At 41.0% G+C, this 144179-nt stretch overlaps 3 protein-coding genes across 3 annotated transcripts; all 3 read left to right on the top strand.

Annotated features, from left to right (window-relative positions):
• The first annotated feature begins 1629 nt into the window (after positions 1–1629).
• LOC119735908 (phospholipase A and acyltransferase 2-like) lies at positions 1630–2151 on the top strand. Its single transcript, XM_038209856.1, has one exon. It carries the CDS (start codon positions 1630–1632, stop codon positions 2149–2151), a length of 522 nt encoding a protein of 173 aa, XP_038065784.1.
• Positions 2152–25870: 23719 nt separating this feature from the next.
• On the top strand, positions 25871–100789 carry LOC119735384 (DNA polymerase epsilon catalytic subunit A-like). The gene is made up of 49 exons (XM_038209080.1): positions 25871–25926; positions 26754–26880; positions 28129–28209; positions 31911–32048; positions 33770–33924; positions 35503–35638; positions 36548–36625; positions 37555–37662; positions 38907–39103; positions 40117–40236; positions 41254–41500; positions 42205–42417; positions 43561–43668; positions 44330–44458; positions 45910–46012; positions 46453–46599; positions 47923–48068; positions 48426–48574; positions 49929–50021; positions 51331–51475; positions 52682–52839; positions 54938–55133; positions 55457–55582; positions 57686–57877; positions 58994–59074; positions 59407–59529; positions 60367–60630; positions 61686–61892; positions 64409–64544; positions 66610–66706; positions 67893–68031; positions 69538–69644; positions 70839–70967; positions 71791–71872; positions 72859–72943; positions 73930–74090; positions 75081–75256; positions 75908–76022; positions 77394–77548; positions 78916–79005; positions 80288–80576; positions 81273–81401; positions 83220–83291; positions 85305–85504; positions 86147–86285; positions 88157–88371; positions 97729–97861; positions 98619–98728; positions 99747–100789. The coding sequence occupies exons 1-49, from the start codon at positions 25871–25873 to the stop codon at positions 99817–99819; spliced, it is 6855 nt and encodes a 2284-aa protein (XP_038065008.1). The 3' UTR covers positions 99820–100789.
• Positions 100790–104472: 3683 nt separating this feature from the next.
• On the top strand, positions 104473–109731 carry LOC119735894. Its single transcript, XM_038209839.1, has 2 exons — positions 104473–105031; positions 107013–109731. Exon 2 carries the CDS (start codon positions 107091–107093, stop codon positions 108576–108578), a length of 1488 nt encoding a protein of 495 aa, XP_038065767.1. The 5' UTR covers positions 104473–105031; positions 107013–107090; the 3' UTR covers positions 108579–109731.
• Positions 109732–144179: the final 34448 nt, after the last annotated feature.

Genomic DNA, 144179 nt, shown 5'->3' with positions numbered 1-144179 from the left:
GTTAAACTCATTTTGCCAAAAGAAATATCGAAATGAAAGGGCTACTCAACGTACAAACGCAGAGGCCTGTATTAAGCCCGCCGAGCCAGGTTTTCAAAGGCTTGTTGCGCATGACCTACTACTTTCTGGCTCTTTTGTTATGGTTGGTTGTTATGTTAATGACGCAGGTGTTTTTCCCATTATGTAGTGGTTTTGACAAAAATTATACTGCGCATGTGCAGCAGGGATCCAGTGCATGGCCATAGATGTGACTAAGCTTCCAGGCCTGCACTGTTAAAAATTATGTTGGTTTACAAAGGCTTACTAGCACAAATCTCTGTAAAAATCACCGAAAAGGACATGATAATTTGTTGTTATTGCTGAAATACAGTAAAAAATGTTGGCGAACAAGTATTCTCAAAACTTTTTCTTCAGCATCCGTGTTAAGCACGTTGAAAACTGGCTCGTGCTGGATTTTGTTTTAATCGATGCTCAATATTGTTTGAAAACCCGAACATATAAACGAGTAATTAAATAAACAGATCTTGTCTTGAATTTGATTTGATCAATAAAAGAGGGCAATTATCAGACCTGACCTGCTTTGATCGGTGTGCGAAATATACAAATATTTGGGATGTGCTTGCGCGCGTTCTGGAGATAAAGAACGTACACATTCCAGTGCACACGGCTTCACGTTCATTCACACACACATATTATTGTCCAGCATTTTTTGCCCACTTTACGTCAAGGCTGCATGGTTCATTGTTTTGTCTAGATTAAAATGCTGCATGACCGTCACTTGGTTTGATACAGGCATTGAATTTTCCTTTTTTTCTGTTTTTATACAGCAATCTTATTCCACCATCATGGTTGAAAGTTACAAATAAATTATGCACTGGTACACTGCATGTCATGTTCTCCAACACAATCATAAACATAGAAGCAACTGTTCACCAACAGAGCTCATACTGTGCATTTTACAACAGTTCACATAAATTCACATAAACGGTTTTGTTGCGCCCTCTTCTGGCAACAAAGAAGCCATTGTACAATAACTTGGCCTTTGTAATAACAACTGACATAAGAATCTCTGTTAAATAAAATGATTTTTTTAACAGTGTGTATTTATGGGGCGGGGACCAGTCTAGCGAATTTAGATTGCCTTGTCGACCCAACTAAGCGTTTTGTAAAACGCTGATATATTGAACTCAGCCGTTGAAGCAGATCAGTAAAATGCGTCATATGCGCTGTTAACTGTTTGAATGAGTTGATCCAAAACATGCATTGCAAGTGGTTCCAATTGCGACTTCGACTATAAATGAAGCTTAAAAAAAACCGTAACCGTTTATAGCAATAAGTCTGAATTACAATGGGGTGATAAAAGGCATCTATTAATAGTCCCCCTTGCTGTGTAATCCTTTTGTATTGACAGCCGTACCGATTGAATCCTGATTGCAATTTCAACGAACAGTTTTATAATCTCCACACATTACGCTTATGTTTACATGTCTCCATCTTATTATTCTCTGCCCATCCCTCCTCTTTCCCTGTGCAAACTCCACACAGGAAAACCACCAAACAACGATAACACTGACCCGATGCACTACTGTCGTCAGTTTTACTTCATCTGAAGTTCGACAGGCAGGAGACATGGCAAGCTACAACAATTACGAGATTGTGAGTGACTGGTTTACCTCAGAGAATATTAACGACTTGGAATGCAAACTGTGCGTCGGTGATAGGCTGGAGTTCACCAGCCACCACACAGATGCACACTGGGGTATATACGTCGGTCAATACCAAGGTATAAGACACACTGTCATCCATTGTGGTTTATTAGAGAGAGAGGTAGTCTTGGCCAATCAAAAGCCCGAGATACGAGCTGACACAATTGGAAGGATTCTTGTCAGCTCTGGCAAGGTGAGGATCAACAACTCCAGTGACACTGACCAAACAGCTAACGATTCCCAACTCATCATGGAAATAGCCAAGAAAATGCACCTAGACAAAACGCCGAGTGATTACAACCTTCTCAGTGAGAACTGCGAGCACTTCGCAAATTATTGTAGATACGGTGCTCCCAGCATCGAGCAGGCTGCTTCAGCGGTGGGGACGTTTTGGAGTTTCCTCCGGTCAGTAATAGGTAAGTTAGACTTGAAAATGAGTCACTAGACAATACGTTTGTATATTCTTTGTCTGTACCCTACATCTACAAGGGTGTCTTTTATTGTGTTTATCATCATATGCTGGACTTTACATGTCTAACGCGACATGACTCAACCTCGTTCCCATGGTGTCGAGCAGGATACGCTCCAAACCACCACCTACTCTCACTTTTAGATCACTTACATGTTCACAGATGTAGGGCAAATATGCAAATTAGGAAAAGGCTAGGGTCTGACTATGAGTGATTGGTTTTGTATGCGTTGTCTTAACTGAAGATTTTGAAGATTTTGAAGAAAAACCGTTTTCGAGATAATCGCAAGAGAAGATTCTCCGTTTTTGAAAACTGCAAAAACTACTACATGTACTTTGCAACAACTTTATGCGATAAGGAAACATTGGCATAATTCTTTCAGTGGCGTATCCAGGGGGGGGGGGGGGGGGGGGGTGGCAGGAGGTACTTTGCGCCCCCCCCCCCCGACGGATTATTTTGACAATGATTTTTGGGCAGCACTGATTGAAATAAATTTTTCTAGAGTTTTCCTGACATTAATCCCACCAAAGAAAACCCGTTCAAAAACCATTACAATGAAAAGCATGCGTAATAATGGTCAGTTTCGAAGAGCACCCCCATTTGGAAGATGGATTCCAGCCCCCCCCCCCCCCCCCCCTGCTTTTGAAGTTTACGGAGGCCAAGTGTCCCCCCCCCCCCCCGGGCCCCAACAACAAAAGCTGTATACGCTGCTGATTTCTTTGATAGGTAAAATTAAATTCAGCCCAGTGGTTATAAATAACACAGCGGTTAAATAGCCAAAATAAACGGTAAAGACGCCCGTCCGTTTATGAAAACGAAAATCCCAGTTGACGCTGTTCACCAACCAGACATTCAGGGCAGAACCCCATAATCCCCCGGGATTGACGGATGCCTACTGGATACTTGGTTTTAAAACAAATTGGCAATTTTGACATGCCCGTCGTGAAAACGGTAAAGGTATGTGACATATTAAAAATTGCTCTACTGTGACGTGACATCAGATACATTTTTCACAATTTTCAAACATCTACAGGGTGAGTAAAAAAAAGCAGAAGCCAAACTCCATAAAAAAATATATTTCATATTTAAAAAAAATATGTATAAAGACCAAACGTCATAATGACTGGAAAGCCAATTTCATAAGCTACTTTTTGATGGACAAATTACTGAAATTGCTCAATCCGTTCAAAGAGTATTACCTTGTAAATGAAATACCCCTAAAACCTCTTTCGTCCAAAAATGCTATTTCAAGAATTGTCTTCAAACATCAGAATACTTTTTTTGTTAGTTAAGATGTGATTAGGGTTACGTACGAACAGGGACAGACATTTTGTAACAAAAAATATCCAGTCTTGTTGTATGTATACTTTCTGATTGAAACATATCAAATTAATCTTAACATCGACGTCGAGTTTTCTAGGTTTCGACTGATGGCACTCCTCTAGGGTACATCTTCTTAAATCAGACAAGATTAGGGGATCATTAAATGTTATGCTTATGTAGTAGTATGGTCGACCCTGGGACAATCCAAGGCTGGTGGTCCATCTACGATGAGGTGGATAGGGAGCCCGAAGAAACTTGGACGCAGCACTCTTATATACAATGCTTGATTAAATTTTATTCCATCGGATGTACGTCAATGATATACAATCCCAATAAAAAAAACCCTGTTAATAAAAGATAGAATAAACAATAAGCGTCAGTTGTTTGTCAAAAGTATACACTCAGTCTCACCAGTTTGTCGATTATACATTTTCCAAAAAAATAAACAATGTACAATACACTTTCAAATGGATGTGTGTATAACAGAGCTGTATAAATCCACCGCGCAATTTAGCTTGTTGGCTACTAAACGCGATGACATTGCCAAGTAAAACAGTGATAATACATGCAATACATGTACTCATGAATAATATAATTCCTATTTCCTCCTCAAAAAGGCTGGAAATTATGCAATATAAATCGACACCTAGAATTCACAAGCTTACCCTGATATAAGATGGGGTGGTGAATAATGGTGAATAATGTGACGAGTAGTGCTCAAGGTAGTATAGCTACAGTGTCCAATGAGGTTTAGACGGAGCCCATGACATAATATTATGAAGACACTGCTCGAAATCTATGAGTAGTCGGCAAGGTCTATAAAATGCAAGGTACATGTCAAATTCAACATGAGTGTATTTAAAAAATGACACTAATAACAATGCTCTATACACAAGTTTACAGTGGAGTGTGTAAAGCCCAATACAATAAAAGGGAAAAAGAGATTCACCCAATCTGTGTAATTAAGCGCCTAAAATAGTTAGTGAGCCTTGCCACACGCAGCGCAGTGCCCCAATAATACAGCGCCACCGCGCTGAAGCTAGCACGCGTTCAGTAACACACAGCGCAGTGCCCCAACAACACACGTACGTTGTACACACAACAGCAAGAAGCGACATTGTACATGTACAGTAACGACACATGGGCGCCATTGCGCAATACACTACATGCATATTATTATGACCCGCTGCGCGCCCACTGGCCAAAAGTTATAAACTTTGTTGCGAGTACAGCATCCCTAAAATCACACATATTCATGTCTATTGCCCCTATGAAAGTTATCTGCACATAATAATGCACCAGTTTAACATATTGAGACAATGAAACAATATCGAGAAGCAGTTGTAAAATGGACACATTTGAGGAGAGAAAGTCTCACCTGCGACAGCAAGAAGCACGCACGGCAAGAGGCCGCAACGACGTGCCTGGGTGAATCGGCCCGAAACGTAATTATTCCGCCATTCACAAAATATCCGTCGCCTATCGACTTTATCTCTCAGGTACTACCAATAAACACAAGTGTGTCTTTTGAATGATATAAACAAGCTTCTCGACAAAGTTTGTCCCTGGGAAGAATCCAATAATGCATTCTTAACCAATAACTTGGAACTAACTAGTGAGGCGTAGATATACGACCCCAGATAGGTGTCACAAATAACCTTGCCAGTCCCACTAATTAACCGGCTGACCTTGGGTGTGCTATTATAAAATGTCGTGCCCCTACACTTACTTTGTGAATTTATCTAAATTGTCTGTTCTTCGTTTCACACTTTTAGAAACGATATCCATCGTATTTTCTAAAACACAGATCCAGTTATATCCTTTGCAGGTGAGGATATTTGTCCAAAGCTTTGCAATGTTTACAGCAAAACTTGAAAGACCAAGATCCTAATTTTATTATCCAACATCAAAACGGTCTGCATACATATCACACATTTGGGCACATTAGTGTGGAATTGCCCATACATATATTGTTTAAAATTGTATTCGCAGTACTTCATATTTAGTCATTAAAAGTCTCCCTTTTCCTATATCTTCATTCTGCAGAAGAACATGAAAACAATACTCCCAATGAAGATAGTTCTGTGACAACTGGAAGTACTTCTTCTATAATGGAGTTACAAACTACACCAGAGGCAACTGGAAGTACTTCTTCTATAATGGAGTTACAAACTACACCAGAGGCAACTGGAAGTACTTCTTCTATAATGGAGTTACAAACTACACCAGAGGTATTCTCAGTTTTATCTTTACGACCAGTGCAATGTTCGACAAGGGTGGATCCAGACCAAATTTTCGGGGGGGGGGGGGGGGGGGGGCAAGAGAGCTACAGTATTAAGTACTATGTGTTATTTCAGCAAAACGTGAACAGTTCTCATAGGAATGTATGTGAATTGGTTTCGTTTTGCTGAAAGAACACTTCCCTTTTTCGTTATCCGTGGACAGAACTTTAAAAAGGTGGTTGTGTTTCAAACTCCACAACTTAAAAAGTACATGAGTAGATTGAATAATTATTGTACAAGAAGAATGCTAATTAATTGGATCTTTCATATACAAGATATTGAAAGTGCAACATGCAGAACATCATTACAAATTGGGCCTGCCATTTGGGTGTCCTCTTTATAACTCACCCTGCAAAGTATCATGCGTTATTGCTAAATTTCAATATTAAATGTATTATGTGTAGTTGATGGCTTGCGAGGGAGATCCAAGATGTTTCTATTTCTATCCTGAAAATGTCAGACAAAAAAGTGATAATAGGTACAAAATAGGGTGGTTTTTTGGTGTGTTTTTTTTTTTGGGGGGGGGGACATTTCGTCACCGACACTACGAACTGACACCCTCTGCATCACATGTGTAAAAAAAAAATTAAAAATGTAAAAATTCCTTCTTTTTTTGCCGATATTAGCAGTTTGTATCATGAAGTTTAACATGACGAAGTTAAAATTACTGAAATCATCTAAAACAAGCAAATTTTACTAATGAATTTTCGAGAAATTGGTAAATTCTGGTGTTTTTTGTTACCACGAAGTGACACTGCACAGGGTGTCAGTTCGTGAAAACAATAATTTACGTGTTTTCGGAGAGTGCGCGCACGCATGCGCAGTGGGTGCGCGCACTTTCCCAAAACACGTCAATTTATGTTTTCACGAACTGACACTCACTAACGCTATTGCATGCGCGCACTCTCCAAAAACACATACATTGTCGTTTTCACGAACTGACACCCGTCTAATTAATTAAATTGCTAATTAACTAAGCATATTTTCACAATAACGTATATAATTGAGTAGTTAAAGCATTTTCACGTTAAGTGATACTAAAACCTCTCAGATAGATGGATTATTTTACTGAGTAAATTGGTGTCAAACCTTTTAAAGCGTTTTTCTCCGATTTATATTTCTGCAACGCTGACCACCGGGTGTCAGTTCGTGGTGTCGGTGACGATTTGTCATTATGGCCCCCTGGATCCGCCAATGTGGTACGACCAAGTAAATTGATGTGGGTTTCTTTATAACAACGGAGTATTAATGTTTTGAGAAGAGACCATGCTCGTTGGCATTTAAGCCGCGGTGTGTATGACGTTTTGTTTATGAGACTGGCAACTTCATCTTCGGTCTGCCGAGCACTTTACTTGTGAGCAAAAGAATCCTTACTGTTGACAAAATAAGGTAACTAATTTTGGTGCATGTGAAATCATGTTAAAGCATCTCAGATAGTGATTTATTGATGATGTTTTTGATAACATCATGAATTTTTTTTCAGTTCCGCCGGGACACAAAGATACAGAGGCCACACGAAACGCGCCATCTCCAACTGGTGTTAGATGAAGTCCAGAAGCTAACAAAGGATTTATCTGCAATCGAGCGGTTGGATAGCAGACTCCAGTTACCCTACATCGCCATGGGTTACTTCAACGAGAAGGGTGGAAGCTTGTCCCTGGATGAGTATGGCGTGCACCTGACCATCCCGCGGGGTGCAATAGCTCCAGGCTCTCCTGATCCTCAACAAGTTTACATCTATGTAAACCCCAATGCACCACCGAATGAAGCGGTTGATCCTACAGAGGTCGCGCTTTCACCAAGTGTCAAGTGTGGTCCTGAAGGGTTGAGATTTGAGGAGAGCGTTGTGCTGTCCTTCCCTCACCACGCTGTTTTGAAAGGTCAAACATTTGACAAGTTAGTAGTCAGGATGCGCCATGATGACTCGCAAGAGCGGCAATGGGAAGATGGCAACCCTGCATTAGTCAAAGAAAAAGAGGTTTTCGTCCTGGTCGATCATTTCACCAACTTTTCTTTAGTTGGCACACCTAATCCCGGTAGCAGTAAGCGGCTTAAGGTTGGTGCCTTTGGAGGCGTCCTTGGCACGCAACAGCGTCAGTATGCATTTCGGGTCCATGTTTGGAACGACGAAAACAACGTTGAACAGGTATGTAAATATTTGAAAAGTTATGAAACATATTGTATTTGTGCTTACATCGGCATCGATGCTTTGTTCGACGTTGCATCACAATTGTAATATCACACAACTTTGTTCACTGAAAATTCCGAGACAAACCTTTCATCTGTGGACATTGTATGCACAAAGAACACACAAGGTGAAAAGTCAATTTGAATTTTGATCAATAATCACTGGATATGAAAGTACAAAGTTGCGACATAGAATCATGGACCATTCCTTGACCATCTATGCTGATAAACTGCAGCTACTGGCTCCCTGCTATGAACTGCCATACGCGCGGCCTATTGTAACCAGCTGGTCCCTTGACTAGTTATTCTTCATCTGACACATAGGGAGGTTTATCTTCTATTGTTCCCCAAAGTCTTTCGATCAAATCTGTAACTCAGCATTTTTATAACTGTATTCTTTATAAAGTATGTCATCAGACAGGAAGAGCGCATGAAGTCAGAGGTGTTCGACGCCTTCAGGAGTTTGCAGTTTTTCTTGGAAAGTGGGAACTTGGCTGTCAGAGTATCGGATCTTGACGCTGGTTGGAAAATCCGAGGACCCAGTGAACAGGTTGGTCGGAATACTCTGTTTCAATGCCTAAGATTCAACTTACATCGGTGATTGACAAATCCCGTCATAGAGTGTAGTATCAAAACACACACATTTTATGTATAATAACTGTGATGCCAAATGGCGCTTACAGGCCTTCATACATGTGTTACCATCATACCCCGTGTATATAAATATACAAAGCAAACAGAATACCTACAATTTGGCACACCTCCGATTTTTTTATGGGGGTCGATTTGCGTTTTCCGTTTTTTATTATCATGGTGGTAATTCATTCAATTCAATTCAACTTATTCTCATGTGAAACACGAAACTTGTCTCCTCGTTCTGCACATCCACCATAAAAACATATAAGTACATTTGTGAAAATAGACATAACAATATGAAAAACCTGACAAGAGTTCACGTAACCACAAATTAAACAAACAAATTTGGCCTTATTAAATAAATAAATGAATAAATTAAATAGCTGGATGGGTGGGGCTATATCGTCGCTGAGCCCATTTTTCGCTAAATTTAGTAGTTGATGGAATTATGTTCTTTGTGCTACTGTCTTTCTTAATATTAACAAAAAAAAATATCTGGTTTTTGCTAGACTTTGGAAATTAAAAAAAGTGACAGATCACAGAAAGTGGAAATTTGTTTTTCACGAAGCGGCACATTTGGATAAGTCACTTTGTTAAACCCCGTTGCCGCTTCATCCTGATCCCAAGAAGAGGCTCATATGGTTGTTTCAATAAACTGCATTTAGAGGTTTTTTCAGCGGTTTTTCAATATGGTCATGATTACCACATTTATATTGATTAAAATATTATCAATTTTTTTGTATTTTTTTTTCGAATAAAATTGTTCATTGAATTTCACACTTTGGAATAATTTTGTTCAAACTGAACTAATATACTTTGGCGAGGACGTCGTCACGATCCTCGACGCGCATGCATATACGAGATATGTCGCTATCAGCCACGAAGAAATCACTATTTTTTGGTCCCACGAAGTGACCTGTCGGAAAACGTCGCTGTGTGCGTGCATAAAAAAAGTAAAGTTAAACTTTCACGAAGTGACGTTTGATGCTGGGGATATTTTTAACCTAAATCTGCCGAGTTGTTTGCCTTGGGAACAAATTCATTTTATAATTCAACTATCAAGCTATTATATGTATAAATCCTCGGTCAATCAAAAACATTGATACATATGTGGAGGAAATAACTGATCCAAAATAGGCCCAACTTTAAACGCGTTTTTCTCGAAATGTGGCACATGAATTGCAAGGGAACAATGGCAAGCCGGGGGATATACGTGGGGATAACTAATCGTGGTTCGAGTTAAAATGCATTTTTATTTAAAAGGGCAACTCAGGACAGTTGAGGAATATTGTTATTGTCACATTGGTGTTCAGCATTGCTTTCGTCATATCCACGTATGTATTTTTAAGCAACGTCATCTGAAACGGAATTCTATGCCTGGTTTCCTAGATATGCCAATAATGTATTTTTCAATAGGCCATCGATAAGGAAAACATACGAGGCTTCACTGAGAACTCTGTAACGTTCAACCTGAAACGGAAGCCAAAAGGGGATTCAGAAGATGACGGGTTTTATTGCGTTGCTAACACTTACCAAACCGAAGTTGGGAATCCAAACGAAGTTCGTCTTCATATCTCTCCGAATTCAGTAAGTTATTGTTTAATTTCAGTTCCCAAAATGTTAACACCTGATGAAGGGCGAAATCGATTCAGAAATGGGACGATTCACAATACCGCTAATCATTCCCTAGAAGGCTCAAATCAAGAGAAACTCGAGCTGTAATTTGGGAAAAAGTCAAGTCGAGAAGAAAAACATTGCGTCGCCGCCATAGACTCCGCTACATATCGATCAAATGTGAGACTGCGAAATGTGAGCGTTGGTTTACATTTAGTTTTGGCGATGATTTGTACATGTGAAGCTCTGGTCCTCTTGGACTTACTGACTGACTGAATGAATTAGGCTGGTAAATGTTTCTCGCCTTCTATCACTTTTGAAATAGACTGGTTATCTATCGCAATGGCTTCTTTTCCTTCTGGGATTTAATTTGTTCAAGTCTCTCATTGACATGGCATGTTAATGCAAAAGTCATAAGACAAGTCTCCATCCAAAGGGCGAAAGTGATTTTTTTTTTCATAGCCATCATGTTGCAACCAAAGCTTAATTCTCAACCTTTTAAGCTTTTTGGTTTTCAAATACAAACTTTAGAGCGAAAACACAAAACCAACTTTTTTATATAGTTATGTTAATTATGTTTATATTAACTGCAGGAAAACTCTGCCAGTGGTCGTCAAGAACCGGTGAGTTCCCTCACTTTTACCAAGGCTAGTTTTTACCGGCATTTTTCGTGAGTTTGCTTTACTAATTGATTTTTTTGACGTGAAAACTAAACCACTCGGCATGTGATTACTTTAATGAGTTATTGTTTTATTTTCAGCCTGGTGTCCCGTCTACTGAAAAAAGAGGTCGCTGTACATGTACCCGAGTAAGTTTTCTGGCGATGTACACTTGTCATTTTAGCTAACCTTCTATCCAAGGAAAAGAAAAGACGTTTTTAAATGTTACCAGCTGAGGCATCATAGGAACACAACAATGCGAATTTAATTTGATCACATTATAATTATAAATTGAGTCTTAGTTAGACTGGTTTTCGATATATGCCAAATATTTTGTCAAGTAAAGAAATAAGAATGTAAGCCGATGAGTGTAATTTAATCACCCATGCTTTTGTTTCTTCAATGAGTTGCAGTACGTCATGCTCGAAGTTCATTGCCCACCCGTAAGATAAATTCAGTTGTCATAAAAGCCTTGCATTTCCGAAGATTATGTACACAAATTATGTGTCTTAGCAGTCTAAACAATTCAATTCAAAGCTCGGTCATCAGTAAAGCAGGACTCAATTTACAATTGAAAGTATATAGTGACAAGGAACAGGGAATGAACAATAACGAAAGATAACAAATAACAAATGTCTTTCTCACTTGGTTTGGGATTTTGATGGAGGACATGTATGTCGCAAAATATTACCTGCTTGGCAGAATGAACTGCCGTGATGTATTTAACATTCGCAAGGAGCCAAGATGCATTTAGGAAGCCCATTTTGTTTTATGTTTCTTTTTCTAAGGGAAAAGAGGCAGCTGCTCTTTGTGCCTACTGCAAGGTAAGATGATACACTGCAGAAAGTGCAGTGTTAAATTTACACTGTTGGTATCTATATAGGACCATTTGGTGTTAAATTTTACTGGAGTTGTCCTATATAGATACCGAATGGTGTTAAATTAACACTACAGTTTTTGCAGTGTACGACCAATGCTTGCATGAAATATGTTTCATTGGAAAGTTGGCACTTCTTAGAAACGAGACTCCTCATTGTATTTTAATCTCTCAGCCTTTTGCTACGTAACATGCAAAAAGTAGAATCACAGAAAAACATATCCTGTTAAAAAAAAATCCCAGTGAGAATTTAGACCTCACTTTTAGCTGCTATCTTAGAGTGAAATGCCCCTTGTTTTGCTGGGATATACATGAGCGATCATTTTGTGCATTCACTGTTACTTTATAACCTCTAAGAGGGCCGCTACATATTATTTTGTTCAACTATCTGCGACCCCGCCACTTACTGTGCATTAATTTGCCTTGGAAACTGCTCAAAATGTATGTGAAAAAAAAATCCTCGACATTGTAGCCTTTCTACAATTGTTTCAGATGTTAAATAGCAAGGGTCCACACTTTTCTGTTCAAAACAAATCACAGGTTCTTTCATTTTAGATTAATATGTTTTCTCCACTTATTTCATTCGAACAATATTTACCATAAGAGAGTCATGCAAACTTTATCATTTTTTTTTCTGTCAAAGCAAACGGGAATTGTTGCGCAGTTTATTTAGTTGTTTCTGTGACCCAGTAGAACAAAACGAGACTGTTCATGCTGCAAAAGTCACAGATATCACAAATCAAAATGCAACCTATAGAAAATTCCTCCTACTGTCGTTCTCATTTGGATTATCGTTTAAGTGATTGTAAAGACTGGGTATCATTTTAACTACTTCTTTTAACTAGTTGGTTAACTTATTTTTATACGGTTTTGGTATTTAGTAAAGCGCTTTGAGATCTTAATGTAAAACGCTATATTCAATTAATATTATTATATATCTATTATTAGAAAAATCCCTTTGAGCTGTTTCAGCCAACAAATCTTGATATTTAGACAAAAATTAACACTTCTATCACTTGTAAAATAGACTGGTTATCTATCGCAATGGCTTCTTTTCCTCCTGGGATTTAATTTGTTCAAGTCTTTCATTGATATGGCATGTTAATGCAAAAGTCATAAGACAAGTCTCCATCCAAAGGGCAAAAGTGAATTTTTTTTCATAGCTATCACGTTGCAACCAAAGCTTAATTTCAACCTCTTAAGCTTTTTGGTTTTCAAATACAAAGTTTCGAGCGAAAACACAAAACCAACTTTTTTATAGTTATGTTAATTATGTTTATATTAACTGCAGGAAAACTCTACCAGTGGTCGTCAAGAACCGGTGAGTTTCCTTACTTTTACCAAGGCTAGTTTTTACCGGCATTTTTTTTCGTGAGTTTGCTTTACTCTTTGATTTTTTTGACGTGAAAACTAAACCACTCGGCATGTGATTACTTTAATGAGTTATTGTTTTATTTTCAGCCTGGTGTCCCGTCTACTGAAGTTAGAGGGCGCTGTACATGTACCCGAGTAAGTTTTCTGGCGATGTACACTTGTCATTTTAGCTAACCTTCTATCCAAGGAAAAGAAGAGACGTTTTTAAATGTTACCAGCTGAGGCATCATAGGAACACAACAATGCGAATTTAATCTGATCACATTATAATTATAAATTGAGTCTTAGTTAGACTGGTTTTCGATATATGCCAAATATTTTGTCAAGTAAAGAAATAAGAATGTAAGCCGAAGAGTGTAATTTAATCACCCATGCTTTTGTTTCTTCAATGAGTTGCAGTACGTCATGCTCGAAGTTCATTGCCCACCCGTCAGATAAATTCAGTTGTCATAAAAGCCTTGCATTTCCGAAGATTATGTACACAAATTATGTGTCTTAGCAGTCTAAACAATTCAATTCAAAGTTCGGTCATCAGTAAAGCAGGACTCAATTTACAATTGAAAGTATATAGTGACAAGGAACAGGGAATGAACAATAACGAAAGATAACAAATAACAAATGTCTTTCTCACTTGGTTTGGGATTTTGATGGAGGACATGTATGTCGCAAAATATTACCTGCTTGGCAGAATGAACTGCCGTGATGTATTTAACATTCGCAAGGAGCCAAGACTTATTTATGAAGCCCATTTTGTTTTATGTTTCTTTTTCTCAGGGAGAAGGGGCAGCTGCTCTTTGTGCCCACTGCAAGGTAAGATGATACACTGCAGAATCTGCAGTGTTAAATTTACACCGTTGGTATCTATATAGGACCATCTGGTGTTAAATTTTACTGGTGTTGTCCTATATAGATACCGAATGGTGTTAAATTAACACTACAGATTTTGCAGTGTACGACCGATGCTTGCATAAAAATATGTTTCATTGGAAAGTTGGCACTTCTTAGAAACGAGACTCCTCATTGTATTTTAATCTCTCAGCCTTCTGCTACGTAAAATGCAAGAAGTAGAATCACAGAAAAACATCCTGTTAAAGAAAATCCCAGTGAGAATTTAGACCTCACTTTTAGCTGCTATCTTAGAGTGAAATGCCCCTTGTTTTGCTGGGATATACATGAGCGATCATTTTGTGCATTCACTGTTACTTTATAACCTCTAAGAGGGCCGCTACACATTATTTTGTTCAACTATCTGCGACCCCGCCACTTACTGTGCATTAATTTGCCTTGGAAACTGCTCAAAATGTATGTGGAAAAAAAATTCAGAGATTGTAGCCTTTCTCCAATTGTTTCAGATGTTAAATAGCAAGGGTCCACACTTTTCTATTCAAAACAAATCACAGGTTCTTTCATTTTAGATTAATATGTTTTCTCCACTTATTTCATTCGAACAATATTTACCATAAGAGAGTCATGCAAACTTTATCATTTTTTGTTCTGTTAAAGCAAACAGGAATTGTTGCGCAGTTTATTTAGTTATTTCTGTGACCCAGTAGAACAAAACGAGACTGTTCATGCTACAAAAGGCACAGATATCACAAATCAAAATGCAACCTATAGAAAATTCCTCCTACTGTTGTTCTCATTTGGATTATCGTTTAAGTGATTGTAAAGACTGGGTATCATTTTAACTACTTCTTTTAACTAGCTGGTTTACCTATTTTTTTACGGTTTTGGTATTTAGTAAAGCGTTTTGAGATCTTAATGTAAAACGCTATATTCAATTAATATTATTATATATCTATTATTAAAAAAATCCCTTTGAGCTGTTTCAGCCAACAAATCTTGATATTTAGACAAAAAATTACAAATCGTAGCAAATATGATTGAGCAAGACATCAAACCAACCTTTGAATAAGTAACCAAAATGAAAATTGATTTTTAAATTCCCTAGGCAGAGATTGGCAAAGAATGTTCAAAATTAGTTCACGGAGCCATAAAAGCACACGATTACGGTGGTTTGTCAACGACAGTGGTGTTGTCCTTATGTGTTTATCTGGACATCGATAACAGATGGTCTCGACTCCTCGAAAAGATGACCGATTTGGATGGCAGATATATCCAGGTTACCATCGAATCAGGAAGCATTCGCGCAAAAGACGTACTGAAACTCCATTTCAACAATTGCAGACGTAGTAACAAAACAGACGAGGAACCAATGGAGTTATTGGTACAGTTGCTGAATACGTCAGGCTTTGAAAGCGCTGTAGAGATCATAAGAAATAATCCCGGAAACGGAGATGGTGATGAATAAGTAGGTTACTGACAGAGGTGGCAGCAAGTCATTGTTTGCAAGTCCAAGTCAAGTCACAAGTCATTAGGTCCAGTCACAAGTCAAGTCACAAGTCAGTTGGTCTAAAAACAAGTCAAGTCACAAATAGCTTTGTCCAAGAACACGTCAAGTTGCACATTATTTTGTCCAGCTGTAATAAGCTAAAAGAACTTGGCGTCAACTTACGAGTTATTTTGAACATGCCTCCTTAATTCCCCTTTTTCAATGTGTTGCAATTACTATTCTTGTAGTTTATCACATATCTGTCGGGTATTAGCCCTTTGTATACTTTAATAAATTTACTTTACATTGTAGAAATAAATGTTGAGATGACATGAAAAAAAAGACTTTGTATTGTTATCATGGAGCTTTACATGCAGACATGCCCGATCTAGAATTAGGGGAAATATACATTCTGTCTAGGGCAGATTTTCAAGTACTAGAGGCTAGAAGTTATTTAGATAGCGTCTAGCGTCTGACTTGGGTTGGTAACAAGTCATCCCAATTTTGCAATCCCAAGTCAAGTCACAAGTCATTGTTTGCAAGTCCAAGTCAAGTCACAAGTCAGAGCTGGTATTTACAAGTCAAGTCACAAGTCACAAAAAAAAGCGACTCGAGTCCGACTGGAGTCCAAGTCACATGACTCGAGTCAGCAACTCTGGTTACTGAACGACTCAGTCCAACCAGCAGCACATTTCAGTATGAAAATGTTCGGCATTATTGCTAATTCTACTGTCTATTTTGCCAAATGTTACATATTAGTCAATTCTCTAAATCATTACCAGTAGAACGTAGTTATAAAAATCGAGTGATTTAAGTATTTCCTTTTTGTAAATGTTCAGCTTAAGTTGCGTATGATTTGATGTATGATATTAGGCGTACATTAATTTGTAAATATTGTCAGGTTGACATTATGCATAATAGGATATCATCAATTAAATGGTCATTTGATAGGATAAAGTTATGACGGATAAACTCAAGTTGCTGAACATGGAGGTGATTTAAAATTGTTCAAACAGAATTCAGGGTATTTTGTCAAATAAGACGTGGGTTCACACGCTTGTTATCAGTGGATTAGCATGTAGTCAAGTTACTCCAAAAAAGTGAGACCCTTGTGTCTTAAAATGAATATGAGCAATATTTTGAAAGATTAGCTAAAGCCGTCAGATAAATTTTGTATGAAAGATAATGATCGACTTAACCTTACAAGACATAATAGAGGTTTGCTATATTTGTTGTATAAATGTATTAATGGAATGAATAGTGCCTTAATCACTTAGTCTTAGAAATGACCTATCGACGTGGCTTTCTTGTATTTTTCCAATGTAAAAATCCAAGGTGGTGAGAAATATTGTCAAAATCCTGAGAAATGTTCGTGTTTATACTGAATAGCCAATTGATTATGTGGGTCCGAGCTATTACTACATTATTCGATTACCGGTAACTATTTTACTAACAGTACTATTGAGATGTTGTAGGCGTTTACTACGATTAAGAAACTGTATTAGGTTGTCGTGAACTGAAAAAGGTAATTATTATTTTATAAATCATCAATGCATGGTAGAAAGTTTTGTACTCGGCAACATTCGTGCACCGTTTTCATGCAGCTGCCAGATTTGATTGAACAGATTGATTGATGCATTTGATGTTTTTCCAGACACGTTTACATTGTAGAGTAAACCAACTATTTACACAATTGCGCAGTCGTATTTAAGTTGAATATTTAAATGTCAAATGTTGATTATTTGTTAGGACGACGTTTTAATTTGAATAGCTTTAAGAGTGTGTCTTAGAAAATTAAAATTCGATCTGAACTTATTCAGGGTGGCCCATAAAAGAACCGGAACGGCATACTTCCACTACTTTGAGACTCAAACCACTTGAAGAAATATGATACCAAAATCTCCCGATTTTGTCCAGTAGTTTTTGCTGCAGAACCTATTGGTTGAAGCATACAACTGATTATGTGGGTATTACTACATAACAATACCTCTATCCAATGATTCAGTAATTCATCGGGACAAAATGGCTTCCAACTTTGATCCAGAATAGGCTACAGAACAAAACCTACTGGACAGAATTGGGCGATCTTGGTATCATTTTTCTTGTACTAGAGTTCCCTATGCATTGGTATATAGATTGTTTGAGTCTCAGGGTAGCGTAAGCACGCCGTTCTGTTGTTTGGGTTTTTTTTCCCCACACTGTATAGTTAATTTGGTGAAAGGGTAATATATATAGTCGCTGTAATTAGCTGATACATAATGTATATGTTGCAACGTACGTGAAATAAATGTAAAGGTTCACTCGAGTTTTTCTCAGAAAGTATAAAGTATCTCTTTCATCATAAAATCACAGCGTAAGGTGAAATTCAGTTTGTTTTAAAATTGAATTCTAAGATGCATATCGATTAGAAATACGGAGAGCCTGTTAATATGTTGCGCATTTCAATATTGGGTAAAAAAAGTGTTCTTAATAGCTAACATTTCTAACAAGATCGCTGCGTTTAAATTTGAAACTGAACTACAAGAGAAATATGTTGTATATTATTCTAAGTACATGTGCCATATGTTTTGAAATGACATGCGAAGGAATATGGTTTCTTTGATTTTTCTTAAGTGATTGATGGTGAATTATTTTATTTCTCTAACTCCCTCGTTTAATTGATCTATTGCTTCTTATCAATATATAAAGACTGGATTTAAGTTTTGAGTAGTAGTGAGTGTATTGCAAATTTATTAACAAAAATACTTGTACGCTTCAAGACATGTCTTTTGAATCTTTAACGAGATCATTGATTGTGTATATACAAATAGTCAAGTTGAACAGAAATCAACCCATCAAACCTGAACACCATGTTTTGTTGGAATTTGTCAGTTTGGGTACAGTTCCCCCGAAACTTACAGTCTATTACATTGGGTTGGCACACCTCCAGAAAGAAAGTCAGAAATATGTGTGTGCATTTTCCCATTATGGTGTTGGAATTCGCCAGGATAGGTGTAGTTTCTAGTGATCATGCTTACCTAGGGAGTTAGGGTAAAAGGGCAACTTAAAAAGACTAAAGCTCGTCAAATTGTTCTCATTGTTGGAACGAGATAAAATGTAGTTAGGCTTTAACCAATTTTTTATTCAGGTTTGAGTTATCTACATATCGTTTACGTGAATTAACTGTTTTAGGTACGGAATGAAAATGTGTTTTTTCAAGATTGTTTTAAACATGAATATTTGGCTGAAATGAGTAATTATTTTGTAATATATTTTACGTCTTGTTCAATCAATTGACTGATCCTTCGTTATAGAAAAAGCTTGCATTCAGTTTTTACTTATCGATTTTAATAATGCCAAAAATGGTACTGCCAAAAATGGTTAACAGTTTTGCCAATTTGCAACGTTATTATACAAGTAGTTTTCATTTTTTTTATTGTGTTTATGAATCTGCTGCGTTTTACAATGTTTGAACCTCATATACAAATTGATGCCTTAATAATGATGCTATGTAAATTTTGAGTCTGTTTTAGAAAACATAATACATTATTATAACTATAATTATAAATGTAATTTTTTTTAAAGCAGTCCATAATGAAACTGCACTTGAAATTGGAAGAATGTATTGCAATCTCACACTGTTATAGACTGCTAATTTAAAGGCATTCCTATTAAAATACAATGCTATAGAATTATCACAGCTGAATGTTCACATTGCATACATTCGTGCTTAATTAGTAGGTGTTTGCAAAGACAAAAGTCTAAAAAAAAAATTCGAATAGAATTTCACTTTCCTAAAACCATTCAGTACTTTGATTTAATCCAATGTGTGTTTTTTTTGTTATTGGCTTAGATTCTAAGGTCACATGAAAAATATTTCAAGAAGTATTAAATACATCAACAATTTTACAAAATTGTACCTCAAATCGCTACTTGTCCGGAGTAATGATCTCTTTATATTTACTATTCTTTATATTTACTATTTACTATTTGTCAAATTAAAATTGTCATTGATTTTGAGATCAGACTAAATCTGCTTGTCTGTTATGATCATTTTATTCGTTCGATGTGTCCAGTTGTTTTTATTGGCAAATTGTATATACAATATATCAATTTTATGTGTGTTTGTATAATGCTTATAATTTTGTGTATGTATTTTTTAGATGCTTTAGATGTATATGACTTGTCTCTTCCCATATGATTCCTTACTGTACAAATTTCAGTTTTTCTTTTTTTTTAAAGGGGGTGCATATATATTTTTTCCTAAGTGATATCTGTCATATGTAGTTGGTTTCATCACTAGCATTTTGCTTGTCCTGATATATTTTCAATTCTTTCGGTCAATGTCTCTATGGGTTGGTAATTTGTATGTGTATAATATTTGTATGTGTATATAATGTGTGTATTTGTTGGATACTTTTATATTTTTTGGATTGTGCGTTTATTAAGTTTTTCTATTTACTATTTTCATCTTTGACATTTTCATTCCTTGTATCGACTTTTCCGCACATTTTAACGTTACAGTTACTTCTTTTATATATATAATGCTATAGTATTTGTTATTTTTTAAACTTGTGAAACGCCTTGAGCGTCTTTTTTAGACGGATTTTGGCGCTGTATAAATGTTCTCTATTATATTATTATTATTATACTATTCTACATGTAGAAAGAGCATGAAACTGATGTTCATTTGGATTTACTTTTATTTGTGTTCTCATTTTGAAGAAGCTACTTTAATATTAATGATTGGTTTGGTTTATTTGGTGACAGCAGAACCGTTTGATTACTGGCATAAGAAAAATGTCTGGAACATGATAGAGCATATCAAATACTCAGGCTTGTCAATCGCATTGTGAAATGGTATTTACTCAGATTTCAATAATGTTGCTTTCTGTATCGAAAATTAAAAAAACAACGCTTTTCTCTCACATTTGTTTTGAACTGCATTTTCATTTTATTCGATTCTCAATTTTTGCCTATCGTTAATTGCAAGCTATGGAATGACACGGTGACTGTCACGTCACAGCAAAGTCATTCACATTAAGAACGACAGACAAAGATCAGCTTATAGTGCAACAAAGAAGACATAGGCCTAATTCATGTTCCATGTCACAGATGGACTGTGGTATGTTTCAAGGAATTAAGCCTTGCTTGTGGAGATAGTATTATTTACGTTATCTGACCTACAAAATAGATACCGTTAATTTGATTTTCAGCCAATATTTTACTCAATTTCAGCCAATATTACAGTTCATTTTGAATAATTATGATGGCTTGAAAATCAACTGCGATCATTACTGCTTATCAAAAACCCATCGGTCAACATAAGCTGCAATATTTGCTGAGATATTTTCTAAAAATCAAATTTCTGATAAATCGGCACTTTAAAATTTACATATTTACCTGCCAAGGACACAAATGTTATAAAAAGTTACTTCGTGAATGGTCTGCTGCTGATCCCTGACCCTCAAAACATGGGTTTAGACACCATACTTGTGAAGTTATGTGCTATATTATCGGAGATATGCCAAAAACATGATTTTCCGGTATTGAGCGGCACTAATTTGCATATTCCTATGTCACAGACACGTGTGGTCACTTCTAAAATTGTTTTATTGTTATCTCTGACCTTGAAAACATGGGTTTAGACACCTAATTCGTTCAGTTGTCTGCAATATTGGCCAAGATATAGTGAGAAATAGATTTTTCGGCAATGGCGGCACTAATTTGCATAAAAACAATACTTTTTTAAGTTAATTTTTTTAACACAGCAAATCGTTTTCTCCGTATTTTTTTTCTGATGAGATGTTGATTAGAAGTTGATTTCCAAGGATGCACAGTACCCCCTTTTTCCCAACTAACTAATAAGACTGGAACAAAATTACACCCGCCTTATTTCACAAGTAGTAATTATAAAACCAGGTGTGTTTTTTTTAAATTGCCGCAAAGATGCACGACAATAACTATAGTTGTGACATTCTGACAGTACAATATACTCTGCAAAGACTAGCAATTCTAGTAAAGCTAGTACAGACTAAATGAATCTTAGGGTGTCTCGGTAGTCGACTGCTGCATTTTTGGGGCCAAGGGAAGGCTTAATTAAGCAAGTCTGGTTTACAGTTGACAGTGAGCCAGTCAGACAGATAGGGGACTGAAGCCAAGGCCAAGTTCGGGCAAGGACCATTAGTCGACTAGTGGTTGATTTGTGACGTACCTTACGCCTGCGCACTGATATCAACGTGCGAACGTCTCTAGTCAAACGCTGGTCAAAATGTCATCGCAAAACTAATGGATCCTGGCTCTCTGCTAGCGTTATGAATGCGCGCGGCTATTGGTTACCAGCGAAGCAACCAACCCCGGTAGGCTGGTTCCAAATAGTCGACTAGCGTAGTCAACCATCGTCGACTAGACAGAGTTCGGGCAAACGTTAGTTAACCATTGGTCAACTATAGTCCTTGCGCGAACTAATTGGCCCTAGCTGTCTGGGACCAGCAAAAAGTACAGAAATTCACCGTTTACTATATAACATGAGTATAAGTCTACTTTATGACTCCTCCGCATAGCCCATGAGGTGTGGTACAAATACTGGACTTTCTTCGCATTGGGAGCCACACAGCGGTCCAATGCTAAATGTGGGGAAAAGCTGATTCGGAGGAAACGAGATCGGGACTGGGTTTTTTTCCAGTTGATATTCACTGTGGATGAGTTTTTTTCCCAGATGTAATAATAGCCATGATAAATTGAATTCTGTTTCTGTGGGTATTTAGTTAGCCAGTAATTTCCAGACACAATTTGCAGCAAGTTTGTCGAAACAGATATTTCTCTGGCTCCAAGGTCGTGTGCATACGACATTTTTATATTTCCTGGTAAGTAACCTGGTAAAAATGTCGAGTGAAAAAGCATTGCAAATATTGGTTTCCTCCTAATCAAATTTCCCCCACATTTAGCATAGGACCGCTGTGTGGCTCACAACACAGAGGAAGTCCAGTATTTGGGCAACATGCAAGGGGTTTTACTCTTCCCTATGCGATATTGAATTATTTGACTCACTGGCGATGTCAAAAACTATATAATAGTAATGTCTCAGGAAGTTGAAGGTTTGTTTGTTATTAATACCTGGTAATTATTGAACAGAAAGACAATGAACCCCCCTCCAAAAAAATGATGTCTAATTCAATCGTGGGATGCAAAATAAATGGATGCACAACGAGGTATTATTTCGCAGGGCGCAAACAGAAAAAAAAACAAGTACGAAAACCTTTATTTTCTACCCAAAATGCTGTCAAATATAACAAAACTTTTGGTATTGGAATTGACAGATGTTTACTGTAGTTAAAGAATACTGTAACAATATAAATAGAGGGATGCAACTCACCATTGAGTAGCTGCAGTCCAGCAGATATCACTGCGGTAGTGCCGTCGAACAACCACCCGCGTATTCACATAGCAAAATACGGATACTCTCCAAAATAACGTTCGTTAAAATCCTTGATTCCTAGGATGTCCTTTGATATGCAGAACCCAAGCTTTCACAAGTCACTTCAAGGTTCGAATCATATTAACAATTCAAACTCCAATCTTGTGCTTACACGTGTGTGTGTGACTCTGTATCCTACACAACCAGACAACGGCAGAAGTTGTGCGAACTTTTGACAGCTGGCGCGCGCGCGCTGAATTAGCATAACAATAAAGGGTTCGTATGGCGGGCGAAAGAGACAAAAATGCCCCCATATTGTGTGGACAATCAGTTGAATGGAGCTTTAATATTCGTGACTCTCACGCCAAGTAAGGGTTTTCAGCTTTCATTATTCACGTGCACACTTTGAGTTTGGGTCCGAGCTTCAGAATTGTTGATATATCCTATCAAATATAATGATACATTATCGGTCCCAAAACAAAACAATTTTCAACTGTGTTCAGGCAATATTTAAAGCGGTTTTGGTGTGCCCACTTGTTTAATTAGTGAGTTAAAATCATATTGTTCCAAAAAAACTGGCCGATCACTACCATAGAACATTAGTATTACTGTGGTGGTCTACCCTACTATAATTCTAGGGCTTATGGAACGCCAAAGAGGCATTTAATGGGATCATCGAATCGGTGATGCATATTCACGATCGGTGATGGACTTCTGCGACCGGTGATCAACTTTTACTGGTGATGCATATTCACGAGCACAATAGTGTGACGTCATAGGAATGGTTTAAGAGCAGGAGAGAGGTTCGACCCCCCCCCAGCCCCCCCCCCCCCCCTGGATCCGTGACCGCATGTCACTGACAGTAAAAGGCAAGTCTGTAAGAGCCCCATGTTATGGAATTTTTAAATTCAATCGTTATTAAAGGTACATTCGGGTGTTCCACTTGACTTTGTTTTTCTATTTCGTGTTTCTAGTTTTAAGGGTGAGGGGCTTTGTTTTCTTGCGTTTTCCTATTTTGCGAAACATTTGGGGAATGTTCACAATAAGAAACGATATTATTTTTAAACATGTAATAAACATATTACATTGTACACTTTAATTTTTGCCCGGTACAATATTGCATACTGTGTTTATTATTTCAATTGGAAATTGCGACATTAAAAATGGCATTGTCATATTGATCGAACAAAACTTCGTTTTGATTGTAGTCAATTATTAAAAATTCATTGATTTATTACAAGACCTTTGCTTTGTTTTTAATACTAGAGAAGGCCTGCCGAGCAGATGTAAATATCAAACTAATTAATCCAAAGTGTTAACAAATAAAGGCTTTTAAAAAAAAAATCAAAAAGTTATGTGCTAGCCAGGCATTCAGGGATTGGATGGGCCATAACGATGCCCCATCACAATCCCTTATAGGGCCCTTCTGGGATCTCGGGGGTCCCGGCCAATACACACTTCCTTCCCTGTCCATCCATGTAACCCCGGAGGGCCAGTCACCATGTAAAAGCAAAGAGCTAAGGGAGGAACAGGGCGGCACCCTAAGCCCTGATCCTCCGAGTGGACCACATGCCCTGAACCTGTACGAAGGTGCCAACCTGGAACTCGCGGACAGTACCAGCCGCAGTGCTTACCGATTAAGCTAAGGTACAGTTGGTATTTTACGACGGGAAATTAAACATCTTATAATGACTGAATAGAACGCGAGCGGTGAAAAGCAAAAAAGACACAGACGGGATTCGACCCCGGAGTCCGCGATTCGTGGACGACGAATCTAACCACTAGGCCATCAGGCCTCCTTAGAATTCTCCTCAAAAACAATTTGTCTTAATAAAAGGCGGAGAAACCTGGAACATTGCTGTGTGCATCTGTTTTGGCTCCATGGACGAACAGAATTGAAGTCTATTATTTCGGGCAATAACGAGTCAACTGTTTTCATTTGTTTGGAAACTAATGTATACGGCAGCTTCGTTAGTCGTAGACCATACGTGTGCTAAATATACTTATCGTTACGCAACAATGAACGCTATTGTCATGTGGGCTTTTTGAAACAGGCATCGGGTGCGTTCAGGGGCCCGGATCCAGGAATATTGGTGCGGGTGGGGGATCAGGCCCGGTAGATTTTATATCCGATCTTATCATTATTATAATTTTTAGCCAATTCATAGTCAGGGGAGGGGGTTCCGACCCCCTTCTGGATCCGCGCCTGACTTCTACTCTTTGTATTTGGACAGATACAGATTCTAAAATCCGTCACTGACCCGATTGGATTGTCCTTTGGACTTCAAAATATCTTTAGGGTTGCAGACCAGTAAATGAATTGCCATAGACCCCAATGATAAATGCCCCCACTTCAAAAATTCTGGAAAAATACTTACAACTCTCCAAGGTATTCCAGGCACACATCAAATTAAAGCTATTTTCATCATCTTTCATTTTTTTTTCAATTTTCTTTTTTTTAGGGGGGTAACTAATTACTTTTAGGAGAAATTGCCATCCATCACCCCTTAAAATGGTCCTGAAGCCCATCGCCATTTTGAAAAAACGACGCCAACACTCCATTGCAGAATAGCGGAGCGCTTTTATGGCTCCAATTTCATCCAAATTGCACGTGCCTACAACTACAAGCTCACAGTCCTGTACACGGCTACCACCCATATTTCTTTGTAAGAGAGGCTTAAAATATGTCATTTGTCTGTTTCGCGAACATATTGTTTTATAATACCACGCAAAAACTTGGATTAATATTCTAATTTTGTTTGGACAATGAAACTTCGAAAATGATTTGCGGGCGCGGCCAAATAAGTGAAACCACATGGATAATGAAGCCGTGATTTGAGAAACGGTAACCTTCAATCAGCACTGCGCAGACGCAGTGGCCCGCTCAAGGCGCGCCAAAAATGAAGAACTGCCGCGAAATGATTCATGACATTTAATACCGGAGTTTAGACGACGACAAATGCTTGATTTTTGTACATTTTTACAAGTATTTTTGAGTTGAAGGAAGCCACATTATGGTACTGCAGAACAGCGGGAAGTACAGAGCGGACAAGGAATCCTCAGGTGCAAGGTAAATGATTGAAAACTGTCGAGGAAATCAACATGGCTGCGCGCTGGCACACATGACACAATGTTTAAAGTTAAACACAATGACAGTCACGGGTGCTCTGCGCTATGCAGACGGGATGGCGATCGCGTAAGGGCCCGGCATGTCCGGTTCCTTGTACATGATACATCATACATGTGTAGAGAACAAAATCCATGTTTAAGTTTTAGACTTACAAACTAGTTGGCGAGATTAAGAACATGCAGGTATAACAGAGGGCAGGGTTTTGAAATTAAGCAAAATTCAGAAATATGAGGGTAGGCCTAAAAAATAACGATACGATCATGATGATCATGATGATCATGATGACATTGATTGAGAATGATTGACTACGGCAACACGCAACATGAAAATAAAGACAAGAAAGAAGGTGATTACCCCGATATACCCGGAATGCACAAGACGCGTCAAATTGCATGACACTCACTAATCGTAAACATTGGTAAACGGCGTAGGCCCTACACAAATCTGACTTTCTACACCAACCTGCCCAAGAAACTGTTCAAAATTACAAAAAAATGTGTCATTTAACCTGTAATGTTTTACAAGTTCCGTTCATAAATCAAAACCGTGACCTCTTTCTACAAAATTAAGCTAGCTTATTCTAGTGGTAGGCTATTCATCAATTTAGAAGAAAATCCTAGCCCCATAAATGTGGCCAATCTACTGAACTACCTCCGTAAATATCGGACGTAATATAAAAAATATTTTTAGTAGTGTTTCAGGCTTTTGATATATTGGTGGCCTCTCTGTATCAGTGAAACCATCTTGTGTTTGTTTTGTTTACCCAGATCCGATGACTCATCAGAAGCTCGCCTCCAGAGGGCGATCATCAACGATGAACTGGACGCACGGTTTGGGTTTGATCGGTACAAGGACCCAGCCGAGAGAGTGGGATGGCTCATCAACATGCACCCTGTGAGTAACTTGCACAACTGCCCATCCCATATAGACAGCCATAATGGTTGCGATGTTCACAAGTATAAATTACACCCCCAAAAAACGGTAAAATTAGTTTAGGCCAAAAAAAAAGTCTCCGGTTTCTGGTATGCGCGCGTCGCCGTAGCCAAGCGCGTCGGCAAAATGAAAAAGTTTTTTTTTCAATAAAAGATGATATCTCAAAACCGCCAAACTCACTGGTTTGACTGGAATTCTGCTGCTGCACAATTTTAACGTGTTTTTAGATGGGGTTATGATCGAGAATAAGCTTTATGTGGCCTCTCTGAACTCCCATATATTTGCACTAAGTTTAGTCGGGCACCATTTGCTGTCATCAGCCGACATTCGAAGCCAAAAAAACAAAAAAAAACAGGTAAAAAAAAAAAAAAACGCGTCGCCGCACCACTTTTGGGGCAAGCTCCATACCAGAAACCGGAGACTTTTTTTTTTGGCCTTACAAACTTTTCAAAATGAGGCTTTGCCTCTTCCGTTTTGCTGGGGAAGGCGTATTTTGTCAGATTCTAACTGGCACACTGGCCCATCGGCATACAGACACCAATTACGGTTGCGACGTTCACACGTATACATACAAACAACAAGAAAATGTTAAAATTAGTTTACAAACTTTCCAAAATGAGGCTTCGTCTCATCCGCTTTGTAGGGGAAGGCAGATTTTGTCGGATTCTATTTTGTCGGATTCTATTGCAGTTTTCTCATTTCTGAGGGATAAAACACCACTTTTGATGTTAAGATCTCATGCTCATTCATTCTAACTGAAGTCTTTGGCCTTTCAGAAGTAGATTCTTTTTGTTCTTTCTACGTTTTGTTGATTAGCAAAAGCAACATTAGAAAACAGAAATAGAAATCATGAAAAATTAAGATAATTGAAGAACAGTAGTTACAGTACACCATTATTAGGAGGAATACTTATTAAAAACCACACTAATTTAAAGAGGATGTCATGGAGAAGAGTTAAGAAAATAAATAAGTGGCCAGGGAAATCAGAAATTTAGAAAGCTTGTATTGCTAGATTGAGGAATGTTTGAAGCTTCTAAACCAATATACATTTGCCACAAATGTTTCCCCTAACATTCCTGAATCCTCCAATTGTAATATGATTTTGCACACCCTAGGGAGGTAGGGTTGCAATCCAAGTGTGGGTCTCTTGATTATTTTTTTCCCTGGGCATTCAGTTGAACATACCCTTGTCTTTGTTTCATTTTGCAGGCAGACATCTTGGACGAGAATAAGAAACTGATCAGTGCTGTGGATTACTACTTTATTCAAGACGATGGGAGCAAATTCAAGGTTTGTTGTCAGGGATTTACTCTGCACAATCAAAAATCAGAACAAGAAATTTAATGAAAATACCTCCCTATAAAGTATGGAAATGTGTACAAGCAAGAATTTGTGTTGTATTTGATGGCTGCCCGTCTAGAAATGTCCCCCAGTATTTATAAACAAAGGTCTGTTGTCCACTGTTCAGCCCCTTTAGAACTGCCAAGTCAGTGGCTTAAAATTATGAGGAGAGATCAGGTTTACACCATGTTCCTTGCTCATGTAACAGGTAACGTGGTGCTTGTGTTCTTGGGCAAGACACTTTACTACAACTGCCACTCTCCGCCATGGAGTATTAAGGGTACCTGTGGTGGTAGTATCCTGGGCCCAATTTCATGTCTGCTTACCGATAGCGACAAATCCGTGCTTACTGTAGCAGAAAATTCCTGCTTAATATAGTGCTTACGGTGAGCGGATCATTTTGGCTTTGGCGCATACGTACATCCTGTAACTAAGGATTCTGTGCTTGCAGGGTTAGCACAGAACTTTTCTGCTAGCGCGGTTAGCACAAAATGGTGATCTTAAGTGCGGAATTCTGAGGTAAGCAGAGCCATTAAAGGGAATGTACATCATTGGCTTTTGCTGTAATTTCCAGAAATGAACTATTTAAGGGGTTAGTATAATAGATCAAATATTGTTACACTGACATGTTTGAAGTTTTTGTGTTAAAAAATGCTGGAAAAACCAAGAAAAACAAAAATGTTCAAGTCGTCTGGTTCCTTGACTCCACTAAAGATAAAATTGATCAATTCATAGATGCCGGAAAATTGTAAGGTAAGGGAACCAGTCTAGCTGGCCTGCACCCGTTCATGAACAATAGCAAATAAAATTTGGACTGAAAAAAGTGTAAAGTTGGAGCAGTAGATGAGAAATAGTTAGGTTTTTCCAATGGTGCTCGGCCGACCACCGTTGGAAATGTATACAAAAATACCATTTTCTTGAAAATGACTTCACACCAGGTGCCATAATTTTACAGGATGCTTTAGACTGTCATTTACCAACATCCTAGTAAGGTATTTCGTAAAAACTTGGTAGTTTTATTTTTCGATGTTTGCAAATGTTGTATATTCCCTTTAAATTGGGCCCAGATTGCGCTGATCTTCAGCAGAAAACTGGTCAAGATTGTGGCCTGGTGAACAGGGGTAATAATTGTGAAGTGCTTTGTGACTTTTGGTATAAAGGGCTATATATAGGCCCAAATGACCTCAATAAACAATTTGCAAGTTAAATTTGAATAAAATCTGGAACGCTTAATCCAATGCTTTGCACTTTTAACTTTGCATTCTCCTGACCAAGGAGACTGTTACTATATCACTAGGGCTCGCGCACTCGCTGTTTGCTGCCGGTGATCACTTGTGTACAAAACGAATGCGCGCAACATACACACGCCCGGTGATTTTGTTTCAAAAAGCCGGATGTTTTCATTCCCCATTTATAAGTTAAAATTTTGAAATATTCCTCGTAATTTATGATGATAGTTCAATGATGTAATAAACTTACATATTTTCCCATTGTGATTGTGATTTGAGTCGAAATTACACTTGTTTTTGCTGTTTGAAAAGTCTCATTTTAACTCCGAGTACGAAAAATGCTGCGCGCATGACATGTTACGTTCACGGGCCATGCGGCGCGCACAGACCGGTCCATGCGTTCAAGATCCACGGCAAGAATTGTCTGCCCTGGTGACTGTGTTTAACTCGGTCTTGACAGTAGTGTAGCATAGCAGACGTCAAGAAACCATACGTCAGTCGAAAGCTTATTGAAAATGCCATTCAACCATCCACGTTCCATGATAATCGGCCTACGCGTTGCAAAGTTACGATTCTTTTTGTTTTTCCCAAAACTTTTTCATCACGAAATACATTGAAAATAATAATGGAACCTTGAAAATTGTAATTAGTGATATCGAAGCTTGAAATGCTTTTTTTAAAACCTTCAAAATATTATTGTATTTTAGAGTTATAGACACATTTGTGTCGCGATGTATTTTCATCATGGCGCCTTCTGTTTGACAGCGCGCGTCGTGTGAGCATCACTGTTTCGTTCCCGGCACGCGATAATGTAAACGCAACAGAAAATTATCACCTTTGAGATCGAGTGCAGCCAAAACATTGTCACGTGATGCGTCGCGTAATGCATATTCTACACTGGTTCCCTTCATGGCCCGTACAGTCAGAATATGTCAGTGGATACCAGTGTAAGTTCTTCGTTTTCGGAAACCGTCCAGACTCCATCGCACGTGGTGTAAACGAAATGGAACTCGGAGTGTTTTTGCTACCGCAGTACCGGCGATCATTTCACTTTTTGCCCACATCGTAGTTCCTCGATCTTAATAATCGATCTCTCCTTGTATCTCAGGTAGCATATCTAATAACTTTGTGGCCGTTTTTGAGAGTGAAATCTGATGTTTTTACAGTTTGTTGGGTGGCTATAGCATGTACGATTTTTGTGTACAAATGTGATGGGCACTGATGTAACGTTAGGCCATTGGAATTACGCAGGAAAATCATTACGCACAGCGCATACTTTTTTACTAAATTACTAGGCTTATGAGATTTGCACCAAAATGGGATAAAATAACCCAAATATGAGAGAAACTTCGTTTTATAACCTAAATGGGATACCCAAGTTTTATATCTTTGTTTAAATTTTTGTCAAATTTGGGGATTTTGGGCATTGAGAATTGGACTTCGGCTTGGGCCAGTTTAGGCTACACGTTTACGCATGCCAGACTGAAATTTCTCCATTTTGGCCAAAAATTAGCAAAAAAAGTAGGTTTTTTTTTTTTGATTTTAGATTTTTTTGTAGTCTATTTTGGGTCCACATGCTGTATCTACACACAATCCTTGTGTCATCCAAATTTGGTGAAAATATGTTCTAGTGAATGGAAGTTTTGTTACTTTTAGTGCCTTTTGGGTAGGACTTAGTCATTTTTCAACCTTGCCGTTCATGATTTTTAGTGTAAAAGTACATTTTTAACATTCATTTTATTGCATATCAAGTTTTTTATCAACTCAAAACCAACTGAAACCAATAGTATTTGTGATAAACAATGGACAAAAACAAGTTAAAGTTTACCAAAGTGTTTATTTACACCACAACAGATGTTCAAATATGCCTTTTTATTCAATTTCACAAAAATACACCATTTTCGTACACATTTCCTATACAAAATAACGTCATTTGATCGACACATATTTGGCCATAACTTTGGATTGCATGGGTCAATTTTTGCAATTTTACCATCATTTGTTTTCTTTTTGGGTGGGCTTTACAATGAAAGCAATCTCTTAAACAAATACAACCATTTAAAAAAAAGTTCACTAGCCCTAATATCACGTGATTTGGGGCAAGCCTTTGTAAATGCAAGCAACCCCAACTCCGGTGTGGTCTGGTGTCTTTGTGCCATTCTCAGCCATTGTGAACAATGTATTGGTGCTGAGCGTCTCTTACGTAACTATGCAAGAGCTTGCCCCAAGTCAAGTGATTAGCAACAGTGTCTTTGGTCTGGAGAATTCAAAGTTAAAATGTGCCAAGCATTCTAGGCAAGTCAGTGTACCAGATGTTTTTCAAATTTACATCCCAAAGGGTATAGGTCACTTGCAAATGGCTTATTCTTGTTATCGAAAATATATTTTTAATCACTTTTATTGTACCCTATGTTGTTGCAGGTTTCCCTGCCGTTCAAGCCTTACTTCTACGTGGCCAGCAAGAAGGACACAGAGAGGGAGGTCTCCTCGTTCCTGTCCCGGAGATTCACCGGGACCCTGGCCTCCATAGAAACCGTCGCTAAGGAAGACCTGGACCTGGTGAGTATGTTCACGGATCTTACACCCCCTGGAACGATTGGAGGAAATTGAACTTCAAACCTTTTGAAGCCAATAAACTGCTTTGGTCACAAAAGTTTGGATTGGGGGGGGGGGGGACTCCGCCCCCCCTAAGATATCGGCCATCGAGTGACGAAACATTTTGAAACTCAGTACATGCATAGAAAAACTCATCATGAACATACCCAAGAAATTTCATGACTATAGGTCAAATGGTTTTGGAATTATGGCTAATTAATTATTCATATAGTATGAATGGTAATTCTGGTCTGTGTACTCGACGTATATGGGAAAATTCAGGTTTCCTGGCGCGTAGCGCCGGAAAATATTTTGCTACGCGGCAACCCCTGGTCCGATTTTTATGTTTTTGGTTTCAAAATATGAGCAAGGCTTGAGGCTATAAAGTCATAACAGCTCGGGTCGCGGGAAAATTGTTTTTAAGGCTATCGTGGAAAAAGTCCGCCCCCCCCCTCCCCCCGGCCCTTTTAGGGTTAGTATACCTTGGGAAAACACCGGACATTAAGAAGACATTTCAGTGGCTCCCTTATGTCACAACTCCTATTGGAGGCAAAATGTTACTGTGGCAAAAAAGGCTAGATCGATTGCTCTTGGTCCAAAGCGTAAATTTACCAGAATTTGTGGGGGTAGGATAAGGGGAATTGGGGTTAGGGGTCATTAAAGTTTGACAGATTTTGTGCACAACACTATGGGAATGTCCCCCCCCCCCCAAGGTTCCATTCAATTATTATTATGATTATTTCTTTCTGGTAATGAAACCAAGGATTCCTCAAAAGTGCCCTAGGCACTGTAGCTCGCAAGCCTGAAGAAACATGTAAAGAGGAGACAATGCAAAGAAATTACAGGGTTTTTTTAGGTGGGAAGAAAACCCCAGAAGAATATTCTGGGGGAAACCCACAAATCAGGCTTCGATTGAAAACCCAATCCACGTGTTGGCCCAGGTGGGATTCGAACCCAGGTCACAGCGGTGGAAATCAAGGAAAGTACGCTACGCCAACTTAACCACGTAGTAAAAGTAGAGTCTGTCCCGAGCCAATATGGCCCATCAGGCTGCCGTTTATTTTTGGTTTCAGTTCAGTGGCATGAATTGACTGAGAATAGTTCTATTGCCCCTGAATGAGATGCCAGTCCATCGCAGGTTACTCCCCAGCTAATGCCGGTACCCATTTATACTCCTGGCTGGAGAGAGGCAAGTGGGGATGAAGTGGCTTGCTGCGGCTGGATTCGAACCCCTGTCCCTCTGATCATGAGTCAAGAACCCTAACCACTAGGCCACACTTCCAACACCACTACATGCAGTAGCCAATTTTATTTCCCCTGAGAAAAAAAATCTTAACTTAACCCTTTCCTTTAGGAGAATTTTATGGACGAAAAACACATAGAAAAAGTAAAAAGGGCAACTTTAGTCGACTATGAACAAAACACAGACATCCTCAACACAGATACCAGTCACTGCTTTTTAGCAAGCTGGCATGTTAGTATGCTTTGCCACCAGTACATCAACTGTGTACCAGCTTAAAGAATATGCGTAAGATCGTTCTAATGGTGTAGTTTAGGGTTACCATTACAAAAATCTGAGAAAACTGCTCCAGAAGTATCCATGACTCAAACGAAACAGGGAAAGGCATTTGTCATCTTTCGTTGTAGTGTTTTCTCTAACATAACCCCTTCTCGTCAATTCACAGCCTAATCACTTGGTGGGTCTGAAACGCAAGTACCTGAAGTTGTCCTTTGACAGCACTCAGGAGCTGATGAAAGTACGGCGGAGCTTGATGCCCGCAATCAAGAAGAACCAGGAGCGAGAAAAGTCCAGCGACTCCTACGCTTCCATGCTGTCAAGGTATCCACCCTCCTGTGCAAACATACATTCTGTGCCGAGTTGTCCTTTCAGTCAAAATCAATTAAAAACCCTAACTCCCTAGGCCTTTTTGCTAGGATGTAGCCTCAATCCTGCAAAATCCTCCAATTGGCCTCAATGAAAAATAGCATGTAGCCTCAATCCTGCCAATTCCGAATATGGTCCATGGAGGGATGGCCACTGCCTGAATCCTGCAAAATCCTGTGGCAGTGACTGTCAATATGTTGAGGCTTGGCCAGTGTCATCCTGGAGCAGTTTCAAGCAGATATAATCCCGGCCCATATTTATTCATGGCTGAGCAAAAATAACACAAGGTCCGGCCCAAGACCTTGACAAAGTGCATCCTACGAAAGCACTTTTGCCATGTAACCTCAATCCTCCAAATTCCCCCACTTTGGCAAAAAGGATTTTGAAGGATTCAGGGCGGTTAGGGTAATTAAGTGACTGTTTTCAACAGTTAAGAACTCCCAGCGTACATAAAGCAGGGTTGACTTGCTGTGACTGTTTACGTAACTTGACACAGCTATGCTTTGACTGAAGCTGATTGATAAGCCAGCTGTGCCGACTTCCTGCCTGATTTTGTCTTTTGACTGAATTTGACTAGTCAGAGTGCTTGCTGGAAATGTGATCTGACTGTTGGTGACTTTGCCTGTGTTAAAAGCATGGCAGGGGAAGAAGATTGATTTTTTGACTGTGTGTGACAGATCAAACAGCAGGAGGGTTAACCCAGACTTAGACCTTGAGTGCAGACAAAAGTGCAAAACAAGAGAGGTCAACGTTTCTCTCCAAATCCTTCAAAATTTCCATTAGGTGAAGATAAAGTTCTCAGTGTTTCGCCAGCCAAGTTTGAGATCTCTATTCAATTTTTAAAGGAGACCTTTCTTCAACATTCTGCACTAGGAGTGAAGCCAAGTGGTTTTAATATGAAGCCCAAGACTAGACTGGTACATGCCCAAACTTTTATGAAAAAGATTGACTACAGTCTGTTGGCGTGGGTACCAGATGTTTCTTTTGACTTCCTTTACTGAGACTGAGACAGGGTGTGGACTGGTTGTTTCATGTGCCAGTCTATTTTCTTGTGTTGCATGTTTTCAATATCTGAAGGTTTGGTACTTGCATACACAGTAGAAAGGACAGTCTAGTGTGAACGATCTCTGTTTTAGAATGGGGTCATATCACTTCGTTAAATGCACGTACGTGTATAGACATTTCTCTTGTTTAACTATACTCCCGAGGAGTATAGTTTCCTTTGTCCCTGTAATATAACACTCTCCCATAGACTAAGCACACAAACTTACTACAGAGGACCGTTTCCAACAAAAGACCCAACTCCCGAGGACTGAAAGGATCTGTTGTTCCCTCTTTGTGTGTCTGTCCTCGGGGGGGTTATGTAGAACACGTACACGCATACAAACACGCCCAAGTACAAACGTACTGGGGCAGCCATCAGTCTTTGTGACATGGCTCAATGTTTAAACATTCAAACAGTGATTAATAGTTTAGCAAAATGATTGCAAAATGAAACGCAAAGTCCCATCCTTATTCTCATTTTTTTCACAGTCACCTGATGGGGGACGAAGAGGTCTCGGCAGGCCATCAGAAGAAACTGTCCGATCAGATGGACAACCTGATTGACATCCGAGAATACGACGTCCCCTACCACGTCCGAGTTGCCATCGATAAAAAGATCCACGTGGTATGCATGATATGTGAAAGTCTTTTATCCAGAACTACTGCATTGGTATTCACTACGTTCTTCATTTTAAGTCCTCAGAACTGTTTTCATGTGCAAATCTGATGGGACATGTCTAAGGCTGTCCATTTTTTAATAACATAGTATTCGATTACTCGAAATCGCATTTGACTGAATATTTGTATATTTGAAACTGCCGCGCACCATTTAAAACTTGCATGCGGCAATTGGTATGGGGCGCTGGAGTGCTTTGCAGTATTTTATAAAGGGCTTCAACCTGCGAAAAGAATGTAAACGATCAACTGCTGCTATGTACATTAGATTCAAACCAGCCCACCGATCCCGTTAACTCGGTGGTCGAGTGGTAAGACATCTGCACTAGAAAGCAGGAGGTCGTGGGTTCGAGTCCCACCCGAGTGATTGTTCCCAACTTTCACTCGGGAGGTAACACACTGAGTATACAGTGTTTGTACGTTGGTGAAGGGCAAAACCTAGTTTGATTTACATCACCCCGACGCAATAATCCCATCTTATGAATAGTCAGAGAGTTGTTGTCCAAAAAAAAGGGGCACCTGACAATAAAGCACTGCAACTATGTGATGGACTACACTCCAGTATTTGGTTGTGCATATTCTTTGCCACTTTCAGTCACAGGCATTAAACCGGTGCACACATATCCTGTTTTTCCATTTTTTAATTTAATTCTAAGGACCGTTCTTATTCCCGACTATTTTTCTGACTAAACGTTTTCTCGAAATGTCTAAGGATGTTCCGAATATACCTAATTCTTGAATATTTCGATCAACTGAATATTCAAATAGCTTTTTGCTGGTTTGAATATTTGAAAACAAAAAGCTACGCACTTACGCACATGACTGTGATGTTATTCAAAAAGTTTTCTTTTATTTGCAGGGTCACTGGTACTCGGTTCAGGGGCGGGGATCAATGGCTCCCATCATCACACAGAGAGATGATCTTCTTGACAGACCTGTAAGTGATGAAGTAATGAGTACGAGTACTTTGTCATGAGAACGAGTACAATTAACATTTCGCGGTAGAATTGCGTCAACGCATTTTGCGAAATATTGTCCAAATGACATATTATACAGATGGACGCGGAAACACGCAAAATCTGAGACAAACAAAACTTAACGCACAAAATTCCATAGGGTTCTCTAAGGGGCGTGGCCAACTCGCAAACGGCGATGAGTCAATTGGGAATAACTATAACTACAAATACAGACAGTGGTGTGAAATCTCAGCTTTAAAGCTGATTTCAGCTTTTTTTTTGTTTTTGAATTTCAGCTTTTTTCCCTCACTTGCTGTGTACAAAAGTATAGGAGATTTCCAAAGTTCGGTTTTTTTACGCCTTTTTCAAGTGTTTTCAGCTTGTTTTATCAGTGGTCACTCACACCCCTTTACAGGGCAATTTTGTTTTCTCTAAGTACAAGTATATGTACATTTCCACAATGGTATTGGGCAACTCAACTCGGGTTGGGTCGGGTCGGGCCTGGTCGGTTTGTCCATCTTATCAGTTGGGTCGGGTCGGTTTCGGTTTTGCGTTTGGGGTTTTCGGATGGGGTAGGGTCGGGTCAGTCAATTCATTTTGGAAAAAACAAAAATAAATGGTTTAAGCCGGGAAAAAGTTGAGTGATTCAGGCATGAGGTCTTCCTGTTTAAACAGGAATTCCTATTTTTGGTTTTTTTGTTGCCCAGATTTCCGCATTTTTATTTGTTGAGCCTGTTCTTGTGCTTTTTGCCTGATTTTACATCTATTTTTCCTGTTTTTTTGGCACAATTTTCCTGTTTTTTTTTCATTGAAAATCATTCTCATGCCTGTCTGAATTTTGTCGGGCAATTCTATAAACTTGATGAAACCCTGATGCTAACCTCTATTTGCTGTTTTGGTTTGTATTCAGGACCCAGTGGTGTTGGCCTATGACATCGAGACCACCAAGCTTCCTCTGAAGTTTCCCGACTCGGAGATTGACTCCATCATGATGATCTCATACATGATTGACGGCCAGGTAAGAAAATATGAGATCAGAATACCATCAATGTGACTGTCAACCACTAACTGGCTTTTAAGTTGGAAATTTCCCTTTGAAATGATGCTACTTCCAAAACTTTGAATTAAGTTTCGTGCAGAATTCTGAGCTTATTGTCCCCCCCCCCAAAAAAAAAAAAACCTGTGAAATTTACCTGAACTAGACCACTTTTGCATTCACTGTTGCTGAATTGAAATAACAAAAAGAATCTGCAAGGTGGCAGGTGTAGTGCAAAGAGTCTATAATGACCAACATTGTAAAACTGGAGCAATTATGATGTCATATGCTCATCAGTGATGGTTGGCCTTGTTAAGTTTTCAAGCTTGATTACCAAAGAAGCCCTTGTTTTTTTATGAGTTCTTAATTAAAATGGCGCCTACTTAGCTAATAAGACAGTGAGCAAAACTATTGGATTGATGTGAATGGTATCTATCTGATCAAAACCCTCCTGCTGTCTGAACAGTCACAGACAGTCAAAAAAACAATCCTCTTCCCCTGACATGCCTTTATACACTGGCTAGTCACCAACAGTCAGATCATATTTAAAGCAAGCACTATGACTATTCAAATTCCATCAACAGGCAAAAGCAAGTAATTGATAGGCACAGCTGGCTTATCAATCACCTACTGTAAAGGCAAAGCTGTATCAAGTTACATAAACAGTCACAGCCAGTCAATCCTGCTTTAGATAGGCTGGGAGCTCTTAGCTGTTGAAAACAGTCACTTGATTGATTTTGACTGAAAAAAACAACTTGGCACAGACTGTATGTAACCACCCCGAATCCTTCAAAATCCTCTTTGCCAAAGTGGAGGAATTTGGAGGACTGAGGCAAAAGTGCATTACTGATTTCGTAGGATGCACTTTGCCAAGGTCTTGGGCCGAACCTTGTGTTGTTTTTGCTCAACCATGCATAAATATAGGCCTGGATTATGCTTGAAATCCTCCGTTCTGCTTCAGGATGTCACTGGCCAAGCCTCAACATATTGATGGTTACTGCCACAGGATTTTGCAGGATTCAGGCTGTGGTCACCCCTCCACGGACCATATTTGGAATTGGCAGGATTGAGGCTATATGCTATTTTTCCATGAGGCCAATTGGAGGATTTTGCAGGATTGAGGCTACATCCTCGCAAAAAGGCCTAGGGAGTTAGGGTTAAAGCACTTAATTCTTTATATATATATTTGTTTACCAGGACTTTTGTGTTTTTCACTTTGCCTCCAGGGCTACCTCATCACAAACCGCGAAATCGTCTCGGAGGACGTGGAGGATTTTGAGTACACTCCCAAGCCGGAGTACGAGGGTCCCTTCACAATCTTCAACGAGCCCGACGAGCCCTGTCTCTTGCAACGCTTCATGGATCACATACTGGAGGTCAAGCCTAACATTATGGTCACCTACAACGGAGACAACTTTGATTGGTCAGTTTTGCATTTCTCCTTTGGATTTGTCATTGCTGATTGGCCCATATTGTACCATGTGACCTGTACGTGGACTGGATAAATGCTGGTTATTTTCAGTTAACTGGAAACCCTGTTTCCCTTTTTAAACATGCGTTCTCCTAGCTATTCTGGAGTTTCGCCTCGAAAAATGTATCTGTTTCTTTCGATTGCTATTTTGCTAGAAAGCATGAAAGTCACTTTTAAATGAGACATTGACATAATTATTGAATTACTTTTCACAAATTTGGATTAGTGGCCGCCAGAAAATAAAACGGGTTTCCATTTTTTTCAGTCAGGGAAAGCTCAGGGAATTTTAGAAAAAGCAGGAAAAATTTTCATAAAGTGCTTGGAACTCTGATAAATGCGAGATTTTCATTTTGTTGCAGTTGTAGCTCTAGATACAAGTTCAGACAGTGCTTTAAAATAACCATTGATGTAATTTGTTAAAAAAAAAACACCCCTCAACAGCCTCACTGTGGGAACATGGTGCTTGTGCTCTTGAGCAAGGCACTTTACCATTATTGCTTCGTCCTTCGGATGGGACGTGAAGCCGTAGGTCCCGTGTGTTTGTGAAATGCACGTTAAAGAACCCAGTAACACTTATCGCTAAGAGAAGGGGTTTGCCCCGGTGTTTCTGGCAGTGGCTGCAATATGCGCCGCAGCACCTTGTAAACCGTTATAAGGTGCTACACAACAGGTATCATATTTCTCATAAACTTTATTTACCTTTCTTTAATAATAGACATAATTTCCAGTGCCTTGAGTACCTAATTGTTGGTAGATACGTGCGCTATATAAGACTCCGATATTATTATTATTCAGACTTTTTTGTAATAAAAGTCAGTATCACAAGGCCCAAGAAACAGTAACATGAGAGGAAGGCCACAACACAAAGAGTGGAAGACAGAAAAAGAAAGTAATCTACAGAGTCGGGGAAAAAAACTGTGTTAGTGTTCCAACTCTCAGTTGAGAACTTGTCCTCTTTATCTCAGGCCTTTTGTGGAAGCTCGATGTAAGGCGCACAACATTGACATGTTCCGAGAGATCGGCTTCCAGAAGGACGCCCAGGGGGAGTACAAGTCCAGACACTGCATTCACATGGACGCCTACAGGTATGGATATCTTTGTGAAGACTTCTGGCCCTGGTCCAAATGTCATAGCTCTAGTTAAGTCAGTCACGAGCCAATGTGGCCCATCAGGCCGGCATTTGTCTCCAGTTTTAGAAATATGAAACGTCTGAGAATATTTCTATTCCCCCTGGATTGGATGCCAGTCCATAGTAGCTTACTCCCCAGCTAATGCCGGTACCCATCTGTATACCCCTGGGTGGAGAAAGGCAAGTGGGGGTGAAGTGGCTTGCCCAAGGACACAACATATGGCCAGCAGCTGGATTCGAGCCCCTGACCCTCTGATCACGAGTCACGAACCCCATCCACTAGGCACACTCTGCTAGGCACATTTTCCAAGAGCTTTTGCCAATTTCACAGGAACCATGTACCATGGGCTGTGTGCACATGTAACCCCACAATGGTAAGAAAGACAGAGGTGGGGGAGACCACTGTAAGTGACAATCGTCGTTGGTGACATGAGCATTGTTGTGATTATTCTGATCCCAGATGCCACTTGTTCAACGATAATCACACATGTTTTCCCAGTTTTGTGACCTGAGCATGATTTTGGTGCTTGATGCCGACGTTCTGTCACGGTGCAAGTAAATCGCTGCCCCACCCGAGGCTGATTTTTTAGATGCTGTAAACTAAGATATGAAGGTTTGCAATTTGTTCTAAAATCAGTACACATTTACTTTTACCGTTATTCAAACAAGATGGGTGAAGCGTGACGGCTACCTACCGGTCAGCAGCCAGAAACTAAAGGCTGCCACCAATTACATGTCTGGCTTTTAGATGCTTTAAACTAAGATTTGACGGATTGCATTGTTCTTAAATCAGTACACCATATTTTACCCTTACTCAAACAAGATGGGTAAAGCGTGACAGCTATCTACCCAACGGCAGCCAGAAACGGAAGGCGGCCACCAATCACACGTCTGGCTTTTAGATGCTATAAAACTAAGAATTAACGGTTTGCATTGTTCTAAAATCAGTACACCTTACCCTTACTCAAACAAGATGGGTGAAGCGTGACAGCTACCTACCGGTCGGCAGCCAGAACCTGAAGGCGGCCACCAAGGCCAAGCTACGCTATGATCCGGTCGAAATGGATCCAGAGGAGATGTGTCGCATGGCGTCGGAGCAGCCGGGGGTCCTGGCCAACTATTCGGTCTCTGACGCCGTCTCCACGTACTACTTGTACATGAAGTACGTCCATCCGTTCATCTTTGCGCTGTGCACCATCATCCCGATGGAACCGGATGAGGTAAGCGTAGCTGTCCTGTATGATCAAATCTGGCAAGTTATTACTGTAGTTGTCATTAAAGGTGTGTGGATTTTGCACTTCGTTACTTCCAAAGTTTGATGGTAGATCTTTTTTACTGCTATCTAAGCATTTGTTGGTGGCACAGCTTCTTCCTGAGTGTCCCTTCTTAGTAGTCGGAGTATCACCCGTTATCCTTGGAGCCTAGTCTCCTGTATAACGTCTGATATGCCAAAGCATACAGATTTATGCGATCTCGCGCCTCAGCCAATGGGAGTCGACTTTACTAAATTGTGACGTCATTTCATTCCCAAATCAGGACTAATGGTTTGATTGGTCAATTCCAATGCAGTGTTTTGTAGTGCAACAACAGCCGCGCGCGTACGTGTCGCGTAACATGATAGCACATGACCAAAGCTTTTGTTGCTGTGTCTAGCGGTGGGGTTATTTTTATCCATGTCTAGACGCAACAATGGTGAATGACCGAAGACCCGACATAGAAAGCGCCTGCTGATTGGTCAAACTCTAGAGGTTAAGATGCAATTGTCTACCTAAATAATCAGCGAATCTGTTCATATGTATAGACTACCTTCTTAGTGGCTGTAGTAATTTTTGTTGGCAAAATAAACCAGAATAATCAAAGAAATTGGGATGAAAATATCGTAGTTTCATTAATGTGTAGATTTTGCCTCCTGAACATTCTCTAGGTCCTGAGGAAAGGTTCAGGCACCCTGTGTGAGGCCCTGCTGATGGTCCAAGCATTCCACGCCAACATCATCTTCCCCAACAAGCAGGAGGCTGTCTACAACAAACTGACCAGCGACGGTCACGTCTTGGACATGGAGACCTACGTGGGCGGGCACGTCGAGGCCTTGGAATCGGGGGTTTTCAGGAGTGATCTGCCCTGCCGATTCCGAATGGTAGGTCGTTGCTGTGGTGCAATTTTATTTCAAGAAGATGAAAAGAAATATATATTTTAGGACGATTCTGCATATTGTTAGTCGAAGTCGAAAGTTAGCACTGCAAATGGGAATGGGAATTTTTGTGAAAAGCATTAGCATTCGCATTCGCAGTTCTCATTTCGTGAAAATGTTTTCCCACTTGCGTCAAAAGGGTGAAAATGTTTTCCCAAATATGGGAAATTCTTTTCACATTTTGAGAAATGGAAATGTAGTCCCTGGGAAGAAAAGAAGTGTGAAGAGAATTTCCTGTTCCCAGGTTATCCTAACTTTCGATTGCAATGTACTGAATTTGAATCGAATCCAGTCTTGGGAACTTGGGCACTGCGACCCGACAAATTCCAAGCTTTGCGTGCATGACATTTTTACGTTCCTGTGAAGTATGAACTGTTCTTAACCCTAACCCTCCTCAATCCTCCAAAATCCTCCTGCCGGTTTTGGATGATTTTAGAGGATTGAGGATGAATGGCAAAGATGTATCGCTTTTTTGTGGAGGATGCATTACGTCAAGCCAGTAGGCCATATCCTGCATTGGTTATGTTCAGCCTGCATAAATTAGCCCTGTGCTTTTCTCGTATTTCATCCGCACTGCCTCAAACCATAACAGTAATTGGCAGAGGATTTTGGAGGATTGAGGCAGTGGTCACCCTCCACATACTAAATTCAAGAAATAACGGATGATTTTGGAGGATTGAGGCTGAATCCAATTTTTTTCTAGGTGGCAATGGGAGGATTTTGCAGGATTGAGGTTGCATCCTAGCCAGAGGGCCTAGGGGGTTTAAATGTTTAAGGAGCACCGTGGTCCAGTGGTTGCAGTGTTCGACTCACGTGCCGTGGCACGTGGGTTCGAATCCTCACGGGGAACATGGTGCTTGTGTTCTTGGGCAAGACACTTTCCTGCAATCGCCTGTCTCCACCCAGGAGTATAAATGAGTACCTGAAACCAGAATGCGCTGATCTCGAGCTGCTGCAAAAACTGGTCTCATGGCCTGATCAACAGGGGTAATAATTGTAAAGCGCTTTGAGACCTTTGATATAAAATGCTATATAAGTACCACATTATTATTATTATTATTAAATGATGATGACATTTTGAATTTGCAGGTGCCTGAGGCATTTCAGACGTTGATGGAAAATGTTGAGCGGACCATGCGTCACGCCATCGAAGAAGAGGAGAAAGTCCCTCTGGAAACTGTCACCAACTTTGATGAGGTACAAAAGAAAAAGAATCCTTCTGTAAAGTCATCAAAAAGAGGGCCAAATTTCTTCTTTGGCAATAAAAAGTTCACATCAATTACAAGGTCCTAGTCACACAAGACAATATTAAGGGAATAAATGTGTGCTTGAGAGGTGTTAAACATCCAGACTCCAACCAGTCTTAAATATGGTGTTTAATACCGACCAAGCACATATTTATTCCAATTCAAAAATACCTTTTTGGTGAAAAAAACAAAAATTCGTTCCAGCATAGCGTATGTCTACGTGAGGATTGTGAACGTTCAACCAATAAAACGGTAAAAGGCACCGGATTTCATAGGAGTTCAAATTTCAGGTGACACTGAAAAAGTGTTTAAGACATGGCCACGTCTTTATCATCCGTTTAAGACCGGCCACGTGACAGGCCTTTGACCAATGGGTATGGGTAAACTGTCTAAGGTATTAATGAATAAGAGGTATAACTTTAGGAATAACCAAATTTACTGCAGGCTAGATCAACTTTTACTGTGAAGTTTTCAATGATTTGTTCATTCTTTTAGCCCCAAGAATGTGCCAAATATTGATACATTTTGGAGGCTATTTAAAAAAGGAAGGTCTCCAGCAACAAAACCCAGGGTTTATTGAATTAATTGATTGGGTCTGGTTTGGGTTCTAGGTATGCACTGATATCAAGGAGAAGTTAGCAGCCCTACGAGACACCCCGGCCAGACTTGAGAACCCTATCATCTATCACTTGGACGTCGGCGCTATGTATCCAAATATCATTCTCACTAACAGACTGCAGGTAAGCTTCTCAACCAATCAGCACCTGTACTACATTGTGTTACATTGTATTACATTGTATTACATTGTATTACATTGTATTTATTGCCTGATGAATCCATAAAACCATAGAGAGCTCGGGCAGTTGAGGGGGGTACAGGGAATAACAGGCAGGGCGATAACAATACCTTTAAACTGCCTATACTTCAAGAGATACACATAAGAATATAACAGTTTGCAGAAGTAGATTTTTTTAATTTACCAAGAGGACTCTAGTCTAATATGTCCACAGAGCTATATTAAAGGGAATATACAACATTTGCAAACATTGAAAAATAAAACTACCAAGTTTTTACGAAATACCTTACTAGGATGTTGGTAAATGACAGTCTCAAGCATCTTGTAAAATTGTGGCACCTGGTGTGAAGTCATTTTCAAGAAAATTGTATTTTTGTATACATTTCCAATGGTGGTCCGCCGACCAGCGTTGGAAAAACCTAACTATATTTCACCTACTGCTCCAAATTTACCATGTTTTCAGTCCAAATTTTGTTTGCTATTGGTTACATGTTCATGAACGGGTGCAGGCCAGCTAGATTGGTTCCCTTGCCTTACAATTTTCCATCATCTATAAATTGATGAGTCAGGGAACCAGACTACTTGAACATTTTTGTTTTTCATGGTTTTTCCAGCATTTTCGAACACAAAACTTCAAACATGTCAGTGTAACAATATTTGATCTATTATACTAACCCCTCAAATAGTTCATTTCTGAAAATTACAGCAAAAGCCAATGATGTACATTCCCTTTAAATTACTAGAGCGCTAATTCCTCATTCTTGCGCGCGGAGACGCTTTGAAGCCGCTCTGGGCGCAGACATGTTGAATTTATGTGCGTGTTTGTAGAACAAAATCAAAATAGACGGATTGAATTTTAAAGAGTACTCTAAATGCAACGCACAAGTAGAAGATATGCAAACAACTTAAACGCATCATGACGGTTAAAAAACGTCACGGGCGACAAGCATCTGCAGCAGAGGGACGCACCCACGTTGCGCTGTTTGCGTAGAGCAAAATGAAACGCTCATTTGCTGATCGTGCGTTTTGGTTTTGGGTGTATCAGCTTTGATGACGCACCAGTATAGAATACAAACGCAGATATGCAAATAGCTGTACAAAAGCCACACAAAATTTCGAGTTTTCCATAGGTTTGTGCACAAACATGGATGCGCCCATCAGGCATCTCTTTGTGCATCGAGTTAGCGCTCTAGTAATTTAATATAGCTCTATGAATATGACACAGTTTTAAGTATGCATAGGTGCATAATTCAACATCTGAATGTGTATTTTTCCACTTTTTTGTACATTTTACAAATAAATTTTGTTATATTTATTTGTGCTTAAGACATGATCATATATTCCCCGTTCTTTGAAGACTGATTGTTGGAATCTTTTTCTTGATTTTTTCCTCAGCCTTCAGCCATGGTGGATGAAGTGACATGTGCAGCCTGCGATTTCAACAAGCCCGGCGCGCGCTGCCAACGCAAAATGCCTTGGATGTGGAGAGGAGATTTCCGTAAGAGTTTTGTCATCAAAGTTTTACAGCGTGTTTAGTAGAGTCCGTTGCAAGTCCACACAAGTCTATGACTAATCATCCAGCCCTCAGTCAAGTCACATCTATTCAAATGATCTAAAATTTGGGGGAAAAAATTCGGGCCACTTGATGAGGTTAAGATGGTTGTAAGGGAAAAGGGAGGCCATCACTTGTTTACAAGTTGTCTGTGAATTAACAGTATCTTCAATAGTTGATGATGCAACCACCTCTCGACTTCACAGCAACCTCATTTTTAAGTCAAAATATTTCTCATGGAATTTTGGAAATTTCTTAGGGAAATATCAGGGAAACATCCTTTTTCATCATAAAGTGCCAGGAACCCTACCTCTGGCAAAAACCTTGCTATATCAAGACATAAAAAAAGATTTTTGGATTCTTCTTTTTTGGGGTTGGTTTTACAGTGCCAGCATCCCGGGGGGAGTACCACCGCATCAAGCAACAGCTGGAGATGGAGAAGATTCCGCCGGTCAACCCCGGGGAACCGACAAGGGTGTTCCATGAAATACCCCGCGAGGAACAGGCTGCCATGGAGAAGAAACGTTTGTCAGGTTCGTCAACAAGGGAAAGGGGGGCGGGGGATTGGGTAGGAGCATTGGAATGAGGTTAATTTTTTTTTCAATCCTATTAGGCCCCCCCAAAAAAAGTCTCCGGTTTCTGGTATGGAGCTTGCCCAAAAAGTGGTGCAGCGACACGGGTTTTTTTTTTTTTTTTACCTGATTTTTTTGCTTTAAATGTCGGCTGATGACTGCAAATGGTGCCCGACTAAACTTAGTGCAAATATATGGGAGTCCAGAGAGTCCACATAAAGCTTATTCTCGACCATAACCCAATCTAAAAACACGTTAAAATTGTGCAGCAGCAGGATTCCAGTCAAACCAGTGAGTTTGGTGGTTTTGAGACATCATCTTTCATTGAAAAAAAAAAAACTTTTTCATTTTGCCGACGCGCATGGCTACGGTGACGCGCGCGCATACCAGAAACTGGAGACTTTTTTTTTTTGGCCTTATATACAGAGCATCTAAAAAGGCGGAGAGTTCCCGTTCCGTTTGAAACGTTCCTGCTAGGAACACTGTATTCCCTGTGTCCATAGGCTGGGGAACAAAAGCTGATGCTTCACCCTGGACCTAGATGTTGCCATTTAGTTAATGTTCACTATTGTAAATATATCTAGTATGTATTGTCAATTTGAATATATAACATTATGTATTATGTATCATCCTTATGCAGCATCGAAATAAATGTATCGAATTGTGTTCCCAACTGGAACAGGCCATTCCCGAGTAAGCTTGCACGTGCGTAGACCAACGTTCCCACGGGCCCAGTGGGAACAACGCATGTTCCCTATTGAAACAGGCAGTGTTCCCTGGTGGAACGTTCCAAGCGTTGCGACTTTTCGAGACGTTCCCTTACCAAGAGAATACTCTGCCGAATCGCGATGCCACCTCTTCCCCTGGGCCCAATTTCATAGCACTGCTTAACAGTAAGCAGAAAAGTTGTGCTTACTATAGCAGAAAATCATGCTGCTGCTTAAGCACTATTTCATGCTAACGGTTGCGCGCGCATGGAGATTTCTATTGTTACGTCACTGATTTAAGCAAAGGTTTCTTTTGGGGTTAAGCGTGCTTTTGCTGCGCTTACTGCTTAACAGTCACTATGAAATAGATGGAGGCACGGTAAGCACAAAGTCGGCTGTTAAGCAGCGCTATGAAATTGGGCCCAGGTCAGTGTCACATCCTCGACAACGGTTCACGCGCATCTCTTAACGATGCATTCCACGTACATTTACCTTCCTCGACGACGGTTCATGCGCATTCCTTAACCACGCATTTCACGTACGTTTAACAAACACCATCAATGATTTTTTGTTAAAGATTACTGCCGGAAGGCTTACAAGAAAACCAAAGTGACGCGGCAAGAGGAACGCACCACGACAATTTGCCAGCGGGAGAATTCCTTTTACGTGGATACGGTCCGAGCCTTTCGCGACCGACGCTACGAGTTCAAGGGATTACTCAAGGTAAAGGAATACGCACAGATGTTATTCAAGCTACATCAAGCAGGATTGACTGGCTGTGACGGTTTATGTAACTTGATACAGCTTTGCTTTGACTGGGGGTGATTGATAAGCCAGCTGTGCGCACAACTTGCCTGTTTTGTCTGTTCATGGTCTGTTGACTGAATTTGACTAGTCACAGTGCTTGCTCGACATATAATCTGACTGTTGGTGACTAGCCTGTGTTAAAAGATTAGCAGGGGAAGTGGATGGACATTTTGACTGTCTGTGACTGTTTAAATAGTAGGAGGGTTAATGTAAAAAAAAAAATCACAGATTTTGAGGAATGAATTGATAACTAAATTTCTAATCTTTTTCAAGGTGTGGAAGAGAAAAGTTGCATCGGCCACAGAGAAGGGTGACGCCAGCGAGATCAAGAGCGCCAAGAACAAGGAGATCTTGTACGACTCACTGCAACTGGCTCACAAATGCATCCTGAATTCATTCTACGGATACGTCATGAGAAAGGGGTGAGTGCACAGCGATAATAACATCCATTAGAAATGGTGCGTATGAGCTCCTTGCAAAGGTCCCCCATTCTTCTTTTCTTCATTCATTCATTTTCATGATGACTTGATGAGTTGGGCCCAACTGTCCCTGTCGAGCATAGTGTTGGAAAGAGATGGACCACTCAGACCAGTTTATAGCTCGATGGATGTTTTCAGGGTCATGTTTGGACGACCTTTTTGTCGAGAGGCTTCAGGATTCTAGAGGAGAACTTGACTAGCTGGCTCATTATGTCGATAAACGTGACCGGCTAGCCGAAGGCGACGATGTCTGATGGTGGTGGAGATAGGGGGAAGGGCGCCATACAGAACAGAGTTAGGGAGATGTTGTTGCAAAGAAACGTTCTGAACAGCCCGCAACATCCGTGTATAGGTGCCATCAATGGACGCAGAGATCTGTTTGGTCAGGGTCCAGGACTCGCAACTGTAGAGGAGGATGGATTCTACTGAGGTCTTGAAGATCTTAAGTTTGGTGGTCTTGGAGATCGAGGATCTCCATACTTTGGTCAGTGAGAACAGAGCAGACCAAGCTTGAGCTTTTCTACACTCGATGTCATGAGCTGTGTTGGTGTAGGAGCCCAGATACTTGAAGTCATCATTAACGGCCAGAAAAGGAGAGTTGGGGGTGCCCTGGACTGGTCTCCGATCCATCCACTGCATATTTCGAATGTATCCAAAGTTATCGGAGGCAGGGATTAGTCTCGGAGACCAACGCAAGTTAACTGCGAACGTATTTGCGCGCTGACGACGCCTGACTCTCACGCAAAGATGCGATGGCCATAGCTTTTCGACATTCAGGAAGTCATGCATACTTCGTGCGTGAAACAGTACAGTACGCGTACGCTGTGTGTCCCGTCCACGGAGTTCTCAAAAGATGTAAAAACACGCCCTCTTTTGTTGGCACACTGAGCCCATATGGGATTTAAGCGCAGCTCGGAAAAACTAGAATGATTGTAATTACACCACATAATAAACTTTTTATGAACTGGTACCCAGTTTACTCCTCGATGGAGAGACGTAGTAAGTACCTAGAGTTTCTTGCTCGACGTGACATGTGCCCCGGTCCCAAAGGCTAGATTCGAACCCCAAATTCTGCACAATTACCCACATGAACTCTTGTTCTGAAGCACCAGATCACAAAAACCTGGCATTCATAGATGTGTCATGTTGCCAAATATAAATAAAAACTTTTGATTTGACACTGTTAGTCTTCACTATTTTGTTAGAAAACGCCCTTGCTTTAGAAAAAGCCCTTACTTTGTAATATTTCTAAATGTTCTTTGTTGATAGTGACTTAATTTTGTTTCTTTGTGTTCAGTGCTCGTTGGTACTCTATGGAGATGGCTGGTATCGTGTGCTACACCGGTGCCAGCATAATTACAAGAGCCAGGGAAATAGTGGAGCAGATTGGGTAAGCCATCTTTGAAAAAATGGGGTGCATTTTTTGCGCAAGTGGAATGCACCCTTAGCTTGTCTTTAATCAGGCATACAACTTTTCCTCGGATCAGCTGATTTCCTCTTTTTTCACTTCCCATGTGTGCCATTGAAAATAGAAAAACACTGTACAAAGTCTTGGAAAGATTTGAATTTCCTCTTTTTTTGTGACTTCCCAGTTGCATGCCTGTTTAAAGGTAGGGTAGATCATTTGTCATTTGTGCATTTTTTTGTTTGAAGCAACAAAAGTGCTCAAAATCTAAAGACGGGTGCTGAACAACTAACCTGATGAAGTTCTAGCTCAGTGAAAGCTTTATATTCTGAGAAAACAATATTCTAGGATCTCGATTTCAACTCAAAAGTTGCCGAGTCATATTTTGAATTGTGCCCGAAATCAGCATCTGGAACATGTTCTTTTTCAGTCGATTGCAACTACGTGATGTCATGCACTGAACTGCTGAACAGGCGAATAATAGCAACCGCGAGCGCGTTGTGTTAATGCTTGCAGTGCACCCATTCACGGATTCGCTCAATTACAAACCAACTACTGACAGAAATTTCCAAAAATGCATCACTGACTCATCTTCGGATATGACCTTTTTGTGTTTTCTTCAAAATACAGCATGCCAGAAGGAATAATTTCACAGGGTGTTTAGTGCCATTACTATATTTAAACCAATGTCTTTTAACAATACTTTGGTCAGTTACTTTTTGGATAGATGCAAATGATCTACTCTACCTTTAAAAGCCCTAACTCCCTAGGCCTTTTTGCTAGGATGTAGCCTCAATCTTGCCAAATCCTCCAATTGGCCTCATGGAAAAATAGCATATAGCCTCAATCCTGCAAATTCCTCCATTATTTCTTGAATATGGTCCGTGGAGGGGTGACCACTGCCTGAATCCTGCAAACTCCTGCGGCAGTGACTGTCAATATGTTGAGGCTTTTGGCCAGTGACATCCTGGAGCAGTACGGAGGATTTCAAGCATAATCCAGGCCTATATTTATTCATGGCTGAGCAATAACAACACTTTAAAGAAGAAATCTTTGCATCGGATGGTATAAATTTTAATGACTTTGTTGTAACCTTCACCAACAAGATATTTAGTGCTCTGCCACAATACGACCCCAGACGACAGAAACTACATGGTAATGTGGTCGGGGACCCAATTCAAACATGTACTGCACACTGCAGTGCAACCACCAACCATGTAGATGTGCATTGTGCAGCGCAGGGCCAATTTTAATCAGAATTCCACTAAAAGTTGGGCTGTTGCATATTCATTAGGCGGCCGTTGGAGTTGGACACGGACGGAATCTGGTGCGTTTTGCCTGCTAGCTTCCCAGAGAACTACACCGTCAAAACGACCAATCCCAAGAAACCTAAAGTGACAATCTCGTACCCGGGGGCAATGCTGAACATCATGGTTAAGGTATGTAACAAATGAACTGCATACAGTTAAGTTCTGCTGTAACAAAGTACTTCTGTTCCAATGTAATTGAACTTTCCCGAGTCTGCACTTATCTTACCAGAATGGAACAGGCAATATGTGTTTTTTACATAACTGACATTTATCCTCGTCATTTGATTGGTGGAACTCACATCACGTGACATTCATTATTGCTCCCATTCACGCCGGGGCTCAAAAAGTCCCATTCGCCCATGGTGAATGGGATTTACCCTTCCATGGTAAAGATCATCCTTGTTCCATGGCGCGGTATTTGTGTGCAAATGACTGCATGCTGGTGTGCGCGTTGAGCATTGCGCGTAGCACGTATTGTTCCCAAGAGCCAGTAGCTACAGAGTTGGGTTCAAGCAGTTCGTGAAGGGGTGGTTTGGAAGTGAGAAATACATTTCCCACCAATTGTGTAGTGAAATAGAAGTTCATTTTAACTGTAATTCAAATGACAAGGATCTATATGTCAGTTATATAAAACAAATATTGAGTGGCTGTAAATTGTGAAATGGGAGGAATATTATCGCAAGGTAAAATCTGGACTTTTCTTTGCTGAGTGAAAATGGAAAAGTCCAGATTTTACCGAACAACAATATTCCTCCCATTCCACTCTGAGCAACTCAATATTTGTATATTGGTTTGTAAAGGTCTTCGATTAAGGTCTTTTATTTTTAAATGAATGCAAGAAAAACAAAATTGTCGATTGACTTTTTTTCCATTTTTGAATGTGTTTAATGATGATGATATGAAGTGAAATAGTAAAGGCTCCCTTTGGGAGAAACATGATGAAGACACCACAAACCTGCGAACCAAGGAAGAGCCTAACAATGAAATGCCTTAAATACCCTTGAGACAGTTTCTATATAACTGTAAGCCAAGCTACTTCAAAGAGCGTTTTGTGACAGATACACAAACAGTGGTAAAAAAAACTATGATCGCTCTCGTCCAAGACGTTTGAAATATTTAAAATGTTATTGAGGTATGCAAAATTCCGTTAAAAAAATCAGATATAAGAATGTCACTCAGCTGCACAACTTTTTTGGTGCATAAATCCTACATACAGCGTAATTTACGAAACTATTTTGTGAAATTGGCCACTGGAACCCAAACAATACGTAACTGAAAGGGTTCAGTTCTTTAAAATCCCAATTTCATTCTTTTATTCTTGTTTTTAATGGACAGGATTTCTACACTAATGACCAGTATCAGGAGCTGGTAGACCCGAGCAACTTGACGTATGCCGAACGCAACGAGAACTCCATCTTCTTTGAGGTCGATGGTCCATACCTGGCCATGATCCTACCAGCATCCAAGGAGGAAGGCAAGAAACTGAAGAAGAGGTGAGACTATAGCAGAGGGTGGTATAATTGTTTGTTGGTCCGATTGCTTGTGTGTCTATCTCTTAGAATGGTAGCCTTGGTCAAGGCGCTAGTTGTTATTCATCCGGCCGTAGAGCTGTAAACGATATCTTCGCTAGCGCTATGCATGCAGTCATAATGTCTTCACATAGTGCATTAAAAATACAGCGCGAACTATTTTTATGCAAATTAGTTGGACCCAATATAGCGCCTTGGTTCAATCGTCGGCAAAAGCTTATGTTTTTCTTTATTTTGCACTGGATTTCTAGCGCACGACCTCGTATGCGAGAACAGATAAGTGTAGGCGAGGCTAATATGTGGAGTGTCCAATCACTCCTTGGTAAATCTACGCGTCATCAAATTATTGGCAGCTATTCCCCTTTTGCCGACGTGACAGGAACCACAGTTTTTGTGCATTGGTGCCGTGTGCAGAGACACACAACGTGTATGTGTATGGATTATGTACGGTGCCATGTTTCACTATGCAAATTTTCACGCAACGACTGACCAATAAGAAAACGACATTTAAGGTCAGCTAAGGCTATTAACATAATGAGCACCACCCCCAAAATCTCACATGGACGATTGAGCCAAGCCGCTAGATTGGGTCCAACTGATTTGCATAGAAATGGTGGCCACGTGAGGTCGCTGTTCGCGCTGTATTTTTAATGCACCGCATGCATAGTGCTAGCGAGGATATCGTTTACCGCGCTACGGCCGCGGGATGAATAACAACTAGCGCTTTGACCGAGGCTATTAGAACGGTAACTTTTTGGGGGTTGACTTCACATACCTGGCCATAATTCAACCAACATGCAAGGAGGAAGGCAAGAAATTGCAGAAGGGGTGAGCCTGTAGCATAGGGTGGTATAATTGTTTCTCAGTCTGATTGTTGGTCTGTCTACCTTCTTGAACTCTAACTTTTTGGGGTTGACTCCACATACCTACAGCCGATTTTACAAAACAGTGCGTAACTTACACCATGCGTAGGACTTGGGCAACAAATGAATTGCGCAGCTGCGCAGTAAACTTACGATTGATTTCACGAAACTTGGCATAGCTGCACAACGTTTTAATTAATCTTCTGGAACTCTAACTTTTTGGGGTTGACTCCACATACCTGCAGCCGATTTCACAAAATAGTGCGTAACTTACGCCATGCATAGGACTTGGGCAACAAATGAATTGCGCAGCTGCGCAATACACTTACGATTGATTTCACGAAACTTGGCGTAGCTGCACAACGTTTTAATTAATGATCTTGAACTCTAACTTTTTGGGGTTGACTCCACATACCTGCAGCCGATTTTACAAAACAGTGCGTAACTTACGCCATGCGTAGGACTTGGGCAACAAATGAATTGCGCAGCTGCGCAATACACTTACGATTGATTTCACGAAACTTGGCATAGCCGCACAACGTTTTAATTAATCTTCTTGAACTCTAACTTTTTGGGGTTGACTCCACATACCTGCAGCCGATTTTACAAAACAGTGCGTAACTTATGCCATGCGTAGGACTTGGGCAACAAATGTATTGCGCAGCTGCGCAATAAACTTACAATTGATTTCACGAAACTTGGCATAGCTGGACAACGTTTTAATTAATCTTCTTGAACTCTAACTTTTTGGGGTTGACTCCACATACCTGCAGCCGATTTCGCAAAACAGTGCGTAACTTACGCAAGACTTAGGCAACATTAGCCGATTTTACAAAACAGTGCGTAACTTATGCCATGCGTAGGACTTGGGCAACAAATGTATTGCGCAGCTGCGCAAATAAACTTACGATTGATTTCACGAAACTTGGCGTAGCCGCACAACGTTTTAATTAATCCTCTTGAACTCTAACTTTTTGGGGTTGACTCCACATACCTGCAGCCGATTTCACAAAACAGTGCGTAATTTACGCCATGTGTAGGACTTGGGCAACAAATTTATTGCGCAGCTGCGCAATAAACTTATGCTCACGAAACTTGGCATGGCTGCGCAACGTTTTAATTAATCTAAATATCTGGACGAGGATAATAATGTCAGCATTTACGACGACTGTTTGTGTATGATTCTGTTCTGTTGACAGATACGCCGTGTTCAACTTTGACGGCTCCCTGGCTGAGCTGAAGGGTTTTGAGGTGAAGCGTAACGGGGAGCTGCAGCTGATAAAGATCTTCCAGGCGTCGGTCTTTGAGGCCTTCCTGAAGGGGACCACGCTGGAGGAGTGCTACGCGGCGGTGGCCAAGATTGCCGATTACTGGCTGGATGTGCTGTACAGTAAGGTAGGTTGCTCAGCAAAACTATGCCAAAAAAAACCACCGAAACACCAAAACCACAATGACAGCAATAATTATATAATATTGGATGCCTTTGAGGGGGAAACAAGAATATATCGCATGAGCTATAACAATGTTGCACAAATCGAAGATGACTGCAATATTGTTTTAGCAAGTGCATGTATTCTTGTATCCCCCGAAAAAAAAAAAACGCCCAATATTATTACTTTTACTTATATTAGGCTGAAATGTATATGATTATTTTCCAGAAACTATGCATTCTCTGCTATACATATTTCTTAGAATGTTTGGTTTCTTTTTTTTCCCAGGCTGCCAACTTGCCGGACTCGGAGCTGTTCTTCCTGATCTCGGAGAATCGTAGCATGTCCAGGAAACTTGAGGAGTACGGCACGCAGAAATCTACATCCATCCGCACAGCCAAGAGACTGGCTGAGGTGAATTATACCCACCATTTTTCTTACAATGTGGTGTAACTGTTGATACCAGGAATCTGTTCAACTCATACAGCTATATTAAATTACTAGAGCGCTAACTCATGTACAAAATGATACCTGCTGGGTGCATCCATGTTTGTACACAAACCTATGGAGAACTAGACATTTTGTACGTATTTTGTACGGCTATTTGCATATCTGTGTTTGTATTCCATACAGGTGCGTAATAGAAGCTGATATGCCAAAAACCGAAACGCACGATCAGCAAATGAGCGTGTCATTTTGCTTTACGCAAACAGCGCAATGCATTTGCGTATCCGCTGCAGCCTTGATTAACCAGGTTTTTTTTTAACCGTAACATGCGTAAGACGTTTGCGTACGTTCTACTTGTGTGTTACATTTAGGGTACACTTTCAAAATACAATCCATCTAATTTCATTATGTTCTACAAACACGCACATGAAATGTCTGCGCCAAGGACGGCTTCAAAGCGTCTCCGCGCGCAAGAATGAGGAATTAGCGCTCTAGTAATATAATATACCTCTATGGTTTGACTACACACAGTTTTGCGTAAGTGTTTGCTAAGCCCCTGATAACGTGAAACGAAAATGCCATCTGCAACCATTGTGGAAATGGTGGTGCCCAGTGTCACTGTGTGGATAAAAGCTTTCATATCTCTGAAAAATTGATTGCGATTTGAATCGATATTTCGCTTTATGATATATGAAATTAATGGAGATTTTTAGAGTAGAAAACAGGGACTTTCAGCTCCGACGGCTCGCTTTGTGTGAGTCGGCCATCTTGGAAAACATAGTGAATGACACTGGAAGACTGGTCACCTTTGTTGCTTAAAGGGAATATACAATGTACATCATTTGCTTTTGCTGTCATTTTCAGAAATGGATGGAATTGGGGGGTTGGTAATACAAAGCAAATATTGTTACACTGACTTTCTTGAAGTTTTGCGTTCGAGGATGCTATAAAAACCAAGAAAAACAATACTTTTCCTGTAGTCTGGTTCCCTGACTCCATTTAAGAAGAAACAGAGCAGTTTATGTACATTGGGAAATTGTAAGGTCAGGGAACCGGTCTAGCTGGCTTGTACCCGTTTCTAGGTGTATAATCGATTGCAAACAAATGCGATGGTCAATTGGGGCCAGTATTTGAAAAAAGGCCAACGCTGGTCGGCCGACCAGCATTGGAAATTGATACAAAAATACCACTTTTCTTGAAAATGACAGTATACCAGGTGCCATGATTTTACAGGAAGCTTTACACTGTCATTCACTAACAGTCCAGCAAGGTATTTCAAAATGATTTGGTAGTTTTATTTTTTGATGTTTGCAAATGTTGTATTTTCCCTTTAACGTTCGTCAATTGTTGATGACACACGGTTGGTTCTGCTCCTGTGAAAGTTGCCAGCATTTGTGCATGTTTTCATTTTTTTTCGCAAGTGGAATGCACTTCTGAGCTCAATTTTCATATATCTGTCCCCGGATCCAGTTAAAAGCCCCCAAAATTGTTTATACATTTTCTCTGTTATCTCTAAATGTGTACTGACACTACAACTGGTTAGTTGTTATTCACCCTAGGGCTGTGCATCGGAGCCGGGTACCCGAGAACCCGACCGTTAATGTCAGGAACCGGTTCCAGATTATGGGATCGGGTACCCGTAACCTACTTCACAAATTACTTAGGTACTTCTCAGACAACGAAATAGAAAGGTTTTGAAGTCATTTGTGGGGAATTTTCAAAATGAAAACCAGGCCACATGGGAAACAAAACATATTGCACATTTTTATGACGCTCGCGAAAGCTGCAGTTTACACTGTAAAACCATAAAGCTTACTGTACTTGCATCTTACAGCAACTTCTGAGATTTGAATTTTGGCATGTTTGACGTACCCAGTACCCAGGTACTCGTGTTTTTTTTTCAATCGGGTACCCGGTTCCTATACTTCCCGTAAATGCGCACCCCTGTAATTCACCCTTAAAGTTTTTGAGTAATTTTGTTGCTCTAAAAAGTAAAATGCACAAAAATGGAATGTGTAGGGTTTGCAAAACGTTTACCAAATCGAAATTGAATTCCCATCCGTACTGCAGTTCCTTGGGGACCAGATGGTCAAGGACAAAGGCCTGGCGTGCAAGTTCATCATCTCCAAGAAGCCGGAGGGCGCCCCCGTGACGGAACGCGCCATCCCGCTGGCCATCTTCCAATCAGAGCCCAGCGTTCTCAGACACTACCTGAAGAAGTGGCTGAAGGATCCCGGCAGGACAAACTACGACATCAGAGACGTACGTCTGTTTATGTAACCTTGGGGACTTTTAATAAGCAGTTCGCGCCGGATGACGTGTATGCACGCAAAGGTTTTGCGGTATTCAGAACGAATGATGGATAAACACGCTGGGAGCGAGGCCGGAAATATCTGTCAGGGACCCGCTCGCAGCGAGCAAGCCGGAAATATGAGTGTGCTGCCCGAGGGTGATGGTTTCAACCCGCCTGGCATTGCGGTCGAGTGAAAAGTAATCCTGCGCCTCGTTCCGATCTTATTAAAATGTTCTCGGCGTGAACTGGTTAACATAGAAGTGTGGTGATGGAAAGTGGTTTCTGAAAGTGCCATATTGTATGGTAGTGGCCATTTTCCCAGTTCCATGTGGAATAATGTATCTTGGCATTGTGATTGTGCCATATCATGTGCGGGAAGTACATGGGCGTCAATCGGTGGTGGGGGGGGGGGGGACATGTCCCCCTCAATTTTTGAAGTAGGAGGGATATATCGTTTGTCCCCCCACTTTTAGGCCTTTAGGCATTTGATTCTATAGCTCAGAATACCTGACGCAATGACTCAAAACTCGAAAATAATGTTTAAATGATGATTTTTTGCTAAACAAAATTGGGTAAAGTGGTCAGAAATTGCCTCAGATTGCACCACAGAGTATCTAGAATTGAAAAAATTTCGGGGGCCCTTTAGTGGGCCCCCTTTAGTGTGCCCCCTTTAGTGTGCCCCGAAACCCCACGCCGTTATGGCTTTGCAGTTGCATTTTGTTCTGATCCTGGTATATCCCCCCCCCCCCCACACGTTTGAGATACGATTGACGCCCTTGATGAAGTACATATGCGATCCATCACATCGTGATACAGCAAAAATGGTCAACATTGTCACTTTGTGGTTCACACGACAATTTGTAAACCTTTATGCAAATTTTGAAATGTAATATCTCCATGATGTATCCACCACTAACGTGCTGACAGGCCAGAATGCAGATTACAGAGCCGAATCTGATAAAAAAGCACTGTGGTTTCCTTTTTCTGCAGTTGACGCTGAAAAAATTGTTATTTGAAGATAATTTGTTCGTTGAAACAATCTATGTAATTATTTATCAAGTAATTTTATGATTATGTTTGTCTAGATTTTGGACTGGCAGTACTACATTGAACGTCTGAGCAGCTGCATCCAGAAGATCATTACCATCCCAGCTGCACTACAGCAGGTAATGATTGGCTAATATCTGTCATGTGACTTACTTTTTGGCCTCTGATTGGTTATCTGGCTCTCAAGGGATGAATATTTATGAGTTGTTTTATCGTTACGATCCATCTGAAAGAATCAGGTACCCAGACTTGTTTTGCAATAGATTAGTCATAACTGAAATATGATTGGTCATTGATTATCATGTGATGCAAATGAAGCATTCTGATTGGTCAGTCTATCCAGCAATCATGTCTATAGATCACGTACATGAGACATAATTGCCAAGTGGAATTTGATTGGCTCTTTCGGGATCACGTGACACTTTTCTTACATTGTGATTGGTGTTTCTAGGTGGCAAATCCTGTACCGCGAGTCCGGCACCCTGACTGGCTCCATAAGAAGCTACTGGAGAAGAATGATGTCTTCAAGCAGAAGAAGATCAGCGAAATGTTTGCTCCCCGACAACGTAACAAGGTATACAGACGTCGGATACAATTTAACAATATTTTTTAACCTGTCAAAAGAGTATCTCTGGTTTCTTTCAAAATGTACAATGCATAAATTAGATAACTATAACTATAGAAAGTAAATTCGAGTTCAACCTACACACCAGATTTTTAAACAAGCTAAGATGTTAAGAAATGTTATATTTATACCTGAATACCTGTTTTTATTGCCACATTTGGGCAAAAATTTGAAGTGACACATTTTAAAAATAAAAAGTCTTCCCTCCATGCAAGTTTTTGTGCGTGCTCTTGGTCAATTCAAAAAGGTTTATTAAACAGAAAACTGTTAAAGGTACAAATAGACAGACAGACAAACATAACAATAGAATTACAAAATTAAGTCATTTTTTCAACCTACCTACCTGGATAATTTTTAAGGGCATTACCTTAAACACATAGCTCTTTTTCTCGGCCTTATAGATTCCAGTTGAAGTTGAAGACTTGGGTTATGAAAACCGCACACTCCACCACTTGCATGCCCACCCAGCATGTCACTAGGCACTTACTTTGTTATATCAAAATTTTGTATTAAGAGAAACATCAGTCCCATTCATTGTGCACATAACGGCACAGTCGGGACCAAGGCTTTATGTTTGTTATAACCAGAATTTATATTAACAGAGTTTGTACTAACGAGAGTCGACTGTATATCTATGTACATTATGTTGTCAATTTGATTATGTAATGTTATGTATCATCCTTTGTGGCAGCATGGAAATAAATGTATCAAATCGCGATACTGGTATGAATCACATTCAAAACTCAGCATGATTCCTTATCAAACAAGCATGTTTTTCATCTGCAGCATCAAGAGAACGCGGAGGACGACTCCCAACAAGGACCCGCCTCCCCAGGTGGTGTGCCTGACCTGGAAGACATTGGCAGCAGCCAGGGCAGGCGACCCAACGGACTCAACAAGCCCCCGATTGTCACCAAGCGCAAGCGGGCGCGGGTGGAGAGCGCGGAGGGGGAAGGAGGGGCGCGGAGTCGGGCAGCGATGGAGGAAGAGGAGCTGGCCAAATCCTGGCAGGAGGTGCTCGGCCCCGCCCCTCCTATGGGAGAAAGCAAGGTGAGGGAAGTGTCCAGAAACCGGCGTTGTTAGACCTCACTCAAAAACATGAAATGGAGACGCTTTGAGTTTCCACTGGCTCTTTTCAGAACCACGCAGACTCACAAAAGATATTTGATGTAGCAGGGTTTCATTCGTCAGATCAGTGCAACAAGGTCTTAACTCCATTCTGCAACAAAGTCATCTCGCGCGAATACGCTCCGTGCAACAAGGTCGTATCTTGCGTCCATTGACTTTGTGTGTACATCCGGGTTATTTTAAGTGAGATACAATCTTTTGATATTCTAAAATTTGCATTTCACGCACAGCCTATTTAAGGAGATAAAACCTTGTTGCATGGACACGGCGAATTGTAAACTTATGACCTATTGTGGCAAAAGTGAGGAATGTCCCCTAAAATCTTCTTTTGAGTACTTGACGCCTGAAGTCGGATATACTAGAAAACTCATGTCAAAATTAATATAAGGTTTTTTTTATTTTTGAGTAGCCAAGGTGTCCAAGATCCACACCATGCATTTTTGTTAGAAAAAAAATACACCTCCCAACACTGGAAAAACTCAAAAACTGCCATTGGCGCCGCAATGCCAGTTTATTTTGTTTTCAAAAGCCATTTTTCTCAAAGGTCGGCAAAGTTAGGTGGGACACTTTGGAATAACATGATGTATAGAGTACTGAAGTGAATACATCACGCACACAAGTAAAGTAGTAAAAGACATTAGCACGTGATTCAGCCTGTGAACCAACACGTGTGCGTACTCCATTCGTTTGCATTATTCCAGGTTCTAAAATGAATGGCGTCACTCTTCGGTGCTCTATGTAACTTGAAAAGTCAGGGGGTTGGGGCTATTCCTCATGATACGACAGGTCACAATTACTGTTTTTGCATGGTGGATGCACATCTTCAAATCTCATCTGACTTAGCCCTGCAAAATCTCACAGACTTTAAGACGTGCTTCAACTGGACTGTGCCTTGCAAGGTCGAAAGGTGAGCACATGCTCTCAAAACTAATTTCACAGGATCCAGTCAAATTGTTTCTTTGTCCTCAACGTTTCAGGAGGAGCGAAGGGCATGGCTGGCCTACCACAAGAAGAAATGGGCGCACCAGGCCCGCCAGCGGGCCGAACGCAGCAAGCGCCGTCGGATTGACGACAGCGAGTCCGCCCGGGGTGGTGCGATCCGCGTGGGCCCCTCCAACAGTCTCGGGCAGTTTCTACGTCGCACTGCGCGATCCCTGCTGGACATGCCGTGGCAGATCATCCAGGTGAGTCCTGACTGATTCTAGTAACTTCAAACTTTTTCATCATCCTGCTTCAACTATTGGCTCCAAGAGTTCCCCAACCGCGGTTCCAAAGAGAAAGTTACGGGAGACCATTTTGAATGCATTACCGATGGCACCTGACGCTCACAGGGTTTGCGCACATTCAGAATATATTTTTTTTTTGTGTTTTGAGAAAAAACAGTTTAAATTTGGTCATTATTTTGTAGGCTCATTCCTTTTACTACCTGTGTAAGAATTCAAGCTGTTTCGTTTGTGCTAGTAAATTATAGATTAAACTTTATTATATGCAAGCCGTGTGCATCTGAGTTGCTTAGTTTTTAAGACATTTAGTTCCCAAGATACACGTCACTTCGTGAAACAGATTTGTATCATGTTTATCGTATTTCGTACAATGTGCGTTATAGTGGCCGTGTGCCAGATACGGGGATACATTGGTTCGTGAAACGCTAAATTCACACTTTTCATGTTGATGATCCTTAGTGACGTCATTAGCGTGTAAAGCGGCGTATCGTAAAACGTCACTTCATGATGAATGATTTCAGAGTTTTTAGAGATACACCGCAGAGTCTAATTAGTGGTTTTTAGTTAATTAGAACTCAGATCGGAATAAAACTTTGTGAGGATGAGCATTTTGATGAAATAAAAACATTTATGACAAAAACTCAATTCGGCCAACAGTTGAGATACGCCGGTTCGTGGTGCGACTGATAATTTAGTTGTGTGTACCGGTACTTTGGACCCTACGCGTTAGGGCTAGGGTTAGGGTTAGAGTTAGAGGTTTAGGGTTAGCCCATTAGCACCTGTTCTACATTGTATTACATTGTGCTTATTTACTGAAGAATCAATAAAACCATAGAGTCCTGGGGCGGTTTGGGGCGCTACAGTGAGTAATAGGCAGGGCGGTTTGGGGCGCTACAGTGAGTAATAGGCAGGGCGGTTCGGGGCGCTACAGCGAGTAATAGGCAGGGCGGTTCGGGGCGCTACAGTGAGTAATAGGCAGGGCGGTTCAGACGCTACAGTGAGTAATAGGCAGGGCGGTTCGGGGCGCTACAGTGAGTAATAGGCAGGGCGGTTCGGGGCGCTACAGCGAGTAATAGGCAGAGCGGTTCGGGGCGCTACAGCAAGTAATAGGCAGGGCGGTTCGGGGCGCTACAGTGAGTAATAGGCAGGGCGGTTCGGGGCGCTACAGTGAGTAATAGGCAGGGCGGTTCGGGGCGCTACAGTGAGTAATAGGCAGGGCGGTTCGGGGTGCTACAGTGAGTAATAGGCACGGCGGATCAGGGCGCTACAGCAAGTAATAGGCAGGGCGGTTTGGGGCGCTACAGTGAGTAATAGGCAGGGCGGTTCGGAGCGCTACAGTGAGTAATAGGCAGGGCGGTTTGGGGCGCTACAGTGAGTAATAGGCAGGGCGGTTCGGAGCGCTACAGTGAGTAATAGGCAGGGCGGTTCGGAGCGCTACAGTGAGTAATAGGCAGGGCGGTTCGGAGCGCTACAGTGAGTAATTAGGCAGGGCGGTTCGGAGCGCTACAGTGAGTAATAGGCAGGGCGGTTCGGGGCGCTACAGTGAGTAATAGGCATGTCTGTACACGTCCATTTCGTAAAACGTATAGGCATACATGCACAGTTATTTAAACAAATGACTTTTGACTCTGACTCGGACTTCAATCAAATGACCTGCTTCGCAAACTTGGACTTGAACAAAATGACTTGAAACTTGCACTCGGACTTGACCCGAGTGACTCGAGACTCAAGACTAGGACTCAGACTACACCCAGGTGACTCGACTACAACACCGTTGCATACTGACCGAAATGTCATGTAAACACCTGTGGTTTTCCTCCGAACCAACTGCTTCTCTTTTGAGTTGGTCACTCCAACTTGTGCATCAGCAAACTTCTCCCAAGAGACTCCTATATTCTCCATCATGGACTCGGGGCACATGCAAGTACCCCCTCAAGCGGTTACAAATGGAGACTTGGAGAAATCATTTGGAGGGACATTCGAACGCATTGCCGTCGAGGCCTGATGCTCACAAGAAGACACTTGACGCTCATGCGAAGACCTGATAGCCTTGTGCACATTCAAAATAAAATTAGTCATGCCTACTTCGCGCCGTATGTGCACGAACCAGAAAGTGCGCGGCGTATTTCATGAGCTATCAAAAGTGTTCTAAAAGCGCTATTAACCAGTTCGCGCCGGGATTCTTTTGAAATTGACCGGACCGGGATTGTTTTTCACGAACCTCGATGCCAGACGGGTTCAGGCCGTCATCTGTGGGTAGCACACCCTGATATTTCTGGCCTCGCTCGCTGCGAGCGGGTCGCAGACAGATATTTCCAGCCTCGCTCATTGCGTGTTTATCCCTCATCCATGCCGAATGCCGCAAAACCTTTGCGTGTATACACGTCATCCAACGTAAACTGGCTAACTGTTTGTGCAACTGTTCGAGTCCAAAATAAGCCTCAAATCACATTCACTTATTTCTATTTGTTCCGCAGATTGCCGAGACCGGCCACCCAGGCCTGTACAAGCTGTGGTCGTTGATCGGTAGCGATCTTCACTGTATCAAGCTGCTGGTGCCCAGGGTGTTCTACGTCAACCAACGACACCCCAAGGAAACCAACGAAGGACCCAGTATGTTCATAATCGTCTTCTAAAGCCCGGTTCATACTTCACGCGAATGCGAATGCGAAGTGTTTGACGTCATGAAACATTCGCCGTGAAATTCGCCCGAGTTGAAATATGTTCAACTTTTACTAATTTGCATCCCGAATACTTGCCACGACGTCACATATTCGCGTTTGCTTTTGCTTTCGCGCCGAGTATGAACCAGGCTTTATGCTCTAGTCCAGACTAATACAAGTCCGTCTCAAGTCATCACAAATTCATGGCATGTCTTTTTATGCCCCGCGGCGAAGCCGAAGGGGCATACTGTTTCCGCCTTGTCCTTCCGTGGGTGGGTGGGTGGGTGGGTGGGTGGGTGTGTGTGTGGGTGTGTGTGTGGGTGGGTGAGTTTGTCTTACATACGCAGTGTGGACTTCCGAACAAAAGACGTCCACATAATGTAGGTAGCACCGACGTTGTGTGGACTTACCCCACGTCCACACAGTGTTTCCCCATTTCTGGAAAACAGGTTTAGAGGCATTTTTGGGTTAGGTTTATCTGTAGCAGAATGAAGAGAAACACTAAAGGGAATCATAGAAAAAAAATTGGGTTGAAAGAGTTTTCACAGTTTGAGAAAAATGAGTTTTTTCACTGGTTTTTCTTAACTACACGAAAGCAATGGAAAGTCCACACTAGTCATGTGAAACAAGTATGGGTGGGTGGGTGGGTGTGTGTGTCCGGACAAATCTTGTCAGCACGATAACTTGAGAAATACTTAACATATGAACTTCAAATTTGGTCTGTGTATTGTTCTTGGTAATCCTAAGAGGCCTATTGCATTTGGGGCCGAAAGGTCAAGGGTCAAGGTCACAGTGGCTGAAACAATAGAAATTTTGTCAGCGCGATAACTTGAGAAATACTTTACATATGAACTTCAAATTTGGTTTGTGGATTGTCCTTGGCAATCCTGAGAAGCCTTTTGCATTTGGGGCCGAAAGGTCAAGGGTCAAGGTCACAGTGGCTAAAACAAAAGAAATTTTGTCAGCGTGATAACTTGAGATATACTTTACATATGAACTTCAAATTTGGTTTGTGGATTGTCCTTGGCAATCCTAAGAGGCCTATTGCATTTGGGGCCGAAAGGTCAAGGGTCAAGGTCACAGTGGCTGAAACAATAGAAATTTTGTCAGCGCGATAACTTGAGAAATACTTTACATATGAACTTCAAATTTGGTTTGTGGATTGTCCTTGGTAATCCTAAGAAGCCTTTTGCATTTGGGGCCAAAAGGTCAAGGGTCAAGGTCACAGTGGCTAAAACAATCGAAATCTTGTATTTATTCTGAGATCATAGGGATTAGGGATTAATTCATATAAAACCTACAGAAGACACTAATGCTGTCAATGAACATTCCATGTGACCAAGGTACATGTAAGTTGATGTTAAAAGAGTGGTGTTATGTCATGGGAACAGTCACGGTTGCGGGGCATTTGTGTTTGTAAACACACCTGACTTGTTTCAGTCTGTCACGAGCCAATGTGGCCCATCAGGTCGGCGCTTAACTCCAGTTTCAGTAGCATGAAACAACTGAGAATCTTTCTACTCCCCCTGGACGGGATGCTAGTCCATCGCAGGTTACTCCCCAGCTAATGCCGATACCCATTTATACTCCTGGGTGGAGAGAGGCAAGTGGGGTGAAGTGGCTTGCCTAAGGACACAGCATATGGCCATCAGTTGGATTCGAACCCTCTGATTGAGCAGTGGTGTAGCTTGGACTATTTCATGGGGGGATCACCAGTTTTTTTTATGGGGGGCACTGAGTCAAGTCAAATGCTTGTCAAATGACTCAACTTGTGATTTAGTTTTTACCAGACTTGGATGGATTTACATGTTCTGAACAAGTACAGTTTTCACCATGTATACCAAATGTGTGCTGCTCTATAACTTTAAAGGTCATGAAACCAAATTTTGTCATGGTATTTCAGTTTAATAACAGGCTGTTTTGGAACACTGTGGTTATTTTACATTGTGTCATCACACCTGTGTACATTCTGGCTTGAATTTTTGTGGATGTTTTTTGTCCGTTTCTATTTGTAGTGTGGAAGAAAGTCAACAGAGCCCTGCCACGTTCCAATCCATCACTGAATCTGTACGAGTACGTGGTGCCTGAGGACATCTTCCAAGAGCACTCAAAGTATGTTGCCTTGTGTCTTAATTACAATTCCTTACATATTTTTACTTCATGTTATTCTCAAACTCTCGTCTGATTAAGAAAACATGTGGTGTTAAGAATGATTTTGTACTGTGTTTAAAAAGTGTTGGTCTGCGTCTAGTTTTTGATGTTTTCCTTTAACACAGCCGTTCCTTGACAAGCACAGCAAATCTGCTGCAGTGATAGAGGTTGCTATCAATGAGATGAATCACATCATGTCTTAGGAACTTTGGCAGCGCTACCCAGAAAATTCTGAGCATATCTCACACTAATGCTTTTCAAGCTATTGCCTGCATGCAACCTCTACCACAGTGGTGGCTTTAGAGACTGTAGGAGAAGTGAATGTGATACAACATTGATAATGTGACATCCAATGAGTAGAAAACAATTACAGACCCAACCAGGTTCAAACCAGCGATCCACATGTGTTATGGTTAAATAGTGACCGACGTTCAACCAAATTTGTACTTTATATGGAAAATAAAGTGAAAGTGAAGTAAAATGAAATGTAGTCCAGTCCCAGATCAACACACAAGCTTATTCTAATGAACTATGACAAAGGCATTTCTTTGTTCTTGGTCATCCAGTGTTACATGTTACTTGTAACTTACCATCGATATATCATTTTAATATTGATATCACCGATTATGCGATAGCGAAAATGCCTCAGATTATCGTCAAAATAAATCTCCCGTTTGTGCTTTTACTTTGTGTTTAACGTTTGCTGTATAATAAAATCAAACCTGGCGGCAACTTGTGCTTGTGACTCAAAATAAAAACATCGCGAAATGCCAAGGAGCGTTGATGGAATTCATGGTCTCCCCAATGGAAAAGTTGAAAAGAAACCGCCCGTTCTGGACAAACTCTCAGTGCTGAGATTTTTTCAAAAAGTTTGAGCAATATGGTCCAGAGAAAACCGTGGAAAATTGACACTTAAATTGTTTTGTTTTATATTGTTATCAAAGTGTCATCTTTATGGTCTATAATTTTTACATGGGATATTCGATATATCAAATATTTTCGATATTGGATTTCTGATATGGATTATTGAAAATTCTGATATCGACGGTGCTTACTTGTTACCGGACTTGTGACTTATAACTGGACTTGTGATGGACTCGACTACATGAATCCCTGGTTCTAACTCCAAATTCTCCTTTACCCTCAGCGAGCTCAATGCAGACCTCTCGGCACCAGAGATCGAGGGTGTCTACGAGACCCAAGTGCCACTGGAGTTCCGTGCCTTGGTCAAGCTGGGCTGCATCTGCATGGTGAACAAGGACAACGCAAGATTCCTCGCTGGCAAGGTAGAGAATAGAGTAGAGGATTTAGATTTAGACATTTCTTTTCACACCAATCGTGGCCCTGAGGCAAAATTAAAAGTGTGGTACATGCAATATGGGGAGTGTGTGGCCTAGTGGTTAGGGTTCATGACTCATGATCAGAGGGTCAGGGGTTCGAATCCAGCTGCTGGTCATATGTTGTGTCCTTGGGCAAGCCACTTCACCCCCACTTGCCCCTCTCCACCCAGGAGTATAAATGGGTACCGGCATTAGCTGGGGAGTAACCTGCGATGGACTGGCATCCCATCCAGGGGGAGTAGAAATATTCTCAGTCGTTTCATGCTACTGAAACCGTAGATAAACCCCGGCCTGATGAGCCACATTGGCTTGCGAAAGACTTTACTTTTTACATGCAATATACATTTAACATTGGTAGTAAAATAAAAATACGAATATATGAAATAAAACAGTGGATATTAAAATATTTAAGACAAAAACGATAAGAATGATAAATACCTTTATACACGCACTGAAGAAGTAAAAATAGTTATTCTTAAATTTGGATAAGTGGGAGATAACCTAATTATTTAAACTGTCGATAAAAAAGGGAAGTGGGCTTTTGTTAAACCTGTTAGTTCTTGCTGGTTTTTGCTGGCGAAATCGTACTGTTTGCCCTTAGACATCTACCATGACTCTCTGTTGGGGGAACGAGGGAGCTAGTGCGGGGATTGATTTTGAGCCCTTTAGCGAAATTATAGCAATGCTGCAACCTCCTATCAGATAGGGAATCCAGATTACAGCATTGCAAGTCATCTTTATTATTCCCAGACCTATCACCCAGTATGATTCTACAAGCCCGTTTTTGGATGGCCTCTAACTGATTGGATTGTTCCGTAGTAATACTAGAATGCCAAATAGCATCTGGTTATTCGAGGTTGGGTCTAACATAGCCAGAGTATATCATTCTAAGCTCATTGGCATCAAACCTCACACTAATGCTTTTCAAGATAAGATAATGGGATTATAATAGGGCTGTGTATTGGAACCGGGTACCCTAGTACTCGACCCACTGATGTCAGGAACCAGTTCCAGATTATGGGATCAAGTACCCATAACCAACTTTGCATATAACTTAGCAACTTCTCAGACAATGAATAAGAAAGTTTTTGAATGTAATTTGTGGAGATTTTATATAATGAAAACCATGCTACATGGAAAAACAAAACAGATTCTCACATTCATGACGCTTGCGAAAATGCAATTTACGCCTTAGAGTAACATCTTACCTCTAAGTTTACACACACTACAACCCCAGGTTGGACTCGAACCCACAACCTGCAGAATTACCCGCAGACCAAGAATTCAGTGTTCCAGACCATGAGGCCACAGCACTCCACATACGTCTTACATTTGTCACAGTGCTACTGATCTTATGGCATAGTACACTTTGCTCAAAGTTTTAGTTTTTAAACAAACACTTGACAGCAAGAATTCCCAGGTTGATATGTGTATTATTTCTTCATATTGAAGGAGTTGGAAACGTTTGACATTGGTCAGCTCCAGTTCAAGACGTTGGCCCAGTTCTCCTATCTACAGCCAGGGAGTCTACGCAGGATATATCTCTACCATAACGTTGTGTAAGTCTGAGTTATAATCATTATTAATGTTACTGGTGTCAAGTTACATACATCACATTAAAGGTGCATACTTTGAAGCCCTATCTTTACACAACTATTGTCAAAATTAGGTTGATACTTGGTAGGCACATAGACAGGGACGTGTTGAGTGTCATCTATTAACCCTGAAAGAATCCCCCCCCCCTCAACTTTTTCCGCGATAGCCTTGAAAAACTTTTTTTTCGTTACCCGAGCTGTTATTACTTTTAAGCCTCGAGCCTTAGGCATTTTTTGATACCAAAACATAAAAATCGGACCACGGGTTGCTGCGCAGCGAACAATTTTCCGGCGCTATGCGCCATGAAAACTTAATTTTCCCATATACATCGTGAACACAGAGCAGAATTAATTACCATTCGTACAAATGAATAATAAATTAGCCATAATTTCAAAACCCTTTGACCTATAGTCATGAGATTTCATGGATATGTTCATTATGAGTTGCTCTATGCATTTACTGAGTTTCAAAATTCTTCGTCACTCAATGGCCGAGAGCTGAGAGCTGGTCAAAATAACCCGGCCCTTTTAGGGTTAATGAGTCCGAGTATAACTACACAACTATTGTCAAAATTAGGTTGATACTTGGTAGGCACACAGACAGAGATGAGTTATACAGGGCGACTAAAAAAAAAAAGAAACCCAAATGGTGCCACCTATGTTTTTAAAAGATTTTCTGCATGTAGCGTTTTCCAAATCTAGGATATGAAAGCCCAATTAATAAGCTTTCTTTTAGTGAAAGAATCATTCTAATAGCTCATACACTTTTCCAGTTATAGACTTTTGACCACAAACACTGTTTTTTAACCTTGTCCAGCTTTCTTGAACATAATTATTATTTATTTCTGGTTAAAAAAATGCCCTTGACACTGTAGCTCACAAACCTGAAGAAACTTGTAGAGAAAATAATTGAAGACATATCCAGTCAGAGATGAGAGGAAAATCCCAGAAGAAAATTCAGGGGAAAATCCACAGAATCAGGTAGGGACTGAAAACCCAATCCACATGTGGACCAGGGCAGGAATCAAACCCTAGCCACAGAGGTGAAAGGCGAGGAAAGAACCACTGCCCCAACCTGACTCCCTATTTCAGCCAATCACAAGTAAAATCACAAGCCAATCACGAGCAACATTTTGCGGTCTTGTTGTTTGTTTTCAGAGGGTCCAAGGCAATGTTTGGCCTGTTCTTCTCAAATTCACCCAAGGCCACGATATTTGCCGTTGATACGGTCCGCACCAACCAGATGCCTAACCTGACATCCATGTATCAGACAGAACGACAAGCCAAGTAAGTCACAGTGTTTTTATTTTCTCAAATATGGGAAACTGACTAGGTTATAATTATTATAAAGAACAACAAAGAAATTGACTGGAACGGGGTTTGAACCTGCGACCCCTGGATTGCCGTTCCGATGCTCTACCAACTGAGCTATCCAGCCCTATGTTGGCGGTTCCCCATTTTGTCAATGTCTTTGTTCAAGGGGCGCTAGTCAGAAGCCATAAACCCGTATATGCCATGTAGCCAGGGATCACGCCCAAAATCACGATACTAGCAATGTTGCCACTGTTACTGCCAAAAGGCGTGCGTATTTCTATATCAGTTTTCATGATTTTTAGTCATTTGCCTTCTGGCAAAATGAGACAGAACTGGGCAGAGATCGGAATGAGGGTTTGCGGGTATTAGGATAGAGAATAAAATTCTCCTTGCAATACTGTTTGTTGCACTTCAATCGGACATTCTGTTGACAAGTTATGGCTGTTTGAAATTTGCACTTATCAACATGTCAAAAATGAAAATACTGAGAAAAAGGCCTTTAAAAGTTTGGAGTCTTGAAGTCATGCAAATGAAAGATGGCAATTGGTTTTCCTTAAAAACACTTTCATTCCACGATTTTGATATTATTTCTTTAAAACGTGTGTGGTAGACATATCAAAGGTTACAAATATCAATACATCTGAAAATCAAAAAAAAAAAATCACCCTATTCAGTTTTTTGCATTGTCCTCCACTGTAGCCTATGCCCAGTTCCGTCTTATTTTGCCAGAACGCCGAACATTTGAGCTCTAAGTGGGATAAAATCGGATTAAGTTTTATGATCTTTTTGTCGACAGAATTGCTCGTGGGACGGAGGAGGAATTCCTGCCCCCAGAAATGCACAACTTTGAAGTGCAAGTGGAAAAAGACATGACGAAGGTATGAAAGCCGAAATAACTGTCTATGTTTTGATCAGTATGCATAGTGTTAACCCTTTCATTACCACATTGTTTATTGACCTGGCTCTCCCCAGGACCAAATTGTTTGCTCAGTCATGCGGAAATCACTAGAGCGTGAACAAAATGACCGCAAGTCCAAAACTCGCTTTTTTCAACCCAGATTTTCACTGCCAAGGAGTGATTTAAATCATAGGTGTTGTGTGTAAAGTTTGTTCCTTGAACCTTACTCTTTTATGTGATGTAAAAATGAAGTCCATATGTGTAAATATAAGAAAGTTATGCCTGTTTGTTCATCTGGTTCCATTTATCAAACTGCAAGCCATTTCACCACATGACCAAATGGCACTCCATACCTCAATTTGTGCGTGGATACTTCTGAAGCACTTTTCTCATTTTTTTGTAATGGCAACACTATGAATAAACTACACCATTAGAACGATCCGAAAACACTCTTTCAGCTAGTATATGGTTGTTGTATGGACGGCCAAACACATCAACATGCCGCCTTTCTGAAAAGTAGTGAATGTATCTGTGTTGAGGGTGTTCTGTGTGTGGTTTCCTGGTCGACTAAAGTCGCCCATGGGAACCAGCAGGGGGGTTCTTCTTGTCGACAAAAGTCGCCCATGGTAAAGAAAGGGTTAACTTCATATTAACTTTCATATTGTTAATGGTTTGAGTTTTGCATTCGTGCAATAGTGAGAAAATTTTCATTCGGTGAAACTTGGAATGTTCCATTCCGCTCATGAAAATATTCTCACCATTGCACTCATAAACATTCATTATTTGTATAATATTGCGCAGGTAACCCATGCGATAGTCTACTACGCATTTGTGAATCCTCCTGTGTGCTTAGTAAATAGCAAAACTAGCGGCTGCCACATGATGGTGAATGGACCAGTAAGAATTAGGCTCTCGCTCATGAATATGTATGAGGTATAGTAATTATCATTTGTTTCACTACCCCAGGTCTACCGAGCCATCAATCGTCTGCTGTCCTCGTACAAAGATGAGAGGAAAGGACCAACGTTTATCGCTGTTCAGTCCCCTATGGGTGAGTTGCCTTCTCTTCAGGTTTCTTTTCCCAAATTGTAAACAACATATTGGCACCATACACGTGTGTATACTTTTCCGTTATCCCTTAAAATTTCAGACAAAAAATAACCCTAACCCAGAGTTTTCAGGAAATAGTTTGCGATTGATTTCTTTAAAAAAATCACCCTCGGAATTTTATGGAAACTGAAAAACGCATGACGTGAAAGAGACCTCTCACTTCCGAAAACTTCCGTGTGAACTCGTGGTTCTTGATCACTCGTTCAAGCATAAACTTTATGAAACAAATTTGTGGCGGACAATTTTATTTTTGAACAAACTTGAAGGTGTTTTTTTTTCATTTACAAATCTAAAATGACCGGTGATCAGAACTGTATTAAAAAGTGATCCACACGAGCCTGAATAAATTCGTTTTTACCCATTTCCAACTGATTTCTCATCTATTCTGAGGCAATTTTGTCAGTGTTTTTAATAAACAGATCTTATCATTCAACCCTTTAAAACAGTTGATAAAATTATACACAAATTGATACAGGTTTGACTTCTGAATTCAATTTATTTATTTCTTCCTATCCTTCCATCTTTGCAGTATCCCAATATTTTTTTGACTCGCCAGCCAGGCTACTTAAGGAATAGTTTGACTAGCCTACTGCTGTTTTGACTAGCATTTGGCTAGCAGGCTAATGCTAATTTGAAACCCTGATGGTACAATCGTTGGAAGTTACTCACTTTTTTACTTTTTATGGATTTTGACAGGAAAACCCACATACCCTTTGACTTGGGCCATTATCTACGGCGAGGCCCCCGACCGATTTTAAGCCACAAATTGGTTAACTGCTCCATCACAAAATTATCCCCTCCTAACAGAATATTTTCTTGTACAATGCTTGACTTTAACCTTACCTAGGAATGAAGAAATGGTTAATATTATTTTGTCCAAGCAAGAGACTTACATTTGTAAATTTGTGCCTGTTCTCATAAATGTAGACAACATGGAGCTTGCCAGACACATTCCGATGCTGGACGATTTCCCGATGGTTCGTCTCCACGTCAACGACAGCGAGAATCTCTACAGTGTGCTGGACTGGCAGAGGCAGGGTTCCAGACGGCTTCTTCAACACTATCTCAATGTGGACTATCTGCTTTTGGTATGTGGTTTCTTGGGTCAGGGTAGCATGGTGCCTTGCTTGGCCAGTTCAGATAGCAGAGGTTCACATCTGGAGGGTGTTCCGTTTTCGCAAATGTTAGCGTTATTGTTAGCTGGGTCATTTTCTACAGATGTCGTGTCCCGGTTACATCTGACGTCTACGATTTCAAAATTCTGGACGTACTCTTTAATGCTGTCATCCTCCAAGAGTGATTATGATTTATCAAACTACCTACCCAACAAAGAACACATTTTAGCATAAAAGTTCATCTGTGTTGGTAGATACAATTTAGAGGTAAACTTTTGATCACAACGCTAGAGAATTTCGTACCCCCTGACCCGGTTTAGAGAAGGTTTGAAGGCTCTGATGTAGGCTGCCTCCTCGTATCACCAAAGGATAAAACAGCCAAGAAGGACCACACTGGAGTGATCTACCAAATCCTTTATCAAGGACAGACCAGGCAAGGCAGAGACCGAGAGGCCCCTCAAGACTAGTTTTTTGGAGTACCGTTGCCCCAGTTCGTCCACTTCGGAGGTTTCTCAACATATCCATATAGAATCACCAGGCCATCACGTAGACATATCTAAAGTAAACATCTTAGACTTCGAAAGGGGAGTGAAGGAAGCAGTCTGCATCAGAGCCTTCAGACCTTCTCCAAACCGGGACGGGGGGGGGGGGGGGGGGATACAAACTCCCATGAGTCTATCACGCGATGTTGGGTTCACGTGTCCGTAAGGTCAAGTATGCAACATCCAGGTCATCCTGCTGATGAAGCCCGGAGTTTCGGTCAAAAATTACAGGTACAAAATTCTCTAGTGTTGTCATCAAAAGTTTACCTCTAACTTGTAAATAACAAATTTGTTTGAAGTCATTCTTAGTGATATTTGAATGGCAAATTTCAAAGTCCAGAGGTAACAGGGATGGAGAAAATGTCACACTTTGGCCCCTAAATTTATAGGATGACCCATTTCCAAATCTCCGCAATTACAGAGCTACCTCGAGCAGAGTCGCTATTTCCATGTCCCCGTCGGTAATCTACCAGAGGACACTGGCATCTTTGGCGCGGATCTGTTCTACGCTAGACACCTGCAGAAGCACAGTCATGTGATGTGGGCGTCGCCCACGGAGCGGCCGGATCTTGGAGGCAGGGAGGCCGACGATAGCAGGTTGGTTCGTCCGTCCCTCTCTCTGTTTGTCTGTGTTCCGTTTGGCCTGGTAAATTTTTCAAGAAATGTTAACCTGAAATTGATGATTTTGTTTCTCTGTGTATTTGTCACACTTTTTGTGAATACATTGAGCTGAAACCTTGGTTAATTTTGGGGTTGATGATACATGAGTCGTTCTGGCAAAAAAGAGATGGAACTGGGCACAGGCCGTAGTGGAGGGGGGAAAAATGAATAGGGGTGACATATTTTTTCGATTTTCAGATTGATTGATATTTCTAATCTTTGATATGTCTACTACACAAAGTTTCAAGAAATAGTATGAAAATTGTGGAATAAAAATGTTTCCAAGGAAAAACAATTGTCATCTTTTATTTTCACAAATACAAAACTCAAAAATTTAAAGGCTTTTTCTTAGTATTTTACTTTTTTGACACGTCGATATAATGCGAACTTAAAACAGCCGTAACTTGTCAACGATATGGCCGATTGAAGTGCAACGAAGAGTACTGTAAGGAAAATTCTATTCTCTTTCCTGAAAATCCCCATTTCGACCACTGCTCAGTTCTGTCTCATTTTGCCAGAAGGCCTGATTGACTTGTGATCAACCACAAGTCTGGTTCCTGACTCATCCCTTTTCCTTGGTTCCCGCAGGCTGGTGACTGAGTTTGAGGAGAGTTCCAGCATTGAAGTGAACCAGTCTGGCTGTTATCATACCATCTGTGTGGAGCTTGATATGGCTAGCCTGGCAGTCAATACACTACTGCAGGTCAGTATATGAGGCCATTTCACACTAGAGCCTCTCAACCCAGGTTGAACTCAACCCTGGGTGAACCCAGTGCCACCCCAGGTTTAGCCTTACGCCAAGGCCATCGTGGCTTTAACCGGCATCATTGGACGGAGCGGCGAACCGTGAAGCAACTGGAGCGGAGACCACACACAAGAGTGGCAAAGCCACGAGACCTTTTCCAACTTGTCAGGAATTTCTCATGTTTTTCTCTATTTCTCGATTTTTGCTACCTGTATGGGGTATCCGCTCCATTCACAAGTACCCCCTCACCAGCAAAGAAAGTACAGTAGGGGGTGACTGACCGACGCCATCTTGCCTGACTGCAATTCATTTGTCGTGAAGCGCGGCCACTGCGTGTACATAGTACAAATCCCCTGGTGTACGTCCGTCACACACAAGAACGGTGCGCGTCAACCAGCGAACTGTCCCGCCCATATCTGGGACGTTGTTGCTAGGTAAAAGTGCGCTCTCTTTCCTCGGCGCACGGGGCCCATAGCAAAATTTCAACCAATTATTCGACTTTAGTGTAGGCGCGTGTGGCTACTACCCAGACGCGTTACGCGCGCACGCAAAAAAAATGCTGGCACAAAAAAAAAAGACCATCAGGCACACGCGATAAAACATCACATTTTTCGTGGCCGGTTACCTCTTGTTGTAAAAAAAAACATTTCAGTGATGACCAAGTTGGTGCAACCACGTCCCCAGTGCTCACTTTATTTCCAACTTATTTTCCTGGATAGGAAACTTTCTTCCTGTGTCCTGATTCGATACCGCAATTGGCTAGTAATGGATTTTTATCGTGTACTTGGTGCTATTATTCACAACGTGCAGTACGTGTTTTCGCGATCATTCGTCCACGCCTTCTCGAAAATACTAATTTCCTTTCCAATTTGCTCATGTTAATATGAAATATGATACTGCATGTTGTCTCGATAAGATCGTAACAGTTTAATTTTATAAAAAATCGTGCTTTCGTTACTCACGCCGTGCTCGCGCTGCGACGAATTGACTCTGTTTTTACCCCAGACACTGCATACACAAACAAACGCTAATGTAACGCATATCCATGGCACCAGACTGTTCCTCATTTGCATACGTGTGCAAAAATCTTGCACATGCAAATGATCCAATACCAGTTTGAGAGAGCAGGTAGTGATGGGCGCGTACTGTTCGACGCGTACCTGGAGACGAGGTTGAAGTTGGTGTGCTTTGTGGGTCCTTGGCTGTCTTGGTGTATTTATGAATGAAACTAAAGTGGTACCTACACCTTATAGTGCTGCATATGCACAATTGGACCGCCCAATTAAAGAATTTATTTTATCATTAACTGTTTATTTCACACATTATTAGTCTCATCACATCAATGAGATGGAGGGTAGTGCTGGCAGCATTGCCTTTGACGCCACCCCACAGATCTCCCTGGAAGACATGGTGACTGGTAACGCCGGCGCAGCAACGTTGCTCTCAAGCTACGACGAGACTGCCCTGTGCTCGGTCGCATTCAGGTAGGTCTTCGGTTGTGCTTCTGTAACCGTGAAAACTGACTCACCATGGGGAATCGCACTAAAACTACTACAACTAAACTTAACTCGGGATCTTTGAAAGGAAAAGTCACGAGGAAATTGAATTAATAGAGACACAGACGCAAATTCTAGATTTCAAACCAAAAAGGACCAAAAAGAATTTATTCACTAAAACCTTAACCAAACACCAGAAAATAAAAGCAAAGAATAAAACCTAAAATCTACAAAACTAAAACCCTAAAACATAAAAATGAAACCTAAAATAACTAAAAGCAAAGACTTACTAAAACAAAGACTTAAAAGGACTAAAGCATGAAACCAACACAGTGTGAATAGTGGATCTTTCAAAGAACACTCAAGCAGGAATAAAATCAAATGACTCGAGCAGACAGAGTTCAAACAGGACACATGCACTCCAGTTAGGGGGAACATGAAGTTGTCTCTGTTGATCTGCTGCCTGAACTGAAGTGGCTTGACCATGTGGCAGGATTGATAGGGGTAACATGTGGGCTAAAATAAACAAACGGGGGGGGGGGGGGGGGGGGGGCACACTACCAACAAGGGGGGGGGGCATCTAAAGTAATACTAAAATTATTTTCTAGGAGCTACTCCTATTTAAAATACTATAAACACATACAAGTTTGCAACTAAAACTTGGCCCTGCCACACTTCCATTAAATTGCAACAGTTATAGGTCTTTTCGCAATAGCTTAACTCCACATTTGAGTGCCTAAGTTTTGCATAAGGGTTGTGACACATTTCACAAAGGTTGGGCAATGCGTAAGTCCGAGAAAACTTCTGCTAGGATCAAAGACTCAGGCCCTCTTGTTTTACAGGTTGCTCTAGTTGCAAAGCAGTTGCAGCAGCGTTCTATTTCCTATCCTTTCTTTTTAAAAATTTTTAGGGAAAATTGGTGATGAAGTCATTTTTATATACACTAGCTTAGGAAGGAGATAAAAGGCATAGAGATAACAGTCACCCAAACCGTCCTAAAAAAAAAAAGGGAAAAAATGTTGCAACCTGACGTCACTTCAGCGGTTGTGTACAAAGTCTATGGAGAGTCAAGAAAATTATTAGTATTTCCTAACAAAATTGGAAATGTTTCTCAATCCCAGATTCATGCCTTATCATCATTTTTGCAAAGACTAACCTTCATTGAGATGATATATGAAGAAAAAAGTGGCGTCAGGTTGCAACATTGTCTCCCCCAAAAAACTACCATATTTTTTAGGAAGAAACTATTCAAAAAATTTACATTTTCCCCCTAACTATTTGCCATTAAAACAATTATGTATTCCTCTAGCTGTGTGTAATGTGAAAAAAAAATTTCATTCTAATTTTCATTTTAGAATCATGAAGAGCATGGTGCATGGATGGCTGCGCGATGTCACAACCTATAGCAATGTCTTTGCGGATCATCAGATCGTGCACTTCTATCGGTAATTATGAACATTTCACACTCAAGTTCACTTCATGGTGTCCATTAGCAGGGAGTTCTGCTAACATTTTATGCTACTGTGCTCAAGTTTTGCCGCCCTGCTCAGATTTTACCTCCTCTCTACAGATTATGCAAGGAGAAATTGTTAAACGTAACCAAACATGCTTGTAATTGGCCCCTATCGACTGCACAGTGCCCGAACAAAGCGCGGGTAATTCAATTCACGTGCTCCCATGTATGCAAGCACTGTGCAATCGGTATTCCCTGCAATTCGTTTCGGGCAGTGTGACATTGTCACGCAGCAATTTCCACTCGCGGCTCTTTAAATTTGCAGCTTTTCAAACTGCATCATTTATCATAAACTGTTGTCAATGATGGACGATTTACAGTCTCTGGTAGCAAACCAGGTATCAAAATGTAGCTAACAACATTCCCCAGAGGTCTTTATCATCGTCGTATTTAAGGCCATTGTCCAGTCTGTTCTGGGTTGGCCTGCTTTCTCCTATGGCTCCTCTCCACTTGGCCCTGTCCGTCGCTTCCCTCGCATCGACTCCAAGCAGTTGCATATCATCTGTCGCAGAGCTCTGCCACGTCTTGCGCGGTCGGCCAACGCGTGTGGGCCCACCCTCGTGGGCCCACCCTCGACTATTTTGGTACACCTCTTGACCCAGCTGGCATCATCCTTTTTTTTCCCACGTAACCATACCACATATAAATGATGTTATCATGAGACGATCAGATTTAAAATGTCGGGACTATTGTTTTATTGAAGTTCTGCATGTAGCACTTTCAAAATCTAGGACATGAAAGCCCAATTCAAAAGCTTTCTTTTAGTACCAGAATAATTTAATCACTCATGTACTTTTTAAGTTACGGAGTTTTAAACACAACCACCGTTTTAAAGTTCTGTCCACGGATCATAAAAAAAAGTGTGCGTTCTTTCAGCAAAACGAAAACAATTTACACACATCCCTATGTGATTTGTTCTTGTTTTGCTGAAAGAACACTGAACTTTTTTTATGATCCGACAGAACCTTAAACGGTGGTTATGTTAAAAGTTCTGTAACTTGAAAAGTGCATGAGTGATTTGAATGATTCTTGTACTAAAAGAAAGCTTATGAACGGGGTTTTTTTTTTTTTTTACTCGCCCTGTATAAAAGCAGTCAAAACTGACTTTGGACAGCCAGGAGAGAGAGCAGGATTCTAAAAGGTACCAAAACGGCATTTATCGCATTTTAGAAATAAAACTCAATCTAATTCTCTTTTTCTGTTGACCATCACAGATGGTTGCGTTCCCCCTCCGCCCTCCTATACGACCCGGCCCTCCGCCGCACCCTCCACAACCTCATGAAGAAGATGTTCATGCTTCTGATCGCAGAGTTCAAGCGCCTGGGCGCGACCATCGTCCACGCCAACTTCAACCGCGTCCTGGTCTGCACCAAGAAGCGTCGCGTGATCGACGGCGTGGCCTACGTGGACTACATCACCAACAGCATCAAGTCGCGGGACCTGTTCCACGGGATTGACCTGACCTACAAACAGTGCTGGGAACTCCTGATGTGGCTTGATCCCGTGGGTAGAATTAGTCAAGCTAATATTAGTAAAGCATATTATGTGATGTGTTTTCCAAACAAAACCAGACTATTCAGGGCTGCTGATTAAAGAAAAAGGTTTATAAGGCCAAAAAAAAAAAGTCTCCGGTTTCTGGTATGCGCGCGCGTCGCCGTAGCCATGCGCGTCGGCAAAATGAAACAGTTTTTTTTTCAATGAAAGATGATGTCTCAAAACCGCCAAACTCACTGGTTTGACTGGAATCCTGCTGCTGCACAATTTTAACGTGTTTTTAGATGGGGTTATGATCGAGAATAAGCTTTATGTGGCCTTCTTTGGACTCCCATATATTTGCACTAAGTTTAGTCGGGCACCATTTGCAGTCATCAGCCGACATTTGAAGCCAAATAAACAGGTAAAAAAAAAAAAAAGCCGCGTCGCCGCACCACTTTTTGGGCAAGCTCCATACCAGAAACCGGAGACTTTTTTTTTTGGCCTAAAATGTTGCTAACTCTAAAAGGGTCGGGTTATTTTGACCATTTCCCAGGTGGGGGGGGGGGGGGGGGGTTACGCATTTCTTGAACCCACCAAAATTCTGGCATGCACTTGATGGTTTCTCTAAATTCATGGATTCATTTATTTATTCATTTGGAAACAACAGTTTATCCAAAATCGGACCATTAATCATTTTATTGACCCTACTCTGTCACTTTGCAGACAAACCATGGTGGGGTCAAAGGTCAACTGCCCAAGTCCCTACTGAACCAAGAAGCCGGCGAGGAGTCACATGACCTTGAGGAAGAGGAGGAGTCGGAGAGTTTGACGCCCAACGGCGAGGATCAGGAGGTGATACTATAAAGCCCAACAAATTGAAACTGCAGCGAGATTCTACAAAAAAAAGTCTACGGACTCAGTGCACAAGTACCCCCTCAATGGTTACGAAAGGGGAGTTGGGGGAGACCACAGCATATGAATTCCTTTGGGGAACTAACCCACCGGGCCGGTTTTTATGTGCAAACTCTATGAGAGAACGCGGTGAAAAAATCATTAAAAACGGGCCTTTTTCACATCTGTCGCCACCACTTCATTATTCCACAGGGTATACCTTAGATCTCACTACAGTGTGACCCTAACAATATACTCTTTCAGAAAATGAAAGGAAAACTGAATAAAACACTGAGTTTCACTCGCGAATTGATGTTAAACATTGCATTTTCAGTCAAAAATCTCCCTGTTTTGTGTGTAAACCACGCGTTCAGCCAAGAACTGGTCCATTAACATCATCTTAACGTTAAATAGCGCCACCTGGGAGCTTAGATCTCTCGGGTCATTTTTCTTCGTCTCGTCAGCTTTCCAACAATATAACCCTTATTGTGATTGGTTAAGGTTTAGGCTTGCGTGTATTCATTTACTAAAGAATTGTACGTCTAAACTCCAATAAAATTTGCCGTTGCTCAATGGCTCAGTGCGTAGGGTCTGTTTATTGTACACGTGCTAGGCAGCGCTACTGTATATACACAGAGCCCGGGAGCTCTTATCTCTATGTGTCCACGGTCATCTGTCTGTGCGCTTTGGCCAGTTTACATAGGGTCCTTTTGACCACAAAGGATTTGATATGGGAGGGACATTTGAAAGCATTTCCGACAGCCCCTGGCACTTGGGCTTAAGATGCTGTGGGGTTTGAGCACATTCAGGGTAAAATGAGTCGTTCTAACTTCACGCAATACGCGTAGGAAACAGAACACGCATGTGTGTGCCTCTCCCACTGGGTTTTTCAAGTGGTCATAAAGCGCCATCAAGTGGAGTGCCGTGGCCTAGTGGTCTGGAGCATTGAATTCATGGTCTGCAGGTTATTCTGCAAGTTGGACGTTCGAGTCCAGCCTGCGGCTATGATGCGTGTGCCCTTGGGCAAGGCACTTTGTCACACATTGCTTCTCCCCACCCAGGAGTAAATGGGTACCTGTGAGGGCAGAGATGGTTATTGAGGTTGATTTTAGCTGCTTTGCGCCAAAATCGGAGCATCGAGCTGTATACTCCCAAGGGAGCTGAGATTGTATTTGGAATCTTCATTGGCCCAATGAGCAGGGTAATAATGATATAGCGACTTGAGCACCAATAACTGGTGGATATATGCACTTAAAAAATATGTAGCATTATTATTATTATCCACTGTTGGGACACGGAGTCCATATGGAACAAGTCTTACGCTGCTTTTCCATTTTTGTCCCCAGTCCAATAAGCCATTTGCGAGTTAAATTTGAATAAAATCTGGAACGCTGACTTAATCCAATGCTTTGCACATTTTAACTTTGCATTCTCCCGACCAAAGAGACTGTTACTACATCATGTGATTCGGGGCAAGCCTTATGCTAGCAACACCCAGCTCTGGCATGGTCTGGTGTCTTTGTGCCATTTTCACCCATTGTGAGCGATGTATTGATGCTGAGCGTCTCTTACGTAACTAAGCAAGAGCTTGCCCCGAATCATGTGATTAGCAACAGTGTCTTTGGTCTGGAGAATTCAAAGTTAAAATGTGCCAAGCATTCTGAGCAAGTCAGTGTACCAGATGTTATTGTAATGTAAATCCCAAAGGGTATAGGTTACTCGCAAATGGCTTATTTATGACACAACATTTCATTTGATGTTATTTTCGTTTGTGAACAGAATGAGATAGAGATGAATTGGAACGTTATGAACTACCTCCCGACAGCAGCGGCCTGCCAGAACAACTTCAATGTAAGTTAGATCCCGTCCGAATCACTCGGGTACAGCGTTGAGTAAAACAAGCGTCTGTGGGAAGTGGATTCAGCCATTTCCATAGGTGCAAGTATCGATGCCAGCTGTAGTTATGTAATTTGGGCACAAGCTCACGATTTCTTGAATACATTTAGTCATAGAGGTTGTTAAAGGGAATGTACATCATTGGCTTTCACTGTAATTTTCAGAAATGAACTAGTTGAGGGGTTAGTATAATAGACCAAAATATTGTTACACTGACATGTTTGAAGTTTTGTGTCTGAAAATGCTCGAAAAAAACAAGAAAAACAAAAATGTTCAAGTAGTCTGGTTCCCTGACTCCACTAAAGATGAAATGGATCAATTTATAGATGCCGGAAATTTGTAAGGTAAGGGAACCAGTCTAGCTGGCCTGCACCAATTCATGAACATGTAACCAATAGCAAACACATTTTCTGAAACAAATGGTAAATATGGAGCGGTAGTTGAACAATAGTTAGGTTTTTCCTAATGTATACAAAAATACCATTTTCTTGAAAATGACTTCACACCAGGTGCCGTAATTTTACAGAATCCTTGAGACTGTCACTTACCAACATCCTAGTAAGGTATTTCGTAAAAACTTGGTAGTTTTATTTTTCGATGTTTGCAAATGTTGTATATTCCCTTTAACCTTCCTATGCAAATATACATTCTGTGCCAAGTTATCCTTTCAGTCCAAATCAATCAAGTGACTGTTTTCAACAGTTAAGAATTCCCAGCCTACATGAAGCAGGATTAAGTGTCCGTGACTGTTTATGTAACTTGATACAGCTTTGCTTTGATTGTGGGTAATCGATAAGCCAGCTGTGCCCACAACTTGCCTGCTTTGTCCGTCCGTGGTCTTTGACTGAGTTTGACTAGTCACAGTGCTTGCTTGGCATAATGGTCTGGCTGCTGGTGACTAGCCTGTGTTAAAAGTACAGCAGGGAAAGTGGATGGAAATTTTGACTGTCTGTGACTGTTTAAATAGCAGGAGGGTTAATCGCTCTCTTGGCACGCCTCATAACTGAGGGTCGTTTATGCAACATGATGGAGGTGATGACAAAATTAGTTATAAGATTTGCATAATCAAGAGTGACTGAAGAGAACAGTGTAGCCTTGAGTAACACACCCGGGAGCATGAAGGACACTGGTGATGCAGTTCCTTGTGGTCTGGCGAGAGCGCGGGTCTTACGGCGCCGTCTCGTGAGCTCTCATTTTTCCTGTCGGATGGACTCAAGTCTGGAAACCTGCCCTCGGCTAGATCATCCCAAGATCTGGGATCAATACCCGCTTGTTTGAAGCTGTTAACTCTTTCAGTGCCCGCGAAATTTGAAAAGTTTAACCCTAAAGTGCCCAACTTCTGGCGTTTTTGTTAATTGTTCGAAATTCTTTTAAAAAAAACAGGAAATAAGTTTTACTCACTAAATTTGTTGTTATTGCTCTCTGGTATATCCTTGATATATTGGAAAGTCAAAAGTAGTCACAAACATAGTGGTACACCCTGAAACACTGGCCTGAACACAGGGGAATTCCGCACTTTTTGCAGAAAATACGAGATTTAGTGCTGCGCCCTCTCGCAAGAACTCGAATGAAAAAATAAAAACAGGTCGTACATGCATGAAAATGGTACCATTAGAAAGAGCGAGAGCGCCCCCTTTTGATAACATATTTACTCTACCTCGTACATGTACGAGGTTTGGCAATTTTAAGTACGAACATTACCTCGTACATGTACGAGGTTGGCGCTTTTGTACTAACAAATATACCTCGTACATGTACGAGTTTGGCACTGAAAGAGTTAATAATGAACCAGCAAATACATTAACTTTCTGTTTCATGTTGAAGACTGTCAGAGCCAATGTATAGGTATGCTGTACACAAGAAGCAGTGATCAGTGATGAAGAATTGAACAATGGACACTGGTCGACTCAAACATTAGGTGCACATTGTGGTAAAATCGTTTCTTTGTTTTTATTGACCTGCATGTAGATGATAGTAGCAGGCTACATCCTTGCCATCTATCGCAACGCCCAGGACGAGCATCGCCGTAGCACGCCCGGCAACACGCCGATCCGTCGCCGCGGCCAAACCCAAGAATCACAGTTGGCCGCCGACGAAACCACGACGCCCCACACGGTGACCTACGCACAGGGATTGATCGATGGAGAACTATCCCAACGGCTGTTCGCGTGAGTGAGGTTTTATTTTGCAATTGACCCATGCCGTATCACGACAATCAGTGCTTAAAGAGGTTGTGGAATGCTCGAAGACATTTCCGTCATTTTTCGGGTATATGTACCCTAAGGTGTGATGAAATAAAAACGACTATTGTGTCTGTCATGAAATGAGTACAAAAGGTACTTTTGAGAGCTGTTTTTCAGGTCCTGTTTCGACCCGAACGTGCAATTTGTGTAAAAGTCGTCGTTGGGAGCAGCAAACAAAACATAGTAAATCGTGACGTAATAAACAGGACTCCCGATGCAGCGTAGTATAAACGAGTCCTGTTTATTACGTCACGATTTACTATGTTTTGTTTGCTGCCCCCAACAACGACTTTTACACAAATTGCACGTTCGGGTCGAAACAGGACCTGAAAAACAGCTCTCATAAGTACCTTTTGTACTCATTTCATGACAGACACAATAGTCGTTTTTATTTCATCACACCTTAGGGTACATATACCCGAAAAATGACGGAAATGTCTTCGAGCATTCCACAACCTCTTTAATTATGAAAAGTCCAGTTCTTGCAGTTAGCACAACTATAAAATTGGACCCGATCATTATCTTCTTAATTGATCATTAAATAGGAGACTTTCATGATTTGTTTAGAATCACCCAGAAAATTCAGAAGAAAGTGTCGGGGAATAAGAGCTCAGGCCGCGATGCTTCGTCCGAGTTCCCCCAACTCCCAGGCTCACATCTGCCTCTCAATAACCCAGCTCTGGAGTTTGTCAAAGCAGTCTGTAAGGTGAGCATTGCATGATTAAACATTTAGCAGGCCAGCACCCGATTTCATGAAACTTTAACCGATAATAATAATAATACCGGAGTCTTATATGGCGCACCTATCTACCAACAATTAGGTACTGAAGGTGCTGGAAAATATGTCTATTATTGAAGAAAGGTAAATAAAGTTTATGAGAAATAGAGACCTATTATGTAGCGCCGCAGCGCTGCAACACGTAGTATCCCTACGATGCATCGCAGCTGCAACCCGTCATGCAATTCATTTCACAAAACATGTAGAAAGTACGACACGTCATAGGTGTTATAAGATTGAATTTTTGCGTCGGGGTGATATAAATCAAGTTAGGTTTTGCCCTTCACCGACGTTTAAACACTGTATACTCAGTGTGTTACCTCCCGAGTGAAAGTCGGAAAAAATCACTCGGGTGGGACTCGAACCCACGACGTCATTGGTGTATTTATTGAACAACACTGTGACTGTTTTATGTATGTATTCATTGTACAGTAAATATTTGTCTGATGTTCAACAAAGAGTTGTCGGATCTCCTCTCAAAAAGTTGTTTAAACCTAAAACAAAATGGCGGATGTGCGATGCAGTCTTCAAGGGAAAAAAGCTTGCGGTGAACTGTGTAGCTACTTTGAAATTTCAACTGCAATATTCCAACTGGCTTATTCATAATTACTCCAATGCATTTTCCATTCACAACTTTACTGACATTGTCTTGGTATTATAGTCTCATTTATGTAATTTGGGTGGCATAAAACTGGCTACGAAAAGGATGCTTGTTATTTGCAAAGACCACTAGACAAGTCGTTATTTGCGACATGTTTTAAGCCGTTGTCAAGGAACTTACAGCGCGCTCAACACTGTCAAGTTTCGTGAAATGGATAGTACGACGTGTCGCGAGTTGCGACGTGTCACACGTCGTAACTCTGGTTGCGACACGTCCCAGCACTTTTTCGAAATCAGGGGCTGGATTGCGTTCAAAATTTGGTATATCATGGGTTGCGAAGGCGCTACTTCACATAGTGATGTCTTTAAAAACATTCAGTTGGCGCTGTTTCAAGACGTTCTATATGTTTTCCCACTTCTGGCACTAATAGAGTTTTCTGGCCTAAGGTGCCTTAAAGAGGTTGTGGAATGCTCGAAAACATTTCCGTCATTTTTTGGGTATATGTAGCCTAAGGTGTGATGAAATAAAAACGACTATTGTTTCTGTCATGAAATGAGTACAAAAGGTACTTTTGAGAGCTATTTTTCAGGTCCTGTTTCGACCCGAACGTGCAATTTGTGTAAAAGTCGTCGTTGCGGGCAGCAAACAAAACACAGTAAATCGTGACGTAATAAACAGGACTCGTTTATGCTACTCTGCATCGGGAGTCCTGTTTATTACGTCACGATTTACTGTGTTTTGTTTGCTGCCCGCAACGACGACTTTTACACAAATTGCACGTTCGGGTCGAAACAGGCATGACAGGACTTGAAAAACAGCTCTCAAAAGTACCTTTTGTACTCATTTTATGACAGAAACAATAGTCTTTTTTATTTCATCACACCTTAGGCTACATATACCCAAAGAATGACGGAAATGTCTTCGAGCATTTCACAACCTCTTTAAATCTTCATGTTTTTACTTTTTATAATGATAAAGAATGCATAAAGGAAGATAGTCTTCTTCTTTGTTAATTAAAATGTGAAGCAGATGATGTAAAACATAGCAGGGAGGTAAAGATTTGAGCAGGGCAGCAAACCTTAGTGGCACAAACTATGTATAGGTTTACATGGTGAAGACAAGTGTCAGTTTGTGTTGACGCATTGTGAAAGTGAGTATTTGGTAACCTTTTCTTTGTTTGGTCGACTATATCCTCCAGATTCTATCTTTAGACTCGGACGTCACCAACCAAGTGAACCGCCTGCAGCGTAACCTCTTCCGGCTGATCGGCACGGGGGAATTCTCAGACTCGGCCGTCTGGCGCGACCCCTGCTTGTCCTACGTCCTGCCGGAGGTCATATGTCGCGTCTGCAACCACTGCCGGGACCTGGACCTGTGTCGCGACCCGCTCCTTGTACAGGACGGAAACTCTGTGTAAGTCTTTGTAACACTGACAGAGTCAGCTAGCGCCATGTGAAGCGGTAGTAGTTCCTTAAACTCTGCTGTGTGTCCTCCTAACTTTTCAAATGAGCAGCCATTCGACATGGCGTATTTGCGCACAGCTTAGTCATTTTCTCATTCTTTGTGATAGTGTAACTAATTCCATAAAGCATTGTAGAATGCCATGGTCCTGTGGTTATGGTGTTTGACTCATGTACGATGGAACGTGGGCATATGTAGCATGATATTTGACGAGGGAACCCCCTCCCCCTCTTTTGTGTTGGTCATTGTGCTACCAGAATCTCAGGAATTCTTTTCAGATATCTAGGGGGGAGATTGGGGGGTACCCACTTTCACATATCGTGCTGCGTATTGTAACGTCTCTCTTGGTTGAGAGACATTATCAAATAAAGAGTCAGATACAAATATCTTACACACACACTAGTACTTTATTCGGGATTATTTACATCTCAGGTCAATAGAGGGCGCACTATATACAATGTAAAGTTAAGGCGTACATGATTATCTGGTACTAGGCTAGGGTCTATGGCCAGTGAGCGGACAGCTCGATAATCTACGTGTACATGTCAGGCACTCTGTCGGGGTCAGAGCCCAGATCAACAATCTAATGCATCATATGCGGGAGCTCTGTGTAGGTCAGAGCTCAGCTCAAGAATCTACTGGGGAAGAGCCCAGTACAACAATGACCAGAACTGCCATTTCTGCGCGCTTTATATAGACTTTTGGGGGCGCGTCTTAGCCAATGGGAGCATTGGATTCTAGTAGTTATGAATAATGCTATGGAGTAAAACTATGAGACGAAGGACGTAACCTGACCTCTAGCTACCGTAGGTCTCGGCCAGTGGGTTAGCGGGACACACTCGCTGGGGTGTACGGGGTCACTGAGGGGTGAATACACGGGTAGATTTTAGCGAGCCACATTCGCTAAATGCTTCGGGTCAATGTGGGTCAGATGCGAGGTAAGGTGTGTGAGGGGAATTCGCATCGACTCCGGGGAAAGGTGGAGGGAAAATGGCTAAGTCCTAAGTACATGTCCCATGGCGGTACATGTTCAATAGCTGTGAGAGCTACATGCATTGCGCGCTATACAATAGCGTACTGTATAATGTGCTGCACACTTCTACGTGTGTCTAAAGACTTCGTGGTAAAGCTTCGCGCTGTGTGAGGGCACACAGGATCGCTGCAAGCATTACGCTGTGCACGGAGTGGAATGGACTGGTTGGGAAAGAAGTAAACTACGCAATTTGCGGGAACGCAACACTATCTCCCCCTAGTTTTTACAACGTCCTCGTTGTAATAAAAGGAATTATGGAAGAACAAGAGTTAAGGAAAAGCAAAGATAACTGGAGCGCTAAAAACATGCAAAAAGTGTAAAACCTAAAAGTGAACATAAAGAAAACAACGAACGGTTACATTTCCTTTAAATGCGGATAAATGAGAGATAATCAAAACAAAAAGAAGGTAAATATTCATCTGAAAACGACGAAAATAAAAGTTCAGTGTCCATATCAATGGAGGGAAAAACACTGAGTTCATTCACTCGACGCAGTTCATCGACCATGAATAAGCGTCGTGAAAGATGGAGGTGGGAGACTAGAAATAATCCTGAAGTCTCGCTGGCCTTCTCTTAGAACGGGTACTCCTCCTCTCTGACAAGGGCGAAGTTCCTGTCGCAGAGGGCGCTACAGTTGGTGTCGGGGAAACAGATACTGTAGCAGGCGGGGCTGATGAGGGGTCATCAGCGCGTTTGGTGCTGGATGTTTTCCTGGCGTTACTGCGGGGGACAGCATCATCCTTTGAGAGAGAACCCTTCTCCATCAAAGTTTTACGAAGGTCCAGCATCCATTTTGGGACCTCGTCACTGAGATACTGCTTAAGTCGGTCATGGTGAAGAATTTTTGTTCTTCCCCGTTGCTTGAACCGGACTTCAAACAGAAGATCACTCAATGTTCTGAGAATGACGCAGGGGCCTGCCCATTTAGCTCGTTTTAGCTTGGGAGATAACCCAAGGGTTTTTGTGCTGTCTCGCATGTACACCAAGTCACCAATTTGATAGTTTATTTGGGAAACTCGGGGATCGTGGTCTTTCCTCTGTCGTTCAGCGGATTTACCAAGCTGTTGACGAACCAGATGATGGACGGTTTCCATCCGTTTCCTCACGGATGCAACATACTCGCATTCATCTTGAGGTTGGTCCTCTGTGTTGGGGCCACCGAGTACAAGCGCAATTGGTAGATGGGTTTCTCTGCCTAACATAAGCATATTAGGCGAGTAACCTGTAGATTCATGCTGGCAACTTCTGTACGCTGAAGTTAGAAGTGGGAGGTGGATGTCCCAATTGCGTTGGTCACTGTCAACATACACTGCGATCATGTCAACCAGAACTTGATTGAATCTCTCCGCCTGTCCATTGGCGGATGGATGGTATGGGGAAGTTCGAGTCTTGTGGATCTCCAACAGCTTACAAACTTGTTGCATGAGATGAGACTCATAAGTTCGGCCTTGGTCGGAGTGAATGTCAAGGGGTGGGCCAAAACGGGAAATATATTCGTAGACGATTTTATGAGCCACCGTCTCTGCCTTTTGGTCGGGAATCGGGTAAGCTTCCATCCACTTTGTGAATTGGTCACCGACTAAAAGGATGTATTTGTTCCCATTGTCACTGATAGGGAATGGACCAAGGATGTCCGTGACTAGTCTGTCCATCGGCGCGCCGACTCGATAATCCTCGAGGTGTGCTCTGGGGGTTGTGTGTGGCCTTTTGCGGGCACCACACTTAGCACACTTGCGGACCCAGTCACGAACTGTTTCCTTAAGCCTGTACCAGTAAAACTGGCATTTGATTTTCTGAGCAGTTTTCTTCACCCCGAGGTGAGCAGAGGTGACGGCGTCGTGTGCAGCTTGAAGAACGGCACTCTGCAGTGCTTGAGGAATCACAAGTTGCAGGTAAGATTGGGTCTGGTCAGGAGTTACCCATCTTTTAAAAAGAACACCGTCTTTCAGCACCAGCTGTTGCCATAGCAACCACAAGTTCCTAGTGGTGGGACTTTTGCGTGCTATCTGGTCTCTGCTTGGTCTCTCATGTGATTTGGTCATCAACTCCATGATGATCCTCAGGTCTGGATCTGCTCTCTGCAGTTTAGCTATTTCCTCTGTCGTGTAGCCACCGACCCAAGATGTGGCTCGTCCGGCGCTGGGACCGGCGGGGGCGCTAGAAGGGGTACGATCACTCGTGACCTCACCATCTTGGTCGTCTTGCTGTCCGGTTGGATTCGATTGTTCTGCAAGTTGCTGCCCGGTACTTGAACCGGCATCGGCATCCTTTTGCGGGATGCAGGGCGCGTTGCAGTCCAACTCTCTTCCAGCCGAATCAGAGGATATTGTAGCAGGTTTAGTTCGGTTGTTCGGCCGTACTACCCGAATGGCTGTGGGCAAATTGGCTTGCCCGGGAGTTTCTCCGATAGGCGTGGCTGTGTGTGAAAAACGACCTTTGAACTGTCCATCGTCAAAGTCGCTGCAGGTAAACTCACTGCACGAGCGCCAAATAAGTTTACCAATGCTACACACAGGAACCAGTAGGAGGGTTACCAACGTTGCCATCAGTACGAGGACTGTCCGTGGGGATACGGGTTTGGCCTGAGGGTTGGCGTCATTGCTCGAGGGCTGATCGTCAGCAGCTGATGTTCTCTTTGGGAATTGAACTTCAGCGGAGGTAGCGTTTACTCGTCTGGTCGAAAGGGGGACCACATCGTCGACTTGCGAAAAATCGGACCACAGCTCGCTTTTGGCTTTGCACTTCTCGCAACCGCCGCAGGGGAGTTCAGCGAGTATGGTCGTTCCGTCGTAGCACGGACAGTCGTCAGGGTCACATGGCACCCTAGAGAGGGCATCTGCGTTGCCATGTTTCTTCCCTGGTCGATGTTCGATTTTGAAGTCGAACTGAGACAAGATTTGAAGCCATCTTGCCATCTGGTCGACAGGCTCACGAAAAGACATGACCCATCGAAGAGCGCTGTGGTCAGTTCTGATGAGGAACTGTTTGCCCAGTAGGTAGTGTCGGAAGTACTGAAGGAAGGTGACGATTGCGAGGAGTTCTCTCCTCGTGGTGCAGTAGCGACGCTGCGGCTTTGTCATCGACCGACTAGCATATGCTATCGGCCGTTCTTCCTCCCTCTGGGTCCGATCACACCACTGGAGTTGCGATAGAGTAGCACCAATGCCACTATCTGAAGCATCGGTATCAATGATGAATAACCCATCATCATTGGGGTATGACATGACTTCGTTGCCGGTGAGGGCGGCCTTTAATTTCTCAAAAGCCGCTTGACAGTCATGAGTCCACTTAAACGTCTGTCCGGCCTCTAACAGACGATGTAAGGGGCTGGCTATCGTGGCGAATTGGGCTATGAACCTACGGTAGTAAGAACATAGTCCCAGGAAAGAGCGTACTTCAGTTATGTTCTTGGGGGTGGGCCAGTTCTGCACAGCAGAAACTTTACTAGGGTCTGGTTTGACACCATCTGGTGTGATGATGTGACCGAGGAACAGAACTTCCGTCTGGAAGAGTTCACACTTGCTCGGTTTCAGCTTCAGTCCAGCGTTTCCTAGTCGGCGTAGGACTTCACCAAGACGCTCAATATGCTCGGAAAATGTTGATGACAGGATGATGATATCGTCTAGATATATCAGCAGAGTTCGCCATTGCAGACCTTTGAGTACTAGCTCCATACAGCGCTCAAAGGTACTGGGTGCGTTGCATAACCCAAAAGGCATGGTCACGTACTCGTACAGTCCACTTCGGGTTACGAACGCGGTTTTGGGACGGTCTTCCTTCATCACTTCAATCTGCCAGTAGCCCGACTGCAGATCGAGAGTGCTGAAGATTTTTGCCCCACTCAGGCAATCTAGGCAGTCATCAACACGGGGTAGGGGATACGCGTCACGGCGCGTAACATCGTTCAGCTTACGATAGTCGACACACGGACGAGTTGTGCCGTCCTTTTTCCTAACAAAAACCATTGGTGATGCCCAGGGGGATGTTGACTCGCGGATCACACCCGCCTTGAGTTGGCTCTCGAGAACTTTCTCCTCCTCGCCCTGAAATGCCTTGGGGGGGCGGCGGGGAGGCTGTCGTATGGGGCGTGCGTCGCCGGTGTCAATAGTGTGCTGCACTATTGACGTTTTTCCCAAATCCTCCGCGGATTTGGCGAAAGTGTTCTCGTGGCTGGCCAAAAGTTCACACAATGCTTTCTGCTGGTGTGGGGACAGGTTTTCACAACTCCTCTCGTACCGTTTCTGTAGGTTTTCTGACCACTTGTCAGAAGGATTTGGGGTGTCGGGGACGGCGGGACTGACTGGGTTGACTGCGTATGACGTTGGGCGGGCATGCTCTCTGCACACTCGCGTTACTCGATAGAGGTGATCGGTTTCACAGTTTTCCTGCTCGGCTATGAGCTCAACCGCATCAACTTCATGCAGATATCCAAGCGTTGTACCTGCCTGAAGTTCAATGTTCTCGGGTGAAGTGTTCACAAGTCGGACAGGGATGCCGATGTCTTCTCGGCGGGGATCAATGAGTGAACTGCCAACCACAACATTGTGACGAAGGTTGGCAGGTTCAACGACTGCATACATGGAACTCAGTTTGTGATGATCAGCTATGCCCTCTGCTACCCACTCGCTGCATGCTGGAATTGTAGTGTTCTGCTTCAGTGCGATCTTAACTACACGGGGAGGGGCTCCTTGGACTGTCCACTGAACCCAGTTACCGGCAATTCGTATGCCGTTACGTGCCTCCAATATGCAATCATAGTGGTATAGAAAGTCATAGCCAAGGATTCCTTCATCGCTGATGGGGGCGACAAATGCATCCCATTGGAAGTGCTGTTCACCAATCATCATGTCGATTGTGGCAACACCTTCAATGTCAATGAGTTCCTTGTTTGCAGTTTCTAGTTTTGTGCTTTTGCACGGGGGTTTGAGTTCAGGGCGTTTTTCAGCAGGGATCTGGCTGAAAAGTGCTGAAGAAATGATGGTCACCGCCGCTCCGGTGTCGACTAAAAGTTCGCTGTCTTGGTCGCATATCTGCACTCGCAAAAATGCAGACATGCCTTGAAATTGCTGTCTACCCATTCGGATAGTGTTCTGTTCATTGGGACGGACCGGTGCCAGGCCGGACGGCACGGTCCGCGTTAGTTTTCCGTCTGTATGACGACGACCTCCTTGGCCGCTATGTCGGGGCACTTGTTTGCAAAGTGGCCGGGCTTGCCACATTTGAAACAAGTAACATCCATCTGCTGTTTCTTGGCTTCAGCAGGCTTGGCGGATTTCTGCTTGTAGGCGGGCTTATCTTTGATCAGTTTGACAATTCCGTTTAACCGTCGGTCGAGGTTGTCTTGGAACTGTTTAAACTGCTTTTGGTTGACGAACCCGGGATCAGCCTCAGATGCTGCCTGTACGGTGTTCACACGATGTGATTTTCCCAAGCTTGTGGTGTCACGGAGGCTCAGAAAGTTTTCCACCGCCGTTGTTGCCTCCTCAAGGGACTTGGGATTCGTCATGCCAACGGAAACTGCCATCTGTTGGTCGGGGAGGCCCTTCAGAAAATGGCGAAGGGCGATGCTCTCTCTGGTAACTGGATCTGCCGTAGGGTAGCCACGGAAGACGAGGCGGCGAATGTCGGCTACAAACTCCGCCAGCTTCTCCTTCGGCTGATGTCTCCTCGCTTCTAGCTGAGCGATGTAGTAATTTGGCAATTGTCGTTCGCCAAATCGTTTACCAAGCTCCTTCACCAGGGTGTCGGACGACTTGATTGCTTCGGGATCCAGTTGCTGGTACACGTACTCGGCCGCCTTTCCACGTAGACTGCTGACAAGTCGGAAGCGCTTTTCTTCCTCGGACCAGCCGCAAGCCTCGGCGAGACCCATCAGAGGTCGGACGAAGCCTTCCCATGACTTCGTGCCGTCGAATTCTCCTTGGCGAGGGAGAGGAACATCCAGCTTATGACTCGGCTGGGTTCGGAGAGGACGGGGCTCTGCTTGCTCTGCTTCTGTTGGTTTAGGGGCGTCAGCTTTTGGAACGGTGGAAGGGGCAGTACTGGGAGCGGACATCACTGGCTGTGAGTCCTTGGGCGATTTCGCTGAAACATTGGCATCTGTCTGCTCAGCCGTTGATGGGCTGTGTAATGCAGCAGTTGCTCGGAGTTGTTTCAGCTCTTTCTCCGCCTCCACTGAACGAAGCTTGAAAAGTTCGAACTGTTTTTTAAGTTCTTGGAGTTCTGCACTCTCTGCCTGTAGACTTGAATACAGGTTGGTGTCATCATCATCATACAACGACTGTAACCTGTGAGATTTTCGCTTGGCAGGCATGTTGGCTGCTGATATTGACCGTGCAGAAAGTCAGAGTCTAAAGCTGGGAGATCCGTTCAGTGGAGGGGTACATGAAGTGACTTAATTAAAAGTCATGGTATAGTTCGATGGTGTGTGTAAGTTCGTATCCCACCGCTGCCACCAGTGTAACGTCTCTCTTGGTTGAGAGACATTATCAAATAAAGAGTCAGATACAAATATCTTACACACACACTAGTACTTTATTCGGGATTATTTACATCTCAGGTCAATAGAGGGCGCACTATATACAATGTAAAGTTAAGGCGTACATGATTATCTGGTACTAGGCTAGGGTCTATGGCCAGTGAGCGGACAGCTCGATAATCTACGTGTACATGTCAGGCACTCTGTCGGGGTCAGAGCCCAGATCAACAATCTAATGCATCATATGCGGGAGCTCTGTGTAGGTCAGAGCTCAGCTCAAGAATCTACTGGGGAAGAGCCCAGTACAACAATGACCAGAACTGCCATTTCTGCGCGCTTTATATAGACTTTTGGGGGCGCGTCTTAGCCAATGGGAGCATTGGATTCTAGTAGTTATGAATAATGCATCCGTGTACAAAGGCATGGGGAAAGTTCTCTATGGGAGATTTGTACACGACTGACTTAGACATTCTAGTGGGATAAAGTCCGAGAGCAGTGGTTAGCGGGCGAAGTAGGATCACTCGTGGGTGCGTTACGGGGAACTGATCCTCAAGGAAAAGGGAAAGGGAATAACTTCTCGGTACATAGGTTTGTGTACAAGACTTAGTCTCTAGACTAGGTAAGAATCTACACACTAATGCTATGGAGTAAAACTATGAGACGAAGGACGTAACCTGACCTCTAGCTACCGTAGGTCTCGGCCAGTGGGTTAGCGGGACACACTCGCTGGGGTGTACGGGGTCACTGAGGGGTGAATACACGGGTAGATTTTAGCGAGCCACATTCGCTAAATGCTTCGGGTCAATGTGGGTCAGATGCGAGGTAAGGTGTGTGAGGGGAATTCGCATCGACTCCGGGGAAAGGTGGAGGGAAAATGGCTAAGTCCTAAGTACATGTCCCATGGCGGTACATGTTCAATAGCTGTGAGAGCTACATGCATTGCGCGCTATACAATAGCGTACTGTATAATGTGCTGCACACTTCTACGTGTGTCTAAAGACTTCGTGGTAAAGCTTCGCGCTGTGTGAGGGCACACAGGATCGCTGCAAGCATTACGCTGTGCACGGAGTGGAATGGACTGGTTGGGAAAGAAGTAAACTACGCAATTTGCGGGAACGCAACAGTATATACGTGGGTTCGAACCCTGCCAGGAACATGGTGTTTGTACCCTTGGGCAAGACACTTAACTATAATTGCCTCTCTCCACCCAGGGGTATGAATCGGTACCTGTGAGGGTAGAGTACCGAATGTGTGCCGATATCGGCTGCAACGTGGTCTCGTGGCCTGATGAATGGGGGAATGATTGTAAATCGCTTTCAGATTGTTGATACGATGGAAAGCGCTATATAAGCATTGCAAGTTATTATTTCAAATTTATTCACTTTCATGTGCAGTGAACACTCCAGTGATGAAAAAAAAGTGTCTCCGATTAGACATTTATTAATATTTGAAGAGAAGAAGCATGGTTCAAACCTACATCATCCAGAGCACTGCAACGGTACTCAACTGAACTATCCAACTTGTATGTCAATCCGTCAATGTCTTTATAAGTATAAATGAATCAGAGCAAGCGATCACTGTACTTTCTGAATTTTGTGATTTCTTTCTTCCTGTCCTTTCATCTTTGCCATAAACCCAATATTTTTTGACTCGCCAGCCGGGCTACTTAAGGAATAGTTTCACTAGCCTTCAGCTGTTTTGATTAGCATTTGGCTAGCGGGCTACTCGAACCCTGCCACAAGTACGTGTCACTGTTGCATATACTAATATTTATTTGATTTTCTATATTTCTCTTCAGAGCCCTATGGCAGTGCATACAGTGCAGTACAGAGTATGACGTCGCCACCATAGAGCAATCATTGATTGAGGCAGTGCAGCGGTCTTCCATGGCCTACACCCTACAGGATGTGGTCTGTGCCAAATGTCAACAGGTAAGGAGTCATCTCAAGGAATATCTGGGATAAGTTGTGGGCACGTTTATCTGCAGTACCACTGGTTTATAAAGCCAGGTACTACCAATTAAGTGCTGGCACTTTACGGTCGACAGAAAAGCATTGTTAACGGTTAGCAGAAATTTGGTGCTAACGGTTAGCAGAAAAGTGTAAGCAGTCAGCAGAAAAGTGTTAATGGTTTGCAAAATAGTTGTGGTAATGGTTGGAAGAAAAGTTGTGTTAATGGTTAGCTGAAAAGTTGTTAGTTTAGCAGAAAAGGTGTGTTAACGTTTAGCAGAAAAATTGTGTTAACGGTTGGCAGAAAAGTTGAGTTAAGGGTTAGTAGAAAAGTTGTTAATGGTTTAAAGCAGAAAAATGTGTTAAGAGTTAGTGGAAAAGTTGTGTTAATAGTTAGCAGAAAAAGTTGTGTTAATGGTTAGCAGAAAAGTGTTAACGTTATGTAGAAAAGTTTTGTTAACAACTAGCAGAAAAGTTTTGTTTAGGGTTAGCAGAGTAGATGTGTTAAGGGTTAATGGAAAAGCTGTGTTTAATTGTGCTGACATTAATCATAATTATGTTATGACATTGAATCGCTTTTGCCTGTGCGTGCGCACCTTACGATTTTTCTGTTGTGTTACTAACTGTTCAAAGCAAATTGAATTTTGACATGAATTGGACTCGAGTGTTGAATCCTATTTAACTTCATATTCATTGATCTTATTATTACTTAAAGCATAACAATTATTACTGTCTTTAGATAAAGATGCCCAACATGTCATCCTACTGCGATTGTGCTGGAAACTTTGCCACCACAGTTACAAGCTCAAGTTTCTTGAACAAGATGAAGACTTTCAGCAATATTGCACGGTAAGCTTTGAAATGTTTGACCTGATAATGTGTTAGTAACTGCATGTTGCCATTTGGGCAGTGCTTTGTCTTGATGCCATGTAGAATGCCATGGTCCAGTTATTATGGTGTTGGTCTCATGTACGGTTCGAAACCTGCCAGGAACATGGTGTTTGTGCCCTTGGGCAAGACACTTTACTACAATTGCCTCTCTCCACCCAGGAGTATGAATGGGTACCTGTGAGGGTAGAGGACCAAATGTGCGCTGATATTGGTTGCCTCGTGGTCTCGCAGCCTGATGAACGGGGGAATCATTGTAAAGCGCTTTGAGATTGTTGATACAATGGAAAGTGCTATTTAAACATTACAATTTAATCATTTATTAGGTGTATGACTATGAGCCGATAAACACAAATTGTTATTGTAAAATGTACTACTCTTATTATTTTTATTTTCCAAGACTAATTCTACTCCAGAACTGTTTGTCAACATGAAAACTGATATCGACTTAATGCACAACCTGCTGAAGATGTGCGCAAACGCAATGACGTCAGTATGACGTCATCATATATAATAATTAAAAACAATTAAAGATTTCTAGATTTAATCTTTGAAAATCAATATGAAATAAACCGTGAGAGACCTGAACTTGAATTTTGTGGGAATGGTTAGAATAATCCAGGATCTTAATTTTATCTCATGTGTGCAAAATCACGTGACCCTTCCTTTCGGTCTAAACCGGAAGTGCCTTATAATAATATAAGTGGAAAAAGATGTGAACTTGCTTTCAACAATGTTAGTCTCTGGCTAGGTTGAACTTTTACAAAACAATATTACCGGTGACATCATAAAATGCGGCAGGTTGAAAAATGTCAAAAATGAATTTTCAGTTGATGTGTGTGGCGAAGTTTGCTGAAATCACTGTATAATATTGATGAATATAATCAGCTTCATCAGTATGCTAATCAAACCGAACATAGCCCAACACCGTGTGTTTGTTCCTACAAACTCTAGTTTATATGGTGTTATTTTTCTACAGACACTACAGAATGACGTTGCTCCAGCACACAGTGGACTGGGTGCTACAGATGAATCAAACACAAAGCAGCTAAGCAGCTAAGCAGCTAAGCAGCTCAGGTCAAAGGTCACATGAAACAGTTTGCTCAAGGATCTCTGCTGAGGCTTTCTGCAGATGTATTTGAAAAAAGTTGAATTTGTTTACCTTGTTTATATTGTATAGTTGTGTAGAATTCAAAATAGAAAGACAAAATGAAGGAGTGTTTGTTAATAGATGTAAATTGAAAGATGTCGCAACATAAATTCAAGCACTGAACTTTGAAAGAAAACTGTGGTTGCAAGTTTATTTAAGACCTCTGGCTGTTTCCTCTGCTTATTATGTGCAGTGATTGGGACAAGTACATGGTGAGCCAGAATGATCTGGACCCAAATTAAAGAAAATATTAAAAATATGTAGCAATAATTAAAACAAGAGCAAATGAGATATGTTATAGGTTGGTATTTTAGACACATTTGGTGAAAGTTTCATGTATATCCATTGTACCATTTTAAAGAAAAGCGCTAGAAAAGAACACACTAAAAAACACTCTGACCACGGTTCCATGGTTAACACATTTATTGAAATCACGTACTGATGTGAAGCAGTGTAATAGCTACTAAAATCCTAGTCATGGTGACTGACTTGAAGGTGTTGAAACATTTAAAAAAGGTAAAACCAATTCCATGTGCAGACTGCAGCCGCTTCAATGAAAATGGCATAACTCCTCACCACAGCCACTAACTTGCTAAATTAAAATATCCTGTGGAAGACAAGGTAACAACAATTAATATGAAACACTCGTTTTTTCCTCACTATGCTCTATTTGCCACCAAAAAAATTATGAACTTGGGTCCAGATCATTCTGACTCACCCTGCAGATCTAAGCCGACTTGTGGAATGAGGGGTACCAGTTTGGGATGCCATTAACCAGAGAATATAGGAAACCATTCTGTCATGAGATTCTGTGTTTTATTTTATCGTATTGTCAATGATAGTGACAGGGAGTTAAAGGGAATGTACATCATTGGCTTTTGCTGTAATTTTCAGAAATGGAGTATTTGAGGGGTTAGTATAATATATCAAATATTGTTACACTGACATGTTTGAAGTTCTATGTTCGAAAATGCTGGAAAAACCAAGAAAAACAAAATTGTTCAAGTAGTCTGGTTCCCCGACTCCACTAAAGATGAAATGGATCAATTTATAGTGGCCAGAAAATTGTAAGGTAAGGGAACCAGTCTAGCTGGCCTGCACCCGTTCATGAACATGTAACCAATACCAAACAAAATTTGGACTGAAAAAAAGTAAATTTGGAGCAGTAGTGGAAATATAGTTAGGTTTTTCCAACGGTGGTCGGCCGACCACCGTTGGAAATGTATACAAAAATACCATTTTCTTGAAAATGACTTCACACCAGGTGCCATAATTTTACAGGATGCTTTAGACTCTCATTTACCAACATCCTAGTAAGGTATTTCTTAAAAACTTGGTAGTTTTATTTTTTGATGTTTGCAAATGTTGTATATTCCCTTTAAGAAACCTGGTGACTGTGCAAAAGTCCCAAAGTGTTGCGTAAAGTACGTGAGTTAAGTTTTACCAAAACTTTGCAGTTATCGCAACTCTGTCTGTGAAACATGTACACGACAAGTCAAACAGAAACCGACCAAATTAGATTTTTTTTTTTAAATGTGTGGCTCACTCCATGTCATAAACATAACATAGGAATAAAGTACCGGTACATGTTATTGACTAGTAACTGTGAAAATGTCACGTAATTCGCTTACTCTATTCCCAAGTTATGTCTATTTTAATAAAAAGATCACAAAATTCAGCTGTCCACCACTGGTCAATTACCGTTCTACGAACTGATGAATACCCATTAAATACAATGAAACATATACGTTTTCCACCTCCATGAATGACTAAAAGCTTGCAAAGCAAAACGGAGAAAAACAATTGCAATAACTATTTCAGAAACAAAAGAGTTGACTTGTTCCTCGTATTCCAAACACAAAATCTGACAGTAAAAATAATGTTTCAGTCTAATTGACTCAATTGATTAAAATCTCTTTTGAATTTGAATGCCTGTGTTATCTGTAATTCTCACTCAGCTAATAGCTTCCAATGGCATTCCATGGACAGCTATAAAAATAGCTTCTTTTTAGTAAAACATACATAACTCAGGGCTGTGAAATCTCAGCTGTAAAGCTGATTTCAGCTTTTTTTTTGTTTTGGATTTCAGCTTTTTTTCAGCTTTTTCCCTTACTTGCTGTGTACAAAAGTATAGGAGATTTTCAAAGTTCAGCTTTTTTGCACCTTTTTTCAGCTGTTTTCAGCTATTTTTATCAGTGATCACTCACAGCCCTGATAACTTCTGATAGCATGGGTCAATTTCAGTCATTTTGTTCAGGTGAGTGGAAGAACAAGCCCTTTTAAGACATACTTCATTGGTGTATCAGAATGCTTTTTAAGAAAACTAAAATCATTAATCCAGGTCATTTTCTTTTTGACTCGCCCTGTATGTAAACCCTCATGTAATATATACCTATTCTAGGTGTTGAACATTTTGGTCGAGTCAACAACTTAAGCCTTTACCACCCCGCATTCCCACATTGTGTTGCATTTAAAATTGATATTACGGACCACTGCTGAACCTTTAAAAAAAAAACCAATACATCTTTTGTTTATAATAATTGACAATGTAATCTTTTATTAAAATAACTTGCTAAAAGTATACTCTTCCAGAAAAAAAATTAAAATTTAATTGTATTTATTTATCTGTGTATACTTGGTTTAACATACAGTAAAGTTCTCTCTGAAGGAAATATATGTATGCGTCTAAATTATTGTTTTTGTAGTTTTACTTTCAGTCACAAAGTGACATTTTCATTAAGTAGCAAAGAGCTTTAAGTGATGATTTGTGCATGGAGGACTAAACAAAAATCTCTTTTTATTCCTCCATGATCTGTATGGATTTTTGAGGGGGGGGGGGGGAAGTAACAACTGGGCAAGTCATGCATTATACAGGGTGGTAAAAAAAAACACCGGAACGGCATACTTCCACTACCCTAAGACTCAAACCACCTGTACCAATTGAATCCTTTTAGAAGAATTATGATACCAACATTTACCTGATTCGGTCCAGCAGTTTTTGCTGCAGAGCCTATTTTGTGAGCACACTTCTTTCATGTGGGTATTATTACATAACAATCCTATATCAGTTGCAATGTAAGTCAAATTCCCGGGCGCGGTTTAGTAATTCATCGGGACAAAAATGATCCCCACCTTGCTTCACAAAATAAGCTCTAGAACAAAAACTACTGGACCGAATCGGGCGATCTTGGTTTAGATTTCTCTTCTAAAATGATTCTCCATACATTGGTATATGTGGTTCGAGTCTAGTGGAAGTATGGGCCACCCTGCATCATAGGCGTCGCCAGGATTTTTTTTTCTAGAGGGGGGCAAAGCACATTTTCCTTTAGTTTGCCATGCAAATATTGAAATTTACTTCAAACTATTTTTGTATTTGTTTAGCGGTTACTCTTGGAGATAGGAGGTATTATAAGGAACGTGTCCTAAATTTTCGCAATCTTATACATGTAGTAACAGGGACATGAAAAAAATGGGACCACAATTTTATGGAATGAGCCCTAAACGAACCACAAATGTGTCACTGTCAACTTAAACCACGGAGGAATGGTCAAACATATAAAGATTCCTCAAAGCAGAACCAGCAATGCTAAGTGAATTATTTGCATGGTATATTATATACACTGTCCAAACCATTAATAAAGTTAGCGCCTACTTGTGCCTGTTGACACATTCAATACGGCGGCTTTGTCATTCAAATCTTCGGAAGGTCAGAAGGGTTAGCCGAATAGATATTTATCAGCCTAGCAAACATGCCTTTGTCAACAGCAATCAAAAGCCTTTTGTACACACACTGGCAATCGAGATACCCAAAGAGGTGTAATTATATGGCGCGTCGTACTCGTCAAAACTAAATTCTTCCTTTTTGAGAGAGTAACGGGTTCATTGTGAATTTCAACGAACGTTTGCAGTAAGATGAAGTTGCATTTAAATGGAGATATTCATGTACTTCTACGGGAAAGAATGTAGCATCCAGACGCCACTTCAGCGGTTGTGTAAAAGTCTATGGAGAGTCAAGAACATTTTCTCTAATTTTCCTAACAAATTTAGAAATGTTTCTCAGTCTCAAATTCATGTCTTTTAAACAATTTTGCAATGACTAACCTTTATTGAGATGATATATGAAGAATAAAGGTGGCGTCAGGTTGCAACATTCTTTCCCTTTTACTTTATTTTTAATGTATTTTATTTATATTTTGGTTTAAAATCTCCCAATTGTGCAAACATGATAGAATGCAAAAATCTAAAAAGTAATGTGGCCTGACGTTGCCAACTTAGCAAGTTCTTCTTCAGAGGCTAAAACAGAAAAACTTGCTAAGTTCGCAACGTCAGGCCACATTAATTTTTAGATTTATATATTTCAGGTCCATCCAGTCAGTAAGCAGTTTGCAGCAGTCTTACTTTTTTTCATGATAGAATGCAGTGAAACTTTCTCCATGCTTCCATGCAATTTTGTGATTAGCAAAGTCCGTACAATTAATATTGTCAATGCACTCAAAAGTGATTTTGTTACATCAGGCCCGCCATACCCCATTCCGGCAACCGCTCCATTCATTACCCGCGCCTCCCGCAGTCCCGTTGCTAACCTGTTGCTGGCGACGCGGTCGAGTGTTGAGTGATTCCACCAGTGTAACTTCACATAAGAAAGACACGCCGTGAACGAAAAAAAATATAACAAAAGTGTGTCATAAATCATCATGGTCGTGTCATATTTAGTTCAGTGTTGGCGAACGACATCTCTAAGTGCTATTCGGTAACAGGTGGACGGTGTATTCTCAACACGAGAGATTTTGTAGAGAGTTATTCTACATCATTTCCGCCGCTTCAATCGCGACTGCAGTTGCCAAAGTTCCTTAATTGTGGAAGGAAATGGAATTCTTTCTCCTCTGAGGGACGCGGAAATTAACCAACTGATGTTAGGGAGGATAAAGCTTGTGTGGAAATTAAGGAAGGAATGTTTGGATTCGCGCGTGGCAACCAGAAAGCATTTCGGCAGGAATATTATGTAGCAACTTCAATTGAACTTTGAATGCAATTAAATCATATTTAACGATGATGACACTACAGAGAGCTGGCAAGTAACATACTGAACAGCTAGGCCTACAATGCGAAAGGTGGTAAGTTGGAATTTGTTGTTTACATTTGGTACCAATTAAGTGCAGTTTTCCGAAGAATAATGCCAGGAGTGTATAGGTTGCATGTATGGTGGATTTGAAACTACATGTATATGCATTTTAACGTTGAAGAAATCGTTATCGGGCCGTACTGACTGAGTCGGTCACCAGGCGTGAGATTTGTGGGGATTTTTTTTCTGTTTTCAGGATTTCAAAGCATTTCTTTTGAAATGTGGAATCCTTGATGTTTTACTGTAAATCAACGTATTGTATGACAGTTAAAACCGAAGAAATTTGTATTGTAAGTGGTACATTAGGCAAATACAAACGTCACTTCCTTCATGTCTGTAGACCATGCGTTGCTATGGGGCCCTCGGCGACTATCTCAAACCCTCTGTTGATATTATTTATTTTTATTTGAGTATTTTGTTTCTTTCAGGTAAAAACCAAGGATTCCTCAAAAGTGTCCTATGCACTAGCTCGAAAGCCTGACGAAACCTGTAGACTGGAGACAATGAGAAGAAATTACAGTTTTACAGGTGGGAGGAAAAGCCCAGAAGAATATTCTGAGGAAAACCCACGGAATCAGGCAGGGACTGAAAACCCAATCCACATATTGGCCCAGGCAGGATACGAACCCGGGTCACAGGGGTGGGAGGCGAGGAAAGTACCGCTACGCCAACCTGTATGACTCCTCTTGCACCTTCGCAAACCTGAATCTTCTTGAAAAAAAAAACATTTATTGTTTTCCCCGATGTATTTTCCTCCCAATGTCAACCTGGGTCACTGGTTTGGCAGTCTGTCAGTTAGTTTCACACAGTCAATCATCAACTTCTGACTTATTACAGCCCGACCCGAAAAAGACATGGTGGTATTAAATCGGCCTACAAAATCATTTACCGTGCACATTGAATAGACAGTCCTATTGAATATGCACATTGAATAGGCAGCCCTGTAGGCAAGTGAGTATCAGGTGCAGTGTGATTCTAATTCTTTCCTGTGTAGGTTCTACTTATCAAAATGTTGACCGCCAATTCTGTGAAAATTTGAGATTTAATTGATCTGGAACTTTGATCGCACGGAAGGTCCCGAGTAATCTTAAATACTTCTTTTACCGTTGATCTGTAATTAATCGGACTGCGCGCGGCACTACCTGGCAATTTAAAACTTTCAACATTTACCACGCGCCAGCTAGTCTTAAAATTTAAAAAAAACTGTAGGTTATACATTACATTTATTATAGCCTGCGATTGAAAAATCTAGTGTACAGACCAATCCAGGCACGCTATCAATTCTATCACGAAGCCCCCCTTCAATGGCGAAAATATTGTGCTATAGCTATAATTCAGATAATACAGGGCACTTATTATGAGCAATATAAGTGTGCGAAATGGTTTCTCCATTGAAGGGGGCCGTGCGTGATATGTTATACAGTGGTCACTTGCCCGAAATCCAGCGTATAGTTATTTGTTGGTGTTGCACTGTCGTCACTCAAAATGATTTTTTTTTTTTCAACTGATAAGAATTTTCATTCGAACAAAAGCAAGAGGCCTAGTCGTATCACCGCTTAGTCACTTTGGGACAATCAAATATCTTGTTTACACTTTGTATCATCTTGGCAATGTCCTTCAAAAGATTAGTATGGCTATGGAATATGTACCTATCAGCTTTGGTTTGTTGGTGTTATGCAGATCTCTACATGTATTGCTTAACAAAACACAACTGTCCTGCCAAATGCAATGTTGCGTTGTCCATTTCAGACGACATAGAAAACCCAAATTCGCCGCCATATAGTGTATGGGCAGTACACTAAATAATATTTTTAAAGAGATAGGCTTTTCAAAATGAAAGTTAAATTATTTTCACTATAACTTGTTCAAATCTTCGGAAGGATTTCGGTACGTCAAGATATCAATAGCTTTTGATAAATAACGAACATGGCAAATTAATGTGACGTTTCTGTGTTCATCTGAATCCCTTTTAGAAACACCGTGCCCCACTGGTGCTGTTTGGAAATTAAGCAGAGTAGCCTGATCGGCCCCGTCAGTTATTTCGCTCAGTCATGTACTCTCAGACTGGACAAACCGTGCTGGACGTGGACACCATCCTGGGCCTCCCGCGCCCGACCAAGAAGCCCTCAAGCCTCCGGAAGCCTCGCCCTCCCGCCCCGCCCAAGTACATCAACAAGGAACGAGCCCTGGCCATCGCCAAGAAGTTCAAGATCAATCAGATCGGAAAAGTCTCGGTCCGCGCGGGGGGCAGCAACGCTCTGGACGACCCACCGAGAGTCAGTGTGCAATCGGAGAAGGTCCTCACGAGACGGATACTCTTGGATCGAGAGAAGGGCCTGGAGACGGCGATGAACACTAAGGACAGTGCCGTTGGAAAATGTATTCTTGGTCGAAACGATTACGAGACAAGGAGACTTGGAGTTGAATTTGAAAAGTTGAGTGAGGATGTCGACAGGAAGAGCTACCAGCTGTTGAAACGGAAGAGCGTGTTCGTTCACCAACGTGGGCTCATACTGACTCAGGGCGGGATTGTCTTCGATCCCACTTCTGCCACCAATAACCGACGGGACGATGCCAAGACCGGAGCCGATGCCACCAAGCCACTGCCGGGTATCCAAACCACCCAGGCAGGGGATGAAGCCCCCGCTGACAGCACGCCAAGACCCAAGAGAGACAAGTCCCCCTCGTACATGCGGCCTCTCAGTTGCGATCGAACCAAATCCACCGATTCGCAGGTGGCCGAGGCAGAACGTTTCCTGGCAACACCGACCATGATGCGTTACGCCAATAAGGGTAATCCTGACGAGGATAGCAGCGCGTTTGCGCTGAAGTCGGTCGGCGAGGTAAACTCCCACAATTATGACGCTGATTTCACCAGGGTACCGTCAAAACGGACGTTTCAAACAGAGAGGAGAAAGTCCCAACTTCCGGAGATAGCAGAGAGCGTTTCGTCAGAGGGATCCGAAGATGTTTTCGGCGCTTCGGCCGCTGCAGATCGTGGACAGAAAATCACGAACTCTGCCAACTTTCCAATCACCGCAGCGCTGAACAGGAGCAAGTCGGTGGATCAAGGTGGCGCCGGAGTCGGTAGCGGAAACAAGAGGCGACGCGCGCGCACAGTTGACAGCCAATCAAAACCAGATGAGACAAACGAAGCAGACACAAGAGGGCCTTCTCAACCCATCAAATCCCGCCGACGATCGCATCGAAAATCATCCACGTTTTCCACGACGAGTTCTCAGTTTAAGCCCACCAAGAAAATGCACCGCAAGACCCGCGTCTCGTTCACTCAGAAGCCGGCCCCGAATCAGTTCAACACATCCGAACCATCCAGAGACCCGAGGTTCACCGAACTCACTTCCTTCCTGATACCGGATTCGGCGAAGGCGTTCGATCTTTACCGGGACATGGGCAGGCTGAGCGTGCTGGAAAGACTGGACCAATCGGACGCTAGGAGTTCGGGTGTTCGGACGCAAATGGGAAAAATTGGACATTCCCGTAAGAAGGAAAATCAGAAATCATTCGATGCCTTGTATTAGGGCCATCATAGTTTCATAGCAATGGGATAACAACAAAATAAGAACGCTTGACAGATACAAAAAGTTAGCGATTTCAATTTTTTCTCAAACAAGAAACAAGACTTAATAATAAACTGAGTTTCCAATTGATAATACGTGTACATGTACACGGACAACGTGGTACATGATTGTACTGATTTTGGGTAATTAAGGCAAACCATTTTTTTCAAAGGACTTTTGCGTATTCGATTAAGAGGGTGTTTCCCACGCTTATACCAAAAGTCAACATGACAAAGTTATTGCAACAAGAACGTTACGATTTTCTGTTGAATAAAAGAATTTTCGACCGTAGCCTGTAATACTCAGGGCGGACCTAGCGTTCAGGACACGGGGGTGGAGGTGGGTGGGTTTTTTAATATGAAAGAAGGGGTATGAGTGAAGGCGTGCCGAAGACACGCCAGGGGTACGGTCCAGGCATGCCCCCGAAAATGTTTGAAATCTATGATGCTTTCTCTTTGCATTCTAATTGGCGATTGGAGAATAAATTGAGTAACTTTAGCATTCAATTGAGTATTTTTGGCCCCGTTTTACTAGTACATGTATAACGTTAAGTGGCTGACGTGATTTTCGGAGGGGCTCCAGATCCGCCCTGATATACTAGTGCTTTGTTTTTGCTTTGAATAGCATTGTTTTTTATTGCTGTTCCAGTCCGTTTTGAACAAGATTTCTGTTTATAACAAGGTACATGTAATTTTGCAAAATATCCGTCCTGGCTCCTCGTCCTATACTGTCCTACTCCCGCCCCCACTTTATAATACAAACTATCACCAACTACGCGCACTGCATGCTACTCCATTTTATGAGCTGATACAAGGAGGACAATTCTTCCTAACAAAAATGTAAACATTTGTTTTATATAATTCCATGTAACCCAATTAAAAACACACAGTGTAATGACAAATCATTATTGTGATAAGTGGTGGACGCCAGGATAAAGCTCAGGCTTGCACAAGGCCCGGCCCGCTGCAGGTAGCAATATCGCACACTGTTTGTATCAAAGATCTACTCCGTGTCAAAAAACACGTCCTACTTTTGATCCTGAATAACTCTGTTGTTTACTTAATGGAAGTAAACCAACATTTCCGATCATGCAAACAAGACATGACCAATTTTATGGAGCAGGTTTTCATCGTCTGTTCCTTAATTTTCTTGTTCTTTATTCTCTTCCTTGATTTTTTTACTTAGACATAACTTGATACATTTTACTTTAGACTCTGCTGTTGTTTTTAGCACAATTTTTATGCTATTCTTGGTTAATCGTGTTTGTTTTGCACTGCCGGATACATTCCTCCACCATACCTTTCCCCAGCCCGCTCCTCCACAGTTGGTTTTGTTGCTTCGCTTCCGTGTTCCCCTTCCCATTGGCCCTTTTTAACCCTCCCCTTCCTGGTTTTGTTTGTTTGTTTGCCCCCCCCCGGCTTCTCCTTCCCTGTCTCCCTCCCTCCCTCTGTTGTACTGCCCGGTTCTCCTATCCACTTCCTTTACTTAGCCTCATCTGCCCTGCCCATTTTTTTAATCCCATATTATACTCCCTTGGACATTTCCTCCCTTGTGCAATTTTGATAGTTTTAATTGTTTTGTGCTTGGTCTGTGTTATGTGTCTGTCATTGTGCAGGGTTGGAGAGACACGCCCTATTGGCGACAGTGTTTTGTTTCACTTTTGTTCTTCTCCTTGGCAGCCCTGCACTGTCCACGTTCTGTCTTCCGTGCCAGTGTTTACTTGGTGTCTTATTGTTTGTATATTCTTTTGTTTTAATATCAAATGTTATGTATTTATTGTAATTGTGTGTACATGTATATGTCAATTTGCCGAATAAAAAATTATTATTATTATTATTAATTGCTCCATGGTTTCATCAGCTTTGTGCAAGATGGTGAGATTTAAACGCCATTTACGTAAAGAATACTCGATACAGCGCTGGAGACGGTGGCGGAAGGCATGTGCTGCACAGCCGGAAGCTTCTGATGCCAATGCGGGATCAACCCTGTTGTCATTGCACACCTCATCGATCGTGTGTTACGCCTATAACGATCGAGGTGTACGTGTGCAATGACATCAGGGGTGATCCCACATTCCTGCACAAGCTTTCGGCCGCAGCACGCGCCTTCCTTCGTATCCGCCACCGTCTCCAGCGCTGTTTCGACATTGGAGGATCCCAAGTCTAAAGTGGTAGATTCTGAAAGTGAGTATTTTTTTCGTATGGCGTTAAAATTTCTCCCTTTTGCACACAGCTGATGAAACTCGCTCCATAAAAGTTGCAATGCCCTGTTTACATGATCTGAAATGTTGCTTTAATTCAATTGGTAAACAACAAAGTTATTTAGGATCAAAAATAGGATTTTTTTGACACGTAGGCCTACGTAGTACAAATTTACTAAACGTTTTTATTTGGTCCACAAGGCACAAGTCTGGTCCGTCTGTCCTAGACGTGAATCATTTTACGTGCCTGATATTAAAACGTGCCCGATTCTTAAACATTATAACTGATATAAAAAAAAAGTGTGAGCAATGCAAATGTTATGCTTTGGAAATTGTGACGTCATTTCGATCAAAACTTTGGACTAAGCTGTTGATCGGTCAATTTGGCTGTCATAATTGTGTAATATCACAAAGACTTACGGAAAACCCGATATAAGGCGCCCTATGAATGGTAAGAATCTCGAGGTCAAGACGCAGTCTAGTTTTGCGGCATAATTAATCGCCGAATCTGCTCGCAGCTTTATTCTTGCTGTGCAAGACGATATTCCATAGACTTCGCCTTATGCTTGTTACTTGATACTGTAATCTTCATACAGCTCATCTTGAGCAAAATTAACTAGGATGTTGGTTGGTGCAGAATGGCGTCTCCGGCCGCGGGAAGCAAGTAAAATAAGAAAAAGCAGTACAGCAGACGATGAACAGCCAAACAAACAAAGGAAAGGGATCTCTTAACTGAGGGTACACTGTACATGTACAAATGTATAAAGGAACTGGTACGTGGATTACAGAAGGTTGCTGCCAGGTAGAGGAAGCATCTCCCCGATGGAATGAAGAGCAGCTTCCTTGAAGGCTGGTGCAGTTGTTATGGTGAGAGCAGACGGCGGCAGGTTATTCCAGATGCGTATGAATCTTGGGTAAAATGAATACTTATGCTTCTGTGCAGTGGTGGGTGGATAGGACTAATCTGGTAATTTGACTAATCTGGTACTTGAGGTGATGGTCATGAGGAGAGAAATGTGTAGCCGGGATGACAATTGGTGGGAAATGGATGTTTACTGGTAATGAATCTTGACGAACATTAATTCTGTGCCAGAAGACGTCGAAAATGATGCAGAGAGTCCCAGCCTAATTGTTAATCAGCGGTGTTACATGGGTCGTCCTCGGATAGTCGGCGTACACGTACACGACGGTGCCGCTGCTCTCTGGACCTGCTCCATCTTGTCATGGGCACCGAGCGTCAGAGGCATATTCGAGTCTAAGACAGATGCGTTTGTCTTGACGACCTTTGAACAGGGTGCTAAGGTTCGACGTAGTAGGCCAAGGGTTTTATTTGATTTCTTGATGATGATGTGTACACTGGGAATTCCAACGTTGACTGGGAATCATATCCCATACAAATGATCCATATCCCAGACAAATTTGGTCTCAGCTAGGTGTAGTCCAACTACAAACTTTTTGGCCAAGAGGAGTCGCCAGCGGCGACGAGTTACAGTCAGTCAGATCATGGAGGAAGGAAAACCGCACAGTCAGGGACAGCCGGCCGGACCGGCAAAACTGTCACTTATTTTTATGCGTGCGAGGGCGCTGTCAAATTATGCATCATTTTTTCCGTTTTTTTCCCGCACGTAATAACGAACAAGCAGTCGAAGGGGATAAGGGGCTGGACCACTTCCCTGTTGAGCGGAACAGCAGGTTGCCAAGTTCGATGCAGTCTTGTCATCATCTGGGTCCACGTACGTACCCGCCCGCACGTACGCATTCCTCCAAAAGGAGTGTTAACTAGTCTAAATCAGCCGGGGGAGGGCGCACTGCTACGCTCACCGTCTGTACTGTACGCGCCTACGTACATTTACAGTTTTTTGACGGCAGCCGTCTCCGTTGAATCCTCATTTTCTTTCATGTGACCTGTACTAGCTGCTCACTCCTCAAGTACTCAACTAAAGGTTCGATGAGTTGCCGGGATGGCTTGTATGTAGTCTGGGACAAACTGCACGAGACAGGTAAACTGGGTGAGTGTTAAAACGGATTCTTTAATTACTACAAGTACAAGTACAAACATGACAAAAAGTACAAACGATACAAAGTAGGCCCCAGGTCACCGGTCATGCATAGCAGGCAGGCCTGCGTTACGTGTCCGGATGGTCCGGGTAGAGGCGCGTGGGACTTGACTAAAGGCTAACGTAATCACTGACACTGACACTGCCTTGTTCGTAATAATAATAAATTAATATGCGCCTACTACAGTATCAATTCGTTTCGGCGGTCGTGTAGTGTAGGGCCCCTGTTTTGTTTCGATCAAATTAGAATCAACAATTTTTTATTATACTAAGACTTAGTTATACATAGTACTAAAAAATGACAATGTTAACCTAAAGCAGACTTTAGGACCCATAGTACATGTATAGTACATGTATAGTCGGACTCCCTATTATCGCGGCATCCCTATTATCGCGGCATGGGAAATTTCTCTTTTTACAGTGTCAAAACTCCTTCAAGTGGCGATTTTTATCCAGTTCACCAGTCATCAAATATTTTCTACCGAAATGTATAAAAAGGACGATTAAAAAATGTTGTGTCTTTCGGGACTTTTAACGATTTTAATAAATATTAACGTTTTCCAAAACTTGCAAAATTTTCCCTCACCGTGTCTGCTAAAAGGTACCGTTTATATTTTAACATAGGGTAAACTGGGGTAAAAACGCCCGATTTTTAGGTTTTTGTTAAATATCTCAGTACTACTTGGAGACACTAGGAAATAAATATGTGGTTTTATGCAATACATGTCTCCTCTATCAGGTGCAAATATAAAATCATGGTCATTATATTGATAAGGGGAAATTTTCCCCCCTTTTCGGGAGGAAGTTTGGCGGGCGTTTTTACCCGGGCCTCGGGGAAAAAACGCCCGCCCACATTTATAAAAAAAAAAAATGGATATGCCACAGGTTTCCCTGTAGTATAGTCATATTTTTGTGATTAATTTAATATTGAGGGATACTTCATCAAGTACAAATAACTTTTCAAACACAGCTGGTTAATTATAACTACAAACTTGATCATTTAAAACAGGTATTTTTATGCGGAAGGAAGCGGAACATTAGCATACATAATTCGCCCAGAACAAAATTGTAGGCTTACAAATGTACGTGTATAATGCCTGCCAATATTGAAAAATCTATTTCAATCATGTTGAGCCAAAGCATAGTCAATATTATTAGGCATACCATATGTTTCTAGCCTACTGCTGATAACCTAAGGCTTTATCAAAGGAGAACTACTAAGATATGCACATCTCTGTAACAACGAGACAGATTTCTTAGAACAAAGAAATGCAATCATGGAGAAACTTCTACTCTGTAACCACAAGAAAGAGGAAATTGCCAGTCATAAAAGACGTAAAATTTGAAAACTGTGAGCAATCATGAATGAAACACGACCAAAAGAACCACCTCTAGTCTTCAAGATAATCTACACACCACACATCAAAACCAAGCAGCTAACAAAAGCATTGCTGAAAGACTGGCATTTAATTTCGGAACACCCGAAATTTATGCAATCTCAGCGAACCAATTCCTGCCTATAAAAAGGCCAAAAGTCTGAAAGGTTTACTTGTCAAATCAATGTTTATCGTTAACCGGGAATTGGACTCATCACGAGGTTGACACAAAATTATATTACATGCACTTACCGGTATCTATGCACTGTAACATTTGACACGACTTTAGCCGAATATAAAATACCGATATTGGCTTACTACTGATGAAGCTCTGCTAGTATAGCATGAGAGCAGAAACCGGTCTAGTTGGGTCTTAGAACCATTTCTAGTCATTTTTAGTTATTAAAAGTATACTCAAATCACCATAAAGGTGTTACTTTGTTTTTTCTTGAGAAAATGCCATGAGCTCATGGTTTCTCGGGCATTCCCTACCAAATGCCAGATACCTTGCCACTACGTAATGTCAGTTAGTGATACCCCTACATGTACCTCCCCACTTTCACACAATACACTGTTCAATATTTATGTGGTAGGACTCTAATAGCTAATACTTACTCATACAAGAAACATATGGCTGTAGAAAGTTCTAATAGTGAGGTTTTTGATGATAAATGAGGCTGCAATAGAGTTTAATGTCAAGAAATGTACTGGGCGTTTTTACCCCGAGACCCCTGATTTTGCCCGGGGTAAAAACGCCCACTCAAAAAAACATTATTAAGCAAATGGGCAATTCTCCATGGGAGAGCAAAAAATGTCAAAAATAAATATTTACATATTAAACCTTTTTTGTACTTTTTCCAGACCTCAATTAAATGGAGAATTCAGTTCAAAAAACGAAATTAAAAAAAAATACATATTTCTGGTAAAAACAGTGATTTTTGCAATTTATGATTAAAAACGTTCAGATTTGGTAAAAAAATAAAATTTTGTGTATGTATTACTTTCTGAATTATAGGGAAAAGAATTGATTTATTTTATGATGTTACAAGTTACTAACATTACTCAGGGTCATTAAAAAAAAATCTAAAAATATAAATATATATATATATATAGTGTAGGCCTTCATTTAAAAATGTCAAAATTAGCACGTAATTCCGTTACCAAAAAAATGGCAAAAGTTACTTATTTCACACATTTTTTTTTTTTTTTCTTCAAATCATGTATGTTTAGAAAAGACCCTACTATAAACATAAATGAAAAATAAAAACTTTAAAATAGTAATTTCTTGGCATTTTTCCAAGTGGTAACGGAATTACGAAACGGTAACGGAATTACGGTAACGGAATTACGCATGCACAAAGTATGCACATTTCCTCCAGATTATGTACATGACACATTGAATAGGAGATTTGCATGTAACCTTGGACGATAACTTTAAATACAAAATTACTTAGTTAAATTATTTCCCTCTTTAATTTGCTATAATACAAATAAAAATAATCAGGTGTTCCACCAATATTTTTTACTTTTACTTTTTCTTTTTTCACTATTTAAAAAATGCTAATAGTTGTTTGGATGCTTAAATATGTGTTGCCAAGGCTATGCTCTGGTGCCCACAGAAAATATATTCTACAAGAAGTATATGAAAGTTGAGTACCAGACTAAGTTTGTACTTCTACATGCACTTGACATAACTTTACATCTATGAAGTCTACTAGACTGCTGTCTCCTGAGCTGGCTCAAATCCATTGTTGCAAAGGGGTAAGAACAATGTTACTTTTATAAAATTTACATGTACATTAGATAGATTTATACAAACATTGTTAAAGCTTCAGAAAACATTCATAAAATGTAACTTAAGGCAGTTAAGCAAGGCATAGCTTTGTGAGCCCATGCTCAGCCCATGCTTAGCCCATGCTTAACACGTTAGTCGAAGTCATATCTTAAGCCACACAGTTAATAGCGAAAACCTAATATGGTTATTATAAACTCTTTGGAATTTATACATAATCTGATAATAATGACATTTTGTGATACTTTTTTTCATTTAAATTATCCAGATTTGAAGATTGAATGAGTGTTAACATGCCTCTCACAGCAAAAGAGAAAATGAAGCGCTATCGAGCCAAGTTGCTAGAAAACCCTATCAAACGGAAGAGTGCTTTGAGAAAAGATAGAGAAAGAAAGCGCAAGACCAAAACACTGCTAACACCAAAACAACAAAGAAGAGAAAGACAGAAGAACAAACAAAGAGTACAACAATGTCGGAAGAGACAGAAAGATGCAGGTGAAACTCAGCCTCTGGACAAGATGCACACAACCCTTCACTCTCCTCAGTCAATTGGAAAGGCTAAACACCGTGTCAAGAAATACTTGCCGAAGTCTCCAAGGAAGAGGAAAGCTGTAGTGGCAGCTCTTGCGTCTGATTTTGGTTGGCAAGTTCCTTCCCTGGCCAAAAAAGGCAATAACAGTACAAACCCAGAGACAGAGAAGAAAGTGAGAGAGTTCTTCTTGAACACCTCCTGGGTATGCCCTGGAAAAAGAGATGTTGTTATCATCAGACAACCAGGACAAGAAAAGCAGACACTGCAAAAGCACTACATGCTGACAACCGTGAAGGAGGCACACAGTATCTACGAAGAGGAAAACCCTGACAACCACATATCATATTCCAAATTTGCCAAGCTGAGACCACAAGAAGTTAAACTTCTGCAAGACATCCCTCACACTTCGTGCCTTTGCAAATATCACGAAAATGTCCGTCTCCTTCTGCAAGCCTTACATTCTACTGAATATCCCATCCCAACAGGATTCCGTGATTTCATTGCTCTGATTGTTTGTGACCAGAAGGAGGAAAACTGCATGGCGGGGAAATGTACCCAGTGCCCAGGTATTGACAGTCTTCGTCCTTCCCAAGAAATGATGGAAATGGATCTTCAGTGGTTTCAGTGGGCAATGCAAGATGGGAAAGTAGCAAAAACCGTGGTTCAAGGAACTTTTGGAGAATGTTTTCAAGAACTGAAAAAACAAACCCCATACTTCTTGAAGCACACATTTGTTAAGAGAGTTCAGGCCAAAGCTTTTGAGGAGGAAAAAAAGAGTGTGCTCGATGATAAAGACAAAGTTGTAATTGAGCTGGACTTTGCTGAAAACTACACCACCGTGACACAAAACGAAATTCAGTCAGCCTACTGGTCCTATGGTCAAGTGACACTTTTCACTGTGTGCGCTTGGGAGAAATATGGTACACACTCGATGGTAATAACATCAGATTACATGTCCCATGACAAGTATGCAGTGAATACTTTCTTCAGAAAGGTCTTGCATCATCTTGAGACCGAAGTTCGTCCTTTCACAGACATTGAAGTCTTCACTGATGGCCCAGCTACCCAATTCAAGCAGCGCTTTCTTCTTGCAAGCACTACTCTTCTGAATAAGAACATCTCTTGGAACTTTTTTGCCACAAGCCATGGCAAAGGTTGTGTGGATGGAATAGGTGGTAGAATGAAGCGTGACGTTGCCATCCATGTCAAGAGTGGTAAAGCTGAGGTTAGCACATCTGAAGAGTTTGCCAAGGTTGCATCCAAGTTGAGCCAAAAAACACCTGCCATCCACTGCCCAAAGAAGGAAGTTGAAAAAGTCATACCTCAGTTTGATGCTGACTGTGAAGGTGTAGAGGCAATTCCTAACACCAAGCAGATGCACAAAGTCACAGTCGTATCCCGATATGTGGTTGATGTGAAACCTCATGCCCAATCAAGTACAACTGTCAGGCACATCTTCAAACTTGAACATCCACAGAACGACCAAGAGAAAGTGTCAAATGAGAAAACTGACTTGAATAGAGCTGTAGAAGTAGTAAATGTTGTCTTGCCAGATGCAGCTGTTGGAAAGTGGGTGCTAATCCCATATCACACTGCCAAAACAACAAACTACATGTACTATGTTGGCCAAATCTTGACACAAACAGAGAGTCAAGAAAAGGTAGCAGTTAAGTTTCTGCAGCATAAGGGTCAGTTTAAGTTTGTGTGGCCAGAGCGTGAAGATGTTGATGTTATTGAGACAACAAACATCACATTGATCCTACCTGAGCCCCAGATGGATAGACGAGATGTCCTTTCATTCCAGAAAGACCTCTCAAGCTACAACATCCAATAACTTTTCTTTTTTTTTCACGGCTTGCACAGTCTTGGTAAATTTTCCCTCGCTCAGAGATGCCAACCAGTACAGTTTTATTGTATTTTGCACGATTAACTAGTGAAATACGATAACACAATTTTTCATAGTAAAATTCAATTTTCGGTTAAAAAAAATACATAAATACAGGTAAAACCTCTGAACACGTAAATTGCTCTGAATTGCACAGTTAGGCATTTAAAACCCATAAACATATATGTGTCAAAATATTCCATGGACAATTTTCTTTCTCAATTCGGTCGCATTTTCAGGAAAATACTATTTTTGCTTCGAAAAAAAACTAATTTGGGGTACTCTTTTTTGTGGGCAAAGGTTGGCATCTCTGCTTGCATATCCACGTGAAGTTTGTAGTAATTTAATGGGGATTTGATTAAATGCTGTTTTCTGTATAAAGTATTAAGCAAATCATTTACTAAACTTGAAATGAACTAATGTTTCCATTTGCATGGTTATTAATTACCAAATCTATAATACGCTTTTTAACATGGAACAAGCACAGAATGTACAAGAAAATGAATTTGAGGAAGCAACTATTGAACATTTGTTATTGGTGCTGCAGTTCATCCTGTATGTGTAAATATTTCTATCAAAGATTTCCCTCTTAAACATGTTAAATGGATTTAATGTACATGCCCTTGTTTTAACCAGGACACATTATAACTTATTTGACTATTTTTACCTTTAGGAAGATTACAATAGATCAATCCATTAAGCCCGCCCTTAACGTGTTGACCAATCACAGCCTTTGCTACATGTACATGTATGCCACCAAAAGTCAGCCACGGTAAAATCCTCAAGTACAGTGGTGATGTAGGCAATCCTGTGATTGGTCAATATGTAAGGGGGTAGGGCTTATGGATTGGTCTATTAATTAGGCAAATTCTAAAATCTGCTAACCAGCAATGCAGCCATCACCAGACTGCTTTCATTTGACCTTTGACCTAAAAAAAATGAAGCCCAGACATGTTTAGGCCAACTTTACATTTTGATCTGCTTATTTTTAACTAGCTTTCCCCTTGTGCCATTTTTTAAACTTCTAAAATTTGTATTGTGATGAGTTTATGTTGAATTCAATGTTAATGTATTGCATTTACCTATTAAACCTATGGCGTAATTCCGTTACCGCCCAGGCGTAATTCCGTTACCGTGATTAAAATGCAAATTATGAAAAGAGTGATTATTTTTTCAACTTTGTTCTGCATTGTAGTTAACAACACCCCTGAACTCTACAAATAACAGGTAGTGTCCAATTTTAAAATTTCAAAACTTCAGAGAGTTTTATTAATTTATGCGGGAACTCAAATATGCTTGTCCTCCGTCCGTAATTCCGTTACCGATATTAAGCTCCGCCCCTTAAAGGGTAATCTTGTGGGATTTTTTTTTTTTAGCGGTCAATCAATTCTACTGGGTCTTGGCTCCCTTTCCATGTTTAGATTAGTTGCCTAGCATAGAACATATTTTCTTGGGAAAGAATAATCCTTGACAAAGTGACAAAATTCCGTAATTCCGTTACCAAAGAATTGCCCAAATATAAAAATATATTTTATTATTGTTATCATTTGTAATTATGTAATTAACCCTTCTTAACATATATCAACTAAAGAATAATAAAAAAATTAAATACTTTTTTTTATAAAATAATTTTAAGCGATATAGGCTAAACCTTCGACGATCATTTTTTGAAACTTTTTTTTCAATTTTTTTTTCAACAGCACCTACGTACCCTTCAAATATATTAATGAATTTAATTCTTTTTATTATTAGTTTTTATTTACATTGTACTTATTAGAAATATATTCCATTTAGTAATTCATCTTATAAATTTTACTAGCAGTGGAAACAAGTCAAGTGGGCGTTTTTACCCCATGGGCGTTTTTACCCCAGTTTACCCCTAAATCTTTAATTGCGCTCTGTCCATGAAAGTTCCATTGTCTGGTTCCCATTCTTCAGCTGCAAATGTAAAATGAAGTCGAACGACGATATTTGCAGCGCGAAATCGTAACAACTTTTACGGGATCAAAATAAGCACCGCGCGTTAGCGAAAATAAAACGGCACACCGTGTAAAGTGAATGGCGCCCTCAATCGCCGATCAGTAGACTTGCCTCAGGGATTTGTGTTCTCCTTTCGGGGGAAGGGCAGGGTCTTAAGAAATCATCCTGCAGACATTTTGTCTTTAATCAACTTGAACGTTACAGGGAAAATATCAGACTTTATTCAGGGGGTGTTTTGGTCAAAGATAAACTATGAACAAAAAAGTTGGGATCATTATAAAAACCACTTCCCGCATACCGCGATAACAGGGAGTCCACCTCCGTTCGCACACGCCACGCATGTCTATTTTCACAGGCATCGTACACGGAATAAACCACACCACCCGTAAGATTTTTTTATATTAATTTTAAAAGGAAGAGTTATACTACACATGAGACAGGACAATTCTGGAAGGTTAGTGGGCAATCTCTATTCCGAACGAGAAACGTGATAAGTACCGCGATAATACGGCGTTCCATCCTATATGTCAAAAGTGACATTCTGATATTTCGTGACACATCTGAACAGTTGGTATTGGTAATGACACCTTCTTTATTACCAACACTCAACAGGTTAAATTTTGTGGAAAGAGGGCAGGGCTTTGATTTATGAGGGAAATTATAATGTAAGGGGTAAAAGACGACGATGACCAGAAAAAAACCTAAAAAACCAAGATGGCAAATGTGAAAGCCAGATGTAATGAAAACTCCATGCTGATTGGCTGATAAAAAAAACTATATAATTTTTTTTTTTAGCAGCCAATCAGCATCGGCCTTTCATTGCTAACCATGCTAACGAGTAACGTGGCGGGGCCCATAACATAGCGCACATTGATTTTTCGCCTGTAGCACCTAGCTAGAGCAGAAGGTGAAATTTCATGAAGTTCTTAACACTGCCGCTCATAAATCACGAGTTTATCTACCCGTTACGAAGTAAGGCGATTTAAAAAAAAAAATTTAGGGTCCCCTCCTGCTTCCTTTTTGGAGGCCACCTCCTTTTTTTTTTAACCAAAAAAATGATAAATTTTCAACAGTGACATCATTTTGGCATCTTTGTCTGTTGCATCTAGCCCATATAAAGCTGTCCTGAGTCCAATGGCGGCCATTTAGAAAAAAAATTGGCGGCCATCTTGAAAAATAGACCGGTCGGGCGGCCATTTAGGGGAAAAAAGGGCCTCCCGCTTCCCTTTTTCATAAAGGCAGGACGCTCAACATGTTTTTTTTTATTTCTCCTTAGAAGAAAAATTTATTTCGGCATGATTTTCCGATTTTATTTCGAAGTGCACAGTGAACCCTTTGAAAATGTCCCCCAAAAATGTCAATCTTCTAGTTGGGTACATGTATGTAAACTGTAGAGATAATAATGGTTTATCAGAATTTATCAACTGTACAGAAATTCTGAAATGTTAATTTGGAATTTTCTGAGATTTATTCAAGTGCGCAATGTTAGGGAACACCACTGTTGTCTATATTGGGAAAAAAAAAGAAACTGAACGTGATACAGAGAACAAGTTTACAAATTTGCATTTTACAATCCATTCATTGGTGACCGCGGTTTTATTGATTATTAATTAAAGAACGATCTTAACATATAAATATGTTATTTTAATAGATTTCTGGTTTGCATTTGTATGGATACATGTATCGATTATAAATTGGTTTTTGTCATTAAATAAAATTTGCACTTATTGATTTCAGAAAATAGAACAGATTCTGACCAGTTGACTTATTGCAAAATAATAAAGCAACAAGTTCAGTAACATAATATAGTATTTCTGAATTTTACAAAATTACATTACATTTGATATGAATAATTTTAGGAAAAACGACCTTCAAAAAATATGGTTGTTTTAGTATAGATTTATGGTTTGCATACATTTACATGCATATTGGTTATAAATTAGGTTTGTCATAAAACAAAATTAGCATAAGTTTGTTAATTTAAAGGGAATGTACAACATTTGCTTTTGCTGCAATTTTCAGAAATAAATGGATTTGGAGGATTAGTATGTTATAGCAAATATTGTTACATTGACTTGTTTCACGTTTTGGGTTCGTAGATGCTGGAAAACCATGAAAACCAATCATAATCTTGTAGTCTAGTTCCCTGACCCAACTTAAGATGAAACAGATCAATTTATAGACTTTGGGGAGAATCAGATAATCAGTCTAGCAGGCTCGTACATCTTCACAGGTGTGTAATCAATTGCAAAGGAAATGCAGACGAACTAAATATGAAACATGAGGAGCACTTTTGAAAAAAAGCCAGTTTTCTCCAACACTGGTCGGCCGACCAGGGTTGGAAAACTACAGTTTTTCTTGAAAATGTCAGCACACCAGGAGCCACAACTTTACAGGATACTTTAGACTGTCATTCCCTAACAATCCAGTATGGTATTTCGTGGTAATTTGATCATTTTGTTTTTTGATGTTTGCAAATGTTGTATCTTCCCTTTAAGAAAATAGAAAAGATTCTGACTAACTTATTGCAAAATAATAAAACAACAATTTCAGTTACCAACAATATATACATGTAGGATTCCTGATTTTACAAAATTATATTGCATAAATAAGTTTAGCAAAATGGTGATCTGTGTATTTTAGAAGAATAAAGTGGGCATCATGATTACAGTGTATTTGAAAACTTTGCATGCTGTACCTTGATTAGTCATTTATGTATGCTAATTACATATTCTTCATTTCTTTAGCAGTCACACTATTTTGGCCATGAGACAATAATGAATTAGGACTGGGGGCAACTTTGAAAAGAAAAAAAAATCATATTTTCCAAAAATATAAAGAATTTTGGGCCTTTTTACATACATTTGTTTTAAAAGACAAGGGCTTTGGTTTAGGAAAAAATGCAGAAAATTGTGGGACATTTATTTTTTAGAATGGTAGCCTAAATGGCAAGTAGAAAGAAAACACTGTTGCTAATTATAGGGTAAGTTTTTTTGTGTTCTTTATAACTTTAACTTTTATTTGAGAATTTATGACACTGACTATTGACTTTTACGATGCAAAACAATTATATCAGTTTAGGAAGCGTAACTGCACTCTTCACAACGGCCCCTTGCAATTAACTATCCACTCATAGTAAGCAAGCATATTGTTGTGAATAGCCACATGCCGTAAAAACCTATCAGGCGTGAAGTCTGATCTGATGTACGGGTACATGTATACATGGACAGTGGGGATGTGTTCGGGTTCATTAAATTTTAAGAGGTACATGTACGTACATGTATGGCCCTGTGAACCAGTGGATTCTTTCATAAAAGTAGACCTCTCCAGGGTGATACATACATAAACAACTTGATACTGATAGGGTAGGCTACATGTCTCGCTTCATTTTCCAATCCATTGTCACACTTTTGTACCCTGTAGTGTGGAAAGACCCTACCACCACTGACTGGGGTTACAAATTTAAACGCATTTCATCTTCCTGAAATTCATCTTCCTGAATTTCATCTCCCAGTTTCTCCTTCACATTGTAATTCATCTTTTTGTTGGACACGTGGAATATGCATTTAGTCCAAACAAAAAATATAGGCCCTAATCTTACATTTAACCCTAAAAGGGCTGGGTTTTTCAGAGCAACTCTTCATGAACATACCCAAGAAATTTCATGACTATACATCATACATGTAGGTCAAAGGGTTTTGGAATTATGGCTAATTAATTATTCATATACGAATGGTAATTCTGGTCTGTGTACACGATGCATATAGGAAAATTAAGTTTTCACGGCGCGTAGTTCGGGTCGCGAAATTTTTTTTTGTAAAGGCTAATGCATTAAAAAGAACCTGGCCTAATCATTTTCTTAAGCTTACATGTAAATTTAATTAAGCTTGCATAATTATGAGGACATACATGTAGTAACGATCCCAAAAATTGCACGCATTTTTTTGTCTCCAGATATCATCAAGAAGTCTTGCCAAACCTCAGTATTGTTGCTTATAAATACTGACTCTGTTACCCTACATGCCCTATTATTAAAACCAAATGGAAAATCAAAACAATGACAACATTGTGATATTAAGCGTTTTGTAGCCCAATGGCTCATCCAGGACGTAGGCCTAATCTTCCTTCAATTTTTATAAAATATTACTTTGTATGTCAAAGTACTGTAGTACTTACTTGTAGGTTCCCGTTTAAAAATTTATTTTCAAGCTTCAACAGGGCTTCTCCTGTCATGACTATTGTGTTTGTGATCTGTAGATCTACAGAAGAATCGGGGTTATTCCACCATTGTTGGTCCGGGGGCAAGTTGGCTAGGTCATTGTTGACACAATGATAATTGGCATTTGAATGCATCACCCAACCTGTAGTTGTACTTGTTTGTGCTGCTTTGGTAGTTGGGAATTTTTTAGAATTCCAAAGCTTAGGCCTGCCAAGAATATAGCCTAAATGACTAGGGCTGTTAAACAGAACCAAGTACCCGACCGTTAATGTCAGGAACCGAGTCAGATTATGGAATCGGGCACCCATAACCAATTACTTTATGAATTAGGCAAAAGAAAAAAGTTCTGCTTCCGGCTACGGTACCCTATTTTCACAACTCCTACCCTAATTTTTGGGGTGAAAAAAATGAGGGGAAAAAACGAAAACCAACTACCTTTTACCCTTCACTACACGCAGACACCTCCACATTATAATACACAAAATAATTGGCACCCCCCCACAAAAATTCCCTACCTACGGGGTACATTTGTACCTACCCTGTTTTCAAATGCTATGTAATCGGAAGCAGAATTGTTTTTTTGACCGAAAGTAACTTCTTAGACAATGAAAAAGAAAGGTTTTGAATGTCATTTGTGGGGTATTTTAAAATTGAAAACCCCTACACACACCAGTAGGAAAACAAAACATGTACAATGTTTCTGACGCTCGTGAAAGTTGCAGTTTACAAAGTAAAGCTATAGGCCCTAAACTCACTGTACATGCTACATTTGTATCTTGCTGTATGGAAGCACAGATGTGGTTGTATTATTGTGCGAACCTTTATGAACAATCTGAACAGCAACTTCGGGGATGTGAATTTTGGGGCTGGGTTTCTTACTTTCTTTACCGGGTACCCGTGTTTTTTCAATCGGATACCCGGTTCTCATACTACTGTAAATGCACACCCCATCTCAAATCCCAAATTTGCAGTCAATTGTATCCTGTTACAGCTTGTCTCACACAGAAAAAGTAGCAGTCAAACAACCTTTTTATTTCTGAGGAAACTAAATCATTTTTGGTTGACTACATTTTTTAGGGGGGAAAGTTTATAAAAAAACAAGCTGATTTACCCGATCATAGATCGGGTAGGGCGTAGTGTTGGGGATGAAAATGGGGGGAGCTAAATGTAATTGGGGGATATAGTTGGGAGACATGCAGTTATAGAAAAGCAATTTCTGTGGTGTGATCTGAGGCAATTTCTGACCACTAAAACCACTTTGAGCAAAAGATCATCTTGTAAAGTTTGGAGTTTGGAGTAATTGAATCAGCTACATGTATTCTTAGCAATAGAATCATTATAGTAGGCTTCAATTTTTATTCGGGGAAGAAAAAGTGGGGGGACCAAACAATGTCCCCGCTTTAAAATGTGGGGGTGGGGGGGGGGGGTTCCCTCTGTCCCCCGTCGATTTACGCACATGATAATTATGTACATGGCAACTGTCTGTAAATGTTCCCGTTGGTCTGTTAAATTGGCATTTTGTGAGGCAGTCGCATTTGGGAAACGTAGTGAAAGGTTACTGTAGTACACAGGCGAAGGCTGATTGTACAGTTTTGACAATAAATCATAATGCAATAAAATGTGAAGGTGTCATTTTGAAATGAAAATGTTGAGTGTTACCATAAAATTACAAACGGTCTGAATCATGGAGGAAGGTCATAATTAAGTTTCAGTATTGGACTCTTCAACAAACGTAAACTTGAACTTCTTACAATTTGCGAGACCGTCTGCGAGGAAAAAGTCGATTCAACTTTTATTCAAGTTGGTTCAACCACCTATATAAGAGCAAGTTTTACTCGGCCTCCGAGAAATGTTTGCTCCTGAAAGGATCCGAGACCGCGGTCTCCCGCGACACCAAAATGGCTCCCCGTCCGTGGACAAATGTGGATGGTGTCTTCCGCTGGGTCGGATGACACTTTTTCGTCGATTTTTTTGTGACTGCGTTTAAGATCGCGATATTTGAAGCAATGCATCGATCCTTCGTTGATCCCAAACAGGCCCCCGAAATTATCAACGCGACACTGAATTATACGTGGCGGGCAGCGAACTCACAACACTCAGCCTTGGTGGAAGCATCAGGAGCTACATTGTACAATGTACATGTACCGGTATGTATAAACACATGATGGAAGCTACAGAGCACTATATCACGCCGCTTGCTTGTGCTTCAAATAGCGAGCACCGTAGACCCATGTTGATATATACGAAATTACTTCCTGGGCGTTAAATTTAACAATTACTGAAAAGTAAACTGGCAAAAATGATTTCCGTTAGAATCTGCTGGTAGTCGATCATGATAATGGTTCGTGTGCCCATGATGTCAAAATATTATCAGTTTTGCAATCGCTTCTCGAATGTACGCAGTTGAAGCGACAATATTTTAGTCATAATCCGAAAAGTTATTAACCGACAATATTAGTTTCCAAATACCTGCACATTTAAACAATTATAATGTGACCAAAAAAAAGTATGTGAAGTTATTATATTTTGCATGCCGTCATTCTAAAAAAATTAATGGGATAAGGATATAAAAGAAAGCATTCAAATAAAAAAAAAAATCATTTTGTAATGCCAAGGTGGTCCCACATCAAAGTTTGGATATTCGTTCATTTCCGCTACATAATTAAAGAGCTACTGATCTCACATGTCAAACAATTATCGTAGGTAATGAAATATTCGCGTTTGGTTGGGTCTACGGTGCTCGCTATTTAGTCGTGAAAATTGGAAAACATTAACAGTTATGGAAAAGGCAAAGAAATCCACATCATGTAAGGGTTGTTTTGAATAGGCTGCTTTGGATGAAATGACGGAATAACGATAATTAATTACAGTTTCTTTTGAAAAGTTAACAAATAGTAAGTCCAACAATATCAATATACCAAACAACTGTTTCCCACCAAATTTTGTTAAATGTCATTGCCATATTTTAGTCCTGGAAAATCGTCGAGAACTCATAGAACTTGGTGTTCAGATGTTTGTACAAACCTCCTTGTAGACGAAATTGCAACTGCAGCTTAATTAATGATGACTCCATAAGATGCAAAAATGCCAGTGTGTATAACACTTGAGAGTTTTTCAGATGTTTCTGGTTTTCCAGATTTTTGATAGCCGTTCCTTAGGATTCCTGATTCCTAATGCCTGAGTGTTTTTGCAGTATCACACAATGATTTCAAACGTAAACTTGAACTTCTTACAATTTGCGAGACCTGCGAGGAAAAAGTCGATGTAACTATTTTATTCAAGTTGGTTCAACCATAATATAAGCGGGCAGCGAACTCACAAAACTCAGCCATGCATGGTGGAAGCAACAGCACTCTATCATCACGTCACACGCACACGTACTTAACATGGTCGGCCGACCAGCGTTGGAAAAATACAATTTTTTTTTAAAATGACGTACAGCACACCAGGAGCCACAATTTTACAGGATGCTTTTAGACTGTCATTCCCTAACAATCTAGTAAGGTATTTCGTGATAATTTGATCATTTCGTTTTGTGATGTTTGCAAATGTTGTATCTTCCCTTTAACTTTACAAAAATTAAAGAGGGGCTCCTGTGACTACATGTACATGTACAGTCGAGTCTCGTTATAACAAACTCGTTCGGACCTAGCCAAATTGTTTGTTATATCAGAATTTTGTATACGAGGAACATCAGTCCCATTCATTGTACACATAAATGCTCAGTCGGGACCAAGGCTTATGTTTGTTACATGTATAACCAGAATTTTGTATTAACAGAGTTTGTACTAACGAGAGTCGACTGTACATGTACATACTGTAGATGAACTGTGTGTAATCCCCATAGACTTTGCCTGTGGCAAGTCCTTGACACCTTTGTGACCGCTGTTATGCAAGCCTGGCCAGTGACCTGAGTCTTGGCAGCAAAGAGTGTGTGGGGGCAGATCGAGTGTGTGTGTCATGTACATATCGTATGTGATGTGAGTTTGGTAACAGTTCAGTAGCAAGGTGCAGGTAGGTGCTCATATTGTTTTGGTTTTTAGGACCAAGGAATCAGATCTGAATGTCATGGCTTCAGCATTGTTTGCTTAGCGTCCTGTGATCACTTTTGTTCATGTACAGGTATTAGCAAATGGGTCATTCCACCGGGTTGGGAAGCAGTGCATGTTACATCCATATATTTGGTATTATTAAAAGTATCACTGCATTCTAAACAATTGCTCAACATAATATTTGTCTTAGGGTGTTTCAATACTTGAGAAAGTTTGAAATCATTTGACAGTACTTTGACAAAAATATGAGCAAAAATGTATTAATTCGGACGTAACATTGACACCGTGTTACCAATGTTACATCCAAATATTATTTTTTTGTCATTTTTTACACGTATGTAAAATATTACCCAAACTGACATTGCATATTTACAACTGGACACCTAAGCACCAAGAAAAGCTTTTTCTTTGGTATAGTCAGGGTTTCAAATATAGCAGAAACAATACCTCAAGTGTGGATGTAACGGTGTAAAAATCACTCAATGGAAGTGTGACATTTGGGTTTTACACCGTGTAAATGTTACATCCACACAACCAAGCTATCATTTCTGTTCCAATTGATACATGACTACCGTAACAAAAGCTTTTCATATTCTGTTGCATGTATAGTAAGAAGTACGCAAAGCGAATTTGGGTAATGTTTCGCAGAAATTTTTAAAAAAAGTTACACTTGTCATATTTGGACGCAACTGACATGGTGTCAATGTTACGTCCAAAATGACAGTTTTTGCTCATATTTTTGGCAAAATACATTGAAATGATTTAAAACTTTCTGCAGTAGTGAAACACCCAACAACAAACATTACATGTACCGTATGTACAGTAGAGCAACTGCTAGCAAGGCATTCATGCTTTTCTTAATGGTCATATGTCACACATTGTTCCCCAACCCGGTAGAATGACCCAAATACGAGATGTGGGTTATGTATATTGCAGGTGTACAAATGTAGGTTCATGTACATATGTAGGTTATGCACATTTTTCAGTTTTAAAGGATGCGAAACAAGATCCAATTAAATTTCATGCATGGTTTCGCTAATGTCGGAATTCTGTTTTTATGGCCACTCCTGTGATCACTTTTCTGTCATGTGCTTTAAATACGTTTTCATAGTTTTGTGCCACAAGTACCGTAGGCCTTATTAATTGCCCCAAACATAACCACAAATGCATCATACCTGACCGTACATCACGTTCAATACATGTTTATTCAAAAAGGGTGCTCTTCACCCTCCTTTATGGGTCCAAAACCTGGACACTGTAAGAACGCATGCTTTCCACATGCAGTGTCAGCGTCGCATACTTGGAATCCGATGGTTCGACTTCATTCCCAACGCAATCATCCAGCAGTGTACAGGACTTGGTAGCATTTTGTCTGAGATCTCAGAGAGGCGACACACCCTTTTTTGGTCATGTTTGGCGCCTCCAACCTCCTGCCCTTGCTCGTCTTGCCCTTGATGCTGCCGCCCAGTTCCACCTTGGGCAACGGCCTGCCACCTGGACCAGTATACAGGCCTCGTGGTCGTCCCCGGCTTTCCTGGTTTCAGCAGGTTGCGGATGCTGTGCAGCTGTCACCAATCCAATGCTTGTTACCTTGCCCTTGACTGGGGAGGTTGGAGGTCACTACAACCAACTGATGGTCAAGCGCAGCAGTAGTAGTAGTAGTGGGGGGTAATGTGGATGAGGTTTTAACATAGCGTCCATGCATGGAGGAAGGAATGGTCCATGCTGAACATGCTGAAAAAGACCGAAGGCCTGGAGCTTTAAGATATTCAGGGATCTTAAGTAAACTTTGGATTTGTTTCCATTGCACAAATAGTTCAGTATACGGATATGTGTCAGTCAGGGATGTTGGGGGGGGGGGGGGTGGTTAGCCACCCAAGTCACCCCCTTGGACCCACGTACCGGTACATGTAGCCTAAACTCCTGAGTTTTGAGTAGTTGTCGTGTAACAGTGATTGGGCCCAGTGGAACACTTTTTTTGGCGATAAATATGGCCGCCACCACGCATGTGTTTTTGTGCAAGATCCATAGAGCTACATGTAGATATTAAATTACTAGAGCCCTACATTGTAACTCCTCATTCTTGTGCGCGGAGACGCTTTGAAGCCGCTCTGGGCGCAGACATTTTGAATTTATGTGCGTGTTTGTAGAACACAATCAAAATAGATGGATTATATTTTAAAAGTGTACTCTAAATGCAACGCGCAAGTAGAAGATACGCAAACAACTTGTAAGTGCGTCATGACGGTTCAAAAACGTCACGGCGAAAAGCATCTGCAGCGGAGGCACGCGCACACGTTGCGCTGTTTGCGTAGAATAAAATGAAACGCTCATTTGCTGATTGTGCGTTTCGGTTTTGGGCATATCGGCTTTGATGATGCACCAGTATGGAATACAAACGCAGATAACTGTACAAAAGCCGTACACAATTTTGAGTTCTCCATAGGTTTGTGCACAAACATGGATGCGCCCATCAGGCATTACTTTGTACACCGAGTTAGCGCTCTAGTAATTTATATAGCTCTATGGCAAGATTCCACGGATCGTACATGTACTTTGTAACACTTTTGGACAGCAAACGCCAATCACGACAAAGCCGAAATAACCCTTTTTATTTTGTAAATTGGAGTGTCTAAGAAAACTGAAAATTGTACAAAGTCTTGTGTGCTTGGCAATTTCCGTCTGTTCCAACTACAATGTACAAAGTTGCATGCTAGACACAGGTCTGGAAAAGCCATTGAAAACTCATAAGCTGGGAGAGCTAAATTGACCTAAAATATATGTTTACATGAAGCATGTTACTTCGTTCTTCAGTGTATAGGACATATTGAAAAGTCATTCAGCATTTAAAAATCAATATTTGGGGTGGGTGGATGGGCCAAAACAATTTCAAAAAAATATCGAAATTTTTAAAGGGAATGTTCAACATTTGCTTTTGCTGCAGTTTTCAGAAATAAATGGATTTGGAGGATTAGTATGTTATAGCAAATATTGTTAAAATGACTTTTTTTCACGTTTGGGCTTGTAGATCACTCAAATGTTCCTGACTCTTACAGACAGCGACACCGCTCATCATCCGATCAGACCCGGCTTTCTGTCCCTAGAAGTAGGAAGAAGGCCGGAGATAGCTCTTTCGTTGTGGCCGCCCCTCACGTGTGGAATGAGCTTCCTTCTTGTCTGAGAGAGGCGGTCTCGCTGCCTGTATTCAAACGTCTCCTAAAGACACATCTGTTCCAAGTCCATTCGTAATCGTATTGTGTCTGTTTTTCTTTCCTGTTATTTTTTGTTGTGGATGAGTGTTAAGCGCTTTGTTCTTTGTAAAGCGCTATATAAATACTTTGTATTATTATTAGATGCTGGAAAAACCAAGAAAACCAATCATGTTCTTGCAGTCTGGTTCCCTGACCCCACTTAAGATGAAACGGAGCAATTAATAGACTTTTGGAAATTGTAAGGTCAGAGAATCAGTCTAGCAGACTTGTACCTCTTCACAGGTGTGTAATCAATTTCAAAGAAAATGCGGAATAACGAATTATGAAAAATTCGGAGCAATTTTTGAAAAATAGCCAGTTTTCTCCAACGCTGGTCGGCCGACCAGCGTTGGAAAAATACAATTTTTCTTGAAAATGTCAGCACACCAGGAGCCACGATTTTACAGGATGCTTTAGACTGTCATTTCCTAACAATCCAGTTAGGTATTTCGCAATAATTTGATCATTTCGTTTTTTGATGTTTGCAAATGTTGTAACATAACATTGACCGTTCTGAATCGACCCTGACTTTGTCCAAATGTCCTAAAAATGCACACGTGTACAGAAACTGCCCAAAGCATGCATTGTTACCAGCAGGGCAGCCATGTAGCCAGGATGTGTGCTTTGTCCCATTCTTTTTTGTTGTTGTTTAGTATCAATCGGTCACGGCTGCAGAGCTTTACAGTTCATAGCACACGTGTCTCATTCTCTTGGGTTTACATGTACACACATACGGTACATATCGAGGCCGGTTCATGCAATGTACATATGGCGGGTACATGTACTGTAGATAATGCACTTGTTTGTTAACAAGAAAAGCAGATCGACAGCCAAGAACAATGGCACTAGCTATGGCCTAAGGGTTTTGTTGTTTACTAGACGCAGGTGCTTGTACATGTATTCGTCACCCCTCCCCCCCCCCCCCACTCCCCCTCCCTGCACTGCCAAAAAATGATGTTCTTAAAATTAGGCCAAAAAAATAATACTTATTGCTTCTGATTACATGGCATTTTAAAATAAGGTCGAAAGGTAGGGGCATTTTTTTTTTGGTGGGGGGGGGGGGGCATTTTTTTTGTGTACGATCATATGGAGGTGCCTGCATGTAGTCAAGGGCAAAAGGCAATAGTTAATGGTTTTCAGGTTTTTTTTCCTCATTTTCCCCCCAAAAAAGTTAGGGCAGGGGCTGTCAAAATAGGGTAACTGGAAGCAGAACTATTTTTTTTGCCTTATATTAGAAAAAACAAATCTGATTTCAAGAAACAACTTCTTGTGACACTCCCTAGAAAATTGTTTTGGGTGTGAGACATGAACGTATTTCTTGAGACAAGAATTAGTTTCTTTGATAATAAATTTTTATTTCTTTTAGAAATGTAAGAAATATTTGTTAGCAGTGGAGAAGGGGAAACTACATGTAGTTCCGTGGGGGGGGGGGGGGACTGTGTAGCTCCTCCCCATCTCATTCACTCGTCCAGTCGCCCAGGTACGTTTAAAAAGTCTTTTGAAAACAAAATTGCGTGTGAGGTAAAAGCCTTTTATCGCACCTTGCAGAAACTTTTCTAGCTACGAAGTATGGAAGTGTACGAACATGTTCCTGTGATTGCTTGAAGGCTAGCGAATCAAATTAACCGTCAATCGTTCTGGGTGAGTCCGTCCCTTTTATTGGACCTGCATGATGTAGATTGTAGAAAAGTCTGTAGTTTCGGTCGTTGGAGTAATTGCAGAATACCCCGCCACTCGGAAATACACCCCTAAATTCTCTGGCTACGAGGTTGGAATCACTGGAAAAGAAACAATTCAAGTCCATGCCAGCTACGCGGATACTGAGTGGGGGTCCATTATTTGAGAACGAAGCAACACAAAAGCAATGGGAGTTGCTGAAAAAAATTGTAAGTCCAAACCAACCACCCTGTTGCCGGCTACGAGGCTACGGAGTGGGAGTCCCCTTGAATATGCTTGAGAACGAAGCAACACAAAAGGAATGGGAATTGCTGAACAAATTCGAAGTCCAAACCAACTACCCTGTTGGCGGCTACGTGGTTACGAAGTGGGAGTGCAATGGAGCATGACGCATAGTACACTACAAGTAGCGTTGCGTGACCTCGTAGCCGGCTACAAGGTGGATAGATCGAGTGGCGGGGTATTCTGCAATTGTGCCGTTACGTTATGTCAGTACATGTGTGCGATGGAAAGACAGCTGTTTTGTCACTCATTAGTCGTCCAGTCGCAAGTCAACTGACAAGCTTTTCAAATGAACTGTGACAAATCCGATGCATTCCTGTCCAATTTGCTAGCCTCTTGGATCCTGACGGTGGATTTGAATTCGTAACTGACTTGTGATTTGATTTGTGACGGACTTGACTACAGGTATGGATCCCTGACTGCAAAGGATTCGGTGAACTTGTAAATGGATCATTAGTTTCGTGAGAGGTGTGTACACGTCTAGTCGTCTACACGAATGCGTGGTCAACCTATGGTATTGAGACATTGTCTTGCAGGGGATGCATATGACATCTTACTCTTCGAGTTCGTTGTACTGTTACATTTTGTACTTCGAGTGGACTCTCACTCATTGTTCATGCACCTTGTATCTTCACTCTATTCAGATCGCTGCCTCTTCTTATCCATGTTGTCATCAGGCATGCACTTTTTCCTCGGATCAGCTGATTTCCTCGTTTTTCACTTCGCACTTAGGCCTATGCCATTGAAGCTACAGTCCATCATTTGCAGCTATCCAAAAAGTAACTGACGCAATTATTGTTGAAAAACATACTTGGTTGAAAGATATTATGGAGACTAAGCTCCTTGTGAAATTATTCTTTCTGGCAAGCTGTCATTTTGAAGAAATCAACGAAAGAAAGGCCTTTCCAATGGTGCGTCTTAAGACGCACCGTTGGAAATTCTGTTAGTAGTTCGTTTTTTTTTATTTGGCGAAGCACTCGCAAGCGTTGACACGACGCACACGCGTGCGCGGTTGCTATCATTCGTCGGATCGGTGCGCGACATCGCGTAGCTGCAATCGGCTCAGTGAGAACGCGTCTCGGACGCTGAATTCAGGCCCAGTTCAAAACATGATTCAGCAACTTTTGATTTGAAATTGAGATCCTAGAATGTTGTTTTTCTCGAAATATACAGCTGAAGCTGAGTGGAATCTTCATCAGGTTAGTTGTTCAGCACCCTTCTTTAGATTTTGAGCACTTTTGTTGCTTCAAACGAACAAAATGCACAAATTACAAATGGTGGACTACATGTACCTTTAAATATTGAAAAACACTGTACAAAGTCTGGTAAACATTGGAGTTTCCTTTTCTTTTTTTTTGCTACACAAGTTTCTAAGTTGCATGCCCGTATCTAGTGTGGATAACAGAATAGCAACTCAACTGAATGTAGGCCATTGTCCCCTTCCTTTAAGTGACTTGTTTCTCTCAGGCATGCTTAGTGCTATGAAAGGCCTCCAGGCCCAAGTCCATCATACTCCATCAATATTAACAAACATGTACATGTAGGACCAAGTCCCCCAACATCCACCAAAATGGGGGGATGGATTTTGATGGAGTTGGGGTGGTGAGGGTTAACTCAGGTGCCATTCAGCATATTGGCCAACGCCTCACCAATTTTGCCAGAAGGCGTAAATGAGACAGAACCGGGCAGAGGTCAAATGAGGGTTTGCTGGTATTAGGAAAGGGAATGAAATTTTCCTTACAATACTCTCTCTGGAAAGATTCCCATATCTGGCCATCACTTGACACCCTATGCACAAATGAGACTGGTCTGAAAATGTCTAAGTGTTTTCTTTAATAGTAAATCCTTCAATATTTCCCCTGCTCAATTTGACTTTTGAGGACATATTATCACTTTCTGATGGCTGATAGGTCACTGAAGAAGGAAAACATTAGTGATGGCCAGCTATGGGAATCTTGCCCTGTTGCTTGTCTGTCGCACTACAATTGGACATTTCGTGGACAAGTTATGGATGGATGTTTAAAGTTCACATTTATCGGCATGTCAAAAAAGTAATGCACAGTGTACTGAGAAAAAGCCCTGCAAAATTTTGAGTTTTGTAGTCGTGAAAATGAAATTATACAAATGTACATGTGCCAAATTATTTTCCCTTACCTACACTAGTTTATGTAGTACATTCCATGATTGAAATATAATTTCTTTAAAGGTAAAGTCCATCATTTGTAATTTGTGCATTTTGTTCATTTGAAGCAACAAAAGTGCTCAAATCTAAAGAAGGGTGTTAAACAACTAACCTGATGAACTTTCAGCTCAGCTTCAGCTGTATATTCCGAGAAAAACAGCATTCTAGGATCTCGATTTCAAATCAAAAGTTGCTGAATCATGTTTTGAATTGGGCCAGAATTCAGCGTCCGATACACGTTCTCAATGAGGCGATTGCAGCTACGCGATGTGGCGCACTGATCTGACGAATTATAGCAACCGCGTGAATAACAAAACAAACTACATGTACTTATGTAAATTTCCTACGGTGCGTCTTAAGAAGCACCGTTGGAAAGGCCTTCTTTTGTTGATTTCTTCAAAATGACAGCTTGCCAGAAAGAATAATTTCACAGGGAGTTTAGTCCACTTACTATCTTTCAACCAAGAATGTTTTTCAATCAAATTACGCCAGTTACTTTCGGATAGCTGCAAATGATGGACTATACATGTAGCTTTAAAATATAGTAGACATATTACAAATTATGCCAATAACGTGAAAATCCAAAAAAAAAAAAAAAAAACCAATCCACGTTTTCACTTTTTTTCTCCACTACGGCCTGTGCTCAGTTCTGTCACATTTTGCAAGAAAGCCTCACATGGGGAAAAAAAAAATCCATTAAAAAAATTTCCATGGGACAAAAGGGGAGGTTATTATCCGATGGACTATTGCTCTCGGCCATGGTGTCTAAGTTTCAGGAATAATCGTGGCTATCCATCTTGTGCGTGTAACTATTAAGACTTGTTTGGACATGTTTCGAAAAACACAATGCAGTCGTATCCCGTAGGATATGTACAGGTACATGTACATATTTACAATACATACATGTACATTTGAGCATTATGCAGAATTGTCAGTTTGTTAAATGCCATCTCAAGAGACCCCCCCCCCCTCCCCCGGCAGGGGAATTTTGAGATTGTGATTTCCTGAAATCCAGTATCTGCTGGGACGAATTGACGTTGAAGGGCTTTGTTCGTCCGTTCGTTTTCCTCTGTTCCATACTAGACATGCCTAGGAAAGAACCCTGCAGCTAAAGATTTTCAGATTTACCGTACTTAATCTTGAATCCAGCATCTGCTGAGAATAATGTGCATGAAAGTCAAGCTGTCCTTTAGAGCATGCCTAGACTTGATGACAAGTCGCTAGACTATAGTGGTTTATGTCCGTCATCAGCGCCAGAATCCGCATACCACTGCCGTTCATGCAACGTGAGCGCTACAACCATTCATGCCAAAGTCATGTACTACCGCGCGGCATGGTCAGTCCGTGTGGGATCCCACACGCATGGGGTCGAAAATGTACGTAGCGTCCCCGCTACTAGGACAGCACGCGTTACGTCGTACCCCCGGCACAGAGCTTGGCAGTTGAGTCGCGCGCGGCAGACGCGATTAAAACCACTCATTACAGACTTGATTTCAAGTCTAGAGCATGCCACGACAGCTCATTGTGCAGAAGCATGTACATGTACATGTGCATGTGCATGATCAGTGTTGTAGTACTCGTACTCGGTACTCGTACTCGAGTACGTTTTTTGGAGTACAAGTACTTGTAGTCGTACTCGTACTCGAACGTCTACTTACTCGTAAATGACGGTACTCGTACTCGGGCAGCAAAGTACACGTACTCGACATGTCGAAATTGTACTCGATCATTCAAGTACTCGTACTGGAATAGCAGTACTCGGGGAGAAAAAATGGTATACATGTAGCTTCAATTACCATGGCCTTATTTTATCAATACTTTCAGTTTGAAATGGTTGATTAGCTTGTGGGGAAATCGAGATTTCCTGATTTTCCTCTGTGCATGCACGTGTGGACAAACACATTTAACAGCTAGCCATGAGTGGGTCTGTACATGTATATCAGTCTGGCTACGTGGGCCAATTACGCACAATGAACCATTTGCTGTATGGCCGTATTCGGAAATGCGAGTACTCGTACTTGGAAGTACGGTACTCGTACTCGTACTCGGAAATACAAGTACTCGTACTCGTACTCGGCAACCTAAGCACTCGGCAGTACTCGGTACTCGGAAAAAAGTACTCGACTACAACACTGTGCATGACCGTCCAAGTTACCATGTTAAGTACCGTATGTAACTTATCGTGGAAACACTGAACACGTACCCGATAATTTTTCAGATTACAACGATGATGTTTCTCTGAAATAAGCAAATCACAGTGGTCTCAGAAAAACAGAATCCGATGATGTAACTTAAATAACTGGGAAACGCAGATTTCTACGGTCATGTTAATTTTAGACATATAAGAATTTTGTGGTAACTTGATTGGTCTGCTTTGCCATTGTCAGTGTGGCAGATAGTGGCTACAGGTCCATTTTTGTCTCACCTGAACTTTGTACAGGAAAGAGACTACATACACCTGTTAAATGTCCCTACCGGTATTGTATGTGGTATTTTGGTTAAAGTTTCGTAAAATTGGTCTCATTTCAAAAGTTGGAAGTCCCATTGGAACCACACTAGGGTCATAGATGCAACATGGCACCCTTCATATGATAATGAAGTCAGAGGTCACATACCAAGGTCAAAGGTCACCTGAGGTGAAGTTGTTGTACAATAGGCTGATAATGTAAAATTTGTCTCATTTGGAAAGTTGAAGTCCAATTGGAACCAAACTTGGGTCATAGATGCATGGTTTGATAACCATCTTGTTTTCAATATGGGCATAACTTGACTAGTCAGCATAGAAACTGTACCAATAGGAACGTTAACATGCAGGCCCTACTCGGTGATGGTCACTGAAAAAGTACATGTACAAGTTGTTTTTGCACTGTGTTAATTGTCCTGTTGTTTGATGTTGTTTCCATTAGCCTACATGTAGGCCTATTACTTTCAAAACCCTAATTTGCCTCTACTGCATGCAGAGTAATGGAATCGCCAGGTTAAGCAGTGGCGTGTGAGTGAAGTGCACTTTGAATGAGAACTTGATACAACGCGCACGCAAGCTAGAATGTTGTGAATATTTTGGATGATTAAATTACAATTAAGCACTGGGGTACATGTACCGGTATGTCATATACCGGTACATGTACATGTACCGGTACATGTACCGATATTTACGTGTACATAGATACTTAATTTCTCGTGTTCTTTTAATCTTGTAATTACAATACGTACATGTAAAAATATAATAAAATATATATCTAGATCAGTTCGGCCACACAAAAAAAAAGTCTCCGGTTTCTGGTATGGAGCTTGCCTAAAAAGTGGTGCGGCGACGCGGCTTTTTTTTTTTTTACCTGATTTTTTTGCTTTAAATATCGGCTGATGACTGCAAATGGTGCCCGACTAAACTTAGTGCAAATATATGGGAGTCCAGAGAGGCCACATAAAGCTTACATGTACATGTATTCTCGACCATAACCCAATCTAAAAACACGTTAAAATTGTGCAGCAGCAGGATTCCAGTCAAACCAGTGAGTTTGGCGGTTTTGAGACATCATCTTTCATTGAAAAAAAAAAAACTGTTTCATTTTGCCGCCGCGCATGGCTACGGCGACGCGCGCGCATACCAGAAACCGGAGAGTTTTTTTTTGGCCTTAAAGGGAATGTACATCATTGGCTTTTGCCGTACTTTTCAGAAATGAACTATTTGAGGGGTTAGTACCGGTATAATACATGTAGATCAAATATTGTTACACTGACGTTTTTGAAGTTTTGTGTTTAAAAAAGGTTGGCAAAACCAAGAAAAACAAATATGTTCAAGTTGTCTGGGTCCCTGACTCCACAAAAGATAAAATGGATCAATTTATAGATGATGGAAAATTGTAAGGCAAGGGAACCAGTCTAGCTGGCCTGCACCCGTTCATGAACATGTAACCAATTAGCAAACACAATTTGGACTGAAAAAATGGTAAATTTGGAGCAGTAGTTGAAAAATAGTTAGGTTTTTCCAACGCTGGTCGGCCAACCACCGTTGGAAATACAAAAATACCATTTTCTTGAAAATGACTTCACACCAGCATGACCAGGTGCCATAATTTTACAAGATGCTTGAGACTGTCATTTACCAACATCCTAGTAAGGTACCGTATTTCGTAAAAACTTTGTAGTTTTGTTTTTCGATGTTTGCAAATGTTGTATATTCCCTTTAACTCGTCTCCTTGTAAAATATAAATTAAGTACGAGCTTGGGAAAGACTTTAAAAATGGCAAAACAAAATTGAAAGTAAGGTTAAATGGGAAACACGTACATTTGTGGATCGCGTTTTCACGGATAGCATTAAGCAAATGCATGGGCCCTGCCCCTTTAAAGGAAAAATACAACATTTGCAAACATCAAAAAATAAAACTACCAAATCATTTTGAAATACCTTGCTGGACTGTTAGTGAATGACAGTGTAAAGCATCCTGTAAAATCATGGCACCTGGTATACTGTCATTTTCAAGAAAGGTGGTATTTTTGTATCAATTTCCAACGCTGATCGGCTGATCAGCGTTGGAAACAACTGGCTTTTTTTCAAATACTGGCCCCAATTGACCATCGCACTTGTTTGCAATCGATTACACACCTATGAACGGGTACAAGCCAGCTAGACTGGTTTCCTGACCTTACAATTCCTCAATGTATGTAAACTGCTCTGTTTCTTCTTAAATGGAGTCGGGGAATCAGACTACAGGAAAATGATTGTTTTTCTTGGTTTTTATAGCATTTTTGAACCCAAAACTTCAAAAAAGTCAGTGTAACTATATTTGCTATATATTTCCAACCCCCCAATTGCATCCATTTCTGAAAATTACAGCAAAAGCAAATGATGTATATTCCCTTTAAGTTAGTAGAACCCTCAGGCTGACTTACACACGTAAGTAGTGATGACATTGCGGAGTAACCTCCGCAATTTTTCACCCTCTGGTTTCTATGACAACCTCGCTTAGAAACGCACACTCGCAATTGCTGTGATGGGCTGGAAGTCGTTTGGCGATCCTCAGTGTATAAGAAAACAGCTTTTTGATCGCTCAAAACGATTTGGTATCCCCAGGTTGTATCACAAAGACATCGGAAAGGCTTTGTTGTCCGCAATATTTTTTTTAAAACTATCATTTTTAAACCATCTAATGGAGGGAAGTACTTAATACACTAAAGAGCAAAAGACTTCATCGTCTCTCATTGTATCGTAAATAATGGAAATATTATCTTTTTGTGAGACTGTGATACATGTACCGGTACTTCAAAGAAATGATTTTTTTTTTTTAAATGACCTTCAACTGCAAAACATCCAGTAAATTAAACGGCGAAACAGCCAATTTACATTCAGTGGAGGCCAACCATTTGATTATGAGATACTAAAAAAGGGTGAATTTTTCATGTATTTTTTTTTGGAAAGTTTTTAGGCTACATTGCATTTATAATGATATTTAACTCCAACTGCTGAGGCATTTTTTGCTAGGATGCAACCTCAATCCTGCAAAATCCTTCAACTGCCCAGGCTATACATGTAAACTTCACATGCCTCAATCCTGCAAAATCCCCCGTTATTTCGTGAATGTGGTCCTTGGAGGGTGACCACTGACTCAATCCTGCAAAATCCTCCAGCAATTAGCTGTCGATAATGTTGAGGCAAAGCCATTGACATCCTGGAGCAGTGCGGAGGATTTCAAGTATAATCTACCGTAGGCCTAAATTTATGCACGGCTGAGCATAATTAAACAACACAAGGTCTGGCCTAGCTGATACAGTGCATCCTCCAAAATCAGCCACACCTTTTTTGACATGTATAGCCTCAATCCTACAAAATCCTCCAATTTGCAAAGAGTATTTTGGAGGATTAGGGAAGGTTAGGTGTAACCCTAACCACCCTGAATCCTTCAAAATCCTCTTTACCAAAGTGGAGGAATTTGGAGGATTGAGGTATGGCAAAAGTGTGTTACTGATTTCGTAGGATGCACTTTGTCAATGAAGGTCTTGGGCCGGACCTTGAGTTGTTTTTGCTCAGCCATGCATAAATATAGGCCTGGATTATGCTTGAAATCCTCCGTACTGCTCCAGGATGTCACTGGCCAAGCCTCAACATATTGACAGTCACTTCCGCAGGCTTTTGCAGGATTCAGGCAGTGGTCCCCCCTCCACGGACCATATTCAAGAAATAATGGGAGAAATTTGCAGGATTGAGGCTATTTTTTCCATGAGGCCAATTGGAGGATTTTTTAGGATTGAGGCTACATCCTAGCAAAAAGGTCTACGGTACTGTTAGGGTTAATTTTAAATTAAAGAAAACAAAAACCAAATTCAAAAAATCACAAATTTGAAAGGTTAAAAACTCTTGTGACCGGGCAGCTGCAGCGTTAAATATGTTGGATGAATAGCCTTGTGGCCCGATGTATAATAAAATTGCCCATGAGTAATTTTCCCAATATCTTAAAGACTGTAAATAATGTACCTGGTCATAAGCCTCTGTCACCAACAAAAAGTGCCCAGTGTGTTTCCATGACAACATCTCGTTGCGTCGAAGAGTTATTGCTTGAGAAGTCGGATCATGTAATAAAAAATTTGATGCTGGATCTGCTTCGCCTGCGGGCATCACGGTGGAAAACATCGACATGGCTTGCAAGAATACTGAGTTTTCAACAAATAGTCATTTTTGCAAATTTTACATAAATGTACAATGTACAGATGTATGACAAGTTTTTTTCATGATCAGGCTTTAACTTGTTTTTTGTTTATTTGGGAGTCGCATGATGCCTATTGACGTGCGCTCGTACAATGATTTGAAGTACATACATGTACAGGGCTTTAGATGGAATGCATCAATTGTGTGACTTTGCAGTACCGTGCGTTTTCAATGAAGAAGGCGTGATAAACGGTAGGTGGTTGACCGCGAGGATGACAGTTTGCCCCTGCAAGGCAAATGCTCGGTGGCGCGCTCTATTGCGAAAAGGTATTGTTCCCGTACGTGCATGTCTGCACGTACACTGTAACATATTGTATGCACATTGTACGTAACAAAACATGTACAATGTACATTTATGTGGGCTATTTCACACAAATGTGGACAAGGCTGAAAAATGGAAAATTTATGAAAATCTTCCAAACTACAAGCACTACAACTTCAAAGGGGGTATTTATATTTACAAAAATGAAGCTTCCGGGGGTATGGGTTGTGTAAAAGGTACATCAACTGTGCTGTAGACTTCAGTTTATGGACACTTTAACAACAAAATTGAAAGGAAATTTTCCATGTCTTTTTTTTTGTAACCTGAGTGACGACCATAGAGCTAGTAATTAAATTACTAGAGCGCTAACTCCTCATTCTTGTGCGCGGAGACGCTTTGAAGCCGCTCTGGGCGCAGACATTTTGAATTCATGTGCGTGTTTGTAGAACACAACTAAAATAGATTGAATTTTAAAAGTGTACTCTTTAGTGCAACGTTCACACAAGTAGAAGATACATGTACGCAAACAACTTAAGCGCGTCATGACGGTTCCAAAAACGTCACGGCAAAAATCGTGACGGTATAAAAACAAGAAAATCTTTTTGCTGTTCAAGTGCAGTTGCTCGAGAGAGTTAAAGGAAATGTACAAATGTGTACATTATTGGCTTTTGCTGTAATTTTCAGAAATGAACTATTTGAGGTGTTAGCATAATCATGATAATAGATCAAATATTGTTACACTGACATGTTTGAAGTTTTGTGTTCGAAAATGCTGGAAAAACCAAGAAAAACAAAAATGTTCAAATAGTCTGGTTCCCTGACTCCAGTAAAGATGAAATGGATCCATTTATAGATGCTGGAATATTGTAAGGTAAGGAAACCAGTCTACATGTAGTTGGCCTGCCTGCACCCGTTCATGAACATGTAACCAATAGCAAACAAAATTTGGACTGAAAAAAGGTACATTTGGAGCAGTAGTTGAAAAATAGTTAGGTTTTTCCAACGGTGGAAATTTATACAAAAATACCACTTTTCTTGAAAATGATTTCACACCTGGTGCCATAATTTTACAGGATGCTTTAGACTGTCATTTACCAACATCCTAGTAAGGT

Source organism: Patiria miniata, unplaced genomic scaffold (assembly GCF_015706575.1).
Source record: "Patiria miniata isolate m_02_andy unplaced genomic scaffold, ASM1570657v1 HiC_scaffold_29, whole genome shotgun sequence".
NCBI classification, from domain to species: Eukaryota; Metazoa; Echinodermata; class Asteroidea; order Valvatida; family Asterinidae; genus Patiria; species Patiria miniata.
This window is presented reverse-complemented; position numbering and strand designations above follow the sequence as displayed.

Bases quoted from the DNA above. Each gene is read 5' to 3' on its own strand.
- LOC119735894 (XM_038209839.1), top strand. From the start codon at position 107,091: ATGTACTCTCAGACTGGACAAACCGTGCTGGACGTGGACACCATCCTG.
- LOC119735908 (XM_038209856.1), top strand. From the start codon at position 1,630: ATGGCAAGCTACAACAATTACGAGATTGTGAGTGACTGGTTTACCTCA.
- LOC119735384 (XM_038209080.1), top strand. From the start codon at position 25,871: ATGGTACTGCAGAACAGCGGGAAGTACAGAGCGGACAAGGAATCCTCA. The intron at 43,669-44,329 runs GTACAAAAGAAA...TTTGGGTTCTAG, and splicing joins CTGTCACCAACTTTGATGAG to GTATGCACTGATATCAAGGA. The intron at 81,402-83,219 runs GTGATACTATAA...GTTTGTGAACAG, and splicing joins CCAACGGCGAGGATCAGGAG to AATGAGATAGAGATGAATTG.